Raw genomic sequence first — 144,179 nt, 5'->3', positions numbered from 1 at the left:
TCGCTCATTTTTGATGAGGCTCCGTTGTAAATTTTTCAGCTCGCAATATCCCATTTGAGTCCAGACATTGTCACAATTTGAGAACAGAAGGCAGAAAAAGCAGAAAAGGCGGTTTCTTGCTGGACATCCACACAGCCAGCCTTTTCGTGTGTACCAGTCCGCCTGAAAAGAGCGAGTATTGTGTCCCGTTGTCTGAAGCAAACCTTTTAGCTCCGGTGTTGGTCTTCCTTTAATTATTACCTCCTGCTTCGATTGAAAGTCCAGTTTAGAAAATTCTTTCAATTTAGATATGTAATCCTCCATTCTGAAAGTGAGGCCAAGCAACATGAAAAAATGACTGCAGGGTTGCACTTTACTTGCTAACTGTTTACTGTAGCTTTCTGTCTCTAATTCTATTATTCTGCAGACGTGGAGTAAGAAGTATCTCTGGAATCACAAGCGCCCCCTGCCTGTCATGAGGCGAGAGAACTGTTTGCCTCACCAACGCACAGCGTTTTGATAAAAATAAAACAAAATAAACACTGTAGTGCAGTGTTTATAATGTACAATGACTCTACATTATATACACCAGCTAAACTGTAGAAATTTAGTTCATATACTAAACGTGTTTGAACGCTTTAATAGCGATATGCAGAAGGACAGCAATGCGGTCTCACTGCAGAGCAAGCCAGCACAGTAAGCATAGTGATTGCGCAATCCATGGTGAGGCTCAGCCGGCTGCTGCCTCACCGCTCGTCTCTACTTAGTATTTGAACGGTAAATGTGAAAATTCAGCGATTTTGAAAAAAATCCTAAAACGGTGAAGTTAAATGGACAAGTACAAATCACTAAATACATATAACTGTTTAATTTATTTTTTCATTTGATATTTCCATGACAGCTTTCCATGATGACAGGTGAGGCACTGCCTCCCCTGCCTCCACTGACTGCACGTCACTGGTCTCAGGTGCCTCTTTGCACAACCTACACCTTGGGCTTGTCTGGTGTGGTATATCCTTGCCTCTATGGCTCTGGTGTTCAGGGCCTGCTCTTGGGCAGCCAGGATGAGTGCCTCTGTGCTTTCCTTTAGGCCAGCCCTCTCTCGCCACTGATAGGACTTATTGAGATCAGCCACTTCTTCTATGGTTCGGTGGTACATCCCGTGTAGGGGCTTTTCCTCCCATGATTGTCCCTCATCCATCACCTCATCCTCTGTTCCCCGGGTCTTGTAATACCTCTCGCTGGAGGTATTTGGTCGTCGCCGCTTTCCTTGTTGCTAGTTCGAGGTTGCCATTGGCCTGTGGCATACCGAGGTACTTGTAGCTGTTTTCAATGTGTGCTATTGTTCCTTCAGGGAGTGAGACCCCTTCAGTGTGGACTACCTTGCCCCTCTTAGTCACCATCCGACTATATTTCTCCAGCCCGAATGACATTCCGATGTCACTGCTGTATATCCTGGTTGTGTGGACCAGGGAGTCTATGTCCCTTTCGCTCTTAGCATACAGCTTTATGTCATCCATGTAGAGGAGGTAACTGATCGTAGCTCCATTTCTGAGGCGGTATCCATAGCCTGTCTTGGCGATTATTTGGCTGAGGGGGTTCAGTCCTATGCAGAACAGCAGTGGGGAGAGTGCATCACCTTGATATATGCCACATTTGATGGACACTTGCGTTAGTGGCTTGCCATTGGCTTCAAGTGTGGTTTTCCACATCCTTATCGAGTTTGCAACGAAGGCTCTCAGGGTCCTGTTGACCTTATACAACTCCAAGCATTCAGTGATCAATGTGTGTGGCATCGAGTCATATGCTTTCTTTCTTGTGTGCACAGGTTGGTATGTCGGGACCTGCAGTCTTGAGCGACTGTTCTGTCAACCAGCAGCTGATGTTTGGCAGCTCTAGTATCTCTTCTAATGCCTTTCTGTGCTTTGCTCATGTATTGATCCATGGTTCCACTTATCTTAGCCGCAATGATGCCTGACATGAGCTTCCATGTTGTGGAGAGACAGGTTATTGGCCGGTAGTTGGAAGGAACTGCACCCTTTGAGGAATCCTTCATGATCAGGATTGTTCGCCCTTCGGTTAGCCATCCTGGGTGAGTCCCATCCATCAGCAACTGGTTCATTTGTGCTGCTAGGCGCTCGTGGAGAGCTGTGAGTTTCTTTAGCTAGTAGGTGTGGACCATATCCGGGCCTGGTGCCGTCCAGTTTTTCATACCTGAGAGTCTTCCTTGTATATCTGCCGCTGTGATGGTAACTGGGTTCTGTTCAGGGAGGTTGCTGTGCTCCTCTTTCAGAGTCACCAGCCATTGTGCACTGCTGTTTTATGCATTTCCAGTATCTTTCAGTTTGCAGCCTTGGAGGGTCTGCTCTGCTGTTAGAACCCTGCCACTGAGCGTACACTTTCGCAGGTTGTGTTGCGAACAGCCTGTTTATTCTTCTGGCCTCATTCTCTTTCGTGTACCTCTTTAGGCGACTGGACAAGGCCTGGAGCCTTTGTTTGGCAGTTTTGAGTGCTTCAGGTATGGTTATCTGCATGTACCTCTTGGGTATTGGCCTTTTATTCACACCTCTCTGGATCTCCGTCAATTGACTCACATCTTTCCGAGCCGCCTTGATCTTGGCCTCCAACCGTCTTTTCCATGGTGGGTAATGAATCTCGTGGCTCTCATGGTTGCTCTTGTCGCCGAGCATCTCTTGGTTTCCGTGGCTCATTGGTTTCCGTGATCGTTCCGGTCGGGATCGTTCTCAGTGCTGCATTCACAGTTTCCATGAGACTTTCAGGTGGTACTTTTCAGGTGGTACTTCACATAGCCGTTGCTATGATCTTATCTCTTAGGTCAGTTGCTGGCTCGCTCAGCATTTCATTCATTGGGGCTTGCCTCCCAATCTCCCTGGCTCAACGCTTTGAGACGGTCGAGACACGCCTTGCCGCCCTCACTGGCCAGTCCTCCCCGCCCGTGAGTAGGCGCGCTCTACAGCTACCTCTCCCCTCATGCTACGCAGGCGAAACCGGGCACTGCGCTCAGTTTTAAATGCAGTGCACACTCGTGTTTGAGCAAGGGCGAAGGTAGCCTTCATTACCAGCCTGATCATGGGAGAAGCCGAGACCTGGGTGCTGGCCGTCCGGGAGTCCCGATCGGAGCCTCGTACCCGGACTTGTCACCAACAGCGCACGCGGTGCGCTTGCAAGGGCGCACAGTTCAACCCGCCACGAACATTCACGGGCAAATGAAACACAACACAAGAAATTAAATATTGTACAATAAAAACGAAATGAAGCAATTATTACCTGCAACACAGTATGGCAGAAGGGATGGATGAAGTCGCATGGGTTTCATCTTGTGATTAACTGCGCAACAGAAAAGCACTATGAAGCACATGTGCTTTAAAGTTCCACTCGACAAAACGTGAAGTAAATAATGACACAAAAAGTAATCTGGACTCGAAATGAATAAGGGAACTAATTAGATAACACTAGACAGTACAAAAGGGGAAACAAAATAAAATATAATTTAATATATATATATATATATATATATATATATATATATATATATATATATATATATATATATATGGCAGGGATGCTGGCAGGGAAAGCCTACATGGAGCGCCATAACCAGGTGGCTGGCTCAGTCTACCGAAACATCTGTGCGGACTATGGACTGGAAACCCCAAGGTCAAAATGGGAAAAACCTGGTAGAGAATGACCGACCAAAGATCCTGTCATATCATATCATAACCGTATAAATGCCCCCCCCCTGTCATATCATATCAAAATCATATCATCCAATGTAGCGGTCCCGAGTGATGGAAACATCGGAACATGAGAAACTCGAGAAATACCAAGGGCTCAGAGAGGAGCTGGAGAGAGCCTAGAAGCTAACGGTGACAGTCGTTCCTGTGGTGGTCGGAGCACTCGGGGCAGTGACCCCCAAACTAGAGGAATAGTTGCAACAGATCACAACAACATCGGATATCTCGGTCCAGAAAAGCGCAGTGCTGGGAAAAGCACGGATACTGCGCAGAACCCTCAAGATTCCTGGCCTCTAGTAGAGGACCCAAGCTACAAGGTGGATGAGACAAGGATTTTTTTTTTTATATATATCCTTGGCAATTCATCAAGGTCGAAGATGATGTAGCTTCCTTCTCCTGTTCTGTATTGGACAGTGGTTATCGTTGCTGGCGACAATGCCACTGTAGGTGGGGCCACAAATCCTGCCACATTCAGAACATGTGAGGCCCGGATCAGGTTGCCGGGACGGCACTGGAAGAGCACAAAGGTGGCGCCACACCAGCTTCTCCTGGGTGTGTTGATCTACTAGGTGTGTCACCCCTTCGTGGCATAAGGAACGACAGAGTGGCCTGTTAGCTCCTCAGACTCCAGATCGCTGGGCTTGATGTTGCACCTCTTGAGAACCTGTTTAAGCTGGCCTTTGTATCACAACTTTGGACCACCAGGCTTCCTATTTCCTGACAAGAGTTGTCCAAAAAGCACCTGCCGAGGCAAACGGAATCCGGATGACATGTCCAACCCACCGGAATTGCTTCTTTGCTTGTGTGGCCTCAATGCCAAGGATGCGTTGGAGGAACCTGATGTGGAATACATCAAGGCATCTCACATGACTCCGATAGATGGTCCAGGCTTCTGAGCCATATAGCAGCATGAACACACACTACCCGGTAGACTGCGACTTTTGTTGGTATTATTACATTGTTGTTTCTTACCTAGGGTGCTGACTTCCAGTTCCCAAACAGGCTGACAATTGTTCTCTGTCTTGGGTAATTCCCACTTCTACCACAAGTGTCAGGGAAATCTAGCCTCTGCTTCCCAGACAGTTGTCAGTTAAATTTCCTGTTCCAAATGAGGTAGCGAACCTCCACACATACGTTTTCTCTGACACACTTTGTTATTATTATTGCTATTATATATATCAGTGCTATTATATATCAGTCTGGCCTACGTCTCAATTATTGGAATTGTTTAAAATGAGCTCATGGACAAAATTTAATTAACATTAGTTTGTGATTCAGATAATTTTAAGCCAGCAGAGATGGCTTTGCAGGCCCTGACGGCCACCACTGTTTTTTATTATTATTACTATTACGGAGTTTAAACACGCTTAGGACACCGTCACCCTCTTCTCAGATTTATAGACTCTGTGTCTTTTTTTCACGTAACATTGACAAGTATATTTATGGTTTTATTTCACAGACTCACTCTGTCTCTTAAGTATGTACAGGACACCGTCACCCTTTTATCAGTTTTAAAGACTACTCTGTCTAATATTTAGAGTTAAGGCTTTGTTATAGCTTCATGTGTTGTTAAAGCGCTCTATAAATCAATTATGTATTGTATTGTATCGTTTTATAGACTACTCTACAAAAGTACAAAAGTTTTATAAACTAGTCCTTAAAACTATAGACGACTCTGTATTTACAGAGTTTAAGTATGTTACTTTTTGACACAGTTTTGGAGACTACTCTGTTTTCCCGTCAACTTGCATGCATTATTTCAGTGTTTTTTTTTCAACTCACCAAAGATGCCTCTTCTCCAATTTGCGTCAACCTTTGGTCCCCAGAAACATAGCCAAGGCCCAGTCCCAAATAGGTGTTTGCTGCCATGGCCACATTTTTTCCTGGTTGTCAACTCTGCCTCTGGACACCTCTGGTATCTTGCAATGCCGGACGAGCCCCCAATTAAATGTCAGCTTCACCAAATAGACATGTATTATTATTATTATTCTTTATTCAATTTAAAACAAAAACGAGAATGAGGCACTCCGTTGGTCTTTTTGTGCTCAAGAGGAGAACTTTATTTGTGTTCTCAATCACTAATTCGACAACTCCTCTACTTATTGGGTTCAGAGACATCTGATACACAATGTTCGCATCTGATAACACATGGTGTTTGCGTTTGGTAAGACACAGACATCGGTGTCCTTGCATTCTCTTTATGGACAGAATCTCTAGGGGCGGCTGAAGCGTTGAAGGAGTCCGTTTTGATGGGCTCAGTATAGCATCTCTGCTTTGTGCAGATGATGTGGTATTCTTGGGTTCTTCAAGTAGGACTCTTCATCTCTCGCTGGAGTGTTTCGCAGACGAGTGTGGAGCAGTTGGGATGAGAATCAGCGCCTCCAAATTTGAGACAATGGTTCTCAGTCTCGGTTCCTCACTGAACACTAGCCGAGGGGCTAACACAGAAGCAGGCTGGGGAGAGACGAGCGATATTTTAAAAAACGGTTCAGAAAGGCACTCACAGCATGGGCTGCCGTTGTACCGGGCTTCTGAACCATTTGACGGTTCGGCCATTTCTGCTACATTAGCGACGTAGTAGGTAGAAGACCCCAGCAAGCAGAGGTAAAGGGAGGAGTAGGGTCTACTAAACACATTGTTGTTAACAAAATACAAACACAATGTAAAAAAAAAAACAATATCAAAAAGTGACCCAATACTGACTGATCGGGTGGGTAACTTTTAACAAAACACTGTTAATCACAAATATAACTGCCCTAACTGACAAAGAGAGAGTGAGAGTGTTAGTAAAAGGAGGAGAGGGAGAGAGGGAGAGCGGAAGAGGGGAAAAGGGGAAGAGTGAGAGTAAGAGGAGAGAGTGGAAGTGAGAGTGGGCGTGGGAGTGATCGAGAGGTAGAGGGAGAGGGAGAGGGAGAGGGAGAGGGAGAGGGAGAGGAGAGTGAGAGAGAGAGAGAGAGAGAGAGAGAGAGAGAGAGAGAGAGAGAGAGAGAGAGAGAGAGAGAGAGAGAGAGAGAGAGAGAGAGAGAGAGAGAGCGAGAGCAAGAGCAAGAGAGCGAGAGGGAGAGAGCAAGTGGGAGAGAGCAAGATGGAGAGAGCAAAAGGGAGAGAGGGTTGAGACAACCCTTAAAGGACAACCGACGTCTCCGGACAAGTTGTGTCCATAATTTGTAAAATGGCTTCAAATGACTTCTACTGGGTGTATTTTAATAAGATTCAGCCGCATATAGCTATATTTTACGTTTTAAGACTCGCGCTGAACATTCAGGAAGTCTAGTTTTTGAGTTGGTGACGTGTTTTCACGTGACGTCAGAAAAGGACCGCCTCTTGACTGTAAAAAAGACGCATTGTAGCGTCTTTCCATCACGTCAATGTATTTTGCTGTACTATTTTTTTAAAACCGTGTGTTACATCCAAAAGCCGCCAGCAGAGGGAGTCCAAGCTCCATTGAAAGAATATATCAGCCTGTGGAAACGGGCTTATATATATATATATATATATATATATATATATATATATATATATATATATATATATATATATATATAGCATATTATCCGATTCTGAAGCCATTGTTTTGATTCTCCAGCAATGCAAGACGTCTTGGCGTGACGTCACAAACTGGGGGCGGGACTTTCTGAAAATGCCCAATTCGCAGCTCAATTTTTTGCAGATTTTGGACACTTTAAGTCATTTTTATTGGTGAATAAAAATATACTGCATGTTTTGGGTATTTTAGATGCTATAAAACGTTTTTCTGATGTCAGTTAAAAAACAAAAAAGTGACGTCGGTTCTCCTTTAAATGACACTTGTTGAAGATTATTCTGGCGTCAAAAATATGCATTACATCTGTACTTGAAAATAACTAATTCAACTTTATTTGTCATTGACCCATGAAATAATGATTATGGTAGTCCAACTTAAACATTTCCTAACAACTTTGCTGGAAAGATGAAAAGGTTTCTTCAGCCGTCATCTGTACTTTTTTGAAGGTGTCGGACGTTTCGCTTCTTATCCAAGAGGCTTCATAAAACAGCAAAATCTTTCACTAAATCGCCATGGTGGGGTGAGGTTCAATTTGGATTGTTCGCACAACAGACTTCTTAGTCAACATAGGCTTAGTTATGCTGATGAGGTGATACCAGAGCAAATGGGGCAATCAGACCAGTCATAGACCTCATACTCAGGCAGGACAACAGAAGTAATCAATCAGGACAAGAGAAGTAATCATTTTAGCCGCAGGGAGTTGTCCTCTGCTCCCCCCTCAGTGCAACCACTCATTTCACGACAATGAGGTTAAAATCTTAGCGAAAGAACATAGATGGTTTGAAAGGGGAGTAAAAGAAGCGTTTCTCATAAAACAACTAAATCCTTCATTAAACCGGTCTGGTGGGGTGAGGTTCAATTTGGATCGTTCATACAATAGCCTGCTTAGGCAACACAGGTTAGGCAACATTCGTAATGCTGATGATGTGATACCGGTTGGAGTGGGGCAAACAGGGCAGTCGTTAGTCAGGAATGTAGGAACAATCAGTGGGGCCACAGAGAGTGGTCCTCTGCTCCCTCCAACCTGAGAGTAGGGACCTATCATAGCTGTGTCTGGCGCCATGTCTGGACATTAGGGATATATAAATAGGGCCGATACGACCAGTAAGACTTTAGTTCGCTGACGAAGCCTCTTGGATAGGAGGCAAAACGTCCGACACTTTCAAAAAAGTACAGATGACGGCTGAAGAAACCTTCTCATCAATATATGAGTGCCTTGTGATTGACTGTAAACTAATTAATGTTTACCCTGGCTCTCGCCTAAAGTCAGTAGAGTTGGGATTCAGTGTACCCTTTACACTTGTAAAATAAGCAGCAAAAGAGAAAGAATGGATGGATGAATGGATGGATGTTGGTAGCATTCATTCTTTCATTGAAAGGTGTTCTAGAGGGCTGAAGCAAAAAGTGAGTAGAATCTGAAAATTTTAATTCTTTGGAAGATGCCAGTGTATCACATGAAACTACAGCTTGTACATACAATTTAAAATGTTTTGATTATTTGATTCTTATGACTCTTCTATAAATGATTAATTGGGAAACGTGAAACTTGTGAATCACTTCTTGAACCACCCTTGAATCATATCACCCCTCATGTGTCATGTATTGACATACATATCCAATTGTTTTTTTATTGCACATAACCTCACCCCAATTTCTCCACATATCAGTATCTATTTTTAATGTAATTGTTTATGCTTTTTGGGAAAGATTGTGAATGGACAAAGTATATTTAAATTGTGAATCAATGAAAAGGTTTCTTCAGCCGTCATCTGTACTTCTTTGAAGGTGTCGGACGTTTCGCTTCTTATCCACGAAACTTTGTCAGCAAACTAAAGTCTTACTGGTAGTTTAGGCCCTATATATATATCCCTACTGTCCAGACATGGCGGTGCCAGACTCTGCTATGATGAGGTGATACCGGAGGAAGGGGGGCCATCATATATATATATAAAAAAAAAAAAAAAAAATCCTCGTCTCACCCACCATGGGTGGTGTCTGTCCCCATTTCAGCTCGGGTCCTCTACCAGAGGCCAGGAAGCTTGAGGGTTCTGCGCAGTATCCGTGCTGTTCCCAGCACTGCGCTTTTCTGGACCGAGATATCCGATGTTGTTCCCGGGATCTGTTGCAACCACTCGTCGAGTTTGGTGGTCACTGCCCCAAGTGCTCCGACCACCACAGGCACGACTGTCACCTTTACCTTCCAGGCTCTCTCCAGCTCCTCTCTGAGCCCTTGGTATTTCTCGATTTTCTCATGTTCCTTCTTTCTGATGTTCCCATCACTCGGGACCGCTACATCCACGACAACGGCTTTCCTTTCCCCTTTATCTATGACCACGATATCAGGTTGGTTGGCCATTACCATCTTGTCAGTCTGTATCTGGAAGTCCCACAGGATTTTTGCTCGGTCATTCTCCACCACCTTGGGAGGTGTTTCCCATTTTGACCTTGGGGTTTCCAGTCCATACTCCGCACAGATGGTGGACGAGATGCACAGATGGTGGACGAGATGCGATATATATATATATATATATATATATATATATATATATATATATATATATATATATATATATATATATATATATATATATATATATGGCACGACGATGGCACTTAGCCAGCATCGGAAGATACTTCGCCTCACGCCTTGCCAGTACCTTGAATGTATTGTAACGTCCGGGGCTTGTGAGTTGCATGTTTGGGGGCTGGGCTAGTCGGGAGAGATTACGTCACGGACAGAAGGGAGGACCTGAACGAGAAGTCCGCGAGAGAGCAAGAGAGAGGACTGCGCGTGAGTTGTGGCGTAACAACAACTCCGGTATGATTGTGCTAACTGCAACGTTTGCTTAATAAAAGCCTGACCAGCTGTGCCAACGACTGTGCGCATCCTTTATCACGCCTAGGGGCATTACATTGCTGTCAGAAGCTCCGGATTCACCCGTTGCACTTCGAACTTTTGAGGGAAGATGTTCCGCGACGACGCTACTCGCCAGAAGGTAAAGGGGGAGGCCTTGCCAGGTGGAATTGACGGAGTCAAGTGGCATGGAGCGCGGTCGTCTTTACGGTGGCAATCCGCACCGGAATGGGCATGAACCCGCCATTACGACAAGTGCAGCCGTCGCCGCGAGGAGCGATGAGAGCATTAATGGCGGCGCCCTTGGTCTCGCGTGGCCCTCCATGAAGGCGCCGAAATTCTCCGGGAAGGGAAGTTGGGAGGCGTATTTGGCACAGTTCGAATTGGTGGCCCACGCATCGAACTGGCCGGACAAGGTGAAGGCGGTGCAGTTAGCGCTTTCACTGACTGAGGAGGCTACGTCCTGTCTGCTGCTACTGAGCCCTGGACAGAGACTTGATTACAGCGCGCTGGTGGGCGCTCTGCAGCGGCGCTTTGGGGAGTTCAATTTGAAAGACTCTGCGCAGCGAGTTCAAGCAGCGTGATCGACATCCCGGTGAACCGCTACGTTGTCTAGCCCATGCGATCGAGAGCCTGGGTCGACGCGCATATGCTGGGATGCCAGAGGAAGTCCGAGATGAACTGATTCGTGACCAGTTCATCCAAGCTCTCAGACCGGATGAACTGCGGCTGCACGTCCAGCTTGCCCACCCAGCAGCGCTTGGAGAAGCACTTGCCCTTGCGACAGAGAGGGAGATCGCAGTCAAGGGATTACTGCAGACAGCAGCTTGCCCCGATTCGGTGACATCGTCGTCGAAAGCTCAACAGGAGGAAGGGAGTGGTCGACGTGCACGCCCTGCTGTCTGCTGGGGGTGTGGAAAGCCAGGTCATCTGCTGCGGCGCTGCTCAAAGATGAAACGGCGAAGGGTCCCTGAAGGCCGGGCAGCGCAGACCCCTCCAGTGGTCAACCGGGAACTGCAGTCCACATGCGGAGCGGTGACAGTGGGTTGGACAGACATGGGGGACCACAGTCATGTCCGCATGCAGATTGGAGACGTGTCCTGGACAGCCTTGGTGGACACTGGGTCTTCAGTCACGATCGTGAGGCTTGACGTTGTTCCAGCAGGAACCGTCTTAAAGTCGACACACACAAAACTGAGGACAGTGACCGGTGAAACGGCCAAGATGAAGGGCAAAGGGACATTTGTTTTTGGCCTGGGGGGTTCCTCAACAACCCACTCAGCTTGGGTAGCTGACGAGAGTGACCCCTGTATTCTAGGACGGGACTTTTTAAAAGCCACAAATTGTGTGGTGGACTTGGGGGCTGGGGTGCTCACCCTGCCAGGTGGCCAGCGTGTCGAGCTGATCACGGCATCTCAACAGGATTCCCCAGGGGTGGCCATCAACACAGTCGACCCTTCAGCAGTGCTGTCCACTCTGCCCTCGACAGGCGATCGGGTAGGTTACTCGCCCTGTGATGGAATGCCCACCAGAGGGGGCAATAAAATCAAAAGAGATGGAAATCCATGGAGAAGCGGCTGCTGCCGGGCCAACATGCTGCACCTTAGAGGCTGTGGACACTGCAGAGTGGGCTGCAAAGCAAGAAGAGGACCACGACCTCAACCCAGTGCGGCAGTGGGTCCAGAGTGGCAGGAGGCCACCCTGGAAAGACGTGATGGGACTCTCTGCTGCTTCCAAAGGCCTTTGGAGCAAGTTTGCTGTGCTACGCATAAAGGATGCTGTGCTGCAGCATGCTTGGAGAGAACCTGCTGCTGGGGAAGAGAGATGGCAGGTGGTTGTGCCGAAAGCTCTTCGAGAGACTGTGCTGAGAGCTTGTCATAAGGGCACTGGCTCAGGACACCTTGGCCGCGCAAAGACCCTCCGACGGCTCCGCCAAGTGTTCTACTGGGGACACCATCGACACAACGTGGATGACTTCTGCTGGCGCTGTGAGGAGTGTGTGGCCGGCAAGAGACTTCAAGCCCAGTCGCACGCACCACTTGAGGCGTTCAGGAGACCTCCGGGCTGCTCAGGGGACCAGCTGGGGCTGGAGTTTTTACACAGACGGCGGGGTCGGCTGCAGAAAGCCGGTGCGCGTCGAAAGCGAGATTCTGACGTGTGGCGCGAGGGGCGGAACTTCCAGGCGGGGGATCCGCCTTCCACCAGTCGTGTCCCAGGTCAGCCAGCGGGAGGCAGAATTGACTCAGAGCCAGGTCGACCGCAGAGACGGACACAAGGGCCACAACAGCTACGGCTGGAGGATTTTTTTGTTGACCCCTCGGGGCGAGGGTTTCATAAAGGGGAGGGTAGTGTAACGTCCGGGGCTTGTGAGTTGCATGTTTGGGGGCTGGGCTAGTCGGGAGAGATTACGTCACGGACAGAAGGGAGGACCTGAACGAGAAGTCCGCGAGAGAGCGAGAGAGAGGACTGCGCGTGAGTTGTGGCGTAACAACAACTCCGGTATGATTGTGCTAACTGCAACGTTTGCTTAATAAAAGCCTGACCAGCTGTGCCAACGACTGTGCGCATCCTTTATCACGCCTAGGGGCATTACAGTATAATCAGTACGTTAGTTGCTTCGCCCGAAGATATTATTCTAGCCACAATCGCGTTTATTTTACTGTCCCGCGTCGTAGGCTGTTTTGCACCCGCATGTGCCTTTTTATTTTGTTAGTTAGTGTGGTTGGGTGGATTGCCGCCGCTCGCCCACTAGCATTGTTTGTTTAGTCATTATTTCTGTTCCACAAACCTTTTAGCGGGCGTCATCGCGGACCCGCGCCTTCTGTTAATAAATCGATTGCCTGCACCAACGCCTCTGGCCTGCTTAGCGATCCACCACCTGTCCCCAACGTTTCCGCTCGTCAGCTGCCACTGACGCCGCCGGAACGTGACAGTTAAGAAGCGAAATGTCCGACACCTTCAAAGAAGTACAGACGGCCGAAGAAACCTTTTCATCGACGGACCACGCCTGTACGACTGAGAGCATACACGGACGTTTAAATTGTGAAATATTCATCTTGCCGGAGCCTATCCCAATTAATTTAATTCAGAGGAATCAAGTGCTGAGTGTCAGTCAGTCAGAGGGAAATTGGGCAATGGCACACCAACACGGTGTTAAAAAAAAGTGAGGTGACAGAATATTAACCAAAAGCGCAATCTAATCAATCTATCAAATCCAACATAAAAGGCCTGTTTACCAAAAACTATTTCATTGCAATCATCCATACAGGAATCATGGCCTCTGGAAAGCCCTCTTGCCTTTCAACAGCCAAGATCTCGAGGCCAGCTTTGTAAATAATGATCTTCATGATGTCCAGGTGTCGACTTATGCTGCTGTCAATGGTGTCCAGCTTACATCCCTGTCGTGCCATATTGTCTTTTATTATAATGACACCATTTAAACGCAAACTCTTCTTACAGCGAATAAGGAAGTTCATCAGGTCTTTGTCTGTCAGATGACCTACAAAGAAACAAATAACACAGATAACAATAGACATTACTTTTCTACTGTGGTGAATTTCATACCCAGGCCTTCAGCAGTGCTATGTCTGAATCAATCCACACAATTTACCACAAGTTCACTAGAGGGTACCGTTAGCCAGGAAATAACTGTCGGACCTTTCTAAATGATGTCCATGTTTTCTTGAAAAGTCCAACTTGGAAATGGCTTTAACAGTAAATCTGCAACCCAATTCATTCATTCTCCTCCTTCAGACATTGTTGTTTGAAAGCACACAACAATATTGTATATTTGCTGATGCAGCTTGCTACAGATACAGTGTGATAGCTCTGGCCATCACTCTGACGTTTACCAGCGCCCGCAGGCAGGTGCTGGTCAACCTTTTGAGTTGATATATACAGTGATACCTCGGCTTACGAACGCCTTGACTAACAAACTTTTCAACTTACGAACGTTAAATTCACGATAATTTAATCTTGGCAAACGAACTATTTTTCGGGATACACACGGAGCGCTACAATGAGTGATTTGTCATTCGCGAACGAGCCCGTTCTCCTAACAACGAAATGGCAGCCGACTATTTTTTATTCTCTATTCCCCACCCCCAGGCTTCGGTTAAAGCTGCACGTGATTGGTCAAGAATGCAGCAGTGGGGGTTACAGAAACACAGAGCTGCAAATAAAAATAGGTTAAAGCCGCACATGATTGGTCAAGAATGCAGCAGTGAAGGGGGGGGGGGGGTTACAGAAAAACAGAGCTGTAAATAAAAATAAATAGGCAGACGACAGAGTGAGTGAGAAAATGGATAGAAAACACAGTGAAATTTGGACTCATTTCAACTTTATTGATAGTTGAAAGGTAGAGTGTAGACTGCAAGGTTAAAATATCCTATCAACCAGGCTCCACAAATAGCTCGCCGGTTCTTGGAGCTCCTGAAATGGCAGCTGGCGTTTTTTCCTTCTATTCCCCGCCAACAGTCTTTGGTTAAAGCCGCCCGTGATTGGTCAAGATCCGTGGGATAGGAGGGAGGGGCGCACGCAGCAGTGAGCGGGGGGGATGGGTTACAGAAACAGAATAACATACACACACACACACGAAAGGGAGACGATAGAGCTTGAACCAAAAAAAAGTGGAAAAAAAACAAAAAAAAGTAAAATGGTGAGAAAATGGATAGAAAACAGTGAAATTTGGACTTGTTTCGACTTTATTGATAGTTCAAAGGCAGAGTGTCGACTGCAAGGTTAAAATATCCCATCAATCAGACTCCACAAATAACCTGCACATGACCCACAGTGCAGTTTATTTATTTAATTACAATACCACATTTATTATATATAAAACAAGGTATATTCTGTGTCGTTTTAAGGCTTAGAAAATTAGAAAGGAGAAAATTATGTTTTATGGGGACCTCTGAATGGATTATTCTCATTTTAATGGCTGTCTGTCTGTATGTATGTATGTATGTATGTATGTATGTATGTATGTATGTATGTATGTATGTATGTATGTGTGTATGTATGTATGTGTGTATTTATGTTTGTGTGGGTGTGTATTGTGTATGTATTGTGTGTGTATTCTGTGTGTATTGTGTGTGTATTGTGTGTACTGTGTATGTGTGTGTGTTTGTGCGTGTGGCATTGGCAACTAACAACTGTTTACGCTCGAGCCTGCCTTAGCAACAATGCTGTACATTTTTTTTGTGTCAATCGTAGCTCTTGCTCAACAAATTGTATTGAAGTGAGTTTGTATTAAAAGTGTGATTAAAGATTTTTCTAATTTAGTGCAATTTCTTTTTCCGAGAGCAATTTTCTCTTATTATGGGAATGGTTTGGTGTGTGTGTGTATGTATATATATACAGTAAAGTCTCGTTATATCGATATTCTCGGGAGTCGAAAAAAATATTGATATAACCGGACTATCGATATATCCGATCCTGCGGCATGTAAATTTTCTCCTTGCGTTCATAGAAATAGTATCGTAATAAGCAGTACTATCAATATAACCGATATCGATATAACGAGACTTTACTGTGTGTATATATATATATATAGTAAAGTCTCATTATATCGATATTCAAGGGAGTCCGAAAAATATCGATATAACCGGGACTATCGATATATCCGATCCTGCGCCGAACTGCATTAAACAAAAGCCGCCAAAAGAGGGCAGCCAAGCGCCATATAAGAAACGGAGCTGGCCATTAGCTCCCTTTTTTTTTGGGTGAGAGATGTTCCCCCAATGTTGCCTCAAAATGGCACATATAATTCTTTAATGATTGTAAACATGTATGCTTTAATCTTCAGAACTACAGTGTATTTGAAACATATTCATAACTGGATGTGTAACAAGAAAGCATATTATCCGAATCTGAAGCCATTGTTTGGATTCACAAGCAATGCAAGACGTCTTTGCGTGAAGTCATTTTTATTAGCATTTGAATAAAAAGTGAAATCGTCTGTCCTTTAATACACAGTATGGAATGTTAATAATTTTCAAAATCATCGCGCTTCAGCAGACAAAACAAGAAACATTGTTGCAAAAAACGATTGCATTCATATACAGTACAGTGGGCATGTACATAACACAACAGGGAAACTGCAACGCTTACATCTTACTGTATTATGTATACAATTTAAAAAAGTCATCAATCTTCTTCTGCTTCCCATTTTTACCTTTTAACACAAACACTTCAATCTCGTCTGCTACACATGAGCTAGCGTCTGAAAATGAAAATGGCTCTGCTACACGGGTGCTGGGCACGTAACCAAGTCACCTGACCAAGTCGACCAATGGCGTGACACGTAACCAAGACACGTGACCAAGTTGACCAATGGCGCGACCGATGGCGTGTCACGTGACAAAGTCACACGGCCAAGTCGACCAATAGCGCGACCGATGGCGGCTCATGTGACCAAGTCGACCAATGGCGCGACCGATGGCGGCTCACGTAACAAGACACGTGACCAAGTTGACCAATGGCGCGACGGATATATCGATATAAACAACAAAAATGGCAGGCGGGGGATGAAAAGGAGCACCGTAATAACCGGATTATCGTAATAACCGGGTATCGTACTAAACGGTACTAATTATACATAAAAAGACGAGAAATGTGCAAGGGAAATGAAAATAGTATCGTAATAAGCGGTACTATCGATATAACCGATATCGATATAACGAGACTTTACTGTATATATATGTCGATATAACCGTACTGTCGATATATCCGTGCTGCGCCGAACTGCATTAAAGGGGCGGGGCAACATGTAAACGGGGTATCTTTGATATGGCATGTAATTTTATCATTGAGTTCATGGATTGCGTATCTAACATGCTTTTTGTACAGTAGTGAAGTGAAAAATAAATCTGTGCATAAAATAAAAACGTCTTTACACTTTTTAATGACTATTTCCTTTCAAAAATGCCACCAATGCAAAATCCTCACGTTCTATTCACACGAAACCACGAAAAAAACAGTGTGACAGCATGAAAAACCAAAACTGCAACGTTTACATTACTTACGTTGATGAAGTATGTTTGGTCTGAGAAGCGTGTTGTGCCCAAAAGCTGCCATTATATGGCATCCAAGGCCATATAAGAAACGGAGGTGGCCATCGGGAGCTCGCCATTTTGTGCCTCTTTTTTTTGGGTGAGAGATGTTCCCCCAATATTGCCTCAAAATGGCACATATAATTCTTTAATCGATTGCAAACATGTATGCCATTGTTGTCGCCATAGTTGAAGACGGTAGAAAATGTCGTCTGCTACACACGAGCTGGTGTCTGAAAATGAATATGGCGTCTGCTACACAGGGAGCTGGTCACGTAACAAACTCACATCACCAAGTCACGTGACCAAGTCGACCAATGGCGCGACCGATACAGATTTCGATAATGGTGGTACTGTATAGGAGATGCTAGTTGTTTACGGAGGTGACGTCACGAATCATGCGATTTTTTTCGCTGGTAGGCAAAAGCAACAATAGCGAGTATGGACAAAGCGACCTGTCGCATGAAAACTGAACAATGCTCCGATTATGTGCGAAAGCTACCGTTAAAAGTCCGAGAGCGATACTTTGAGAAGCTAAGATATTGTTACTGTACTTGTAACTTGCCGGATCCTTTCAATTTGAAGACTGGATGGGTTGACGATCCATCATTGTGGCCGGACATTACTTTCACCGATATTTATTTTGACCTCGTCGATACTCCCAGACAGTTCACTGACGATAGTTTGAAGGCATATGAGTCCCTCAAAGCTTATGAATACATACAAAGTGGACACGTGTATCCAGTGTGTTTTTACAACGTTGAACAGTCGCCGTATTGTTTTTGAAGACAAAGTTGTCATGTATGTTGGACATTTTGAATCATATTTAATCATTACAACATTTGAAAGGGAACATACTATGTCAGTTGTGGTAAATCATTAAACTAACTTGGGATGCAAATTTGAAAGAGCACAGCACATTGTCATAATATTGTCAGACGGAGGCAAGATTAATTATCATAGTTGTACTTTGAATCTTAATGTTTTTAACACGCTCGGTGGCTTTTTCAACATGAATCCCCTTCTTCTTGATCAATGTTACTGGTACAGTTAGATAGTCCCAGGAGAATTGAGGCAGTGTTGTTCCTTTCTTGCTGCATCCTTGCTGCCGTCTGCCTGTCATCGTCACGACGCTGTGCTCGCTGATACCTTTTCTTTAAATTATCAGGAGTTAACATGGCTAAAGTTTTAGACAACCACACGCGATATCACCATTGTACTAAAATGCGAAGGCTTTCATTCATCTAAACCGAAAATGAAACGCATAAGCTCACAATACAATGATAGCACTCGCTAACAACTGTTGTGTTGGTAAGCTTTCTGCCTACCGGAAGTTAGCGGCCGATCCGTGATCATAAATGACGACACTGGCATCTCCTATAGAAACCCCTAAGCAAATATCGATTCACAGTGACAAGTATCTTTTAAATCGATATAAACATAGCAAAATGGCCGGCGGGAGATGAAAAAGAGCACCGTAGTAACCGGATTATCGTAAAAACCACGAATCGTACTAAACGGAACTAATTATACATAAAAAGACTAGAAATGTGCAGGGGAAATGAAAATAGTGTCGTAATAAGCAGTATTATATATATATATATGTTACTGGATAGCTCAGTTGATAAGGCATCGGTATGGCATATGGGAGACGAGGGTTCGAATCCCACTTGTGGCAAAGAAAATGAGCACAATGACATCATCCAGTGTGGGTCCTTGGGCAAGGCCCTTCACGCCAATGCCTACCTCATAAAATGATGAGAGACAATAAATGGAATGACCTGCCGGCTCAGACGTCGCCCGGCCAAACAAGGTCTGCGTCAGGTGCTGGGGAACCAGAGCACCCTGATGAAAAATGGGCTACTGGAACAAAGCGGAGATGGACGAGATGCGATAACATGGCTCTGTTGGAATGCTACTACTCAAGCAACCCTAGTCAGAGGGGTTACATGCGGAGAATGGGGGCTGAATGGTTACTTCGAAATCCACAGTCACGGTTGACCACGAAACAACTAGTAGCTCAGTGTTCCAATATCCACAAACGGCAATTGCTATCACAACTTGAGATTGATGAGGTACAACACAAATTCCGAGGTGAAGGGCCCCAGGCTGCCACATCAGAGGAAGAGGTTCAACCAGAGATTGGGAGGCAAGCCCCAATGAATGATGAGATTGGGAAGCCAGCCCCAATGAATGAAATGCTGAGCGAGGCAGCAACTGACCTGGTAGATAAGATCATGGCAAGAATGAAAACTGGGCAACGAAGACACCGATTACAACGGCTATGTGAAGTACCACCTGAAAGTCTCATGGAAACTGTGAATGCAGCACTGAGAACAATCCCGACCGGAACGATCACGGAAACCAATGAGCTGATATACACCTCAGCATCAGTGATCCTAGAGATGCTTGGCTACAAGAGCAACCATGAGAGCCACGAGATTCATTACCCACCATGGAAAAGACGGTTGGAGGCCAAGATCAAGGCGGCTCGGAAAGATGTGAGTCAATTGACGGAGATCCAGAGAGGTGTGAATAAAAGGCCAATACCTAAGAGGTACATGCAGATAACCATACCTGAAGCACTCGAAACTGCCAAACAAAGGCTCCAGGCCTTGTCCAGTCGCCTAAAGAGGTACACGAAAGAGAATGAGGCCAGAAGAATAAACAGGCTGTTCGCAACACAACATGTGAAAGTGTACGCTCAGTGGCAGGGTTCTAACAGCAGAGCAGACCCTCCAAGGCTGGAAACTGAAAGATACTGGAAAGGCATATGGGAGAAGGAAGTCGCACATAACATCAGTGCACAATGGCTGGTGACTCTGAAAGAGGAGCACAGCAACCTCCCTGAACAGAACCCAGTTACCATCACAGCGGCAGATATACAAGGAAGAGTCTCAGGTATGAAAAACTGGACGGCACCAGGCCCGGATATGGTCCAAACCTACTGGCTAAAGAAACTCACAGCTCTCCACGAGTGCCTAGCAGCACAAATGAACCAGTTGCTGATGGATGGGACTCACCCAGGATGGCTAACCGAAGGGCGAACAATCCTGATCATGAAGGATTCCTCAAAGGGTGCAGTTCCTTTCAACTATCGGCCAATAACCTGTCTCTCCACAACATGGAAGCTCATGTCAGGCATCATTGCGGCTAAGATAAGTGGACACATGGATCAATACATGAACAAAGCACAGAAAGGCATTAGTAGAGATACTAGAGGTGCCAAACATCAGCTGCTGGTTGACAGAACAGTCGCTCAAGACTGCAGGTCCCGACATACCAACCTGTGCACAGCCTAGATTGATTACAAGAAAGCATATGACTCGATGCCACACACATGGATCACTGAATGCTTGGAGTTGTATAAGGTCAACAGGACCCTGAGAGCCTTCGTTGCAAACTCGATGAGGATGTGGAAAACCACACTTGAAGCCAATGGCAAGCCACTAACGCAAGTGTCCATCAAATGTGGCATATATCAAGGTGATGCACTCTCCCCGCTGCTTTTCTGCATAGGACTGAACCCCCTCAGCCAGATAATCGCCAAGACAGGCTATGGATACCGGCTCAGAAATGGAGCTACGATCAGTCACCTCCTCTACATGGATGAAATAAAGCTGTATGCTAAGAGCGAAAGGGACATAGACTCCCTGATCCACACAACCAGGATCTACAGCAGTGATATCGGAATGTCATTCGGGCTGGAAAAATGTAGTCGGATGGTGACTAAGATGGGCAAGGTAGTCCACACTGAAGGGGTCTCACTCCCTGAAGGAACAATAGCAGACATTGAAAACAGCTGTGGTATACCACAGGCCAATGGCAACCTCGAACTAGCAACAAGGAAAGCGACTACGACCAAATACCTCCAGCGGGTGAGGCAAGTCCTCAGAAGCCAGCTCAATGGCAAGAACAAGACCCGGGCAATAAACAGCTATGCCCTGGCAGTGATCAGATACCCTGCAGGAATAATAAGTTGGCCAAAGGAAGAGATTCAGACCACGGATGTTAAGACCCGAAAACGCCTCACCATGCACGGAGGGTTCCATCCCAAGTCCAGCACCCTGAGACTGTACACAAGCCGTAAGGAAGGAGGCTGGGGACTAGTGAGTGTGAGAGCCACTGTCCAGGATGAAACATCCAAGCTCCATGAATACATCAAAGAGAAGGCTCCAACGGATGATGTACTCAGAGAATGTCTCAGTCAATGGGGAACAGAGGATGAGGTGCTGGAAGAGGGACAATCATGGGAGGAAAAGCCCCTACACGGGATGTACCACCGTACAATAGCAGAAGTGGCTGATCTCAAGAAGTCCTATCAGTGGCTAGAGAGGGCTGGCCTAAATGACAGCACAGAGGCACTCATCCTGGCTGCCCAAGAGCAGGCCCTGAACACCAGAGCCATCGAGGCAGGGATATACCACACCAGACAAGACCCAAGGTGTAGGTTGTGCAAAGAGGCACCTGAGACAATCCAACACATAACTGCAGGGTGTAAGATGCTTGCAGGGAAAGCCTACATGGAGCGCCATAACCAGGTGGCTGGCATAGTCTACCGAAACATCTGTGCGCAGTATGGACTGGAAACCCCAAGGTCAAAATGGGAAACACCTCCCAAAGTTGTGGAGAATGACCGAGCAAAGATCCTGTGGGACTTCCAGATGCAGACTGACAAGATGGTAATGGCCAACCAACTAGATATCGTGGTCATAGATAAAGGGGAAAGGAAAGCCGTTGTCGTGGATGTAGCGGTCCCAAGTGATGGAAACATCAGAAAAAAGGAACATGAGAAAATCGAGAAATACCAAGGGCTCAGACAGGAGCTGGAGAGAGCCTGGAAGGTCAAGGTGACAGTCGTGCCTGTGGTGGTCGGAGTACTCGGGGCAGTGACCCCCAAACTCGACGAGTGGTTGCAACAGATTCCAGGAACAACATCGGACATCTCGGTCCAGAAAAGCGCAGTGCTGGGAACAGTACGGATACTGCGCAGAACCCTCAAGCTTCCTGGCCTCTGGTAGAGGACCGAGCTGAAATGGGGGACAGACACCACCCATGGTGGGTGAGACGAGGATTTTATATATATATATATATATATATATATATATCCAAATTGTCCCTAGGTGTGAGTGTGAGAGTGACTGTTGTATGTCTTTGTGTGCCCTGCGATTGGTTGGCAACTATATATGTGCACTTAGATTATTAAATTATGAAGGAAGTGACGCAACGGCACACAGTGTGGCACCATGTCCCGCCCATATTTCCAGAACAATCTGGAGGCAATTTATGGTGAGTTGCAATTTTCTGTTGGTCTCGATTAACGCGCATCTTCATGACAATATCTGATTTTGTTCCCCCTTTTATACTGTCTAGTGTTATCTAATTAGTTCCCTTATTCATTTCGAGTCCAGATTACTTTTTGTGTCATTATTTGCTTCACGTTTTGTCGAGTGGAACTTTAAAGCACATGTGCTTCATAGTGCTTTTCTGTTGCACAATTAATCACAAGACGAAACCCATGCGACTTCATCCATCCCTTCTGCCATACTGTGTTGCAGGTAATAATTGATTTATTTCGTTTTTATTGTACAATATTTAGTTTCTTGTGTCGTGTTTCATTTGCCCGTGAATGTTCGTGGCGGGTTGAACTGTGCGCCCTTGCAAGCGCACCGCGTGTTCTGTCGAGTCTCCGCGTATGATGCGTTCAGAGACTTCATGTAAATAACACTGAACTTGTGTTGTATCTCTTTTTCTGTAAATAACCACTATACGATCACACGTTGTTAATTCTGTTTTGTTATCTACAATGTTTTGCATTTGAGAACAATCTGGAAGAGATTTATGTTAATCACAAGACGAAACCCATGCGACTTCACCCATCCCTTCTGCCATACGGTGTTGCAGAAATAAAAAAACACATCCACGCGTCTGGTCTCCTTAATATATATATTTATATATACAACAGTGACTGTCTTCATCTCCACGATGCTGCCGTCTTAATGAGACCAGACGCGTGAATGTGTCTTTTTACTTCTTTTATTTCTGCAACACAGTATGGCAGAAGGGATGGGTGAAGTCGCATGGGTTTCGTCTTGTGATTAACCTGAATCTCCTCGAGATTGTTCAAAACCCATTCCTATCACAGACTAGTAGAAATGTCATTTACATTTCACAAAACAGCACATAACTACACCCGTTACTGAGAAGCCATAAAGATAATGGCGACAATTGGCACACAGCACAAGCCAAAAAAAAAAAATCAAATGGTCATATTAAACCCACATTAATGTTGGCATCCCGACTCTCTGATAGGACATTTCACATATCAGCCTGTCAGGGGGTTTAACTGTCCTACCACATCTCGTGAAATTGACGGGGCCCTGTGTGTCTTGTGGTTGTGTGCAAATGACCTCCTCAAGTTCAGTCTCATCTGGGGGTGAGTCAGGAGTCGAGTGTGCTATGTCAAACACCGGGTCTGTCGAAAGTTCAGTCTGTGTGTGGATATCATGGCCTACTGACTGACTTCTCTCACTGACATCCCCTCGACATGCATCGGCGGAATCATGCTCTGAAGAGAAGTGCTCATGTTCATCTGTCTGAGCTGGAGACTGCATGACCCAGTTCTCAGTGCGCAGCTGAGTGTCCTCCTGATCACCAGGAACTGAGCTTTTGTCACTCCCACAATGTGGGTCCATCTCTGACCCCTCTGAACACGAACCAGGCTCCACCTGCCCCGAGAATGTCAAGAAGTCAACCGGGAGCAGTAAGTTCCTGTGTACGACCTTCTCTCTACCTGTGGCATCATCCCGGATCCTGTACACATTGATCAACGGCTTCACAGACACCACGTCATAAGGAGTTGACTCCCAACGATCCACAACCTTCCGCTTGCCCTTCTCGCCTCGATTAGCTAGTAGCACCTTGTCACCAACAGCCAATGGCGAGCCGTTGACTTTGCGGTCGTAGATCTGGGCGTGGCAGGTCTGTTCCTTGGCTGCATGCTGTTGAGCAATTTGCGCGGCTTCAGAAAGGTCTCTCTTCAAGGTGCTCACAAACTCATTGTGACTGACAACATTGGCGTTCTCCAAGACATGATGGAACATGATGTCAATGGGCAAGCGTGGGACACGTTCAAACATCAAATAGAATGGTGCAAAGCCCGTCATCTCATGTACTGTGCCGTTATAGCAGAAAGTCAACATATTCAACATTTGTGGCCATTTGGACCTAGACTTTGGGGGAAGTGTTCTGATCATGCCTCCAAGGGTCCGGTTGAATCTTTCTGCGATGCCATTACCCATGGGATGATACGGTGTTGTGTGGGACTTGTGCAAACCCCTGCCATCTCAAGAACATCCATTATGAGTCTACTCTCAAAGTTGGCTCCCTGATCCGAATGGATCCTTTTGGGGAACCCATAAATGCAGAAGAACTTGTCCCACAGGCAGCGGGCAACTTGCTTTGCTGATTGGTTCCTGCAGGGGAAGGCGAGAGCCAACTTTTAGAAGTGATCGGTGACGACGAGGACATCGGTGGTTTTCTTGTCGCCGGACTCTGCTGTCCAAAAATCAATGCATACCAGTTCCATTGGAGCCGAAGTGCGGATGTTCTCCAGGGGTGCCCGGGCGTCTGGCTCGGGGGTCTTACCCAAGATGCACCTCTGGCACTGCCTTACATGTTTCGTAATGTCTTTCTCCATCCCTGTCCAAAAGAACCGTTCACTAGCCAAGGAGAGTGTCCGAGAACAGCCCTGATGACCAGCCGCGTCATGCACACCATGTAGGACTTGGTGTTTCAGAGACCCAGGTATGACGAACTGAAAGACTCTTCTGTTCATGTGGCGATCTTTCCTTACTCTGTAAAGAGTCCCATCACAAACTTTCAGCTTCTTCCAGTGCCTCAGCAACAAAAGAACACAGCTCGTCTCAGCTGCTCTTTCGTGTTTGGTAGGTCTCATATTACGCACATAGAACATGACTCGGCTGACTGTTGAATCTTGGTGCTGCAGGTCACGTAACTGACTATGGGGAATGACAATGGAAGAGTCTTCTTCAGGTAGCTGTAGTGACAATGGGGTTGCTCCAGGGAGTCGAGAGGTACCACCAGTCTAATGGACGTCTAAAACTGCAGACACCTCCTGCGCATCAATTGCACTTCCAGAAGACTGATCAGGAGCTTCTCCCTGGGGAACTTCTCCATCGTGATCACCAGCCATGTGGACAGCCTGACAGTTGGTGGTGAAACGGAAAGCATCCTGTACAGTCTCATTCACGACCCCTTGGACTCCATTGAGTAGGTATTGGTAGGGTTCTTTCACCAGGCGATGGCTCACGCAAGACTGAACGAAGGGTTCTCGACTCAGTGCATCAGCCACTATGTTCTTGGGCCCTGGGACGTACTTCAAGTCAAAGTCATATGCTGCCAGCTTCGACACCCACCTCTACTCGCAGGCATCTAGTTTGGGCTTCGTCAGGATATATGTCAAGGGGTTGTTGTCAGACCATGCAGTAAAATGTCTGCCTTTTAGCCAGTGGGAAAACTTGTCACATACGGCCCACTTTAAAGCAAGAAATTCGAGCCGATGTGCAGGGTAGTTCAATTGGGCTCGTGACAGCGTTTTACTAGCAAATGCCACTGGTCTCGCAACCTTGACATCAGGCTGAAGCTGGGAGAGGATGGCTCCAATGCCGTCAAACGATGCATCGACTGCAAGGATGAAAGGTTTCTCAAAGTCAGGATGGGCCAACGTTACACTGTTTGACAGATCGTGCTTCAGAGTCTCGAAGGCAGTTTGACATTCAGTGGTCCAGTCCGCCAGTGTCAACTTCACATGACTTGATGCATCCGATGTGGGTTTCGACCTTCGTCTGGCCTTACCACGGGTTTTCTGGCCTGAAAGGAGCTTGAAAAGGGGCTTGGCCTTGATGGAGCAGTCCTCAATGAAGTGCTGATAATACAACACCATTCCCAAGAAAGATCTAATTTTCTTCTGCGAGGGAGTGAGGCCATCACTGTCCATTAGGTCGGGTACCTGCACACTGTTTATCGCTTCCACCTTTTCAGGGTCTGTCTGTACCCCTATTTCTGAGACAACATGGCCAAGGAACTTCACAGATCTCTGAAGAAAGTGACACTTCTTCGGAGCAAGCCTCAGATTATGGTTCTTCAGGCGGGAGAAAACCATCTCCAATCGCTCAAGCGCAATCTCTTCTGTCGGACCAAAGACCATGAGATCGTCAAGATAGCACAGGAGGCTGGTGAAGTTCTTGTCCCCGAAAATGGAAAGCATCACCCGCATGAATGTAGCCGGGCTGTTCGAAAGGCCTTGTGGCATCCGGTTATATTCATGTAGGGACGAGAAGGCGGTGTACTTATTATGGTCCTCAAACAGGGGCACATTATAAAATCCCGAGGTGAGGTCCATGGTGGAGAAGAAGACATTTCCTCCAAGTGCGGCAAGAGCGTCAGCCTGATGGGCCAATGGGTGAGCATCCCGCTGTGTCCTCGCATTTAGCCATCTGAAATCCGTGCAGATGCGCAACTCCCCATTCTTCTTCCACACTAAGACCAATGGAGATGCGTATTCACTCGTGGATTTCCGAATGATGCCCTTTTCTTCCATCTCATTGAGAGTCATTCTCAGCTTTTCATATTGACTTGGTGGCACTCTTCGATAAGGCAGGCGGAATGGTCTCTCATCCACGAGGTGTATCTTGTGCACAAATTCAGAGGCCTCTCCACAGTCCATCCTGTTCCGTGAAAATACTGCTTCATATCTCTCAATGAGTTGGAAAGTCTGTCCCTCCACGTATCGGAGACAGCACATGCATCCAAGTCCAGATCATGTAGTCCAAGCTTGTCCAGTGCTATTTTGATGTCTTCTTTGGACCTTGGCATTGCGGTGGCATTCTGAACAGATTGGGACATAATTTGGATGTTGTCAGGTTCAGACAAGTCTTCTGTCGCAATGCAGGGAAATACATCTGCCAGCTTTGTGTTTCTTCTCAACACCACTTTTTCAGTCGAGGGGTTGATGACCCTCACTGGGAGCCATCCATCGGCCCACATCGGTGTGATAATCCTGCCAACCAGAATCTTCGTGGATCTGCACCTTGCTTGGGTTGGTTCAACTATGACCGTGCTGCCAACTGACATCGGTGCGCAGGCGGGAAGCTTAGCCCAAACAAGATGTTCACTCTCTGGTTGCAACATCACACACTGCTGCAACTTCAGCGTGCCAACTTTGTCAGGAATCGTTCCACCCCTCCATTTCTCTGTGTTGGAAAGCAGTGAGAAAAAGTGGTGGCAGTCATCATCAATCGAACTACCGGGCTCTGACATGAGCCGCCAATAGCCTTCAGTCTTCCGCATCAGGTGAAGGATTTTCTTAATGGCATTGCTGCCAAGAATTATGTCGTCGGTTTGTCCAGGCACCACAAACATGGGCACAGCTAGCTTGCAATTGTACACGACTATTTCCAAATCGCATATGGCCGAAGGCGTCACCTGATGACCACCACATCCTACAATGACAACGTCATCTGCAGAGTAACGTTTGATGTTAGGGTTGCACACTAACAATCGTGCCATAGCCGACTCACTCAATGTGCAACCAGTAGAGCCGCTGTCAATCATTGCGGTCAGGGAAATGCCTGCGACAGTGGCAGTGGTGTAGAACAAGCTATCCGACTTCAGGACCTTGTGTGTGCCTTGGAAGATAACAGTCTTCTCCGTGGGGACACTGGAAGTGAGGGACTCTAATATCGAATCAAGATCATCTGTCGAACTGTTGGGAGGGTGATGAACTTCATCCGCATCATACTCCCTTGGATGCGGAGACATTAGTTTCCCGACAGTAGTGATCTTGAGGGCTGCACTTGTGTGGGGCAGTTGCGTCTGGAGTGATCGGGTGAAAAGCACAGAAAACAAAGTCTCTTTTCGCAGCAGTGAATAAGCGCAGAATGGTCAGCGGTAGCACAGACAGCACATGGTAGCTTATTCAAACCGTCCACCATTGGAAGCCTTGACTTGCGTCTACCAGAGGCAGAGGGATTGTTAGCTCCTTGCAGCAAAACTCTTTCCAGCATGGAAATGACACGCTCAAGATTTGCGGAGTCGGGTGGCCTGGCTGAGTGGGATATTTTATCGTTGTCCTGACATGCTGTATTCTGCAGCATTTCACTTTTATTTACATGAATGGGTTGACTGTTCGCCGCAGCTGGAGTGGCAGTCCTGGGACTCATTTCTGTCTGGTACTCATCCAGGATGGCTTGGACCTAAAATGCCGACCATTTATCCACTGTTTTTGACCTAAATGTCATGGAAAGATCTTTGGATGGGAAATTTTTAATAAACATCCGTGTTACGTCGAGGGAAGAACAGTCGAAATCTCTCCACACTGCGCTTTTCTGGAACGAGTTATCCGATGTTGTTCCCGGGATCTGTTGCAAACACTTGTTGAGTTTTATATATATATATATATATATATATATATACACAGTAAAGTCTCGTGGCTTGCAGCAGACGACGCACCGCAAATATTGCACTGTGCAACCTGCCGGCAAGTGTATGGACAAACGACAACTGGAGAAAAATCATCAGCAAATGATATTTACGACAAATTAAGCAAGCGAGCATTTGTGGTAGGTACATCAATTACTAATTTTAAAGTGTTGTTCTGTTATATATTCTGATTATCAATCCTTAATACTTTGCAACAATTTTTTTTTTTTTTTTTGCGTCTAATCTGCTCCTCGTCTCATCTGCTCCAACAAGCTTTCCTCTGCTGACTAGGCATTATCAGAAGTACCAAGAACTCAATGGTGCTCGTCCTTCTCTCTGGAATGACTCCCACGAAACATTTGGCACGCCCCTTCGCTATCTATTTTTAAAACCCACCTCAATACTCAGTTTTACTGATAATTCAAATGACTGCAGAATTGTAATCCTAGGAACTCTACTTACATGCCACCCACTGCATCCAGATGACATCATACTTGTTTTTTGGAGGTGTAAATTCTTGTAGGTTATAGCAGTAGTAAGTCTCAATTCGGTCGGCATCATCACCCAGGTAATCCTCATGTGCATGGAGAAGGAAGTGCTCCATCATGTCTACCATCTCCATTTTTTCAAATACCGGGAGGAGAACTCCTTTGGTCACACGACCAATACCGGCGCCGCAGTCCAGTGCACAGTGAGTACCAGCCTTTCCAGGGCCCTTAAAATGGAAACAATGAAATGTACAGTACTGTCAGAATAAAATATTTTTTTATAAATGTTTATAAACCAGATCAATATGATTTTGAAACACATTTTCGATGTACAGTAAATGCCCCCCATTGACGAGTTTATGCTCCAAACCATTCCCATAATAATAGAAAATTTCTCTCGGAAAAAGAAATTGCACTAAATTAGAAAAATCTTTAATCACACTTTTAATACAAACACACTTCAATACAATTGGTTGAGCAAGAGCTACGATTGACACAAAAAAATTGTACAGCATTGGTGCTAAGGCAGGCTCGAGCGTAAACAGTTGCCAATGCCACACACACAAACACACACACACAGTACACACAATACACACAATACATACACACATAAATACACACCCACACACATACATACATACATACATACATACATACATACATACATACATACATACATACATACATACATAAAAATAAATTGACAAGTGGATGGATAAATAAATAAGCGGATGAACAAATAAATAAATTAACTGATAAACAGACACATACGTAAATAAATAGACAAAGAGATAAATAAACACACGCAAACACTAATCAATAAATAAATAAATTGATGTGTGGATAAATACTGCCACCAGGCAGTCCGGAGACTCAACTCCCTCCAATCCCTGCCCACCCTGCCCCTTCCCACTGCCACACTCACCGAACTCTGAGTACACGCTACATGCTGTACTATCATCCTGAACTCTTTTTCATTTTTTTCTGCAAGACCTCGCTTCAACCCTTTCTTGTTTGTTTTTGCATTACTACATTACGTCACTTTATGTACATCACTTCCTCACTTTACATATGTCACTACCTTACTTTCCAGATGACACTACCTCACTTTACATTCAGAAATTACATGTATTGTCTGTTGTCAATTGTATGTCTTTTTAGCCACGTTATAAGTGCCTTGCATGCCTTGCATGCTGGGTCCGAGAGGACATTAATTTCATCTGTGCTGTATATCATGCATATGAGCATATTTGACAATAAAGCTGACTTTGACTTGTCCTTGACTTTGATAAGCCGATGAACAAATAAATAAATAAACACACACACACAAACATAAATAAATAAATTGATGTGTGGATAAATAAGCGGATGAACACATAAATAAATAAACATACATACATACATACATACATACATACATACATACATACATACATACATACATACATACATACATACATACATACATACAGACAACAGCACTCCAGCACAGAAGACCCTACCACCTCCCGGCGAACAGGTGCTGACACTGTCCCAGGACAGCGTGAGGCGATCCCTCAGAGGGACCAACGCACGAAAAGCCCCGGGTCCCGACGGCATTCCTGGCCATGTTCTGAGAGACTGCGCTAAGGAGCTCACAGATGTCTTCACGGACATCTTCAACACCTCTCTGAGCCAGGCTGTTGTGCCCACGTGCCTCAAAGCCACCACCATTATCCCGGTCCCGAAGAAGTCGTCCCCCACCTGCCACAATGACTACCGCCCGGTCGCACTCACTCCCATCCTCATGAAGTGCTTCGAGCGGCTAGTTATGAACCACATCAAGGCTGCACAACAATCTCCGTCTGAATGTGGAGAAGACGAAGGAGATTGTTGTGGACTTCAGGAGAGTGCGCCCCCAGCATGCTCCACTAACCATCGACGGTGCTGCAGTGGAGAGAGTGAGCAGCACCAAGTTCCTGGGAGTGCACATATCCGAAGACCTGTCCTGGAGCCACAACACGGCATCAATGGCCAAGAGATCCCACCAGTGCCTGTACTTCCTCCGCAAGCTCAAAAGAGTTGGAGCCCCGACCCCCATCACGACCTCCTTCTACCGCGGTACCATATAGAGCATCCTGACCAGCTGTATCCCCGTGTGGTACGGCGCCTGCACCGTGTCCTGCCGTAAGACTCTGCAGCGCATCGTGAGGACAGCTGAGAAGATCATCGGTGTCTCTCTCCCCCCCCTTCAGGACATCTACAACACCCGCCTCACCCATGAGCCATCCGGATCGCTGGCGATCCCACCCACCCCTCCCACAGCCTCTTCAGCCTGCTGCCATCGGGTCGGAGACTGCGGAGTCTCCGAGCCAAGACCAGCAGGCTCAAGGACAGTTTTTGCCACCAGGCAGTCCGGAGACTCAACTCCCTCCCAGCCCTGCCCAGCCTGCCCCTTCCCACTGCCACACTCACCGAACTCTGAGTACACGCTACATGCTGTACGATCATCCTGAACTCTATTTTTTGTTATTTCTCATTAGACAAGACCTCACTTCAACCCTTTCTAGTTGTTTGTTTTTGCAATTACGACATTACGTCACTTTATGTACGTCACTTCCTCACTTTACATACGTCACTACCTCACTTTACATACGTCACTACCTCACTTTCCATACGACACTACCTCACTTTACATACAGAAATTACATGTATTGTCTGTTGTCAATTGTATGTCTTTTTTAGCCACGTTATAAGTGCCTTGCATGTCTTGCACGCTGGGTCCGAGAGGACATTAATTTCATCTGTGCTGTATGTCATGCATATTAGCATATTTGACAATAAAGCTGACTTTGACTTGACTTTTTGACTTGACATACATACATACATACATACATACATACATACATACATACATACATACATACATACATACATACATACATACATACATACATACATTTATTCAACTAACGGGCCATCTTAAGGCAGCAGCACCCCCCCAGTGAAAATCATTTCAAGAGCGGTCAAACATTTAATCAAGTAGCCCCACTCGGTATTGCGGGTTTTAGGTCTCTCATGAAGTAGGATTGTTCAAGTTGCGAATAATGTCACAAGTGGACTGCGGCAACGAAAAAACGTCCTTCCTTGACACAATGCACGAAGTTGTGCACTAATCCCACCATCTGTTTGCCAAAGCCTCTTCCTGCTGGTGGTGGAAGAAGGGATTTTGGAAGCCAAACTGACTCAAAGACAAATATCCCACGCCGTCCTGATGAGATTTTGAGGCCAGCCCCAATGTATGAAATGCTGAGAGAGGCAGCAACTTAGAAGATAAGATAATGGCCATAACGAAAGCTGGGCAATCTAGAAACCAATTCCAATGGATATGTGAAGTACCACCTGAAAGTCTCATGGAAACTGTGAGGCGATCCCTACCGTAACAGTCATGGAAACCAATATGCTATACCATCAGTGATCCTGGAGATGCTTAGCTATATGAGCAAGAGCCTTGAGATATGTGACCCACTATGGAAAAGGCTAAGATCAAGGCGGATCAGAAATATGTGAATCAATTGACGGAGGCCCAGAAAGGTGTGATGAAAAGGCCACTATTCAAGAGGTACATCCAGACCATACTTGAAGCACTCCGATAAACGGCTCCAGGCCTTGTCCAGTCACCTAAAGATGTACACAAGGAAAATTAAGCCATACGAATAAACAGACTGTTCGCAAACCAACCTGCGAAAGTCTATGATGAGTGGCAAGGTTCTAACAGCAGAAGAGAGTCATGGGGTGTGCTGGAGCCTATCCCAGCTGTCTTTGGCTTGTAGGTTGTGGATATCTTGAAGTGGTTGCCAGTCAATAGCAGGTCACACATAGACAGAGGTACAACCATCTACGTTCACACTCACACTTAGGGACAATTTAGAGCAGTGGTGTCCAAACTACGGCCTGCGGGCCAACTGCGGCCCGCCGTCCATTTTTAAATGGCCCGCAAGAAATTTTATAAACAGAATGGAATATGGCCCGCACTTCAAATTTTGCCCACACTTCTAAGTTTTAACACCAGGTGGAGCTAGTGTTGATCAAGGCAACTTTTACCCGTTACTAAACATTGCAGAACCAAAGAAGCGAAAGGTAGAAAGTGAGTGCAGAAAATTTCAGACATGGTGGGAGAGTGAATATTTCTTCAAAGAATTCAAGGGGAAGTGTGTCTGCTTGATCTGCACTGAAACTGTGGCAGTTATGAAAGAGTATAATGTACGACAAATCTACAGTGTAGATTTTGCTGCAGTAGTCATTTGTCATCATGGTGCACAATGCAACGTTTGCATTGCTTGCTACAAGCCACTAAGCCCCTTTCATAAGTCTCACGTACAGTTTATAGTCACGGTTTAATGTAAATTTACATTTTGTAGCGTCAGATATGTTGTTAGCTTCTTTTGAGTCTTTCTTCTGGGCTGAGGTTCTGTGCATCTATTTTGGAAAATAACATGCAAATGCACGACCTTAGAACACTTGCGAAAGTCCGGAAGAAAGAAGCAGGCTTCTGATTGGCTGCCGTGCCAAGTATGCAAATTTCAACTGCAGGTAGCCTATGACTGTGTGCTAGGCGACGGTACACGTGTATTGTTTGCGCGTGAAGGTGAGGGCGTCAGTGGAGAGTTTGTAGAGCGCGCGGTCAGAACAAGCCATCCATGATTTTGCAGAATTTAACACAAGTGGGTATTATTGAGCTTGAATATTTCGTTGTGTAATAATATGTTTTGAATGTTGAAAGTGAATCAATTTTTCAATAAATGTTGATTTCTTTAACTTTGCCCCTTTGATGGAAACTTATTAAAACAGACGCAATCTTGATAAATCACAGTGCATATGTTATTTTAATCTATTTCCATTTCCTTCTCCGAGTATCTGCGAAATAGTATGTAAACGCCATATCTTGCATATTCCTTGAGACAAATTTATTAACTGATCAGGGATATTTTTCACATTTGAAAGACAGTTAATAAATTGGGTTGTAGTGTACTTATTGTGCTATGAGGTTTGTACACACTACATTTAAAGGACAACCGGCACTGTTTTTTTGTTTTTGTTTGTTTGTTTCCCACTGACATCAGAAAAACGTTTTATAGCATCTAAAATACTCAAAACAGGCAGTCTGATATTTTTAGTTAAATGAAAAACACAAATAAAAATGACTTCAAAATGAATCCGGAAATGGCCAGTTTCAGAAGGTCCCACCCCCTTGTTCGTGACGTCACGCCAAGACGTCTTGCCTTGCTCGAGAATCAAAACAATGGCTTCAGATTCGGAGAAGATGCTTTCTTGTTACTCATCCAGTTATGAATATGATTCAAATAGTTCTGAAGACGAAAGCATAAATGTTTGCAATTGATTAAAGGAGTCCTCCCATATCAATTCGAGCCGTCAATGACAGCAATGTAGCACCCAGAAAATGCAGAAGAAGGCGCCCAAGGTCCATTGGAAATGGGCTGATTTGTCCGCTGGGAATTTGTGTCAGCAAATATCAAATAGTTGTCTTGGTGCAACACACAACGATTCACCATCTCGTTATTTATGTGTTTTCCTTCTAATTTCGCCATTAACACGGATCAACACGAAGTTTTCAGACTAAACAAAGTACCGCAAAATGCATTGTGTGTCGCTTTCTCGGTTAGGGGCGGTCCATGGGGATCGTCATCAACTCGAAAACAAGACTTCATGAATATTCAGCGCAAGTCTTAAAACGTAAACTATAGCTATATGCTGTGGAATCTTTGTAAAATACACTCAGTCATTTGAAGTGATTTTACAAATTATGGACATAACTTGTCCGGAGGCGTCAGTTGTCCTTTAATGCTTTAGGTTCAAACACACCCTCCAAATACTCCTGGCCCGGCCCCTCTGTCAATTTTTAGGGCCTTCAGATCCACGACGAGCCGTGCCGCATTGCGTCCACGTCAACGTCCAGATACATGTGGAAAACGTGGCAAGACCTGTTCCCACGTGGCCGTCCGGGGTGCCACTCTGCGCCCGGCAGAGCACGTCCACGTTGAGCCATGCTTCGTCGTGGTTGTTTGAATTGAGTCACATCCACGACGAGCCGTGCCACGTCCACTTCAGGACGAGTCCTGTTCCCATCAGGCCATCGCCTTTTATTTCATGGAGAGGCAATGGTTGCCGTCTCCCTCTCGTTCCCTGGCGAGATGGGCATTTTGTGAGACTATTTGGACTTTTGGAATCAGTCTCTTGAGTGGGGGGGTACTGTCACAATCTGGTTGGCGACCAACGGGTGGCGCTGTCGGCTGCACCTGCACAGGTGTTGGCCGTTGCAATCAGTGGCAGTTAAAAGGACTCCCGGCACGACCATTTGTTGTCTGCTTTTTTGGGATCCATCACCACCAATCAAACCGTGACACCATGCACGTTTTTGTAATCGGAGCGGAAACACGAGTACTCAGAGAAATCACACGGAAGCACGGGAAGAACATGCCAACTCCATGCAGGAAGGCTGAAGCTGCAATCAAACCCGACACCCCCGCCCTCTGAAGTTGACGTGCCAAGTGCATATTTTTAAATGTAAATATGGAACTACATTGGGGGCTGTGGGTAGGTGGAGCTATACATATTTTTAATGCGGCTTTCGCACCTTCCACCCTTGGTGTAGCACCAAACGAAAACTGGTGTAAAACATCAACATTTCATTGTTGTATTTTTTTTGGCAATGCAGACCCGACCGAAATTGGTTGAGTGGTGCAATGGTTTTTTCAATAACACTTACCACAAACCTCTTTAGAAATCTGTGGGAAGTCTCCTGATCCAAGTGTGATATTTCCACAAAGTCTCCCATCATTCCTTCTTCTGAGGCTGGGACGTCTCCATAGAACTGTTGAGCTTTGTAGTAGAACTGTTTCTCTCCTTGGATGTACTCACATGTGACTGGGAACAGTTTCACTGTCAGGGCAAATAAATACATTTACATTGTCAAAGTCAAGTCAAAGTCAGCTTTATTGTCAAATATGCTAATATGCATGACATACAGCACAGATAAAATTACTGCCCGCTCGGACCCAGCGTGCAAGGCTCTTATATTGTGGCTAAAAAAAGACAGTCAATTGGCAACAGACAATACATGTAATTTCTGAATGTAAAGTGAGCTAGTGTCGTATGTAAAGTGACATAGTGTAGTAATCGATGAGAAGGTTTCTTCAGCCGTCATCTGTACAAAAGTGAAAAAGATGGACCACTCCTGTACGACTGAGAGCTTACACAGACATAGTGTAGTAATGCACAAATAAACAATTACAGAAAAAAAACAACAACAAAATTGAGTTTGGGATCATAGTACAGCGTGTAGCATGTACTCAGAGTTTGGTGAGTGTGGCAGTGGAAAGGGCAGGGCGGGCAGGGCTGGGAGGGAGTTGAGTCTCCTGACTGCCTGGTGGCATTGCATTACATTTCCACATATGAAGGAGCAAATATATGTCTACAATGTTTATGTCAATGTGTATATATATATATATATATATATATATATATATATATATATATATATATATATATATATATATATATATATATATATATATATATATATATTTATATTTATATTTTATATTATATATCTTCTTTTCCTTTCGGCTTTTCCCTTCAAGGGGTCACCACAGCAAATCAGTGTCCTCCATCTTTAGAGGTTTGATTCGCATGTTTGTTTTGGCCAAGCTTTTACGTCGGATGCCCTTCCTGACACAACCCTCTGTATCTATCCGGGCTTGGGACCGGCACAAGAAGACTTATGTCCTTTTGTGGCTACAGAACAAGCAACACGCTCAGTAAAAGGCTCCCATACACAAAATGGTCATCGGTACAGCAACATTCAAAAAAGCAAAAACTATACTCACCATTTGATGACAATGCTCTGATCTTATAAGCAATTTTAATTCAAGTCAAATCATTTATTCATACATCAAATAAGTAAACTTTTTCCATTTTCTTTCGTAACTAGACAATCAATCCCGTGCTATTTTGATATTCGACGGTTTTACAGAAAAGACAGAGAACAGACTTAGCACAATATTTCTGACTGGTGTCTATTTGAACAAATTTCTTTGCTTTTAAGATTACCAGCTCTGAAGTAATAATAATAATAATAATAATAATAATAATAATAATAATAATAATAATAAATTTCATCAAAATGGCTCTGCTACACGGGTGCTGGGCACGTAGCAAACTGACGTGACCAAGTCGACCAATGGCGCGACCGATGGCGTGTCACGTAACCAAGACACGTGACCAAGTCGACCAATGGCGCGACCGATGGCGTGTCACGTGACCAAGACACGTGGCCAAGTCGACCAATGGCGCGACCGATGTATCGACATAAACAGCAAAATGGCCGGCGGGGGGATGAAAAGTTGCACCATAATAACCGGATTATCGTAATAACCGGGTATTGTACTAAACCAGGGGTCGGGAACCTTTTTGACTAAGAGAGCCATAAAAGTAAAATATTTAGAAATGTTTTTCAGCGAGAGCCACACGCACGCGCGCACATACAAACGCTCGCGTGCGCGCGCACACACACACGCGCGGCCACTTTTCAACGAAATATCAGAATCAGAATCAGAATACCTTTATTCGTCCCGCAATGGGGAAATTTGCAGAATCAGAATGTATTATTTAAAATAACTTTGTGATAGTACTCACCGTTAACATGGATGGTTTTCCGTTCCTCGTGTTTGGTAAAAATCCAAGAAAACGATCGGAATGAAAGTAAATTTGCCGGTCCAGAGGCGAAGTTACTGCTAGCTAGCCTGCACACGGCTCATAAGCTTCCACACTTGCTATCTGCAATCTACTACGTTAACATGGGACTTGTTAAAATGTCACTGACATTCGACTGTTTCATCGATGGTATTGTTTCATTGCAAATGAGAATCAGAACATTTTCTCTCCTCTAATGCTCCGGTGCTTTCACGCTGAAGTGCACTAGTTGGGCGTTTACCTGTTTCAACATGACGGCCACTATCATCCAATCAACATGGCGCTTTCGGCCTTTCTAGGTCAGTGTCATCCAATCAAAATGCCGCTTTCCGCCAACTGCAGCCCCAACGGGAAATGAACGACGAAAAAAACGACAATATGTATTATAATATGTAATATTTATCGGCGAGCCATATGCAATCATCAAAAGAGCCATATGTGGCTCGCGAGCCATAGGTTCCCGACCCCTGTACTAAACGGTACTAATTATACATAAAAAGACTAGAAATGTACAAGGGAAATGAAAATAGTATCGTAATAAGCGGTACTATCGATATAACCGATATCGATATAACGAGACTTTACTGTGTATATATATATATATATATATATATATATATATATACCCCATATATATATATATATATATATATATATATATATTTACACCCCAGCGGGTCGAGCCTTGCCATTACGACCATTTTGATGTGATTTTGAGCAAGCTATCTAACCCATTTATATATATATATATATATATATATATATGGGTTAGATAGCTTGCTCAAAAACACTTCAAAATGGTCGTAATGTCAAGGCTCGACCCGCTGGGAAACGACCACTCTAATATTGAACTGCTCTAAATCATTCCATGCAAAATGTTTGTAGTTTAGCTGGCATGCCTTTTGAACTGATTGCACAATTGACCAATGAGCTCAACAGATGAACGTGCCTTTACATGGTCAAATTATCTGTTTATGGAGAATACTTATTTTGAGATACAGTGAGACCTCAACTTACAAACACCTCAACTTACAAACTTTTTGTCTTACAAACGTCAAATTTATGAAAATTAAACCTTATAATAAGCACTATTTTCATAATACACACCCACCACGGATGGCGGAGTGATCTTCGGCGGAAGCACACGACCGAACAGCACCAGAGGTTAAGTTACCAACAGTCCATATGGAAGGTGACTCTCCTTCCATAAGCCATCAACGACCATCAAAAAGGTAAATAAAACTTTATTTTACAGTACAGTTTATTTCTTTAATTACAGTCCTCATGTAATGCGCCTCTCTTTCCAATCAGCAATTCCCTTTGACCTTTGACCTCCAACGCCATTCCATCAAGCCATAAATGACCATCACAAATGCAAATAAAGTGACTTTATGATACAATGCAGTGTATTTCTTTCATTACAATACAATAGCACATGTATTATACATAGAATAAGGTATGTTGTGTGTAGTTTTAAGGCTTATTTAGTTGAAAAGTATATTTTATGGAAACCCGGGAACGGATTATTCCCATTTTGATGGTTTCCTATGGGAATTTTTTTTTTGTACACACTTTTCGCCTTACACACTCTGTCTGGGAACCAATTAAGTTCGTAAATTGAGGTCTCACTGTATATGAGAAAGCAAAATTTTAATCTGCCATGATAAAGATAACTTGACCGTCTTACCGAGAGGGATCATCTCCAACAGGTACAGATAGCTGGCAAAGAAGTCACTCCTCATTGTATGGTGCAAGTGAAAGGACATGCTGTGGCGACACATTGTGGCATCTGTCTCTTTCCAGCGATCTCTAAATGCATTATGAGCTCCCTTGTATTCAAAGTTGGGACAGGCGTTTTTACCATCCTCGTGTGAGATCTCCATTTGAACATATGTAGTCGGTTCCAGTCTGCTAAATATCCAGTTGAACGGTTCCAGTGGGGGGAAACAGTGTCAGAATTCCTGATTGGACACAGTACCCTCAGCTGCTAGCTGCTTTATCTGCCAAGATGAAAGTTTAACACACGTCCCGTTGAGGATTAAATAATTCAGTGATATATATATATATATATATATATATATGCTGTGTTATTATTTTTCATGAATCAGTGTTGAAAAAGCACTGCACTCCTTACCGATCACTCAGTTGGTGCTCTGCCTTAAGAGTGAGAAGCCTTCTGTCTCAGGATATACAGTATAAATTGAGCAGAGGTGAGTGAATTTTAGACTCTGACATTCCAAAGAGTCCAGTCGGTCATAACTCAACCCCTTGCTGCCATGTAAAGTGGCTCCCTAAAATTGCCACACGTATCATGTCTTAGATCCCCACCCCCATTTTTGGGGGGTAACAGCCTGACAAATATCATAGGGCAGAAATAGGCAGCCTACGGCCCGTGGGTCAAATCCGGCCCATTGGGTTTTTTAATCCGGCCCGCCGAACTTGTCCAAATTGTAGTAAAAACAGTGTCTGAAACTCATGACAAAAAATTAGCGGGACACCAGGACAGACAACTCTGAAAAGTTGCCTGCCGGCCATAAAGTTGCCTGCCCCATTTTTCACAGCTTGAAACTCAATAAGATGACTAATCGCAAAAATTACATTGTTGGCAAGTAAAAAGGATTTTTTTAACTAAGGATGTACCTACCACAAATACTCCTTGCTGAAGATTTTGCCCCAGTTCACGTTTGTCCATTCACTGGTGCACAATGCTATCTTTGTGTTGTGTTGTCTGCTAAATGCCACTTCTACACATTTTTGCCAACTACACATTTCAATACTCTCAAGTACACTTTACAGTCACGGGATAATGTACGTTTACGTTTTGTAGCATCATATTTTTTTTAGCTTCTTTTGAATCTTTCTTCTGGGGCTGAGGTTCTGTGCACCTGATTTGGAAAATGATATGCAAATGCACGACCTTATAACGCTCGGGAAAGTCCAATCCAGGCTTCTGATTGGCTGCCGTGCAGAGTATGCAAATTTCAGCTGCGTGTACTGTTTGCGCGTTAAGGCGAGGGCGTCCGTGGCGAGTTTGTAGAGCGCCCGGTCAGGACAATCCATCCATGATTTTGCGGCGTTTAACACAAGTAGATATTATTGAGCTTGAGTATTTTGGTGTGTAATAATATGTTTGGAATGTTGAAAGTGATTCCAATTTTCAAGAAATGTTGATTTCTTTAACTTTGCACCTTTGATTCAAACAAACTTGATAAATCACAGTGCGTATGTTATTTTAATCTATTTACATTTCCTCCTCCCAGTATATGTGAAATAGTTTATAAATGCCATATCTTGCATATTCCTTGAGCAAATTTATTAACTGATAAGGGCTATTTTTCACATTTGAAAGACAGTTAATAAATTGGCTTGTAGTGTTCTTACTGTGCTTGCACACACTTCATGAGGTTTGCACACATGAAGTTTGCACACACCGCATTTAATGCTTTAGTATATCCGGCCCAAACACTCCCTCCAAGTGCTCCTGGCCCCTCTGTCAAATTTTAGAACTTATTGTGGCCCACGAATCAAAAAGTTTGCCCACATCTGTCATTGGGGGAAATAATACTTGTCCGATATCTCTGTAGGACATCAGGATTTTGTGTTAACAGTCAAAAAATGTTTCTTGTTTAGATATACAGTATTGTAGATCCTTTTGAGTTAAAAACATGACAAAATGTTATTATGGTTGGCCTTGATGAATAAAAACAAAACAAAAACATCACATTAGCTGTATTATGAAAAATATGTTTTCAATGTGTATTAACTCTAAATGTTTTAGCGTTAATACACAATGACCCGCAACCTCGCCCGAAAGCAAAACGTAGTGTCATCGCATCGGCAGCAAACTGACATCATAGTGGCGAGAACGCGGCGGCGAGAACGCGGCGGCGAGAACGTGGCGGCGAGAACCCGGCGGCGAGAACCCGGCGGCGAGAATATACCTCACAAACCGCCTACAGCACGTGAGGGCAAAAAAACTGTGAGTGGGACAGGCTTCTCTGCAGCAATGGAGCGCCGCAGGGGACAGTCCCGGCTCCATTCCCGGCTCCATTCCCATTTACCCTCTACACTTCGGACTTCAACTGCAACGTTCCAACCTGCCACCTTCAGAGGTTTTCTGCTGAAACTGCAATTGTCGGCCTCATTACAGAGTGAGATGATCGGGAGTACAGGGGACTGACCAAGGACTTTATGGACTGGACTCAGCAGAATCACCTCCAAATGAAGTCCAAGGTGGCGCCTGAGTAGGCAGCCGTCAGCAAGTGCTCTCACGAGCCTAGCTTTTTGTTGTTGTTTTTGTCTTGTTTTTGTGTTTTCTTTTGTCACTTTGTGTTGTTGTGCGTCATGTAGAACGGATACGGATTGTTTTTCAGCATTTTTTGTCACAGCATTCGTCAAGGAGGAGACTGTACTGAGCGGTTGCGCCTTTTTGGCAGCATGAGTACTTGTCTTGGCAAACTACAAATATGGCCGAAGCTGTAGTCCAAAGATGAGTGTCTTGGGAAACTACAAATATGGCCGAAGCTGTAGTCCAAAGATGAGTTTGGCACAATTTTTCCCCCAGAGGAGAGAACTGGAATAAAAACAAATGTGCCAACAGCTGAAAGCCATTCAGTAATCAGGAAGGCTCTCACTAGAAGAAACCACTCCTTAAAATAGTCAGTTGCTACACTGCTCAGCGTTCGGTTCGGTACGAGTACTGCTCTAGGAGTTTGCCTGGTGCAGTGGAATTCAACTGTGTAAAGACCAGGGTGGCTGACGGTGAGAGAACCTGTTATTGTGACCGTTTATTTGATGATTTGATTTGGTGGTTTCATGTCAATACCAGCCTGTTAAGAGACTGCCTTCAAATGTAAACCTCATTGCCGTTTGTGTTTTTACCTTCTTCAAAGGTTTTTTCACCTTGCAATCAGCAATTGTCTTTTCAATGAGAAAAGAGACTATTAAGTCTAAAGAGTTTGATGTTTCTCTTTATTTGTAAGTAGGTTCGTTGTCAGATCTTCCAGGCAGATGATGCGCAGAGCTTGATCGTGGCGTAGAGTCGAGCAAGTCGTGCTGTGAAACTCCGTGCGATGCTGAGCAGGTCTCTGCGAGCGGTGCGTCTGTCTGGGTCTGAGTCCGAGATGAGTCTGAATCTCCCTGTCCCACGACAGCTGCTTTTATACCATTTCCAAGCCTGTGATATGCGTCAGGGTGAGACGCACATCAAGGAGATCAAGGAATTGAAAGACATTAAAGCTTAAAGCTGCAGTGCGCACCGGTGACGCCACAGGGCTCCCCTCCTGGATCCGAAGTCGGGGAAAGCGACGCAGGAAAAAACGAGCTGGATGCACTCAGAAGAGCCGGTAGGAGGCGAGACGTTCTGGGAAATGCACACGTCTACCGCTCCGGGTCATTCGGCCACACGGAGAGGCCAGGCACGAAGAAGGTCGATCACCGGACACGGGGGACGTCGTTGGTGGGGTGGCCGACGTCGATGTTTGGGAGCACGGCAACGTGTGCTCTACGACTGCCGGTTTGAGTCGGTCGATGGAGACTGTATCCTCGCGGCCGTTGAGTTGAATCCGGAACGTCTTCTCACCGCGGGAGAGGACGGGATACGGGCCATCGTAAGGGGGCTGGAGGGGCTTACGCACCCGATCACACCGCAGGAAGGCATGCGTACATGTTAGGAGTGCGGGATCAACGTGCGTCGGCTGGTACGATGTTCGCGGTGACTGGGGCCGCAGAGCCAGCGCAAACTGCCGGAGACGGGTGAGCAGATCATTGACGTCAGCAGTCGTAGGGTCGGTCGGGTTGAGCAGCTCACCAGGCAGGCGTAAACTGGTGCCATATACCAGCTCCGCTGGAGTCGAGTTGATGTCGGGCTTTAGCGTGGAGCGGATGCCCAGCAACACCAGAGGCAGGTTATCCACCCAGTGTTCGGCATTGTCGGCAGACATTAGGGAGGCCTTCAGTTGACGATGGAGGCGTTCCACCATGCCGTTCGCATCTGGGTGATAGGCAGTCGTCCGGTTTCGTTGACATCCCAGAAAATTGCACAGCTTGCCAAATAGTGCAGACTCGAACTGGGCTCCACGATCAGTGGTGATGGTCTTCGGTGACCCAAAGCGGGCGACCCAATGTTGGAGGAAAGCACCGACAACAGCTTCGGACCCGCAGTCGGACAAGGGAAGGGCTTCGCACCATCGGGTGAAGCGGTCAACGCAAGTCAACAAGTACCGAAAGCCACGTGAGGGGGAAAGGGGTCCGACAAGATCTATGTGGACGTGACTGAACCGGGCATCCGGCGTGTCAAAAATTCCCATGGGTGACTTCGTATGGCGCTGGACCTTTGAGCGTTGACACCGTAGACAGCCGCGCACCCAGTCTCGCACGTCTCTTTGCAGTCCCTTCCAGGAAAACCTTTTCGCCAGCATCTTGGTCGTGCCACGAATTCCAGGATGAGAAAGACTGTGCAGAGAGTCGAACACCTTTCGCCGGAAAGAGTCGGGAACCAGTGGTCGAGGGACGCCGTCGAACTGGACACACAGGATTGTGCAGCCAGAGTTATGGAGAGGGACAGCGATGATGTTGGAATCGGTGGCATGGTCGGCCAGACCTTCTCGTACCTGAGCTGCTGCCATCTCAACGTAGTCAAGACCGTCGACAAAGTACCTGGAGCGAGAAGTTAGGCACTTGGACTACCTCTCGCAATTTGACCTTGAGTTTCGCCACGTCCAGGGGGCTCAGAACGAGGTCGCAGATGCCCTTTCTCGAGTTGAGATCAACGCGATCCAGTTTCCCGACGGTCTTGACTCACATCAAGGAGATCAAGGAATTGAAAGACATTAAAGCTTAAAGCTGCAGTGCGCACCGGTGACGCCACAAGTCCAAATTAAAAGAGGAAAAAGAAAGGAGAAATCTGTCTCATCATTGGAGTTAAAGAGTGAAGTCCCAGTGTAATCCCGGTCAACACAGTCAAAACCCTTTTCAAGTTAGGGGGAGAGCTCAAAAAACCAACATAACTTGACAGTACTACTGTTTTTGAATGGGAGGAATGTCGGTGCCATTTGATTGCCATCGCTGGACAGCTCTGGGGCGATTGTACTTTTTTGTGCCTGTAATGGGCAGGATCTTCACAGCCTTTGTTCAGCAGAAAGCTCAGTGCTGTTAAACAGTCTGCGGCTGGATGAATGCATGGCTTGAGGAGCCTGCGATAAGAAGAAAGGAGCGTCAGTGCAGAGTGCCGATGCGTATATGGAACTGTCGCGGCTTGGAATTGAAACTTATGGATTTATGGGACAAGAGATGTGAGACAATCTCTTTTAGTCAATGGATGCTACAGCTGCGTGTTTGCTTTCAACATTTAGCTTGTCATAGACGGGCACATTCTACTGTCACATCTCGTCGCCGTCCTGGGCGCGCCCCGCCCCTCCCGTCACCTCCTCCGCTGCTCCCTGGAGACGGCCCCTCCCATCATTACTCACCTGGGCTCCCGCACCTGTTTGTAATTTACTGATTGTGCCTTCTGACTATAATTGCCGATCGCACATTACCGTCTCCGTCTGAGAATTTCTGGAAGCTACCCTCGCGACTACCTCGCCGTCAGGTCGGTCCTTGTCAGTTGTCTTCACTTACCTTTCCACTGTTTGTTATTTTGACATGCGTGTCTCAGTAAAGACCTTTTCCTGGAAATCTGTCTCGCCGTGTTTTTCGGATCCAAACCGCCCCACCTTCCTTCGTCACTTGAGTCCTGCCTTCAAGCCTTGAGTGCCCTGACATAATTCTTCGACCACCCATGGATCCCGCCGGCGAAGACAGATTTATCGCCGCCCTTACCATGCAGGCAGAGCGTTCGACCCAGCTGGCCCAAGCCATTGTGGAAGTCCGCCAAATCACCACCACGCTGGCTCAACGCATAGAGTCAATCGAGACACGCATTGCCTCTCACACGACCCTTTCCCCCCCGTGGGTAGGCGCGAGATACAGCTACCCCACCTCTCCCGCTAAGCAGGCGAAACCGAGCGCTGCGTGCAATTTCTCATGCAATGTGGCTCGTCTTCGAACAACAGCCCCACGCCTCCGATAGCGACGAGGTCAAGGTAGCGTTTATCACCAGCCTGCTCACGGGGCTCGCTGAGACCTGCGTGCTGGCCGTCCGAGAGTCCCGACCGGAGCTGTGTGCGTCGTACCCGGACTTTGTGGCTGAGCTTCGCCGGGTCTTCCATCATCCGGTGACGGAGGTCGAAGCAGAGGGGCGACTCCACGACTGCGTCCAAGGATCCCGTTCGGCAGCTGAGTACTCCGTCGCCTTCTGGATCCAGGCCGCTGGCAGCGGATACAACGACCGAGCACTGAGGGGGGTGTTTCGTCGCGGACTGAGCGCCGCACTCAAGGATGAGTTGGCCACCCGCGACGCCGGCAGCACCTATGACGACCTGGTGGACGCCGTCATCGGTCTGGACCTCCGTCTGAGGGAGCAGCGGAGGGAACAAGGCAGCCAGCGGTCCAACGAGCCCGGCACACGGCCAAGGACGACTACAACCGGCCGCGAGCATGTGCGGCGCCTGGAGGGATCCCCCGAACCCATGCAGATGGGGGGGGGGGCGCACCCTCCCCGGGGCTCGTCGCACCCCAGGCCACCAGCCCAAGACCTCCGGTCCCTGTAAGTCCCCGTCAAAACGGCGACTGCGGCGACCCCAGGACGCCAAGCTCACGGCCCCCGTTACGCGACTCGAGCTGGACGGCGACGTCATTGGCCCATCCAGCTCCCAGACTGTGCGGGCCCTAGTGGACTTGGGGGCCGACGGGTGTTTTATCGATCCCCAGCTGGCTGACTCTCTGGGCTGTCAACTGATCGATATGCTTCCCCCTAAGGAGATCCTCGATCTTGACGGCCGTCTTTTAGTTATAGTCACCCACATCACGGCCCCGCTTAAACTCAGGGTAGCGGGCAATCACGTGGAGCACCGACAATTTTTAGTGATGCCCTCCCGGAACGTGCCGCTAGTACTGGGCCTCCCCTGGCTCAGTACCCATGACCCGTCCATTTCCTGGGAGGGCCTCACCATTCAGGGCTGGAGCCCCTACTGCTACGCTTACTGATGGGACTATATAGACCAACGGACAGACGGAGAGGAAGAAGCAGGACCTGGAGGCGGCCCTCCGGTGCGTGTGCCTCCACAGTCCTGCGTCGTGGGCCCTCCACTTACCCTGGGTGGTGTACGCCCACAACTCCCTGGTCTCCACAGCCACAGGTCGGTCCCCGTTCATGTCCGCCTGTGGCTATCAGTTTCCCATCCAGGAGGGCTAGGTGGAGGTCCCGTCTATAGAACATCACCTCAGACGGGCCCACCGAGTCTGGAAGGAGACCAGGGCCGCCCTGTCACGCATGGCGTCCCGGACCGTCATCGTCGACAGGCACCCAGCTACAAGGTCAGGCAGGAGGTGTGGCTGTCCAAACTGGGCCCACGCTTCACGGGTCCCTTCCCCATCGAGGCCATCCTCAGCCCGGTCTCGGTGAGGCTCCGGCTGCCACCCACAATGCGGATCCATCCTGTATTCCACATGTCCCTCCTCAAGCCAGTGGAAACTAGCTCCTTAAATTTAATGTTGATGTCTACCGAGGTGATCTGTGAAGGATTGAATTTCTTGTTTTTTAATTATGACAAAAGTATCGTCCACATATCTAAACCAGTGTCTAGGTTTTGTCCCCAGGAAGGATGTGAGGGCCTTTTTCTCCATCTCTTCCATGTACAGATTAGCCACTATGGGTGAAACTGGTGAGCCTATAGCACAACCACGAATTTGTTTGTAAAATTTCTCCCTAGATTGAAAATGCGTAGTATTAAAGGACAACCGACGTCTCCGGACAAGTTGTGTCCATAATTTGTAAAATGGCTTCAAATAACTTCTACTGAGCGTACTTTAATAAGATTCCATATAGCTATATTTTACGTTTTAAGACTCACGCTGAATATTCAGGAAGTCTTGTTTTTGAGTTGGTGACGAGTCCATACGTGACGTCACTAAAGGAACGCCCCTGACCGAAAAAAAGACACATTGTAGCAGTCCTTCCATCACGTCAATGTATTTTGCTGTACTTGTTTGGTCTGAAAACCTGGGTCGGACCCAAAAGCTGCAGGAAGAGGGCGTCCAAGCTCCATGGAAGAAATTTATCAGCCTGTGGAAACGGGCCATTTTTCTGCCTCTTTTCTGGGACGCTACATTGCAGTCCAGATGCCTCAAAATGACACGGAAGGACTTCTTTAATCAATTGCAAACATGTATGCTTTCCTCTTCAGAACTATCTGAATCATATTCATAACTGTATGTGTAACAACAAGCATTGTTTTGATTCTCCAGCAATGAACACGTCTTGCCGTGACGTCACGAACTGGGGGCGGGACTTTCTTAAAATTCCCAATTCGCAGCTAAATTTTTTGCAGATTTTGGAGACTTTAAGTCATTTTTATTGGTATTCTGCATTTGAATAAAAATATCATACTACATGTCTTGGGTATTTTAGATGCTATAAAACGTTTTTCTGATGTCAGTTAAGAAACAAAAAAATGACGTCGGTTGTCCTTGAAGGCAGATTTCCAATAATTGGCAGATGTGGTCCAGTTTAAGTTTGGTTCTTTCATGCAGAGAAACGTCCGCCAGCAGTCTCGTCCTCACCACTGAGACTGCTGCTGGGGGTTGGACAGATATAAAGAGAGAAGTCACATCGTAAGATGCCAATGTTTCCTCAGGTTCCAAGATGAGGTCTTTGATCTTCTCTACAAACCCTGTGGTGTTCTCTACGTGATATTCTGTGTTACCAACCAACGGAGATAAGATAAATACAGTATTTGGCGACATTGTATGTAGAGGAGTCAATGCTACAAACAATGGGTCTGAAGGGAAACCCTTTATGTATTTTTGACAGGCCATAGATACATGGCGTGGCCTCCACCGGGTAAAATCTAAAATACATCTGTTTGTCTATATGTTTTCCTTTCTCTAACTTTTGGAGACAGTCTATCATTTCTTTCTTTTTGTGTCTTTGTGTTGTCATATTATTTATTTATTTATTTATTTTATTATTTATTACTTCTAGATGGCGCAAGCGAGAGTGGCTGCCTTTCCAGCAGCTTGTGTATTTTGTTGTTCTACTTCTTTCTTTCCTTTCCTATTCCTTTCATAACTTTGCTCCTGTGAAATGTAAATTTATCCACTGCGAGATAAATAAAGGTACATCCAATCTAATCAACCCTCACCTTCACGTTTGAACATGTGGGGTACAGACATAGAAAGGGTGACTTCCTAAAAGTACCTTGGTGTTATTCTCAATAATAAACTGGACAGGACTACAAACACGGATGCCCTAATCAAAAAAGGGACAGAGACGCCTCTTCGTACTCAGAAAACGGAGGTCTCAGGGGTCACTCCTGAAGACTTTCTATGACTCTATGGAATTATCTGCTGGTCAGGCAGCATCACCACCCGGGACAGACTGGAGCGCCTTGTCAAGAGGGCCAGTTCTGTCCTGGGCTGCTCGCTGGACTCTCTGGAGGAGGTGGGCAACAGACGGACGCTAGCTAAACTAAAAGCTATGATGGACATCACCTCCCACACACACTTGCCCAACCTGACAGCAATGGGTAGCTCCTTCAGCCAGAGACTGTTACACCCGCGCTGCAAGAAGGAGAGGTCCCGCCGCTGGTTCCTACTGACTGCTGTCAGGCGTCTTAATAATCACACATGGAAAAAAAAAACAACCTGGGCTCTTGTATCGTAAATAGCAGAGTCACCTTTTGTTGATCAAATATCATGCTTTTTTATACTTGCACTATGTACAGTTCTCTTGAAACATTTTGGCACAGTTACAGTATACATTTAAGTCATCTTACATTTCTATTGTGCTGAGAACACTTTGTCATCTTTCACTTCCCCAACCCCCTTTCAAATTGCTGCTGTGGATTGCAAATTTCTCCATTGTGGGTCTATTTAAGGCTTTCTGATTCTGATTCTGACATCACACCTGCTCATTTCAATCAGGTTTGTTGCAACTTGACAGTTGGAAAACATGCTGGACGGCGGCCCTCCAGGACTTGAGTTTGACACCCCTGCCCTGAAGGAAGCGCTCTCCAGCACACCCTCCGAGGACTCCAAAATGTCGAGGAGCTGCAGCTGTCGATCGAACTGCCAGATTCTTTGTGCCAACTAGTGATGCGTCGTTTGCCAACAAGCCGGTTCTTCGAGCCGAATCTCTGAAGTGAACAATGAGAACCGGCTCCTTTCAAGGAGACGGAAATGGGAGCCAACTTTTTTTCCCTCTATTCCCCGCCTCCAGTCTTCGGTTAAAGCCACACGTGATTGGTCAAGACCCGTGGTAGAGGAGGGAGGGGAAAATTACAGACACAAGCAGCAGTGAGGAGAAGGGGGAGGGGGTTAGAGAAACAGAAGCACACTGTGAGTAGCACACAAAACAGGAAAGGGAGATGACAGAGCTTGATAGCACTACAAAGAAAATACAAAAGTAAAAAGGTGAGATAATTGATAGAAAACACAGTGAAATTTGCATTTGTTTCAGCTTTATTGATAGTATAAAGGCGGAGTGTAGACTGCAAGGTTAAAATATCCCATCAATAAGGATCCACAAATAACGTGCACAGCCACATAATAACAGTCCATCCATCTGTACAAATTGAAGAGAAAAGACAAGAAAGGGAACCAGCTATTAATATAGTTTGTAGTGTGTCTCGCTGCATCTGTTGCTGCTGCAACATCACAACTTCCATCCACACAGAACTCCTTGGGACACGATGCAAAAAGCTATCAACCCAACTAAACAGAACACAATTGATGAGAAACTGGGTATAATGATTGCAAGTGATTTTCATCCATCCATCCATCCATCCATCCATCCATCCATCCATCCATCCATCCATCCATTGGATTGGATTGGATTGGATTTGCCTTTATTGGTCTCACAGTGGAGAAATGTACATTTCACAGCAGCAAAGTGATGAAAGGAATGAAAGTAGAAAAACAAAATACATGAGCTGCTGGAAAGGCAGCCACTCTCGCGGCGCCGTCTTGAAGTCAAAAGAACAAAAAAAAAAACCTAAATAACAAATAATATGACAGCATAGAGACAATATGACAAATCTTTCTTATCTTATAATTCTTATCGCGGGTTCCTCAAGCCATGCATCCATCCAGCCGCAGACTGTCGAACAGCACTGACCTTTTTGCTAAACAAAGCGGGGCTGTGAAGATGCTGCCCATTACAGGCGCAAAAAAAGCACAACGGCCCCTTTGGTGTCCAGCGATGGCAGTCATCCATACATCCATCCACCAATCTTCTCCCACTTATCCGGGGCCGGGTCGCGGGGGCAGCTGCTTCAATAGGGAAGCTCAGACTTGACCCAGACCCTCTCTCCAGCCACTTCTTCCAGCTCCTCATGGCGGATCCAGAGGAGTTCCCAGGTCAGCTGGGAGACGTAGTCTCTACAGCATGTCCTGAGTCATCCCCGTGGTCTCCTGCCAGTGGGGCATGCCCGAAACACCTCACCAGGGAGGCGTCCAGGATTAGGAGGCATCCTAATCAGATGCCCGAGCCACCTCATCTGGGTCCTCTCTATGCAGAGGAGGAGCGGCTCGACTCTGAGCCCTTCCCGGATCTTACCTTATCTCTAAGGGAGAGCCCGGACACCCTGCGGAGAAAGCTCATTTTGGCCGCTTGTATCCGGGATCTCGTTCTTTCGGTCACGATCCATAGCTCGTGACCGTCGATGAGGGTTGGGACGTAGATCGACCGGTAAGAGAGGTTTGCTTTTTTGCCTCAGCTCTTCTTTACCATAACAAAGGATGTGGATGACAAAGGATTCAGAAAATATACTCATGCCCTCAATCCAATGTATGCAATTCCGAGCAGGAAATTTCCCCATCGTTGGGCTATTAAAGGCTTTCTAATTCTGAAAACACTTTGTCAAAGAATCATACCAGAATCATATATGACAAAGAACGTGCTGGAGTCCAAGAATGGGTTAAAAAAAAGCCACAGCTGTTTGTCTAACAACTGACTGCTGGACATCCTGAACCACGACATCCTACATGTCAGTTACATGCCACTTTATTGAAAATTTCTAAGTGGGGACTTGCCTGCTTGTTTTGAGTTCAATGAAATACACATTTCTGATAACTTAGCAGAGGAGCTCGTACTGCAGGACGAATGCACCGTTTTTGCGCGATTTGAGGGGGTCACTGGAGTCAGTAGACAGGTACAGTGGACAGATCTTCTCACATTATGGTGTTAATATTATTCAATTGTTATCAATTTTAGTAGTTCAAAGTCAAAATCAAAGTCAAAGTCAGCTTTATTGTCAAATATGCTAATATGCATGACATACAGCACAGATGAAATTACTGTCCGTAATTGGTATTATAGCATTATTAATATGAAAAGCAAATTAGTGACACCTGATCATCAGACCAGAGTAACCACTGGAAACGTAAGAGTTAGTGGATGCTCTCTTGCACATATAAATAAAGCCATACAAATAAAAATATTTGACAGTGTATTTTTTTACATGAGTAATTCGTTTTTCACATAAGTTTACATTATTTTTGGCAGTTAATTGATTTAAGCAACAAAAAACTAATGAGCCAAAGGAGCCGGATCTTTCCAGTGAGCCGAGTCAAAAGAACCGGCTCTCTGAAAGGAGCCGGAATTCCCATCACTGAGCGGTACGTGCGACGTGCGTCCTTGCGTCAGCGGTGCGCGTGAACGCCGCCACATATTTGCAAGTCGGACTTCACCAAGATCACTCGATTTGCAATGCTTAAGTGGGTAAAACCCACAAGATTTTCAATATTTAAATGGATATACACAGACACAAACACACGCGCACGCACACAACTCTTTGAATTATCGTTTTTTTTTTGCCTCGGAAATTTCCTATCCTGTCATATGGTATCGAGCGAGATAACCCGGAACTTCTCGCATCGGGGCATTCAAATCTGACATATTCTTTGCTAATATGTCTCAATTCAACAAGTTACTTCCGGTTAACCTTTACAAAAAGAAACTTACTGACTCAAGAAATGAGACATGCCCACATTTTCTTTTCTTGCAAGCCCTGAACCAATTTTCTGCGGAAACTGCTGCGAACGATTTATGCCCAGTAGATTTGGTAGTGTGACCCTCAAACTATTGTTCCGATGTATGTTTTATCCAGTTAAGCATTGCAAACCTTGTAATCTTGGTCAAGTCCAACATATATTAACACTTCCTTTCTTTCCAAGACCAGAATGAAAACCAGACTACGTGTGCGGCGAGAGTACAAGTGGCACGGAGAACCTTTGAGGTTCGACAGGAAGCTGAAAAACTTTGAATATGGGTAATGGTTTGACTTCTAATCAATTTATTTAAATATTCGATATTCATCGTTAAATACATTCATAATTTATCAATCAAAGTTCTCTGGGTAGAGCGATGTGAGCAAGCAGGAAAGCTAAATTGAGCAGCCACATTCTGATAGGATTTCTTGTGTCTTGTAATTCTACGCATAAATCGCATTTTGTGTGAGCTAAACTTGATTTAATACATTATGAACGAGCATAAAACCTAACGATAGTGCCGGCCTTGTTGTCGGAATCATTATGGTGTGGTGTAATTTTACACATTAATCCTATTTTGGGGGACCGACTACAATCGCATGATCGGGATGCGAGAGAAATCTCTAGAATATATTTTCCCAGAACTTTCTTAATAACAGTAGCAAGTACAATTCTACAACATTATCATAGGTTCTTATTTCAAAAGAGTTCAATACCATCAATTGGAACTGTAATGTAAATAGTTTAATTGAGTGTAATGATGTACGACTACGATTGTGTATTTTGCTCTCGAAATCGCGAAAATACCGGTGTTTGTGGATTCAATCCCTGATCCCTATGTGGAGTTTGAGTGTTCTCCCCGGGCCTGCGTTGGTTTGTTAAAGTACACAGCTGCTGATGTGATGGTCATTGTTCATGCAAAGTTTAAAAACATTTACCTTTTAAATATTATACTTTTGAGTATCATAATTTTTAATGATGAATAGCAGTCAAAATATAGAAAAGAGGGTTCCCATGATTAAGGTTTAGTGAACCCAAAATTACTTCCCCTTGGATAATATCACTTAACCAAAAAAAACAATAATTTCTGAAATCAGACCTGATACAGCATCAAAGCACATCTAATAATAATAATAATAATAATAATAATAATAATAATAATACCTTTCATTTATAAGCGCCATGTTACAATTATATGATTGCACAATAAATCAAAGCTGTGCGTAATGTAAAAAGATTAAAACATTAAAACAACAAGAATTAAAATTGATGGTCATCTGACTCTGAACTGTGTCCGCATCATTTTTTTTGTCCTCTTTAGTTCATGTTTTTGCCTGCTGTTTTGTAAAGAACTGATCCAAGGACCTTCGTTTTGTTGGCTTTTACCAATGCTTCGAAAATTAGCATACAAACATTAGCATATTGTGTGATTTCCTAACTGGTAATCACTTTTTTGGACAATTTCCATTTACGTAAAAATATCGGTACACCTATTGACCTGAAGAATAAATGACAAGGACCCCACATAGACACATATCTATCCATTTACCTTTCTACACACATAGACACGAACGGTAGAGGTCCCTCTTAGATGCTAGGTAGTACTAATCGAAGAAGATGACAAAGGAAAAAAAAACGTTTTGTATCACAATGGAAAATTCATAATTTACAGCAGCAAAAAATATGAAGAGAAAGTAGAAAAGTAAAACAAGTCAGACATGTACAAATAAAAACAATTAAAATGTTTTAAAAAAATGAACTGTATACAGTACATAGTGAAGTATAAACATGGTAACCAATGGCAGAGCATTCAGGAAACTTCAAGTCGCAGCCCATCTTGTCCACTCCGGTTGACAAATACCTCACCGGTTGTTTGTGAGAATAAATATACTATACTATATTAAAATATAGGACTCTCCTTTTGTTCCAAGCTCTCAATGTCTTTCTTTCTCAGCTCTTTGGTCATCAGTGTGGAGGGTCAACCCAGGCGGAACATCATTAATAGTGGAGACTGCATTCTTATTGAGGGTGAAGATGAAAACAACCCTTATGTGGCCAAAGTTATCAAGCTTTTTGGGGACGGTGAGTATGAAATGTAAGTACAGTGATACCTCGGTTTCCGAACCCCTTGGCTTACAAACTTTTTGGTTTACAAACGTTAAATTTATGAAAATTTTACCTTGGCATATGAACTTTTTTTTCGGGATACACACGGAGCGCCACAATGAGTGATGTGTCGTTCACGAACAAGCCCGTTCTCCTAACAACAAAATGGCAGCCGGCTGTTTTTGTCCTCTATTCCCCGCCCCCAGTCTTCGTTTAAAGCCACGTGATTGGTCAAGAACGCAGCAGTGAGGGGGTCGGGGTTACAGACAGAGAGAGAATGAGGTCGTTAAACCTTAAAGGACAACCAACACCACCAGAAAAACATTTTATAGCATCTAAAATACCCAAAAGACGCAGGATAATATTTTTAGTCAAATGCAAAACACCAATAAAAATGTGCTGAAACTCCCAAAAAATTGAAACTGGAAGTGGCCAATTTCAGAAGGTCCCGCACCCTTGTTCGTGGTGTCACGTCAAGACGTCTTGCGTTGCTCAAGAATCAAAACAATGGCTTCAGATTCGGAGAACATGCTTTCTTGTTACTCATCCAGTTGTGAATATGATTCAAATAGTTCTGAAGAGGAAAGCATACATGTTTGCAATCAATGAAAGAATTTATTCCGTGTCATTTTGAGGCATCGGGTGGGGGAATGTCGCATCCAAAAAAGGCAGAAGATGGCGACAAAGCTCCGTGTGGAAATGGGCTCAAAAATTTTGTCACAACACAAGGATTTACTATTGCGTTATTTATGTGTTTTCCTTCTAATTTCACCATCAACACGGATCAACATCAAGTTTTCAGACCAAACAAAGTACCGCAAAATACATTGACGTGATGAAAGGACTGCTACAGTGTCTCCTTTCTCGGTCAGGGGCGTTCCTTCCGTGACGTGACGTTAGGACTCGTCACCAACTCAAAAACAAGACTTCCGGAATATTAAGTGCAAGACTTAAAACGTACAATATAGCTATATGCGGTGGTATCTTTGTAAAATACGCTCAGTAGAAGTCATTTGAAGCGATTTTACAAATTATGGACACAACTTGTCCGGAGGCGTCGGCTCTCCTCTGAAGAGACAGGCAGACGACAGAGAGAGAATGAGCAAATGGATAGAAAACAGTGGAATTTGGACTCGTTTCAACTTTCGTTTCAAAGGCAGTGTAGACTGCAAGGTTAAAATATCCCATCAATCAGGCTCCACAAATAACCTGCACAAGCCATCTGTACACCTGATGCAAAAAGCTATCAACCCAGCTGAACACAACACAATTCAAAGTCAACTTTATTGATGAGGAACTAGGTAAAATTATCACTGAGCAAGCACCTACAAGGGATCATTCCTCAAGATGGTGAAAGAAGAAGGCTACGTTCCTCATCAAGTGTTTAATGCTACTGAAACTGGCCACTCCATTCCATCAAGCCATCAACGACCTTCACAAAGGTAAATAAAACGACTTTATTATACTGTACAGCTTATTTATTTAATTATAATACCATAGCACATTTAGTATACATAAAATACGGTATATTTTGTGGAGTTTTAAGGCTTACAAAATTAGAAACTAGAAAATTGTTTCATGGGCACCTGGGAACGGATTATTCTCATTTTAATGGTTTCCTATGGGAAATTAATTTTTGAGATACACACTTTTCGCCTTACACACTGTCAGGGAACCAATTCAGTTCGTAAGCCAAGGTATCACTGTATTTAAAGCAAAAGAGAGGGTCATCCGATGCAGTGGATTTTCTTGGCATCTTCTTTTCCTTTCAATGTCCTCCATCTTCAGAGGTTTGATTTGCATGTTTGTTTTGGCCAAGCTTTCACGTCTGATGCCCTTCCTGACGCAACCCTTTGTATTTATCCGGGCTTGGGACCCATCTCACAATATGAATTGTTTCATGACTGCTATCTGGAAAGAACGGATTATTGAAAAAGTGAAACTGCAGCCTGTGATTGTTGATAAATCATCCCCCCTTCCTTCACCTAAAAGTAATTTGTGCTTAATTTCTGAGAAACAAACAATATCAATCAGTGTTGCATTGAAGTCAAAGTCAGCTTTATTGTCAAATATGCTAATATGCATGACATACAGCACAGATGAAATTACTGTCCTCTCGGACCCAGCATGCAAGGCACTTATAATTACAGTAAAGTCTCGTTATATCGATATCGGATATATCGATAGTCCCGGTTATATCGATACTACTTCTATGCACGCACGGAGAAAATTACATGCAAACAGGGTCGGATATATCGATAGTCCCGGTTATATCGATATTTTTTCGGACTCCCTTGAATATCGATATAACGAGACTTTACTGTACTTTAACAAACAAACATGAAAACGCCAATTTGCCGGGAGAGGGGAGCCGCTGCGTGTTCATGCGCCGCTATCTTGGGAAACAAAATTTGAAAAAATAACTAATATGACAACACAAAGACACAGTCATTCATTCTTCAGGACTTGCTGTATCCTCTTTGTGATGACATGAAGCAGTTCTAGTTGAAAGAGGAGAGGATCAAAGCATCCATATCAGCAGTGGATCAGGGACGTCATGGTGGAATTTGTACGTCTACTACAAGCTAAATGTTGAAAGCAAACACGAAGCTGTAGCATCCATTGACGAAAAGACATTGTCTCACATATCCTGTCCCACATAAATCTGCTTCAATTCCAAGCCGCGACAGTTCCACATACGCATCGGCGCTCTGTGCTGACGCTGCTTTCTTCTTATCGCGGGCTCCTCAAGCCATGCATCCATCCAACCGCAGACTGCCCAACAGCATTGACCTTTCCGCTGAACAAAGCGGGCTGTGAAGATGCTGCCCATTACAGGCGCAAAAAAAGCACAATGGCCCCAGAGCTGTCCAGCGATGGTAGTCAAATGGCTCCGACATTCCTCCCATTCAAAAACAGTACTGGCATATTCATGCTGCCGAAAGGCGCAACCGCTCAGCACAGTGTCCTCCTTGATGATTGTCGTGGCCAAAATGTTGAAAAACAATCTGTATCCATTCCACGTGACGCACAACAACATAAAGTGACAAAAGAAAACACAATAACAAGACAAAAACAACAAAAAAAGCAAGGCTCGTGAGAGCACTTTCGGATGGCTGCCTACTCAGGCGCCATCTTGGGAAAAGAAAAAAAAAAGTTGAGTTGAGTGAATGCTGGCGCGTACGGCTGCCGCTGCTTACCCACAGAAAAACTGATCCTGTGACTCAAAAGTGACCTTGAGAGTTTTCAAAGGCGCTTAGAAATCAAATTTATTATTATTATTATTATATGACACAATACTCAGAGGTATGTTTATTTGATCCAAACAGCGGTTAATTCCTGATGAGTTGAGACGGTTACCCAATTATTGTAGATCAGTTTGTAACAGTCCAGTACAATAAGAGACTGTCCACCTATATCTGCAAGTGACACTTTGCAATCAATTGTGGAATGAATGAATGCAATGCATATTTCAAAGTTGCAAATGAAGTTGCTTTTAAACAAAACGGTTGGGTGGGTGGGTGACCCTGTCTGGAATTTGTAACATTTAAATAAATTCACCTATATGATGAGAGGCTTATAAAGTTTGAACTTCTCTGACCAGTGTTTGTAGCTAATCAAGCCTCCTCTTTTTTTGTTCTTTGTCTCAGAGGGCGGGATGCAGAAGAAGGCTGTAGTCCAATGGTTTTTTCGTGCCTCTGAGGTTCCAATGAGCAAGCTGACACTGCTTGGAAGAGAGCCCCATCCACAGGAGATCTTTTACTATCAGGGTCGAGGCTGTAATGAAGAGGTCAATGCTGAGTCCATCCTTAGACCGGTGGAGGTAAAAAAAAAAAAATTCTCATCAGGGACCACATTTGTCCATTAGTTTTCATTCGCTGAGACAGGTATCATGCGGGCAACAGTCAGATATTTACCCAAAAGCTCAACTCAAATGCATTTATAGATCAACCGCTGCTGCATACTGCTGCATGCTGTACATTGAACAAAAATAAGTTGTCCAAGAAAAAAAAAGACAAAACACAAAATTAAAAATGAAGGCAGTAAAAAGTAGTAGTTATGTGCTAGCTCTTTGAATTACCAGTGAGCAGATGCAACTGGAGAGCTTGCTGGAGGATTGACAAGCAGGTTCTAATGACATGGAATGTCACATCGCTTGCAAGGAAGGAGCCCGCGATGGTGTGTGAGGCAGACAAGTTCCGACTGGGTCTAATCAAACAGATTACAATGACTTGCAGATATTTCAAGGTTAAAAGTGATGAATGCTATTGTTTTGCAAATCATAGTTGGGATAGGGGCAACAAGGATTCATAGAATTTGGACAATTGTACATATAAGCAGCTAGGATGAAAATAAACCTTGAAATCGCACGTTTAACATGCGATTGTGGTACCAGTTTAACACTGGTACCACATCCACAAGTGAACGTCAAAAATCTAACAAAACAATATCCATAAAACACAGCTCTCTTCAAATGGATCAAAGCACATCTGGGCTGAGGAAAGGTGTGCTGTGTCCACATTTCATATTGTTTTTGGAAATTGTGTTCTCCGGTCAAAGAGAAAATTGACTATCTGTATTATTATGTTATGTATTGCTTAGAATATCTTGTTTTCTATCCTTTCACCCCCCCCCCCCCATACCCCTTTCAAATTGCTGCTGTGGACTGCAAATTTCCCTTTGTGGGACGAGTAACGGTTTTCTGATTCTGATTGGGGAAAAGTTCAAAAGTCAGTACATTGATACTTCGGCTTACGAACGCTTTAGCTCATGAACTTTTCGCCTTATGACCGTTAAATTCGCTAGAATATAATCTTGGCATACAAACAATTTTTCGGGAAACGCACGGAGCGCCACAATGAGTGATGTGTCCTTCGCGAACGAGCTGGTTCTTGGCGCTCCTCACAAGGAGCTGAAAATGGAAGAGGACTTTTTTCCTCTATTCCCTGCCCCCAGTTTTCGGTTAGAGCCGTGGTAGAGGAGGGAGGGAACACACGCAGCAGCATACATGCGGCAGTGGGGCGTGGAGTGTTAGAGAAACACAGAACTGCACATAAAACAGGAAAGGCTCACAAAGGTTAACATATCCCATCCATCAGGCTCCACAAATAACCAGCACAAGCCATGTGTACAATTTGAAGAGAAAAGACAAGCAAGGGAACCAGCTATTAATGTTAAAAAAAATATTAAAATATAATATATAAAATATAAAGTTTCTAGTGTGTCTGCCTGCATCTGATGCTGTTGCAATAACACAACTTCCAAGATGTTCAACCTAGAGCTCCTTTTCATGGTTTCTTATGGGATATTAAAGTTTGGAATACAGACTTTTCGGCTTACACACACTTTCTGGCAACCAATTAAGTTCGTAAACCAAGGTATCACTGTATTTGTGATGTATAGGATTGAAGGGCATTCGTGCTTATGGCATGAGTAATCTGTGAAGACACCATTTATCCTGACAGCATACCTGCCAGCTACTCCAGTTTTTCCGTAAAAACTACGGTTTTCATTATCCCATTCCGGGTTACAGGTTAATAATGAAAATTCTGCTTTCCAATAAACAATAAATCTAAAATTGTCAAAATAGTAAGTACTCTACTTAACATGAATTCAAAACACAAGAACAGGCGATCGGCACAGTGCTAGCTGTTAGGTTCCTTTAGATGAATTGCGCATGCGCGTAGTACGGGTCTTTCCTAGAATCCAGAGTGACAGCTCATTTCTGGAATCGAGACTCAAGAGTTAGCGTCATTTTTATCATTGTCGTGTAATGGCATCTGCCGGAGAAAAATCAACAAAAAGTGTGAAAAGAACTATTAGCTGCTCGTATAAATGATTACAATTCCTGTATAAAAGTTGTAGTACGCATGCGCAGTAACCTGGACCCCAGCGTAATACTCTGCTTTTCTGGTTTCAGAAGTTGGCAGGTATGTGATGCCTACAGTTATATATTTTGGAGTAACATGCTTTGATCCAAGCAAACCTTGTTTTAGGGACATCTGGTGTTATTTCAACAAGGAAATACCAAGCTATATTCAACACAACAGTGAGGCTTCATAGAGTGTGCATACGAGACAAGACTATTATTCCAGGATGATGGACCGTGTGCCTTTGTATGGAGCGATATTCTTCAGATTTCAGAAGTGACAATTAATTTTACTGGGATGTGATTTGGCTGCCTAGTTCGTCTGTTGATGTGACAGCGGGACAAGGATTTGGTAAAATGTCACGAGACAGGACTGTTAGCCGTCCAATGAGATGGTTTGGGTGGGGAACACGATCATCATGACACGTGAAGCGGAGAATCATTCATTTCACCTGTTTATTCACATTTGAGTTGACCCCTAATGATTTGATTCATCACTGTTGGCAAGAAATGTATGAACTGAAGGTATGCACCCTATCGGCTGAGGCTTGAGGTGGGAGAGCACCCTCCTCATCAAATGTCACCGAGGCGACTTTATTTAAAAAAAATGAACCACCCTTCATTGACTGCCGGATGCCCACACAATATGTACCTTAGCCCTTATTTTTTAATTAAGGTGGATTCTTCAATGTCAGTGGAAAAAGTATTGACCTAGAGAACCAGGATTTTAAAAGTGAACGATTCTGTGCATTCTGGTTCTGCCAGTTTGAAGTTCATTTTCAAAACATGTAATTTTGTATTTATTATATTGTTTTATTTTGAAAATCAATGATTTTTTTTGAATAGAATCATGAAACACTGGACATGATGTTATTCTGTCCGTTTGTGCCAATGGATGGTCCTCACATGAGATTTAGCCTTGACGTTGGGAGCTGTGCCACAGGGATGGGAAGCTTCTGAATTTGGGACACATGATCACTAGTGCTCAAAAGAATCATTGGGTGTTTCGGCCTTTCATCAGTAGACACCCTCATCGATGGTAGCCAGCGACAGGTTGATCACGCCCGCGCTTGTGTCCCATGCCCAATCAGGTGTTGACAAGCTGCTGGGGGGAGGTTAGGTTGCTGATCTATGAGCCCAACAAGGGTCCTTCCTCTTCATCCAGATCCACTGGTTGCTTCTTTCTGTCGCTTTGGAGAGTGATCTAACTGTGCCGCAGAGCCTGTCCATGGATACCCAGGTCTTTTAGCAATCTGATGGTGGAGGAAGCCACAAACCCTCTGCATCCAACTTAATGGGATAGACCTTGGTTTTCCATCCTCGCTGTTGCGCATCCACTGCTAGGTCTGTGTAGCGCAGCTTCTTGCGCTCATGGGCCTCTTCAACTGAGTTTTCCCACAGGACTGTGAGCTCTGTTGTGTAGACAGCTTTTGTGAAGGGGACCAGAGGACCAAGCTGGCCAATGTCAACCTGCATCCAATCCCGGGGCTTGGATAGCTGTCTAACCTCTAGTTTGGCAGGAGGCTGGTTGGTTTTTTTCCCCTCCCTCTCGGATGAAAGTCAATGTGGCTGTGCTGGAAGTGGTGGCTCTCATGGGCAAGGAGTTGATGGTATTTCTCTTGCTCTCAAGGACAACTGCCAAACTCTTCAAGACCCGGTTGTTCCTCCAGGTGTAGCTGCCTTGTGTGAGGCTGGTCTTACAACCGGTGAGGATGTGTTTGAGAGTGCCTGGAGTTGGACAAAGGTCACAGGTTGGATCTTTGCCATACCATTGGTGGAGGTTTTTTGGAGGTGGGAGCACATCATTGATAGCTCTGATGATGAAGCTGATGTTGCTTTCCTCCATTTCCCAGAGATCCCTCGAGCTGAGCTTTCGCTTCTCCAGGCCTTCCCACCTCATCCATTGTCCCTGCTTGGTAAGAGAGACAGTGTTCGCAGTTCTTTCAGCTTCCTCTTGGTGGTGCAGCTCTTCCATTACCATTTTCCTTCTTTCCGATATTGAGGCCTTACGCCAAGATGGTTTGTTTGTAAGGCTAAAGCCCCCTGTTCCTAGATGGACGTGCCCCACAATGTCGCTGTGCCTTAGGGCTGCTGTGGCCTGCTGCACTGCGATGGATGGCGTCCATTTCCGTCTAGTTGATCGGGGGGTGCAGCTTGACTGATCTTCCAGTCTCTGGAGTATGTAAGGATCATCTGAAGTCTCACTTTAGAGCACTTGTACTCTTCGGTGAGGCTTGTGATTGGGAGCTCAAGGACCCCTTTGCCATCGAGACTAATGTTGGACAGACAGCGTGGAACACCAAGATATCTTTTCACATATCTAGTGATGGCTCGCTCCATCTTCTCCACAGTTGAGAGTGGGACCTCATAGACTGTGAGTGGCCACATTACCCGAGGGACAAGTCCAAACTACAGACACCAGAGCTTGACCTTCCCTGGCAGTGGAGTCTTGTTGATGTTTTCCAAACTATTGGTGATGTCCTTCTTTAGTTGCTGCACTTGATCTTTGTCTCTTAGGCTTGCATTGTACCACCTGCCCAGGCTTTTGACCGGTTCCTCAGACACCGTTGGTATTGGGTCGTCACCAATGCAGAACTTCACATTTGGTAGCTCTCCCTTGACTATTGAGGTGCTGTGTGTCTTGTTCGGCCTTAATTTCTTCCGGGCCCATTTTATGTTTTGCTCCAGTTCTCCAAGTAGCCGCCTGGTGCAAGCTGCAATTCTGGTCAAGGTGGTCATGTCATCCATGTATGCCCGGATAGGTGGAACGTGGATCCCATTCCTGGTTCGCTCACCCCCCACCATCCAACGTAAGGCCCTGATGATGACCTCCATGGCCATTGTGAAGGCTAGGGGTGAAATCGTACAACCTGCCATGATGTCGACTTCTACACGCTGCCATGATGTTATGAAGTCAGGTGTTGTGAAGTACAGTTGCAGGTCTTAGTAGGCTTTTACCAAGGTAATAATGGGTAATGGAACATGGAAGAAGTTGAAGGATTCCCAGAGAAGGTTATGGGGAACTGAGCCAAAGGCATTGGCCAAGTCGACGAAGATGACATGAAGATCTCTCTTGTCTTCCTTTGCCGCTTGGATTTTGTGCCAGATTATACTGGTGTGCTCCAAGCAACCAGAGAACCAGGGATGCCAGCCTTCTCTACAAATGTATCAACATACTTGTTCTTCTCCGGGTAGGTGGAAAGTCTCCTTGCTAACACACTGTCACAGATATGACAGACAGACACCGTGGACAGAGACTCAGAACCAGAAAGATTGTCCCCACTGCCGGCAGGAGACGCAGTCATCAGATGACATACGTCTGAATTCTGCGCCCCTCTGCCAAGCTTTGGCAGAGAGTATATGTAAATTACAGTGATATATTAGTAAACATAGTTTTCTTGATTATAATGCCACGCCTCTGGGCGTTCTGAGCACCAACAGCTGCAAGCAGTAAAACATAAGACATTTTAATTGGTTGTCTTTTCCAAAAACTGATAAGTTTGTAATCTGGCGCTTGTGCAGGATGTTTAAGCCGTAAATAACTTTGGTGAAAAAGGAGTATCTCAAGCCCTAAATTCTGTGCAAGGCCGGACCTTCTAGAATCTTGATGGAGACGACAGTTCACCTTGCCGTGTCTGTTGCACTCAGATTTACTGTGGCCATCTGCGCTTTGACTGTAGGCCCATTGTTTAGTTGGTCAGCAAAGCACGGCACTTTTAAACATGATAAATTATTATTCTCCATCATTCCCACCTCTTAATCATTTTTAAAAGTGATAGCAAACATTATCTTGACAGTGATCGTGGAGTGTAAAAAATGTGGAAAAAAACAAAATAGTAAATATAATGGCATATATGTGTCTATACTATTGGGATATATGTATATAGGTAAAATACAAGACAGAAGACATTCCCCGCTATAGCCTAACAATCAATGGGAAGCATGTATGTATATATATACCCCCCAGTACCACCTCTTAATCATATATTTCAAAGTTGCATTTTAATTAGTCTGATTATATGACTGGAGCGTCATTTTAAATTACTGTTCAACAAATTGCTCATTGATGACAGTTTCAAAATCACGGTGGGCATTTGGAAACAGTTCAACTTAATTTGAAGACACCAGATAATAACCAATATACCTAAAAAACATATTTTTCTTTTTCATTAAAAACAAATTTGGGAACATCTCTCATTTCATCCCCACCCCTTTTTTTCTGGGGAAAAGAACAACGATATTGGGATAAAATGTACGTCAGCATGCAATCCGATCTTAGCATGCAGGGAAAATCCAGATCGGTCCCTCCGTCCAAAGGCCGTGAGATACGAGTTCCACATCGCTTGACTCCACACCGCTAGATAGGCTGCGTGACTGGTCCCTCTGGTCATCTGGTGGCCCCTTCCGTCACCAGCCTCGACGCGTCTGTGGTAGCCGCCTGGTATATCATGGTCCAGTCTGCTCCTGAAAATAATGGACGAGAACACAAAATGAGCGTATGTCCCTCAATGAACCATTCTTTGAGGAGCGCCTGGGTCCATGCATTTACATGGAGCCGGGAGCTCTCGGCCACGTTCCACCTCAAAAGGCGTGGAACCCCTGGCAGAATTTACGCTGACCCTTGAGCCTGAGTAGCGCAATTGGCACAGCCTCAAACCATTTAAAATATCTCTCCAGGTCACCACCATATAATTCCTAGATTCTAGTCACTGTATTGTATTTCGATCTTACCGTGGTTTTCTGATGAACCCCATTTCCCCCGTCTGGAGTCTCCAACCGTTGATACAAACCTTCCGTCTCTGGCCACTCCGTCTGCAGTCCCCCGACTCAGGAATTCACCCAAACGGTCTGCAAGAAGGTGGTTAACGTGGAAAAAACAAAAACAAAACAAACAAAAACTATCTTTCCCCTTAAACATTAAAAATCTCCAACTACATCGCCTGAATCAGCATAGGAGTTGATCTCCCATCAACTGCTTTCTCTAGCACCTTCAAAAACCCTTACCATCTCTTAGGCTAACCCGTCTCCTCCTAATATTCTAATCAGGAAACAATTCATACACAACATCAACAACTGTTCATCCTACTTGAATATCATTGACAACTGCACCCAATCCCCCCTCTAACTGTTGCAACTTTAGAGTTCATATTGATGAGCACCTCTCTTTCTACCATTCCACCCAACACCCAAATTACCAAAACCGCATTCTTCTACCTTAAAAAAAGTTTTCTAGTCTCCGCTCTGTTTCCACACACTGCTGCACACACCACCATAAATACTCCCACAATCAAGGCCTCATCTGATCTTTCCTGACCCCCACCAAAACACTCTGTCCCGCAGCCCCCAATCCTCTAACACAAATCTTCTTGACATCCCCGCAGCCAGACTCAGAACTGGGGGGCATCCAGCCTTCAGATAGATAGCCGCCCCCGCCCATGGGACGCAACCTCAAAAACTAAATTGTTCCATCATGCTTTTTTTCATGTTTTAATCTCGTTACTCATGCTTCCTTTTAGATCGATTTTGGAATCAATTAAGTATGCTTGTCTTCAGGCGTACATTTAATTTAGCATTTTTAGCTCTTGTGAAGCATCTATGAGTGCAATAAAAAGCGCTTTCAAATTACATTTATTAATATTATCATCATTAATCTACAAGTCACTTGGTGTGGCATATAAACCATATTTTCTTTTTATTCTTATTTCCTGTTCACTTCGCTGATATTGTAAAAATTTTCAAACAAAGTAGCCACTGTGACAATCGGGATCATTCTAACAAAAACAATGTGGCCTTTTTTCCTTTTTGAAACCATTTGCCGAATGCTGCCGCACATCTGACGCATGCTAGATATATTTGTTCGATTGGGTTCAATTGCATGCTGGTGTCGGTCAAAATGTTGTCGATCTCTCCCCCCACTCCTTTCTGAAAAAGAGCAGAAGTTGAGGCATTTTAACAAAACTACCAAAATCAAGCACCTCCAATTAGTCAGTTTGCATGAGGGTATCGTGTTAACCCCCAAAAACCATGCAAATTGGAATTTTTCTTTCCGTTTGGGATCGTAAAATAAAGAAAGGTCAAATTGGCCACAGAGTGGCTTCCAAGCAACAAAATCTCCTATCATGCAGCGAGAAAAATCCCATCTTCACACCAAGATAAGTGAATGGGAAATGTCCACGTATAAACGTATAATGTCTGAAATTGTCAGTCAAAATTTCACTTCTGGAAAAATGGATTCAAAACTAACAATTTTTTCCCAAAACGTTTGCGAAAAACAGCTTTTCAAACTATTGAGACACAGCTCACGAGGCATTTCTAACAATTAACATTACCAACCAATGAGCTTCCTGATAGGTCCACGCAGCTGCCACATCCTCCACACACCTTTGGAAATTAGAATAGGGATCAATCTCGTTTTCGAATGTATCAAAGGCATTGTGAAGTGGGGTGATTATCATGAGGTCGGTCGGGTCATGTGGAGGAAATCAAGGGATCAAAGCCAGTACTATTGCAGGAGTTCAGTGGTTGCAGTGGAGTTGCATTGTGAGAGATTGTTCATTCAGAGTCCTTTTCTGCAGCAAATCATGCTTCAGCTTTCTGAGGTTCAGGTCTGTGATGCCAGCAGCAAGCACTTTCAGTTGAGTTTCCATCCCAGGGAGCAGGTGGGATGTCTCTTGGCTTTGTGGCTTGATCGCTGAACAGGTGGCAGCAAATGTGTTTCAGCTTTCTCAAGTTCATTTCTGTGAGGCCAGCAGCAAGCATTTGGAGTTCAGTTTCTATACCAGGGAGCAGGTGGGATGTCTTGGCTTTGCGGCTTGACAGTGCTGAGGACATCGTGGAGCTTGTCTGAACGGGTGGATGCAAGTGGCTGTGCATTCAGAGTCCATTTCTTTCACGTCACCACAATTTGAACAGCCAACTTGATTTCAGAGATTTCCTCGTACACGCCCTCAGGCACTCATCCTACCGCCCCACAGCCATGCCGCCTTGGTCAAGCCTTTGCGGCCAGCCGGCCATAATTTCGAAGTGGAGCTAGAGGGATGGGCCAGCCGTGCTGGAACCTGGACACATTAATTTACATTCGGTCAGATTTTTTGTTTGTTAGTTTTTTTCTTAATTAGAGGAGCATAGCTTCCCGCAAATTCCCTGAATGTGTGCGGCGCAACCAAAGACGTTTCTATCTTGTCTTCTCAAAAATGTGACAAGTCGATTTGTAGCCTGGACATTCCCACAGTCAACTTCTCGGCCTTGATTCGGGATCGCTGCACATAAAATAACATTCAAAAATGAATTTGTCAGGTAGCGCCATTTGAGGTGGAGGAGAGATAGAATTGAGTTGGCATTTCTCAAACATCACTTTGCACTTTACAGATCAAGTACGGTGGCCACACATTGACTATTTCCATAATTTCAATAATTTCAATAATTGAATCAAGTTTATAAAGGCTGAATCTGATCCCACAGTCGCATAGCAGTTACCAGTTCAAAAATATAATTGGTATCATTATTAATTCTTCCTTACTTTTTTCTTTCTTTTTATCAATCGCCGAGCCAGTTCCATCTGTTACAGTACAAATGATCATGCTTTTATCACGTTTATGTTGTATTAATTTACTCAAATTAATCAAGCTTTAATTGTTTCCTTCATCAGTGTCTTAGCTCAGTCAGATAGTTTCAAACTAACATACTGCATGGGAATGCACACTATTTGTTTCACTTTCACCCCACAATGAATGGTGAGTCTTCTACTCTCGACACCTGCATTGTAAATTTTGAACAGAGTGACAGGTCGCCCTGATAAGGAACCACTCACAGAGAAAACCAGATCTTGCTCTTTTGCCATAAAAGACAACTTCCTGATTTAATGTGAAGGAAATAACTACGGCATCTTAGTTTTCTCATCTGAATACTTGTATGTTTAATATCTGTTGAACATATCTTGTCACCTCTTAAAACATTTTGATCTTCTTTTTCAATTTGGTCAACTTTTTGGTGAACAGCTTGTCGCGCTTGAATGTTTGTCATCCTCCCCTTCTTGTGATTTATGACTGCATGAGGAGCCCCTCACACATTGATTAGAGTATTTTGTTAACAAACGCCGTGTAAATTCTTCTTTTCTTAATCCAATCAATATCCTCAACCCTCAGGTTTAACCCATCAACTCCTTATTTCTAATCTAATTCCGTTCAGTCTAGATGTACGCACGTATTATATCGGCGTACACTAAAAAAGATTTTCCCCTCAACGTTGAGAAGGCTAATTGGCCAGAATTGACTGATGTCTGTCGCATCCTCCTCCTTGGTATTTAGTACGCCTCCGGCCCTTCACCGTGCCTTTGGTATTATCCCTTTCTGCCACACTATCCTTATGAGCCTCCAAAGATAGCCAACCAGTCGGAGACTAAGAGCCACATTTTTTACTATGTTACTGCAAAGAGCCACATCATAAACATGGGCACACATAAACACCCTTCGCCCCATCCCTCACACACGCAGACCTCTGCTCAGCCAGATTTATTTCTAAATATCACATTTTAAATACAAATTATATATCAGAAATTGTTGCTTAGTGGGACTTCTGGCATTCCTTGTCTTGAATCATCCTCATTAAATCTGGCTTGCATTCTGTTGTTGCCACTTAAAGCAATTCTTTTACATGAGTGTCAGTCAGAACGGATCGATGCTTTGATTTCACATGTTTCAGGGTAGAAAACACAGACTTGCAGACATATGTTGACCCAAACATTGACAGTATTTTAAGCGCCGCCGGTTTGACATTGGGGTATTTTTCCATTGGCACACTTTTCCAGAACCCAAAGGTCCCTTCCCTTAAAGTAGGTTTCAGTTGGTCTTCCTCACAAAGATCGATCAGCTTCATCTGTGAAGCCATCATTGTTTCTTTCACATCTATGCCACGGGTTGTCTTTTATTGGCACAATAGCAAGGATCTTTGTTGACACAATCCTTTTTCACAGACCGTGCAAATATTGCCAACTGATGCTTGCATTGTATGTCACAACTTTCATCCAATGCGACACTAAAATACTCACACGCTTGAAGGTCTGAGTGCAGCTGTGATTCAATAGCCGTGGTAATGTCTGATATTCTGCGTTCAACAGTATGGTGGGACAGTTAAACATCTGCTACCATTCATTTTAGTTTGTCGTTTTCAGGAGACAAGATTTCAACAGCGTCACTGAGGCATTTCTTAATAAACTCCCCTTTGTTGTATGGCTTGTGCTTGCGAAGTTCAGTCCCTTTGGGAAATTCCTCGTCGATGTTCACATGGAGTGAGCTGAAGTGGCGCTGAAGATTTGATGCTTTGAAATGCGCTAATGACGCCTGACAAGGCAGAATGGCTTGCCTTTACGCTCAACAAAAAAATATAAAGTCTCCCAGTCTGTTAAAAACGTCCTGTGTTTGTCTTCATATTTTCGTTTAGCTGTGCATTTTTTCCCTGCCATTTTGAGAGCGAACGTGACACAAATTGTTTACGTGGTAAATAATTTATGTCAAGTCTGACTGGTTGGCCACCCCTGGTTTATGACATAAATGATTGATTTTCATCCCACGTTCATGCGTGTTGACGTCACATGGTCAGCTTGATACCGTATATTCACGACTATAAGGTGCACTTAAAAGTCTTCACGACTACCAGGTGCACTTAAAAGTACGGTACATAGGGATTGAATGGCAGCGCCAGCGCCAAACATTTTTTACGTTTGTCATGTGGACACCCCTTAAGACCCGCCTGAAATCAGCCAAAGAGCCGCATGCGGCTCAGGAGCCGCGGCTTGGCCAGGCCTGTTGTAGAGCTTGTACGGAACTCGATTTGGCCCTGGGGCTGATGCTGATCTTGCACATATTTTTTTACGAATATAAAAACCTCTAACTGTTTGCTGCATTCTACCAATGATTAGCAATAATACAACAATATAGATGTCTGCCACCAACGCATTTTGACAGCCACTGCGGCAACTTTGGAACTCCACTGCGCCAGCAACGGCGCAAGTCTGTTACGATTAGTGCATATTGCTACATGATTTCCGCCACATATGGCATACTTCTGTTAAAATAGCTAAAGAAACAAATTAGGTTAAACGGCAATTGAAAGCTATTCATTTTCCTTCAGAGATTTTAACTTTTGTCGTCTGCCATCTTGCCTTACCGATATCTAGCCATAATCACCCTGCATTTGTTTTGGTGCATTCCAACGTTGCGGCAGAGTATATGTTGGGCTTTTCCGCGACCCGCCGAAGACTGCCGAAATAATCGAATATTAATTTACCCGTGGTGCATTGCCGTGTTCACATCGAACATGGCGGATGGTTGCAGTATGGAGTGTGAGAACAGGAGTAAAACTCTAAAAGACATTAAAAACCGGCAGCAAACAAACATTCTCGTTTTTGAAGAAACAATTGAAGTCTGCGGAGCGTAGTGGCAATTCGTTGCAGCAAACTGCTGTTAATTATTCAAATTTAGTGGATAATGTAATGATTTCAGAGCTGTTGAGGCACATTGGAAATCTTCAAAGCAAATAATTTGTTTCAGTAGACACTAATAAGAAATATTGTGCTAAGTCTGTTCTCTTTGTCTTTGTAATACTGTAGAATATCAAAATAATACTGGATTGATTGTGTACTAACTAAAGAAAATAGAAATTGTTTATATTTTGTATGAATACATTCTTTGATTAAAATTGTTGATAGATTAGAAATATAGATTTTAGTCCAATAATGGTTTTTTCATTTGCAATTTATAAATATCATGCTCCAATGAATGTATTTTGGTTGATTTCAATCAAGTTTGTATAATTTGGCAATCTGGTTAAATCGGACCCCATCAATTTTAGAATTTGGCCCCCTTTTCAGATGTAATTATTTAAATTTCTCAAATGCATCCCGGCTGAACGCAGAAATAAAGTTGACGATTCATGTGTGCACTATGCAACATCAAGAATAACATTTGTTGAAAAATGAATGGGGGAAAAACTAATTCACTATAATGTCACTAGGCTGATGTATGAATTAATGAAATTGTCTTTATTGTTTTTTTTTTTCACTCATAGGTGACGCTACTTGATGGTTCAACTGCATTCCCAGAATCCAGTGCTAAAGACACACTCTTTGTTAAGTTGTCCTGGGACACTAAAACTTTCAAGATGCTCGACTCAGCTATTCTGTCACCCTCCACCCTTCTTTCCTGTCCCAAACCTTACCACACCTATTCATCGCCAAGCTCACTGCCTTTGGGCACTCCTGGTTCTCAAAGAGTGAAACAACGAGCCTTGCCAACACCTGAACCCACTGTGATACAACAGGCAGACTCAGCAGATCACAGAAATACCAAAACTACTGTTAGGTCTGGAAAGGATGGTGGTCTGGAAGCAGAGTCACTGGACTCAACCATCGAACTGTTTGGTTCCAAATGTCTTGGCAACAAGAGAGAGAATGTGTCAGCCAGGACACCAGGAGTCCGCAAACGGTTGGACCTCCACAGTGAGTAGTGTGCTCTTTAGTAATGTGGAACATTACATTCGATTTGTTTATAAATATATATATATATATACATACAGTAAAGTCTCGTTATATCGATATTCAAGGGAGTCCGAAAAAATATCGATATAACCGGGACTATCGATATATCCGACCCTGTTTGCATGTAATTTTCTCAGTGCGTGCATAGAAATAGTATCGATATAACCGGGACTATCGATATATCCGATATCGATATAACGAGACTTTACTGTATATATATATATATATATATATATATATATATATATATATATATAAAACATCCGCATCTCACCCACCTTGGGTGGTGTCTGTCCCCCATTTTTTTAACTCGGGTCCTCTACCAGAGGCCAGGAAGCTTGAGGGTTCTGCGCGGTATCCGTGCTGTTCCCAGCACTGCGCTTTTCTGGACCGAGATATTCGATGTTGTTCCCGGCATCTGTTGCAACCACTCGAGTTTGGGGGTCACTGCCCCGAGTGCTCCGACCACCACAGACACGACTGTCACCTTTACCTTCCAGGCTTTCTCCAGCTCCTCTCTGAGCCCTTGGTATTTCTCGATTTTCTCATGATCCTTCTTTCTGATGTTTCCATCACTCGGGACCGCTACATCCATGACAACGGCTTTCTTTTCCCCTTTATCTATGACCACGATATCTGTTTGGTTGGCCATTACCATCTTGTCGGTCTGTATCTGGAAGGATCTTTGCTCGGTCATTCTCCACCACCTTGGGAGGTGTTTCCCATTTTGACCTTGGGGTTTCCAGTCCATACTCCGCACAGATGTTTCGGTAGACTTTGCCAGCCACCTGGTTATGGCGCTCCATGTAGGCTTTCCCTGCCAGCATCTTACACCCTGCAGTTATGTGTTGGATTGTCTCAGGTGCCTCTTTGCACAACCTACACCTTGGGTCTTGTCTGGTGTGGTATGAGTGCCTCTGTGCTGTCCTTTAGGCCAGCCCACTCTAGCCACTGACTGTGATGGTAACTGGGTTCTGTTCAGGGAGGTTGCTGTGCTCCTCTTTCAGAGTCACCAGCCATTGTGCGCTGCTGTTATGTGCGACCTCCTTCTCCGATATGCCTTTCCAGTATCTTTCAGTTTCCAGCCTTGGAGGGTCTGCTCTGCTGTTAGAACCCTGCCACTGAGCATACACTTTGGCAGGTTGTGTTGCGAACAGCCTGTTTATTCTTCTGGCCTCATTCTCTTTCATGTACCTCTTTAGGCGACTGGACAAGGCCTGGAGCCTTTGTTTGGCAGTTTGTGTTTTGCTTGAGTAGTAGCATTCCAACAGAGCCATGTTATCGCATCTCGTCCATCTCCGCTTTGTTCCAGTAGCCCATTTTTCATCAGGGTTCCCCAGCACCTGACGCAGACCTTGTTTGGCCGGGCGACGTCTCAGCCGGCATGTCATTCAATTTATTGTCTCTCATCATTTTTATGAGGTAGGCATTAGCGAAGGGTCTTGCCCAAGGACCCACACTGGATGATGTTTTTGTGCTCATTTTCTCTGCCACAAGTGGGATACGAACCCTCGTCTCCCATATGCCAAACTGATGCCTTATCAACTGAGCTATCCAGCCGCTGATATATATATATATATATATATATATATATATATATATATATATATATATATATATATATATATATATATATTGTGTGTGCGGGTTAGTATACATGCATATATATACAGTAAAGCCTCGTTACATCGATATTCAAGGGAGTCCGAAAAAATATCGATATAACCGGGACTATCGATATATCCGACCCTGTTTGCATGTAATTTTCTCCGTGCGTGCATAGAAATAGTATCGATATAACGAGACTTTACTGTATATATATATATATATATATATATATATATATATATATATATATATATATATATATATATATACAGTGAGACCTCAACTTGGGCGTGTGTGCATGTGCGGGTTAGGGGTGTGCGTGTGTGTCTGTTCCCGGGTTGCCATAAAATATACTTTTCAACTGAATAAGCCTTAAAACTACACACAACCTACCTTATCCTATGTGTAATAAATGTGCTATTGTATTATACACTGCACTGTATAATATAGTCACTTTATTTACATTTGTGATGGTCATTGATGGCTCTTAATTGACACCTGTTGCTTTCTAACTTGTAAGGTCTTACGAAACTGAGGCATCACATTATCATTCATCATGTTGATGATTCTCATAGCCTTTTCTGGATGGAACTGTTCAATAAAAGCCTCAACTGTTGACTGGCCTGCTTCTGCTTGTCCTCTTGAAGGCAAATCAAATTCTCAAAGTGTCGCGAGCGGCGGCGACCCCCGAGGTGTCAACTCGGATGTGACAATTTAGCGTGACTATTGACACGCTATTCCGGTGTGTGTGAAAACACTAGCTCTGATTGGCTTACCATGACACATGGCTCTACCCTTTAGCCAATCACAATCACTTCTATCGCATTTTGACAGGGTAGGGTTCAAGTGTAGCAACACAGAAACGTTGACAAGTGTTTGACCCTGCTCATTCAGTTAGACAATGCTTTCCAAACAGCCTAGAGTCATAAGAAGTCGTGCGCTATTCTCGAACCTGAACGCACCCCAAGTCTCGGATGACAAATTAACAGAGCAGAGTAGAGGTGTACGGCTGGTAGTTTCTTCAATTTATTCATAGTTGTTGCGTTCTAATTCCTGTTTAACATCTGGTTCGGTGTTCAACGAAGTTTTGTGATGAAATACCAGCGAGTACGATAGATGGTGAACAGAAAAACTACTTTATTCTCATGAAACAAAAAGAAACTAAGCTAAACATGGAATAACATAATATGTTTACTAATCTAAGCATGAAATAACATAATATGTTTACTAATGTGCATAAACATTCTACAAACAATCAATAGTAACGCACCACATTTGAACTGAGGCTGAACACGAGCCTGTGTTTATTTTCCGGTCCCATAATAATAAAATTATCAGCAAAAAACTCCAAGTAGGCGATCGAGGTGTACATTCAATGAAAGGGGGTGTGGAAAGTAGCGCCGGCTGGAGCGCTGTTCGGTCGTGTGCTTCCGCCGAAGATCACTCCGCCAGATCCGAAGGTCGTGTGCTTCATGGACCGGCCGTGGTGGGTGTGTATTATGAAAATAGTGCTTATTATGAGGCTTAATTTTCATAAATTTGACGTTCGTATGATGAAAAGTTTGTATTATAAGGCGTTCGTAAGTTGAGGTCTCACTATATATATATATATATGTGTATGTATAGTGTGATGTGATGGAAACATCAGAAAGAAGGAACATGAGAAAATCGAGAAATACCAAGGGCTCAGAGAGGAGCTGGAGAGCAAACGGTTGATATAATGCGCCCATGACACCTGAATTTTGGCAGGTATTTCAACATAGGCTGTCAGTCTGATGTGCGGTTTATTTTGGAACGGCGATGTCACGACTGGTGATGTCAAAGATTACATGATGCATATAGTTACGGGAAAACCAGTGTGATGTTCACGAGAATCAGGACAGAGTCTCAAGTCCATGCATCCTGCAACATCATGAGTTATGATAGCAAGTTGGATATCAGTCATTGTACCAATTCCAGTTCCTGTTCCTAACCAGTTCCCTCGAGCTATTTTGACGACGATTCGTTTTGCTTCTTGGGCACAGCTATTTCGAACCCATTCTGTGTTAGGCTTAGAACGGACCACAACAGAATCCCAACCAGTGGTCCAAGCCTTCCCGGACTTGATACGAGCGTACCAAAACTCTTGAGGATAATTGCTTCCATCTTGTCGTGCTTCGTTCATGAGGACGCTAAGGGGAAATGACACAATTCCTGCAGCTTCTAGTGGAAAGCAGGCTACAGGATGTTCCATGCTTGGGCACTTTTCTGCCGTCATTGGATATAAGGGTGGAGTTTCGCAGGCTGATGGAATGGGAGGCTTTACGTGTGTCATCTGGATTGCCTCCACTAATTCATACAGCAAGATGATGTGGACCAAACCCATGGCTATTGAGTAGTTTGGCTCTGTCTCTCTTCCACCCGCTCCGGCTCTGGTTGGTGAACGATTTTGCAATGGCTTTGATGCACCCAGGTAGATCTCTCGGCGATCTTGATGGCAGTTGGCGTTGCTATCAGCACGGTGAATGGCCCCTCCCACTTTGGTGCAGACCAGGACTTCCTCTTGATCGCCTTGATCAGCACCGCGTCTCCGGGGCGCAGCAGCCTCTGTTCCTGTGGAGGGAACAAAGAGGACTGCGGCAGTACACATGCTGACTGGACCTCTTTTGTTGTAAACATTTCACACAACCATTTTGCCAACAAAGCGCCTGGATCTGATTCATTTTCTTGCCAGGGCACACCTTCCCATAATGGGAGGATGAAAGGTCTGCCATGCAAGATCTCAAAAGGCGTTAAGCCGTTATTAGTGGGTGTTATTCTCATATATAATTTAACCAAAAACAGACATTCAGGCCATGGTTTGCCTGTTGCCTCCATAGTTTTTCTAAGTCGATTTTTTTATCGTACCATTCGTTCTTTCAACTAATCCTGCACTCTGTGGATGATATGCACAGTGGTTCTTTAATTTAATACCTAAATGTTCAGAAATTTTGTTTATTACGTCATTAACAAAATGTGGCCCATTATCACTCCAAAATATTCTTGGTATGCCATGTTCTGGAATAATGTTTGCATAATGCTTTTGCAATGGATAATGCATCGGATTTCTTTGAAGGCACAATTTCCACCCATTTGGTGAATGAATCAATTAACACCAAACAGTATTTATAAGAATTACTTGTGCTTAGTTCAATGAAATCCATGTGGACCACTTCAAAGGGGTGTGACCCCTGTGGAAATGTTCCTCTTTTTGGTCGCACGTTACCTTGTGGATTGTGTTTACAGCAAATCAAACAACTCCGACAAAAGTTTTTTGCATACGAGTTGAAACCTCTGCTTAAATGGTGCTGCTAAATACTTTCCCTGCTCTAAAAACCATGCCCCCTGTTGATACATGTGACCTACCATGGCTCAATCGAGCCACCATAGGGAACATGTTTCTCGGTAAACATGGTTTGTTGTCTATTTTATACAGCTCATCAACTAGCTTAGCACCATCGGCAAGCCACAAATCTTTTTCGGATTTTGTGGCTAACGCCTGCATGTCTTTCAAAACTTGTGTGGGCACTAATTCACGCATTTCTTGATTTACCAAATTGAAAGTAGTCTGAGCAGCCTTCTTGGCGGCTGCATCTGCTCTGGCGTTACCTGTGCTATTTCTGTCTTGAGCCCTCGTGTGCGCTGCACATTTACATACAGCTACACTTTTTTGCTATTTCTGTCTTGAGCCCTCGTGTGCGCTGCACATTTACATACAGCTACACTTTTTGGAAGGAGGATAGCTTTCAATAAGCCTCTCAATAAATCTGCATGTTCAACAGATTTTCCGTTCGATGTAGTCATTCCTCTGCGGTTCCACTGAGCTGCAAAGCAGTGAAGTGTGGAAAACGCATATTGACTGTCTGTAAAAATCGTCACTGTTTTTCCTTCCGCCCATTTACACGCTTCAGTCAATGCAACAATTTCTGCTGCTTGTGCTGAATACGTGTTTGGTAATGATATATATATATATATATATATATATATATATATATATATATATATATATATATATATATATATATATATATATATGTATGTATGTATGTATGTATATATATATATATATATATATATATATATATAATGTGTGTATATATATATGTGTGTACATATATATGTGTGTACATATATATGTGTGTGTGTGTATATATATATATATATATATGTGTGTGTATCAATAATAACAAAATAAGCAAAACAATTAAGTCCAGTCAGGTGGATGAAATGTCAAACGTCTCGAAAGCAACAGCACCCCAACTAAGAAACTCCCATGAAAGCTTAGCTTACTGTGGAGTAATTCACACAAGGATTGCTAAAGATATGGTCCCCATATATCAGTGGAGAAGACTGGGATTCTCCACTTGCTGAAAACAGAAGACCCCAGGTATTTGCTACCTCGCAACTATTGTATATTGCTGAAATTTCCTTACCTCATTTTTGCAATAGTATTCGTGAGGGAAAAAAAGCAGAATTGTAGGGGATGAAGACTTTAGCAGCAATTTGATTCATCGCCCTACAATGCAATATAATGTACACGGTGTGTATAATTAAACGTTTGGAGCATAAAATTTTCACACATTTGATGATCTTATCCCATTATTCTACTAACCTCAGGTCCGGAGAAGGAGTCACTGCCTTTCAAGGATATCTTAAGTCAGCTACTCGATGAAGAGTTTGAGTCAGAGGCAGAGTTGGCTCGCAAGTTATCGACATCACCACCTCAATTGCTGCATCCAACCTACAACCTAACCCCATGTGGGAAGATGCATAAAAAAACAGCCAGCTCATATTCTATCTCGCTGAAGCCCTCGCTTGTTATCATGGACAAACTGTCTGTCTCTGACATGGACAGTGAATCTCAAACTGGAGCCGTTTCATCCTTGTGAGTCAGCAGTTCTATCATATTTGGATATATTTGTTTTTCGGTTTTGCAGGAGGGTCCAGGTCCTCATTAACTGTGATAAGTAGAGAACATCTATTTATAAGTGGTTTTTCTACATAACTGCATATTTCGCCCCTCAAACAATGTCATTAAAAATCTCAGTCGATTCATATAAAATAATGTGTGCGCGTGCGTGTGTTTGTTTTTTAAATCGGTTTCTTTTCTTGGTGGATTTCATGAGGGCTGAAGTGGACAGTGAGCGTTCTCCAGTCCTGCTACCTGCCTCAAAACCAAGAACCTCAAAAAGGAAGTCCGCTCAACTTGTGTCCTCTCGGATCAAAAAACAGCTGTAAGTGCAAAAATGAACACCGTTCTGATTTGTAACAGACAATTTTTAAATATTCAACTTTGTGTCTATGTCATCAGAAATCTTCTGGAAGAACAGCAAAACCAGGACTCAGACACAGAAGACGAAGAGTTTGTTCCATCCAATAAGGCACTGTTAAGTAGCAGTGACGATGATGAAATGATTCATGGTGATGAAAGTGTACAAGTAAAGAAAGGTCGACGGAGTATCGCTCAGTCTCTCATGCCCCGTTCAAAGAAAAAGCAGTCTACCACTAGGACAAGTCTTAAAACACCAAGCAAGAAGGTAAAATAGTCTTAAATACAGTGATACATTGGCTTACGAACTTAATTGGTTCCCAGACAGTGTGTAAGGTGAAAAGTGTGAAAAAAAATTAATTTCCCATAGGAAACCATAAAATTAAGAATAATCCGTTCCCTGGTCCCGATAAAACATAATTTTCTACTTTCTAATTTTCTAAGCCTTAAAACTACACAAAATATACCTTATTTTATGTACAATAAATGTGCTATTATAATTATAATTAAGAAATAAACTGGAGTGTATAATAAAGTCGTTTTATTTACCTTTGTGATGGTCATTGATGGCTTGATGGAATGGAGTGGCCGGTTCCATCTGTGTTAAACACTTTATGAGGAACGTAACCTTTCACCATCTTGAGGAATGATCCCTTGTAGGTTCTTTCTCTGTGATAATTGTATACAGTTCCTCATCAATTGTGTTATGTTTAGCTGGGTTGATAGCTTTTTGCATTAAGGGGAGAGATGGCTTGTGCGGGTTGTTTGTGGTGCCTGATTGATGGGATATTTTAACCTTGCAGTCTACACTCTGCCTTTGAACTATCAAAGTTGATACTCTCACTGTCGTCTGCCTATCTCTTTAACCCTTTACAGACGATGGGGTCATATTTGGTACACTAAAGATAAGTGCTTATAGATCGAAAAAATTAAAGGTAGCAGTTCAAGTTTCGATTGGAACTGATGCAGCACAAGTTACATGTCCCTTTAAAACAGGTTATGTGCAGCTATGCCTTTAAGAGTGTCAGTGACATCATCTCCTTCTTGCTCAACACAACGTGCGTTCCTCCATTTTCAAAGCTCCTTCTACTTCTCGTCACGGATCAAATATCACGTAAGTATATGTTGTGATGATTTTATGAGCTATTCAGAAGAGGTTTACCTTGATACTGAAATGCATAAGCTAACGCTAACTTGTTTATTTACCATCCATCCATCCATCTTCTGCCGCTTATCGGGGGTCGGGTCGCGGGGGCAGCAGCTTCAGTAGGGAAGCCCGGACTTCCCTCTCCCCAGCCACTTCTTCCAGCTCGTCCTGGCGGATCCCGAGGCATTCCCATGCCAGCTGGGAGACATAGTCTCTCCAGCGTGTTCTGGGTCGTCCCCGGGGTCTCCTGCCAGTGGGGCATGCCCGGAACACCTTACACCTCATCTGGCTCCTCTCGATGTGGAGAAGCGGCTCGACTTTGAGCCCCTCCCGGATGACCGAGCTTCTCACCTTATCTCTAAGGGAGAGCCCGGACACCCGACGGAGAAAGCTCATTTCGGCCGCTTGCATCCGGGATCTCGTTCTTTCAGACACAACCCATAGCTCGTGACCATAGATGAGGGTTGGGACGTAGATCGACCGGTAGATTGAGAGCTTTGCTTTTTGGCTCAGCTCCTTCTTCACCACGACAGATCGGTACAAAGTCCGCATCACGGCAGACGCCGCACCGATCCGCCTGTCGACCTCTTGATCCCTTTCACCCTCACTCGTGAACAAGACACCCAGATACTTAAACTCCTCCACTTGAGGCAAAATCTCCTCTCCGACCCGGAGAGGGCACTCCACCCTTTTCCGACTGAGAACCATTGTCTCAGATTTGGAGGTGCTGATTCTCATCCCAGCCGCTTCACATTCGGCTGCGAAACGCTCAAGCGAGAGTTGGAGAGCTCCACTTGAAGGCCCCAACAGTACAACATCATCTGCAAAAAGCAGAGATGCTATACTGAGGCCACCAAAACGGAAACCTTCAACGCTTCGGCTGCGCCTAGAAATTCTGTCCATAAAGGTTATGAACAGAATCGGTGACAAAGGGCAGCCTTGGCGGAGCCCAACCCTCACTGGAAACGATTCCGACTTACTGCCGGCAATGCGAACCAGACTCTGACATCGGTCATATAGGGACCGAACGACCCGTATCAGCCGCTCCTGTACCCCATACTCCCGAAGTACCCTCCACAGAACTCGAGGGACACGGTCAAACGCTTTCTCCAAGTCCACAAAACACATGTAGAGTGGTTGGGCGAATTCCCATGCTCCCTCGAGGACCCTGCTAAGGGTGTAGAGCTGGTCCACTGTTCCGCGGCCGGGACGAAAACCACACTGTTCCTCCTCAATCTGAGGCTCGACTTTCCGACGGACCCGCCCCTCTAGGACCCCTGAATAGACCTTTCCAGGGAGGCTGAGGAGTGTGATCCCTCTGTAGTTGGAACACACCCTCCGGTCCCCCTTTTTAAAAAGCCCCGGTCTGCCAATCCAGAGGCACTCTCCCCGATGACCACGCAATGTTGCAGAGGCGTGTCAGCCAGGACAGCCCCACAACATCCAGAGTCTTTAGGAACTCCGGTCGGATCTCATCCACCCCCGGGGCCTTGCCACCGAGGAGCTTTTTAACCACCTCGGTGACTTCAGTCACAAGGATCAGAGGGCCCACCTCGGAGTCCCCAGACACTGCTTCCTCCAAGGAAGGCGTGTTGGTGGAGTTGAGGAGGTCTTCGAAGTACTCTGCCCACCGGTTCACGACGTCTCGAGTCGAAGTCAGCAGCGCCCCACTCTCACTGTACACAGTGTTAGTGGTGCACTGCTTTCCCCTCCTGAGACGCCGGATGGTGGACCAGAATTTCCTCGAAGCGGTCCGGAAGTCAGCTTCCATGGCCTCACCGAACTCTTCCCATGGCCGTGTTTTGCCTCGGCGACCACCGAGGCTGCATTCCGCTTGGCTAGTCGATACGTGTCAGCTGTCTCAGGAGTCCCACAGGCTATATAAGCCCGGTAGGACTCCTTCTTTAGCTTTACGGCATCCCTTACTACTGGTGTCCACCAGCGAGTACGGGGATCGCCGCCACGACAGGCACCAACCACCTTACGGCCGCAACTCTGATTTGCCGCCTCAGCAAGGGAGGTACGGAACATGGTCCATTCGGACTCAATGTCCCCCACCTCCCCCGGGACATGTGTATAGTTCTGCCGGAGGTGGGAGTTGAAACTCCTTCTGACAGGGGATTCTGCCAGACGTTCCCAACAAACCCTCACAACACGTTTGGGTCTTCCAGGTCGGACTGGCATCTTCCCCCACCAACGGAGCCTACTCACCACCAGGTGGTGATCAGTTGACAGCTCCGCCCCTCTCTTCACTCGAGTGTCCAAAACATGAGGCCGCAAATCCGATGATACAACTATAAAGTCAATCATCGAACTGCGACCAAGGGTGTCCTGGTGCCACGTGCACATATGGATACCCTTATGTTTGAATAAAGTGTTTGTTATAGACAATCTGTGCTGAGCACAGAAGTCTAATAACAAGACACCACTCCTGTTCTGATCGGGGGGGGGCATTCCTCCCAATCACGCCCTTCCAGGTCCCACTGTCATTGCCCACATGAGCATTGAAATTGCCCAGCAGAACAAGGGAGTCCCCAGGGGGAGCGCTCTCCAGCACACCCCCTAAGGTCTCCAAAAAGGATGGGTACACTGAACTGCTGTTTGGTGCATATGCACAGACAACAGTCAGAACCCGTCCCCCCACCTGAAGGCGGAGGGAAGCAACCCTTTCGTCTACTGGGGTGAATCCCAATGTACAGGCGGCGAGTCGGGGGGCAATAAGTATGCCGACACCTGCTCTACGCCTCTCACCGTGGGCAACTCCAGAGTGGAAGAGAGTCCAACCCCTCTCGAGAGGGCTGGTACCGGAACCCAGGCTGTGTGTGGAGGCAAGCCCAACTATGTCTAGTCGGAACTTTTCAACCTTGTGCACCAGCTCAGGCTCCTTCCCTGTAAGAGAGGTGACATTCCACGTCCCCAGAGCTAGCTTCTGCAGTCGAGGGTCGGACCGCCAGGGTCCCCGCCTTTGGCTGCTGCCCAGCTCACATTGCACCCGACCCCTCTGGCCCCTCCCATGGGTGGTGAGCCCTTGAGAAGGGGGACCCACGTTTCCTCTTCGGGCTGAGCCCGACCGGGCCCCATGGGTGTAGGCCCGGCCACCAGGCGCTCGCCAACGAGCCCCATCTCCAGGCCTGGCTCCAGAGAGAGGCCCCGGTGACCCGCGTCCGGGCAAGGGAAAACCAAATCCATTTCTCTTTTTCATCATCTGGGGTCTTCTGAGTCGTACTTTGTCTGGTCCCTCACCCAGGACCTGTTTGCCATGGGTGACCCTACCAGGGGCATGAAGCCCCAGACAACCTAGCTCCTAGGATCATTGGGACACACAAACCCCTCCACCACGATAAGGTGACGACTCTTGGAGGGGTTGTTTATTTACCAAGAAATATTAAAAACAAGTAGTGTTCCTAATGTAGAACATTCGACGCTAGTTTCATAATGATATTGTTGATCCTGACTGGGTACCCGATGCGAATAATTGTAAGTGAATGGTGCGTTTTACACTAATAGCTGTACCTCATAGCTTTGCATTCTCAATATAATTATTGAAACGGAGGTCCATATGTTTTTTGTTATATCCTAAACAGAAATTAGAAAACTTAAAACATTTTCATCATAATGTCTGGTACAAATTTAACACTTCTTATTTCCAAAAGACCGTGAAACATGGTAGGAGCAGGTACAACACTTACAAGTTTCTGTGAAAAAAATACAGGAAAAGCTAAAAGTCTATATTTTATTTGGAGCAAATCAAAGACAGCAAAATTACTTCTGAAGGCCTTGAGGACATTAGATTGGCATGTCAAGTAAAATCATCTGAGAGAAAGAATTTGTAATCAGAAAATGTAGAAATGATTGTTTTGAAGAACGTAATAGGTTGCATTTCCACTTGTTATGTAAGGTTTTGTTGCCACCTAGTGGACAAAATAGTCCCCACTACCGTATGTGCATTTCACATTCTCAAATACAGTACTTTGACTTGAAGATAAAGCATCTGAAAGGACTGAAATTCTGTTTGTGATGTAATGTAAGGAAAGAGATGCCCATTTCACGGTAAGATCAGAGCATTGAGATCAAATGGTTAGTTTGGGATAGTTTTTGCTTTTTTGAATGTTGCTGTGCCCATATGTTTTTTCTAAAATACCCATGTACTGTATATCTTTCCAGATCCTGATGAGAATGAAATAGATGACCATGTTGATGAAGACATTTTGGCATCGGACACAGTCGTGACTGTTGCATTGATGAACTTCTATCACTATTCAAATATTTTCAAAGGATTTTCGATGAAAAAATGATGGCTATTATTGTTGAACAGTTGAAATTCTATGCAATGCAAAATAACATCAATAAGCCCCTGTGTCTCGCCAAAGAAGAGCTTGAGAAGTGGCTGGGATTGATATATTGTTTCTCAATCTCAAAATGACCAAACACTCGGATGCTTTGGGCTTGAAAGCTATCTCCACTAACTGATTATGCTGCAGAATGTACTGTATGTCAAGGGATCGCTTCAAAATTATAAAAAGGAACTTGCATATAGCAGACAACACAAAACAAGGAACTCTGGGAAGCCCAAATTATGATCCCTTGCACGAAGTAAGGCCAATGATAAAAGTTTCAAGAATTACCCAAGTCACAGCGTTTGTCAATTGATGAACAAATTGTACTCTATGAAGGTAGATTTACACTCAAGCAGTATCTACCAAATAAACCAATGAACTGGGGGTTCAAGTTGTTTGTGCTGGCAGGTTATGATGGCTACATGTATGCATTCCATATACAGGAATGATAGATCCAGTCAGTGACTCCAAGGTTCCCGATCTGAAAGTGACCTCAAATGTTGTGCTCCATTTGGCTCAAAACATCCAACCAGGAAACAATCATCGATTGTATTTTGATAATTGGTTTACATCTATCCCCTTACTCCAACATTTGGCAACAAGAAAAATCTGGTGTTGTGGCACAGTGAGGCTCAATCGATTGTTCAGCTGAACCACAGCTAAAAGACATTGAGGTTCTTTTCCCGCTGATGATACAGTATTCGGTTTGACACTGTGAGACTAATAAAGGCAAATCCAATCCAATCCAATAGCTCATGTTCCATATATTGCAAAGAACTGCAACAGGTGCAAGGATGGCACATGCTCGGTGAAAACTAATATTTACAGCAAAAAAATGCAATGTAAATCTTTGTTTGAATCATCACAAGAACTGCTTTGCATTATTCCATGGTTATTAGCTAGTTTTCTTTATCTGTAAAGGAATTATGTATTTTTATGTAAACATTTTATGTCAATTATGTATGTATTTTATGTAAATATTTTCTGTATTTTATTATGTTAATAAAAATATGTCATATGGGTAAAAGTCTAGTCTTTGAAGTTGCACTTGACATATGTTCCAAAAAAGGCACCCTCTCAACATAGGCCTTTCATGATGATTGGGCCAAATTAGGGACAAATTTTCTTAGCCTCAAATTTTCTACATTATTGAAAAATAATAAAAAAGGAAGCTACTAGTATGTTATTATATCCATCAGTGACCATAAAAACTGAACAGAATTTTTTTTTCTAATTAGAACATAATTCAGGCAGTAAAGGGTTAATGTTTAAACCCCCCCTCACTACTGTGTTCTTGACCAATCCCGTGGCTTTAACCGAAGACTGAGGGCGGGGAATAGAGGTCAAAAACAGCCGGTTGCCATTTTGTTGTTAGAAGAATGGTCTCGTTCGCAAACGACACATCACTCATTGAGACAGCTCCGTGTACGAAAAAAGTTCGTATGCCAAGATAAAGTTCGTATGCCAAGGTAAAATTTCCATAAATGTAACATTCGGAAACCGAAAAGTTCGTAAGCCAAGGGGTTCGTAAACCGAGGTATCACTGTTCTTATTTAGTTGGAAACACACATGTTCAGACTCATTTGCTCCTCTCCACTGATTGACATCTGCTCATTTACACAGGGAGCGGCCAATACATCACATACTCCTCGCCTTGGCACCCCAACAATCCCCAGCAGGTTGGTCCCAGCCCGTCACCCTGTCAACATATTAGAAGTGGCCAGAACAAGGTAAAAAAACCTAATTTCTGATTCCTCCAATCTCTTTCTTTCTGATTCTGTTGTTTTTTTATGAATGACTTTTACACTCATTGTCCTGTTGCTCTGTAGGTCTGGTTGTGCAATAGTTATGATGTTGAATTGAAAAGACAAAATACACCAGATTTTGCAAAGATTGACAAAATCCCAATTACATCCCTACAAAGCGCAGTGAGAGTGGCTGCCTTTCCAGCAGCTCATGTATTTTGTTTTTCTACTTTCATTCCTTTCATCACTTTGCTGCTGTGAAATGTAAATTTCTCCACTGCGAGACTAATAAAGACAAATCCAATCCAAATCCAATCCAAGGCAATCTATGACACATCGTAAAAAGCCTGACAAACCATCTCCTTCTTTTCCTTTTGGCTTTCCCCAACAAGGGGTCGCCACAGCGAATCAGTGTCCTCCGTCTTCAGAGGTTTGATTCGCATGCTTGTTTTGGCCAGGCTTTTACGTCGGATGCCCTTCTTGACACAACCCTCTGTATTGTGTATTGTGTGTTGGGCCCGGCACAAGAAGACACTATCTTATGTCCCCTTGTGGCTACAGAACAATGAAGATGCTCAGTAAAAGGCTCCCAAACACAAAATGGTCATCGGCAAAGCAACATTTAAAAAAAGCAAAACTATACTCACCATTTGAGGACAATGCACTGATCTTACCGTGAAATAAATAATTAATTTTTCAAAGGAGCTGTGCCTTCTTAATTGTCAAGTTTGTTTCGGGTCATTCCTTCATGCCATTATCAATTGTCCATGGTTGTTTCCTCGGAAGAGATGCTATTTCCATGCAGTATGATTTTCATAACGGTTTTAAACAACCTGTAGCCAGACGCAGAACCTGGGGAGACCGAGCCTTCTCTATAGCCACCCTCACCCTCTGGAACACTCTAGCACAACACATCCGCAACTGTACCAACCTCCAATCCTTCAAATCCACACTTAAAACTTACCTGTTCCGCAATGCTTTTAAAACATTTTAGTCTCTTTTACCCATGCTTCCTTTTGCTCATTTTGATGTTTTTTATGTCAATTATATATGCTTATCTTTAAGTGTACATTTTATTTTGTTTGTAACTTTTGTAAAGTGCCTTTGAGTAGCGCTTTCCTTGAGAGGTTTGCGAGGCGCTTATACATGAAATTTCTTCTTCTGCTTCTTCTTTCTTCTTCTTTTTCTTATTTTTATTCTTATTCTTATTCCTATCCTTATTATTATTATTATTATTATTATAAAATATCACCTGTTCAAGTATTTGACTAATAATAAATAGTATTTGACTAATAATAATCAGAATCAGAAAACCGTTATTTGTCCCACAATGGGGGACATTTGCATATTATTATTATTATTATTATTATTGTTATTATTATTAATACATTACATTTTAAGCACCTTTCAAAGCTTTCAAGGACACCTTACAGTCACAGACAAGCATAGGTTCTATAATAAATAAAATACAATCACAAATAGAATACAATAAATAAAATACAATTTTAAATAGAAACAAGAGTGAGCTACACAGAAAATGCAGTTTTTAATAGGTGGGTTTTGAGATGGGACTTGAATGCACTACCCTTTGCCCTTTTAACCTTTTTATGATGCCACTGTAATCTTGATCCAGGAAATGCGAGACTGCAAAAAATGTACTTGGAGTAATGAACTAACAACTGACTGTAACAAAACCTTTTTTATTCCAGTCATACCTCTGTTTTCGACCATCATCCGTTCCAGAAGACTGTAAGCAAAGTGATTTGTTCGAAATCCGAAACTATTCTATTGTCCCCTGATTAGGGGCTCATGCACTATGCAGAAATAACAAGAAAACATTGGGATTTGCATAAATCACAACAAACACGCCTGCGCACAATGAACGTTACACAAGTAAGCGTAACTTCCTCGTGTGAGGAAGCTGAGAGGAATAACACGGTATTTTGGAGATTGCTCAATTTGGTGTAAAACGATTTTCGGTCAGAATCTGAGGGATAAAAATCTCTAATTTTCTGGTCAAAATCCGATTTGGTCAATAACAAAGATGTCCGAATACCAAGGTTTGACTGTATTTCCCTTGTTTAGGTTACACGTGTCTTCGGTGCCTGAGTCTCTCCCCTGCAGGGAGCAAGAGTTTCAAGATATTTACAGTTTTGTGCAGACCAAAATCATTGATGGCACAGGAGGGTGAGATTACACTCAATTATCGAGCTTTTAATTGGAGCTGTGGTAAATGAATTATGAGCCTTTTTATTTCAAGGAACCTTCACTAGAACAGTTGCTTGCTTATTAAAACCAGGACAAGCAAAGACAGCATTTACTTGCGAGCAAGTTAAGTTTATTTGGATCGCTGTTCGTCAACTATTAGCTTCAAAAGCTAATAGTTGACAAATATCAGGTCCACCGGGCAAGGAAGAACTCCAAACCCCATATGGGTAGGGAAAAAACCAAAGACATGACAACAGATGAGGTACCCCCCATTTCAAACAGGACCAGGCTGCAGTGGATGCTTAATGAGTAACAACACAGTGTTTTCAGATGAAAAAAAGTACCCAAAATGCATTGTGTATTGCTTTCTCGGTCAGGGGCCGTTCCCTCCGCGACGTCACTTCTGGCATCTGCATCAACTCGAAAACAAGACTTCATGAATATTCAGCGCGAATTTATAACGTAAAATATCGCTATATGCGGTTGTGCTTTGAGATACACTTAATATTATAGTTACAGTTAAAGTTATTCATTGTTGTAAGTTGGTCCATGTTTGTTTTTATTTTATTCTCCTATGTTAATAGTGATACGGTGTTATGTCGAGGTGGACAATCTTATAGACAAATCATGCTATTTATAGTCGCGGGTGTCGAGATATGTTGTCTTCATCCTGTATAGTCAATGCCATGAGCCTGCATAGTCATAACTAGACTGACTCCTGTGACAATGTTCCTGGTGTGTTTTAGGTGTATGTACATCTCAGGTGTGCCAGGGACGGGGAAAACTGCAACGGTGCATGAGGTAATTCGCTGTCTGCAAACTGCGGCAAACATGAACGAGATCCCGTCATTCCACTTCATCGAGATCAACGGTATGAAGATGACGGACCCACATCAGGCATATGTTCAGATCCTTGAGGTAAATAAACTGTCTTTTTGTCTTGTAGCATACATTCTTTAAATCGGAATATGTTTTGAGGCGGGGGACACCCTGAATTGGTTACCAGCCAATCGCAGGGCACACAAAGACATACAACAGTCACTCTCACACTCACACCGAGGGACAATTTGGAGTGTTCAATCTGCCTGCCATGCATGTTTTTGGAGTGTGGGAGGAAACCGGAGGACCCGGAGAAAACCCACGCAGGGCCGGGGAGAACATGCAAACTCCACACAGGGAGGCCGGACCGGGACGCGAACTGGTGACCTCTGCACTGTGAAGCCGTTGTGCTAACCACTCGGCTACCGGGCCGCCCATGATGATGATGATTATTATTATTATTATTAAAACAGGGTTGTGCAATTTAGTCACTGGATGTTATTTATTTTTCAATAACCAATACAAATTAAACAGTTCATTCATGAAGATTGTACCATAGTTGGCATCTGCCTGTGAGAGCTGTTGAATGACATTTCTCTATTGTCTTTGGTTTTGTCATGAAGTGTTTGTTGTCCTGGAACCTTTGTGGGCTGTTTTGGGCATTTTGACCATTTGTCAAAGAAGGATCAGTTCTTGATTGTCGCACCTTCTCTGTAGCACGCATGTACCAGCACTGATTTTGATGGGTAATGGGTTTATTTTGATCGTTCGTCCCTGGTTCATTGCTTCTCTATGGGCGTTGATGGCAGAGGATGGTTAAATCAGCAGGAAGCCAGGTGTTGGACAGAAAGTTAGTTTAATCTTGAAGACAGCGGAGACATCGCGGTGTCGGCGAAGGAGGAAGCATGAAGAGAGAGAGAGAGCGAGAGAGGACTGCGGGAGTATTTATATGACGCGCAGTGTGTGATGCAATAGGATGTGACGTAATGGTATGCGACATCATGTAAAGGAAGGCAGGATATGACGTATCAGGAAGTCCAAAACGTAAACAAAGATTAGAAAGCGATGTTTAAAGATGTTCCTATAGCGAATTACCCCAACATGTCCCCCCTGTCGAACATATCTAACATCGGTGGAGGTGAACAGAAAGAAGAAATAAAATCACAAAATAAAACAATCACAATAGAAACAATCTCAAATTAAATCATGTAATCACTACAACAGTCAAATCTTCATGGCATCCTGGATGGTGATCACCAGGATGAGGAGGAACGAAATTGCTGGTAGCATTTGTCGCGAGCCAAGGGTGTGATACGGATGACCTGGTGACTGGGAAAGAGTGCGTGATCTGTCGGCTCCGGTGACGTACATCGGGAATCTTCTTGACGAACGATGTCCTCGGAATCCAGATGAAGCTTGTGGCTGCTAAGACGGCTAGCAGCCCCGCAACCGGTCCATCCCACGTTGGTGTGGTCCACGTCATTCTCTTCAAAGCGCAGCTTCGTCCTGTGGAGAACAAAAGAAGACTTGTGCCAGTACACATATTAATAGGATGGTTTCATTCTACACATCACTTTCTTGGCGTTTCTTTCCCTATCAAAGTCTGTCTCATCGATTAGGCTCTGCAATGCATTCTCTCACAGAAATGGCAGTAAATCATTGTTAGATGTTAGTTGGTTAGTACATGTTAGTGGTTTGTGAGTCTGCATTTGAGATCAGACTTGAATACAATACCCTTTGCCCTTTTAACCTTTTATGATGAATTATGAGCCTCTTTATTTCAAAGAACCTTCACAAGAACAGTTGCTTGCTTATTAACCAATGTAAGGGTTAAGGGCAACATTTAAGGGCACAACTTTCTTGGGGAATGACGTGGCAGCCAACATCACTCATTACCAAAAGTGAAAATTTTGGCAATGGGGATCTGAGCTCTCGTCACTCCCCCCTGTTGAGACTTGAAAAGTCTCAATTTGCCAACTGGGAACGTGTTTGCGTGGAAAACACGATCCATCTCTGACATTGCACAGATTATCAATTTGTATAAAACCATTTGTCAATCACTGTTCTAAAATTTTGGAGGCCAAATTTCGGCATGTCTCTAAACACCTGCATGGGAACCAATTCATGTGGCGTGTACCATGAAAATTTTGTATGTTGAGCACAGCTTCACCTGCTGTTACTCCTCTGCTGGCACCCAAGCAAATCATATCAGCAATTTTTTGTGGGGTAGACATTTGCATGTCGCCAAATTGTATGGGTGGAGGACAGCCTTCTACAATTCTTTAGCACGAGTTGACATGGTCAGCAAAAATCATGGCAATCTGCATAAATGGTCATCATACTCGCCTTTTGTCATTCAGTTGGAGGGCACCAGTTGACAGTCGGTTTCGCTTCTGCATAGGACATCCATCCGCGCAACCCAGCCTCCTCTCCGCTCACCCTGGCATGGATTCCCCAGAAGTTCTCCCCTTCTGAAGAATCTCCTCCCAATTCTGAAAGAAGCTGGTTAGCGTGGAAGCCCAATACAATATAATATCTGATTCTGCCTGAATCTCTGACTTACATCGGTGCCCACTCAACTTATCTGCCAATTTCATTCTTACCAACCCGAATGGCAAGAAATTCCTTTAATGTGCACTGCAGTCAATTACTTTAATGTGCACTGCATTCAATTCATAATAATAATGATAATTCATAATCAAATTAATCTCAACAGGTTACCCTGCCTTTTTAGTCGTAACTATAAACTACTTTTGAACTGACAAATGTCATCACCGTACGCAAAGGCAGCCAGAAGATAATTTAGCATTCGCGGCTGTCTTAGTAAACGTTGGATTTCCGCCATCGCATCACAAACGTGGAATATCCTTCGTTCGATCAAGCCTAAATATCACAATTCGTCGCTGGCTAGATGGTTGGATGAGAAATATTTTAACAGCATTCTGAATGTTTAGCTCAATCTAACAAAACTAATCCTATAATTTCATAAATTCACTCTTTGACTCTGTCATTTTATACAATTTCCATTTCATTTTGCATTCGCCCAAATCAGGATTTCAAAATTATTTGTCCCGATCGCAAACAAAAACATTGGAATCCAGACTTCAAGGTGTTCAATTCTCTTCGTGAAAACACTTTATCCAAACTAACAAACTACTTTACTTTTGCCTTCAAATTCACTCAAGTTCAGCCTCTGTTTATTCGTGTTTGTTGGCTTATTCACTCAGTCTAATTTGCCTGCCTATTTAATTTAGTTTTTGTTTCAAGTGGACAGTATTCATCAAAGAGCTATGGGGGAAAAAGTGTTATGTCATTCATGAGGACGTCGAGGCATAGTGAGGGCAGGTTTTCCGATGTGATAGTCATCTGGGTGCCCCCCACGCACCTGTCGAGTCCTCTTGTAATGACAAGGCAGTCTCACGTCCTGTGAAAGAAGAGAACTGGGCGGCAGATACGTTGTGAATGTTAAAGCAACCGCCTTATCCCTTTTCTTTCCATTGTATTTACCCATTCGCCGAACGAATCAATTTACCGATCCTAGAATGTGGCTGTGAATTTTCCCCCACCCCTTTAGGGCAGAGAAGGAAGGAGGAGGACTGGGCTGCCCGCTAGCAACGGCTAGCAATGCTGATAACGTGCTAGTGTTGATGAATGCATGAATGTTACGGAAAATCTACAATCTATTGCAGCTGCAATTAAACAAAAAAAATAACACATAATCGTCCGGTTCAAAATTAATAAATCAATTTTTCACCAGCCCTCGCACGCAAGAATCCGGGAGTTCATCCCTTTCTGAAGAATCTCCCCCTGGAAATTCCTCGGTCTTACAGTTCGCCAGGCGGGCGGATGGCAGCAGACTTGTCTTGACCCGAAATGAGAGAGAGAGAATGGACTGCGGGAGTATTTATATGACGCACAGTGTGCGACGCAATGGTATGCGACATGTAAAGGAAGGCAGGATATGACGTATCAGAAAGTCCAAAACGTAAACAAAGATGAGAAAGCGATGTTTAAAGATGTTCGTATAGCGAATTACCCCAACAATGGGGAGCAATGTTGGCGCAATTTAATTGTTGTCCTTTGACACAAGGTTACTTGTGTTTTTTTGCATCTGTAATGGGTAACATTTTTCACAGCCACATTTTGTTCTGTTAGTGTGGCTGGAGTTCTGAGTGTTGGATCTGAGGATGAGGAGAGAGGAGTTTTGGCATGGAGTGTGGATGTGTATTCAGACGTGAGACAAGATGCTTGGAATTGAAGCAGATTTTCATTGGACACAAGTCAAACAAATTATTTTTTTTTCTGAAAGGATGCTACCACTTATTATTTACAGTGGCACCTCGGCTTACGAACGCTTTAGCTAATGACATTTTCGCCTTATGAACGTTAAATTCCAGAGAATATAATCTTGGAATAAGAACAATTTTTCGGGAAAAACACGGAGCGCCACAATGAGTGATGTGTGAGCCGGTTCTAGAAGCTTCTGTAATGGCAGCCGGCTTTTTCCCCTCTATTCCCTGCCCCCAGTCTTCGGTTAAAGCCGCACGTGATTGGTCAAGATCTGTGGGAGAGGAGGGAGGGGACACACGCAGCAGTCGCCAAATTGTATGGGTGGAGGACAGCCTTCTACAATTCTTTAGCACGAGTTGACATGGTCAGCAAAAATCATGGCAATCTGCATAAATGGTCATCATACTCGCCTTTTGTCATTCAGTTGGAGGGCACCAGTTGACAGTCGGTTTCGCTTCTGCATAGGACATCCATCCGCGCAACCCAGCCTCCTCTCCGCTCACCCTGGCATGGATTCCCCAGAAGTTCTCCCCTTCTGAAGAATCTCCTCCCAATTCTGAAAGAAGCTGGTTAGCGTGGAAGCCCAATACAATATAATATCTGATTCTGCCTGAATCTCTGACTTACATCGGTGCCCACTCAACTTATCTGCCAATTTCATTCTTACCAACCCGAATGGCAAGAAATTCCTTTAATGTGCACTGCAGTCAATTACTTTAATGTGCACTGCATTCAATTCATAATAATAATGATAATTCATAATCAAATTAATCTCAACAGGTTACCCTGCCTTTTTAGTCGTAACTATAAACTACTTTTGAACTGACAAATGTCATCACCGTACGCAAAGGCAGCCAGAAGATAATTTAGCATTCGCGGCTGTCTTAATAAACGTTGGATTTCCGCCATCGCATCACAAACGTGGAATATCCTTCGTTCGATCAAGCCTAAATATCACAATTCGTCGCTGGCTAGATGGTTGGATGAGAAATATTTTAACAGCATTCTGAATGTTTAGCTCAATCTAACAAAACTAATCCTATAATTTCATAAATTCACTCTTTGACTCTGTCATTTTATACAATTTCCATTTCATTTTGCATTCGCCCAAATCAGGATTTCAAAATTATTTGTCCCGATCGCAAACAAAAACATTGGAATCCAGACTTCAAGGTGTTCAATTCTCTTCGTGAAAACACTTTATCCAAACTAACAAAATACTTTACTTTTGCCTTCAAATTCACTCAAGTTCAGCCTCTGTTTATTCGTGTTTGTTGGCTTATTCACTCAGTCTAATTTGCCTGCCTATTTAATTTAGTTTTTGTTTCAATTCATCAAAGAGCTATGGGGGAAAAAGTGTTATGTCATTCATGAGGACGTCGAGGCATAGTGAGGGCAGGTTTTCCGATGTGACGAGATAGTCATCTGGGTGCCCCCCACGCACCTGTCGAGTCCTCTTGTAATGACAAGGCAGTCTCACGTCCTGTGAAAGAAGAGAACTGGGCGGCAGATACGTTGTGAATGTTAAAGCAACCGCCTTATCCCTTTTCTTTCCATTGTATTTACCCATTCGCCGAACGAATCAATTTACCGATCCTAGAATGTGGCTGTGAATTTTCCCCCACCCCTTTAGGGCAGAGAAGGAAGGAGGAGGACTGGGCTGCCCGCTAGCAACGGCTAGCAATGCTGATAACGTGCTAGTGTTGATGAATGCATGAATGTTACGGAAAATCTACAATCTATTGCAGCTGCAATTAAACAAAAAAAATAACATAATCGTCCGGTTCAAAATTAATAAATCAATTTTTCACCAGCCCTCGCACGCAAGAATCCGGGAGTTCATCCCTTTCTGAAGAATCTCCCCCTGGAAATTCCTCGGTCTTACAGTTCGCCAGGCGGGCGGATGGCAGCAGACTTGTCTTGACCCGAAATGAGAGAGAGAGAATGGACTGCGGGAGTATTTATATGACGCACAGTGTGCGACGCAATGGTATGCGACATGTAAAGGAAGGCAGGATATGACGTATCAGAAAGTCCAAAACGTAAACAAAGATGAGAAAGCGATGTTTAAAGATGTTCGTATAGCGAATTACCCCAACAATGGGGAGCAATGTTGGCGCAATTTAATTGTTGTCCTTTGACACAAGGTTACTTGTGTTTTTTTGCATCTGTAATGGGTAACATTTTTCACAGCCACATTTTGTTCTGTTAGTGTGGCTGGAGTTCTGAGTGTTGGATCTGAGGATGAGGAGAGAGGAGTTTTGGCATGGAGTGTGGATGTGTATTCAGACGTGAGACAAGATGCTTGGAATTGAAGCAGATTTTCATTGGACACAAGTCAAACAAATTATTTTTTTTTCTGAAAGGATGCTACCACTTATTATTTACAGTGGCACCTCGGCTTACGAACGCTTTAGCTAATGACATTTTCGCCTTATGAACGTTAAATTCCAGAGAATATAATCTTGGAATAAGAACAATTTTTCGGGAAAAACACGGAGCGCCACAATGAGTGATGTGTGAGCCGGTTCTAGAAGCTTCTGTAATGGCAGCCGGCTTTTTCCCCTCTATTCCCTGCCCCCAGTCTTCGGTTAAAGCCGCACGTGATTGGTCAAGATCTGTGGGAGAGGAGGGAGGGGACACACGCAGCAGTGAGCGGGGGGATGGGTTACAGAAACAGAAACACACACACGAAAGGGAGACGACAGACCTTGGAAAAAAAAAAAAAAAGTGAATAAAGAACAAACGTGAAATCGTGAGAAAATGGATAAACAGTGAAATTTGGACTCGTTTCAACTTTTTTCAAAGGCAGAGTGTAGGTTAAGCTATCCCACCAATTAGGCTCCACAAATAACCCGAACAAGCCATCTGTACAATTTGAAGAGAACATACAAGCAAGGGAACCAGCTATTAATTACGTTTCTGGTGTGTCTGCCTGCATCTGTTTCTGTTGAGATATCACAACTTCTAAGACGTACAACCCAGAGCTCCTTGAGACACTATCCATTCCATGAATCCATCAACGACCATCACAAAGGTAAATAAAATGACTTTATTATATAGTACAGTTTATTTCTTTAATTACAATACGATAGCACATTTATTATATATAAAATAAGGTATGTAAATTTCTCCACTGCGAGACTAATGAAGGCAAATCCAATCCAATCCAATATTGTATGTAGTTTTAAAGGACAACCGACGTTACTTTTTTGTTTTTTAACTTACATCAGAAAAACGTTTTATGACATCTAAAATACCCAAAACATGCAGTATATTTTTATTCAAATGCAAAACACCAATAAAAATGACAGTGTCCAAAATCTGCAAATAAATTGAGCTGCGAATTAGGCATTTTCAGAAAGTCCCGCCACCAGTTCATGACATCACGCCAAGACGTCTTGCATTGCTGGAGAATCAAAACAATGGCTTCAGATTCGGAGAATATGCTTTCTTGTTCCACTTCCAGTTATGAATATGATTCAAATAGTTCTGAAGAGGAAAGCATACATGTTTTCAATCGATTAAAGAATGTATTTTGTGCCATTTTGAGGCAACATTGGGGGGAAATGTCTCACCCAAAAAAAGCGGCACAAAATGGCGACCTCCTGGGGCCACCTCCTTTTCCACAGGCTAATCACTTCCTTATATGGAGCTTGGACACCCTCTTCTGGTGGCTTTTGGGTACAACATGGTTTTCAGACCAAACAAGTACAGCAAAATACATTGACATGATGGAAGGACTGCTACAATGTGTTTTTTTTCGGTCAGGGGCGTTCCTTTAGTGACATCACGTACGGACTCGTTACCAACTCAAAAACAAGACTTCCTGAATATTCAGTGCGAGTCTTAAAACGTAAAATATAGCTAAATGCGGTGGAATCTTATTAAAATACGCTCAGTAGAAGTCATTTGAAGCCACTTTACAAATTATGGATACAACTTGTCCGGAGACGTCGGTTGTCCTTTAAGGCTTATTTAGTTGCAAATTATGTTTTATAGGGACCTGGGAACGGATTATTCTCATTTTAATGGCTTCCTATGGGAAATTAATGTTTAGAATACACACATTTCACCTCACACACACTTTCTGGCAACCAATTAAGTTTGTAAGCCAATGTATCACTGTACTTTCAAAGCTAGCTTGTGTGTGCACATTTTGAGTATGGCGTCTCTGATCCACTAGATAAATGGCTCTTTGATTCTCTATTCAGCATAAAATTCTTAATTATTGGCCATACATGTCAAACACACAAGGACCTAGCTGTCTGTCTACAATATGTGTGTGTCTGTTTTTTGTGTCTCTGTGTGTATTTTGATCAGGCTAATTGAATTTGAATGAAGCTATGTTTTGACATGTTTTGTTTCCCCAGAAACTAACTGGCCAGAAAGCTACAGCTGACCATGCAGTGTCCCTCTTAGAGAAGCGATTCAGCAACCCTGCCCCCAGAATTGAAACTACGGTGTTGTTGGTGGATGAAGTAAGATATTTTTTAATACTCATGCTTTTTGGGGTGTGATGTAGTATTTCCCACAAATGTCTCAATATCTCCCTCCATGTGATTTCTACTTGTATTATTTTTGTGTGAAATTGGATACTAATAGGATACTTTCGGTAGAATATATGCAATTGACATGGGGCGAGTCTGTGGGTTACTGCTCACTCGATTGTGGTTGACTGCTTGGACACCCTGTTTCAAACCGACAGTCGGTCAGGACTGTTCATGACCTAGAAAATTATAATAAATCCTGTTTGTCCTGTGGTTTGCCTCTGGGTCGAGGAATGGTTCCTGCCTCCACCATCTGCTGATTACTGTTTGTGCCATTATTATATATTATATACTATTATATACTCCCTTGGGGAGTGCAGCGCATTGGAGAGCACTCCCCCAAAGGACTCTGTCATTTGTCTGAGGGAGTTCAGTGATCATGTGGGCAATGACAGTGGGACCTGTTATTGTGAGGAATCACTTAAAGGACAACCGACATCACTTTTTTGTTTTTTAACTGACATCAGAAAAACGTTTTATATCATCTAAACTACCTAAAACACGCAGTATGATATTTTTATTCAAATGCAAAACACCAACAAAAATGACTTAAAGTGTCCAAAATCTGCAAAAAAATTGAGCTGTGAATTGAGCATTTTCAGAAAGTTGCCAGTTGCTACCAGTTCGTGACGTCACGCCAAGACGTCTTGCATTGCTGGAGAATCAAAACAATGGCTTCAGATTTGTACAATATGCTTGTACAATATGCTTTCTTTTTACACATCCGGTTCTGAATATGATTCAAATAGTTCTGCAATCGATTAAAGAATTTATTCCGTGCCATTTTGTGGCAACGTTGGGGCGAAATGTATCACCAAAAAAGAGGCAGAAAATGGCGACCAAGCTCCTGTGAGGAATTAATCAGCCCGTTTCCACAGGCTGATAAACATTGAGCTTGGTCACCCTCTTCTGGCTCTTTTTGGTGCAACACGAGGTTTTCAGACCAAACAAGTACAGTAAAATGCATTGACATGATGGAAGGACTGCTACAATGTGTCCTTTTTTCGGTCAGGGGCATTCCTTCAGTGACGTCACGTACGGACTCGTCACCAACTCAAAAACAAGATTTCTGGAATATTCAGCGTGAGTCTTAAAACGTAAAATATAGCTATATGCGGTGGAATCTCTGTAAAATACGCTCAGTAGAAGTCAGATGAAGCCATTTGACAAATTATGGACACAACTTGACCAGAGATGTCGGTTGTCCTTTAAAGTCTGAAATAAAAGTCTGTTCTGTTCCTGGACTCCCGTGCTCATCGTGGATTATCCATATCAAACACCAATTTTCAAATACAGTGATACCTTGGTTTACAAACTTGATGGTTGATGGGATATTTTAACCTTACAGTCAAGACTCTGCAACTATCAATTAAGTTGAAATGAGTCCAGATTTCACTTTGTTTTCTCTCCATTGTCTCACTCTCTCTGTCGTCCATTTTAATTGGCAGTTCTTTGTTCCTGTAAACCCCCCCCGCCTGCTGGGTTCTTGACCAATCATGTGCGTCTTTAATCTATTTTTATTTGCAGCTGTGTATATCTGTAACGTGCGGCTTTAACGAAGACTGGGGGCGGGGATTTCCGTTTGACAGAATTCCTTATGAGAGAACTATAACTACTGTAATTTCCGGGCTATAACCCTTTCCTTTTGTCGCACGGGTTCAACCCTGCATTTTGTTAAATGATGCGGACTGGTTCCCAGAAAGTGGTTTGGGATTTATCCGCCGAAAACTAGTCCGCCAGCCACTGTGGCGCTTTGTGGTTTGGTACGTCTGCCAAAAACTAGTTCGTCACCCAAGACTCTATGCTTGCGAATGTAATGTTCATACGGCGAAAAGTTCGTGAGCTAAAGCGTTCGTAAGCTGAGGTATTACTGTATTTACTCTCTCTCCTCTGGACATGTCCAAACCATCCCAGTCTGACCTTGCTGACTTTCCAAAATCTCTAATATGAGTTGAAATTACAGTATACATGTGGGTAAATATTCACCGCAGTGAAGTTTAATATGTGTACTTTCTCTTTGTAGTTGGACCTTTTGTGGACCAGGAAGCAAAACGTGATGTATAACCTTTTTGACTGGCCAACACAACATCATTCCCGCCTGGTGGTTTTGACCATTGCAAACACGATGGACTTGCCTGAGAGGATAATGAAAAACAGAGTGGCCAGCAGACTGGTGAGAGCCATACAGATCAACATTGAAAGGAGAGAGACGGCTGATTGAATGCTGCGAACTGTTGTTCCATATTATCCATGTTTTATTGTCCAAACATGAAAATACGAGCTGAAATAGAGTGAAATTACTTTGTAGGTAATCTGTTTGATGATATGCCACAGCCTCTCTGTGGAAGCTACAAGGATGCTTGCAGACGAGTCCAAAATTAGGTGGAAGGTAATCACTACCCATGAAAAGAATCAAATCATCAGAGAAAAATTGCTTAAAATAATAAGATTTCCCACAATCCTGTGTGGCTGGGCATACGGGCAGTCACCTTCACCCTTACTCTGCGAACATTTCTACATTTGTGCACTATGTGTATGTGTGTATGTGTTAATATTTTTCTAATATTTTTCTTAGTTTATGCAAGCATATATATATATATATATATATATATATATATATATATATATATATATATATATACAGTAAAGTCTCGTTATATCGATATTCTCAGAGTCTGAAAAATATCGATATAACCGGGACTATCGCATGTAATTTTCTCCTTGCGTGCATAGAAATAGTATCGTAATAAACGGTACTATCGATATAACTGATATCGATATAACGAGACTTTACTGTGTGTGTGTGTGTGTGTATATATATATATATATATATATATATATATAAACATCCGATTTACGAGCGGCGTTACGACCACCCGTACTTACGACCACGACCGTCAGACCTTTTTTTTTTAATTCTACAACTGCCACCGGTGGCAGCCCGGCAACATTGTTGAACTCTGCAGCGTGTTTGTGATGCATTTGGTAGAATAAAGACTCGAGATGGTCCTTCTTGTTTACATCTGTCACGTTCCGAACGAGGCAGAGAGTAGCCGACTCTTCGATCACTCCGCCAGAGCCGAAGGTCGTGTGCTTTCGTGTTCTTCCGCAGAATATTATGTATTTATGTATACACACTTCCACCGAAGTGCGTAAGATGAAAATAGTTCTTGTTATGAGTCTTAATATTCAGAAATTTGACGTTCGTATGATGAAAAGTTCGTATTATAAGGCGTTCGTAAGTTGAGGTCTCACTGTATATATATTATACTTGTGATTAACTGCGCAATAGAAAAGCACTATGAAGCACATGTGCTTCAAAGTTCCACTCGACAAAACGTGAAGTAAATAATGACACAAAAAGTAATCTGGACTCAAAATGAATAAGGGAACTAATTAGATAACACTAGACAGTATAAAAGGGGGAAAAAATTAAGATATTGTCATGAAAATGCGCGTTAATCGAGACCAACCGAAAATTGCGACTCACCATAAATCTCCAGATTGATCTGGAACTATGGGCGGGACATGGTGCCACACTGTGCGCCGTTGCGTCACTTCCTTCATAATTTAATAATCTAAGTGCACAACTCTGTTACATATATATATATATGTGACGGGTGTCACAACAGTGACTGTCTTCATCTCCACGATGCTGCTGTATTTATGAAGACGAGACGCGTGGATGTGTCTTTTTATTTCTTTTATTTCTGCAACACAGTATGGCAGAAGGGATGGGTGAAGTCGCATGGGTTTCGTCTTGTGATTAACCTGAATCTCCTCGAGATTGTTCTCAAATGCAAAACATTGTAGATAACAAAACAGAATTAACAACGTGTGATCGTATAGTGGTTATTTACAGAAAAAGAGAATACAACACAAGTTCACTGTTATTTACAAGATGTCCCTGAACGCATCATGGGCGGAGACTCGGCAGAACACGCGGTGCGCTTGTAATGGCTGGCGCACAGTTCAACCAGCCACGGACACTCACGGGCAAATGAGACACGACACAAGAAACTAAATATTGTTCAATAAAAACGAAATGAAACAATTATTACCTGCAACACAGTATGGCAGAAGGGATGGGTGAAGTCGCATGGGTTTCGTCTTGTGATTAACTGCGCAATAGAAAAGCACTATGAAGCTAAGTTCCACTCGACAAAACGTGAAGTAAATAATGACACAAAAAGTAATCTGGACTCGAATGAATAAGGGAACTAATTAGATAACACTAGACAGTAAAAAAAGGGGAAACAAAATAAGATATTGTCATGAAAATGCGCGTTAATCAAGACCAACAGAAAATTGCGACTCACCCTGAATCTCCTCGAGATTGTTCTGGAAACTATGGGCGGGACATAGTGCCACACTGTGCGCCGTTGCGTCACTTCCTTCATAATTTAATAACCTAAGTGTACAACTCCGTTACATACACCCCCCTTAAATTATGCAGAAGTGAGGCAACATACACACGGAAGACAACAGAAAGACCAACAGGCAAAATAGACAAGGTTATCGGGCAAGGATGTACAAGGAAGCTGTCTAATTATGTCACTCATCTGACCAACTACGTCAGGTGACTGGAGTGAGGGATCTGTCGCCGGTGTGTCAGGGTCTGTGTGCTCGTCGGAGATGCACTGTACTGGGTCTGGGAAGGAACTCTGTCCCCACTAACATAAGTGGCCTCAGCTCGCACCTGCCCATTCCCCTCTGTACAAACTACATCACCCTGCATAGCACTACATAACTGTGACAGACTGGAGAAAGGGATCTGTTGCTGGTGTATCAGTTGTCTGTGCGCTCGTCGTAGATGCACTGCACTGGGTCTGGGAAAGAACTCTGTCCCCACTAACATAAGTGGCCTCAGCTTGAACCTGCCCATTCTCCTCTGTACAACCTACACCACTCTGGATTGCACTATACAACTGTTACACAGTTGGGAAGCCTCTACCTCTAGCAACACACTCATTCAAAGGTGTGCTACTGGTTAAATGTAAGGAGCTCATTCTTAGACTTAACACACGAAAACACGTACATGAAAAAAAACACACTAATTGCAAAACAGCAGGTCAGACAATAAACACACAATTTAAAGAACGGGGTCGACACACCGTCCACCGAGTGATGGGATGAAGACACTGTGCAGCATCGCGGTCCCGGTCCGAAGTGGAGAGTCACTTGTGATCGACGGGTCACGGCACCAATGTGACGGTGTCACAACAGTGACTGTCTTCATCTCCACGATCTTGTGATTAACTGCGCAATAGAAAAGCACTATGAAGCACATGTGCTTCAAAGTTCCACTCGACAAAACGTGAAGTATATATGTGACGGGTGTCACAACAGTGACTGTCTTCATCTCCACGATGCTGCTGTATTTATGAAGACGAGACGCGTGGATGTGTCTTTTTATTTCTTTTATTTCTGCAACACAGTATGGCAGAAGGGATGGGTGAAGTCGCATGGGTTTCGTCTTGTGATTAACCTGAATCTCCTCGAGATTGTTCTCAAATGCAAAACATTGTAGATAACAAAACAGAATTAACAACGTGTGATCGTATAGTGGTTATTTACAGAAAAAGAGAATACAACACAAGTTCACTGTTATTTACAAGATGTCCCTGAACGCATCATGGGCGGAGACTCGGCAGAACACGCGGTGCGCTTGTAATGGCTGGCGCACAGTTCAACCAGCCACGGACACTCACGGGCAAATGAGACACGACACAAGAAACTAAATATTGTTCAATAAAAACGAAATGAAACAATTATTACCTGCAACACAGTATGGCAGAAGGGATGGGTGAAGTCGCATGGGTTTCGTCTTGTGATTAACTGCGCAATAGAAAAGCACTATGAAGCTAAGTTCCACTCGACAAAACGTGAAGTAAATAATGACACAAAAAGTAATCTGGACTCGAATGAATAAGGGAACTAATTAGATAACACTAGACAGTAAAAAAAGGGGAAACAAAATAAGATATTGTCATGAAAATGCGCGTTAATCAAGACCAACAGAAAATTGCGACTCACCCTGAATCTCCTCGAGATTGTTCTGGAAACTATGGGCGGGACATAGTGCCACACTGTGCGCCGTTGCGTCACTTCCTTCATAATTTAATAACCTAAGTGTACAACTCCGTAAGAAAGGTAGGCCAGCCGGCCTACCTTTTCACACCCCCTTTCTATGAGTGCACACGTCGATCGTCTTCAACGATACTTTTGCTGTTATGGGACAGAAAAAGACCCCATCACGGCTCGTGTTCAGCCGAAGAAGGCACAAAACAAAATTACAGTCGAGGGGAAGAAGATCATTGCGAAACACGAACACGGTGTGCGTTTGTCTGATTTAGTGGCCCGGTACCGATATGCTAAGTCCACCATTGCTACCATCCTTCGCAACAAAGCTTTACACAAAGGCTTTATTTACTCGATGCTTTCACATGACTAATGACACCGAACTTGTCACGTGCGAGTTGACAGCTGGGGTGGGGCCGCCGCTCCCGACCTCCGCCAGCTGCTGTCAATCCCGTAATCACCAACACTGGGACATTTAAACGAGTCGCTGTCACCAGCGCCGGATGATTACGATGCCTCGCGCCTCACCAGTGTCTTGGACTTGCCAGCACAAGAGTTTGCTTCGCCCGAGGTGATTGTTAGCCGCGATCGCGTAAGGTTGTTGCTTTCCGGGATCGCGAGCTTTTGCATCTCCGTGTGCCATTTTATTTTGCCAAGCTTGATAGGCCCCCGCCCGCCTACTTGCTGCATCCCTTTTTGGTTTCTTGTGTCGGGTTATTCCGGGTCCGTGGAATCATCGGACTCAGAATCAGAATCATCTTTATTGCCAAGTATGTAGAACACACAAGGAATTTGTTTCCGGTAGAACACACTGCACTAGTATCGTCGTCAAAAAAAAAACTGCTAAGTGGCACTATACAGTTCCATTTTGGCTACTGTTGAAAGAGTTCAAAGAGTTAATGGCTTGGGGGAAGGAGCTGTTTAAATGTCTGCTGGATTTGGTGCGCATGGATCGGTAGCGCCTGCCTGAGGGGAGTAGCTGGAAAAGGTGGTGGGCAGGGTGCGGAGGGTCCAGTAGGATTTTCCGTGCCCTAGTTTGGATAGTGTGCAAGTCCTCGAGAGTGGGTAGGGCGGTGCCAATGATTTTTTTCCGCCGTCCTAACTGTCCGTTGAAGTCGGATTTTGTCCATTTTTGTGGCGGCCCCGAACCAAACGGTGATGGCAGAACACAGGATGGATTCGATGACAGCCGTGTAGAAATGTTGCAGCTCCTCCTGTGGCAGGCCATGCTTCTTTAGCAGCCTCAGGAAGTACATTCTCTGTTGGGCCTTTTTCAGGATAGAGTTGGTGTTGACCTCCCACTTCATGTCCTGGGAGACTGTGATTCCCAGGAACTTGAAGGTCTTAACGGTTGACACAAGGCAGTTGGATAGTGTGAGAGGTAGCTGTAGTGATGGATGTTTCCTGAAGTCCATGATCATCTCAACTGTCTTGAGCGTGTTCAGCTCCAGGTTGTGACGGCTGCACCAGAGCTCCAGCTGCTCCACTTGTCGGTACGCAGACTCGTCGCCGTCTTTGATGAGACCGATGACCGTGGTGTCGTCTGCGAACTTTATGAATTTGACAGCTGGGTGCGTTGAGGTGCAGTCGTTCGTGTAGAGAGAGAAGAGCAATGGAGAGAGGACGCATCCCTGCGGGGCTCCAGTGCTTGTGGTTCATGTTGTGGATGATATATTTCCCAGTCTGACCTGTTGTGTCCGTCCTGTCAGGAAGCTGAGGGTCCACTGGCAGATCGTGGGGGACACACCAAGCTGGAGAAGTTTGGGGATGAGGAGTTCTGGGATGATGGTATTGAACGCAGAGCTGTAGTCCACAAACAGGATCCTTGCGTAGGTTCCTGTGTTGTCAAGGTGGTCGAGGATGTGGTGCAGTCCGATGTTGACTGCATCCTCCACAGACCTGTTTGCCCGGTAGGCAAATTGAAGAGGATCTAGCAGAGGTCTGGTGATGTTCTTTAGGTGGTTCAGCACGAGGCGTTCAAAGGACTTCATGACCACAGACGTCAGAGCAACAGGTCTATAGTCGTTCAATCCTGAGGGTGCTGGTTTCTTTGGAACTGGGACGATCGCGCCTTTTGTTGGAATAAAATCTCTGCCAGCACCTACGGGACTCGAATTGGATGCAGATGACATCGAGGAGCTTGTTGCTGACCATAATGAGGTCCTCAACACAGAGGATTTGATTTGCCTTCAAGAGGACAAGCAGAAGCAAGCCATTCAGGAGTTGTCATCTAATGCATATGTATATGTAAAAGTGTATATATATATATACAGTAAAGTCTCGTTATATCGATATTCAAGGGAGTCCGAAAAAATATCGATATAACCGGGACTATCGATATATCTGACCCTGTTTGCATGTAATTTTCTCCGTGCGTGCATAGAAATAGTATCGATATAACCGGGACTATCGATATATCCGATATCGATATAACGAGACTTTACTGTGTATATATATATATATATATATATATATATATATATATATATATATATACACACATACCAAAATGTTTTTTCCTTTCCCCCTTGTTTTTCCAGGGTTTAACTCGAATGTCATTCCAGCCTTATGGATTCAAGCAATTGCAACAGATCATAATGTCTCGGTTAAACAAAGTCAAGGCCTTTGAGGATGATGCTTTGCAGCTGGTGTCCAGGAAGGTGATGAGCAGCACACGATAACCCTCAACAGATTGACCATGTCTCAGAGACTTCAGCGGAACATTTCTCCTCAGGTGGCTGCTCTGTCAGGCGATGCTCGCCGGTGTTTGGATATCTGTCGGAGAGCCACGGAACTCTGCGAGCATTCTTCCACCAACACAACCGGAAGATTAGTGGGGATGAATCATGTGATGGATGCGCTAAATGAGATGTTTTCTTCCTCCTTCATCACTGCTGTCAAGTAAGATCCTCACAGTAATCGTTGACTGTTTTGACGAAGCAAAGGTGCCATGCAGTATGTGCTTTTCAGGTCTGCATCGGTGCAGGACCAGCTCTTCCTTCGTGCTGTCATTGCAGAGTTTCGGCGGTTGGGTTTGGAAGAGGCAACTTTCCAGCAGGTAGCAAAAAAAAAGTCACCTTCTAATTGCACCAATAAAAAAGCTTTGCACATCATTACAGTGTCTGAAACTCGTGACAAAAAGTTAACGGACATAAAGTTGCCTGCCCCATTTTTCACAACTTCAAACTCAATAAGATGACAAATTGCAAAAAAAAGTTGCAAAGTATTCAAGATTTTTTATGAACCTTTAATGATCCCTTGCTGAATTTATACAAACCGTATATGTGCGTGCTCACAGCCCCCCTGCCTTTTTTTCAGACTTTTTTTCTCATTTGTCATTCTCATCCCTGAATTGATATAACAATTTTGCCATACTGGTAGTCCACCAAACAAGGAACTTTATTTTCACAAATACAGTTGAATTTCAGAGATGAAATTAATGGTTTTGTGGTTATTAAATTGCTAAAATCGCTGAGTTTTTTTCTCATTTGTCATTCTCATCCCTGATATGAACAGCTGCAACTCTTCTGTATTCTTACCAGGTATTTATACAGCACCAGGCTCTGTGTCGGGTGGAGGGGCTCCAGTCAATAAGTGTATCAGAAGTTCTTGCAGTCTGTCAACGGCTGGGAGCCTGCAGATTGTTACTGCTGGAGACGAGTCGCTTGGGTGTCCTGCAGCGTATTCGACTTAATATTAGCCAAGATGATATTCTCTATGCCCTGAAAAGTGACTGACAAAAAGATATCTTCTATATTTTTCATGATGTCAGAAATTAATTACAGAATTCAGCTTTTAAATTGCAACATCATGCCATTGCGCCAAATTTAATTAGGCTGTGTATATTGTCCACTCTGAAATTGCAAGGTTTTATTTCCCTCTGTTCCTTTTGTCACATTGAACTGTATCATTACCAATTTGTTTTTAAATGTTTTTGCTGATGTTAATAAAATTTTAAATATAAATTCTGATTATTATAGATCACAAAAACAAAATGTTTGCAATGCTATTTGCACATGCTCAAATAATAAAGGGTTCTTAATACTGGGTTCAATTGAACCCTCAAGGATTGCTGAGTCGGTCTCAGGGGTTCGGTGGATCCTCCGCCGCAGAGGTCCACTCCTCAGTCTCTTCTGCAGTTAGTGGGCACCGAAAGAAGGTTTTGGTGAATGAGCATATGAAACTGGTGTGGTTCGGTGCCTCCAGCAAGATTAAGAATCATTGCTCGAAGGCACGTGTCAAACTCAAGATCACAGTGGGCCAAAATAAAATAAAAAACTGTTGAGGGCCAGACCAATTTGTTTTAATAATTTGTTTGTTTTTATTATTAGAATCAGGAAACCTTTATTAGACCCACAATGGGGAAATTTGCAGTCCACAGCAGCAATTTGAAAGAGGATGGGGTGGGGGAGGTGTGAAAGGATAGAAAAACAAGATATTCTAAGCATAGTAAAATAAAAATGTCAGCAGACTGAGATGTATACTGTAAATCAAAACTGTTTCATAAAAAAATACATTGTGCAAGTGTCAGGAAAGGGATATTGATAGATGTATTGCATCAATCCATATTTACAGTACAATAGTGCAGTTTTTTTCCCACATATGATTCTTGAGAATTGAGAAGCCTGACAGATGTCGGTAGGAATGAGCGGCGGTACCTCTCCTTCTTGCAGCGCAGGTGAAACAGTCTCTGGCTGAAGGAGCGACCCAGTGCTGTCCAACCTAGCTTTTAGTTTATCTTTACGATTCTGGAACTCACTTCCACCCAACATCCTCCCTTACTCCCTCAAAACCCATCTGTTTAAAATTGCATTCATGATGTAGTTCAATCAGCTATTTTATTATTTCTCATTTTATTTATGGTTTTATTCTTCTGTGTATTGTTCTTTTGATTGCAAAATGTCCTTGAGTCTTCAGAAAGGCCCTTTGTAATTAAATATTATTATTATTAGATACAGTAAACTACTGTATTAACTATCCTAATATTACAATTGAAATTTTGTGTCATGATGCCAAAAGAAATGTTAAATAATTTTGTGTTTTCTGGATTTTGGATGGGAGAAATGTGCACATTTCTCCCCATCCAGAACAGTAGAGTTGGGCGACCACTAATTGACTCTGAGAAGGTGATTGCAACCACCTGGGAATGGCCAATTGCCGCTGCGGCCTGATTGGCCAGAAGCTCAGGTGAACCAGCTTGAAAACCAGACTGAGCCAGTCACTTCGAGGAGGAAGAAGAGGGAGAAAGGACAGCCTGGAGAGCAGTGTTACCAGTGGTCTGCCAAAACCCGACATCTGTTGCGACTTCAAATTAAGAAAACTCACAATACCCTTCCTGCATCTGGCTGCAACTTTTATCATCTTTCCACCTGCTCGCTGTCTCGCCGCACGACATTTTGCTTAAACACTGAAACCAGAACAAATTTAAGAAAATAATAAAAACAAAAACAAGCAAATTATCTGGCTTTTCTCTTTAACTATTCATTTTCATCGTAACTTAAATCTTTTCATCACAGACCACCAAGACCAACACCTAAAAAAATATCTCAACTTTGAACAGACCATGCCATCAGTAAATAAAATGATATACTGTATGAGACCTCTTCAAAATTGACCTTTTTCTTCAAACATATGAAAGCTGATATTATTCCCATTCTCCAAGGTCTAAATTAGCTAAATATACCAGTTATTGTGATCTTATAACTTTCCAGAGGTTGATGCTATAGCATTGAAAGTGGTACCAAATGAAAAGTAAAATTTTCTCCTAAACACATGAACACCTGTGTTAATTTTAATTAATTTTAATGCACAAACATATATATTTTACATTTATATGTTTTTGGTGAAAGATACCCAATGGAGAGTCTTGCAGTGCTCGTCTCTGGACAAGGAGGGGAGGGAAGCTGCTTGGTGTGCCCTTCATAGAAAGTTCCACAGGAATCCAACAGTGTAATGCTACATTGGAACTGATAGAAACATGGGGTCTCACAGACAACATTGTAGGCTTGTTATTTGATACCACAGCAAGCAACAGTGGCATCAACAAGGGTGCAGCGAAGCTTATTGACGAAAAACTAGGCAAAAAGGTATTCTACTTCACTTGTCGCCATCACATATCAGAGGTAATAATTGGAAATGTATGGGAGGCTGTGTTTAGCACGGTCAAGAGTCCTGACAACCCAATGTTCAGCAATGTGAAAGAGAAGTGGGACAAGTTGGTTAAGGACTGCCCAAGAGTTCTGGGCCTAGTTGAACAAGACTTGAAACAGAATAAACCAAGCACAATTGCAGTCTTAAGCAATTTCCTTGAGGAAGCAAGTCCGAGGGCAGATTACAGAGAGGTGGCAGAGCTGTGCCTGATCCTGCTTGGTGAGGAACCTCCTCGAGGTATCCACTGGGCCAAGCCAGGTGCCATTCACCAAGCCCGCTGGATGGCCAGGAACATTTACTGTATGAAGATGCTCATGTTTTCCAAGGAACTAAAATACAACATGGACACTATCTTCAAGCTGGAGAGGATGAACAAGTTCCTGGCTTTATTCTACACCAGCCACTGGGTGGATGCACCTATCCATGACCTCCATCTTATGAAGAACATGCTGCAATACAAGCAGTATGACTATGAACTGGCAACCTCTGTTCTCAAGAAAATGAACAACCAACGCTTGTATCTGACCCAGGAACTAGTGCCATTCACCTTTTCAGTTCACATCAGAATCAGAATCCCTTTATTCGTCCCGCAATGGGGAAATTTGCAGTCCACAGCAGCAATTGAAGAGGGATGGGGTTGGGGTGGGAGTGAAAGGATAGAAAACAAGATATTCTAAGCATAACAAAATAAAAATGTCAACTGTATACTGTGCAAATGTAGATGTGCAAAAACCGTTCTATAAACAAGACTGTACATAGTGCAGAATCAAGAAATGCATTTAGATATATTGCAACAACCCATATTTACAAGTGTCCAGTTTTTTTTTTTTTTTTCACATGTGATCATTGGGAATTGTGAAGCCTGACAGCAGTCGATAGGAACGAGCGGCGGTACCTCTCCTTCTTGCAGCGCGGGTGTAATAGTCTCTGGCTAAAGGAGCTACCCAGAGCTGTCAGGATGGGCAGGACGGGGTGGGAGGGGCTGTCCGTCATAGCTTTTAGTTTAGCTAGCGTCCGTCTGTTGCCCACCTCCTCTAGAGAGTCCAGCGAGCAGCCCACGACAGAACTGGCCCGCTTGACAAAGCGCTCCAGTCTTTTTCTGTCCCGGGTGGTGATGCTGCCTGACCAGCAGACAATGCCATACTGGATGGCTGATGCCACCACAGAGTCATAGAAAGTCTTTAGGAGTGACCCCTGAACTCCAAAAGACCTCAGTTTCCTGAGAAGGAAGAGGCGACTCTGTCCCTTTTTGATTAGGGCATCCGTGTTTGTTGTCCAGTCCAGTTTATTGTTGAGAGTAACACCCAGGTACTTGTAGGAGGATGTTCAATGGTGCAGGTGACGATTGTTTCCTGCAGAAGTCCACCACCAGCTCCTTGGTTTTGCCAGTGTTGATCTGGAGGTGATTCTGCTGGCACCAGTCCACAAAGTCCTTTGTCAGTCCCCTGTACTCCCTATCGTCTCCCTCTGTAATGAAGCCGACAATAGCTGAATCGTCAGAGAACTTCTGAAGGTGGCAGGTTGGGGTGTTGTAATTGAAGTCCGAGGTGTAGAGGGTGAAGAGGAATGGAGCCAGGACTGTTCCCTGCGGCGCTCCGGTGCTGCAGAGAAGCCTGCCCGACTCACAGTTCTTTACTCTCACGTACTGTGGCCTGTTTGTGAGGTAATCTGTAATCCAGGATGTGAGGTGATGGTCGACTCCGGCATGCCGCAGCTTGTCCCCCAGTAGACTTGGCTGGATGGTGTTGAAGGCACTGGAGAAATCGAAGAATGTGATCCTCACCGTGCTCCCAGCATTCTCCAGGTGCAGCAACGCCGTATGGAGGAGGTAGTTGATGGCATCCTCCACACCGATGCTGGGCTGGTAGGCAAACTGTAGCGGGTCCAGCGATGAGCTTGCCAGCGGTCGCAGGTGGGCGAGGACGAGTCTCTCCAGCGTCTTCATCAGGTGAGACGTCAGCGCCACCGTTCTGTAGCTGTTGAGCTCTTTGGGGTTGGCAATCTTGGGCACTGGGACCAGGCATGACGTTTTCCACAGCTGTGGAACTCTGCCCAGCTTCAGGCTCAGGTTGAACAAGTGCTGGACAATGACACACAGCTGGTCGGAGCAGGTCTTGAGGAGTCGGGAACTGATATCATCCGGACCTGCTGCCTTCCTCACCTGCTGCATCCTCCTCAGTTGGTTCCTCACCTGCGCAGTTGTGACAGACAGGCAGGAACCAGGAGGCAGAGTGGCGGCTGAGGGTGTGGCAACGGTTGGGAGGGCAGATGTTGGTTGTGGAAAGCTGGTCGTGAGAGGGGCCAGGGAGGGTAAGGCCACAGTGAGAGTTGGTGCAGGTGCAGCTACAGGTGAAGTTGACGGTGGGCCGGGGGCGGCTGGCGTCTTGTCAAACCGATTGAAAAAGCGGTTGAGTTCATCTGCCCAGTCCTTGTCTTTTTCGTTCAATGTCACTGGGCTTTTGTGGCCTGAGATGTTTTTCAGGCCCTTCCAGACACCAGCGACATTGCTGGCTTGCAGCTGCTCCTCCATTTTCATCCTGTAGGCCTTCTTCTCCTCTCTGATCTTCCTCCTCAGTTGGATCTGCACGGCCTTCAGTTCCTCTCTGTTGCCCGAGACAAAAGCCCTTTTCTTCTCCTTCAGGAGGACTTTTATGTCGGGATTAATCCATGGTTTGTTGTTGGCAAAACACCGCACAGTCCTGGTGGGTACGGTGTTTTGTTCACAAAAGTTAATGTAGTCTGTGATGGTGTTGGTGAGTGAGTCAATATCCTCCCCATGAATCTCAGTAAAGAGCTCCCACCTGGTTGAATCAAAACAGTCCCTCAGAGCTTCTTCAGCTTCTGTGGACCATCTTTTGATCGTGCGGGTCACAGCAGGTTGCCTCTGCACAAGGGGTTTGTACACAGGCTGGAGATAAACCATATTGTGGTCTGCTCTTCCGAGAGGGGGGAGGGGGGAGAGTTTGTATGCATCCTTGGCGTTTGAATAAAATAGGTCCAATATGTTATTGTCTCTGGTGGCACAAGTTACATACTGTGTGAATGTTGGGAGGGAGAATTTCAGGGAAATGTGATTGAAGTCCCCTGAGATGATAAACAATGCGTTGGGGGACTGGGTTTGCAGCTTGTTTACAACAGATATGAGGGCATCGGAGGCAGCGCCGCCATTTGCCGTAGGGGGAATGTACGTCGTCACGGCTATGACGTGTGAGAATTCCCGTGGCAGGTAATGCGGCCGGAGGCTAACGGCTAGCAGCTCGATGTCCCGAGTGCAAAGTTTTTCCTTCACCGTGATGTGCCCAGGATTGCACCATTTGTCATTCACAAATACAGCAATCCCCCCTCCTTTCTGCTTACTGCTGCCTTCATTTCTGTCCGCTCGTACGAGTTGGAAGCCCTCCAACTCTGCGTGGGCGTCCGGAGTGATTGCCGAAAGCCATGTCTCCGTGACGAGTAGCAAGCTGGCTTCCCGGTACTCCCTCTGGTGCCGCGATAGCGCCGCCAGCTCGTCCATTTTATTCGGGAGCGATCTCACGTTCCCCATGATGACGGACGGGAGAACGTGTCGGTATTTCCTCGTTCTTTTGCGGCGATCTTTCCCGGCCCGACATCCTCGTTTCCTCCTCTTCAGTTCATCGGGGATGTCTGGTGCGGCGGCCGCTAGTCCGCTATTAGCCCGCCACGCTAGTAGCTGGTCTCGACTGTAAACAATAGGATTCCGCGTGCGCGTGGATTCCCCGTTCACAGGAGCGATGAAAAAGTAAAAAATAACGGCGATGAGCAAAAGAAAAGATGCCCATCTCCTCTCCGTAGGTTTATGGAACGAGATTAGGCAAAGCAAAAACGGAAAAGTAAAGAAGTGAAAAAGTAGACAAGAAAGGGAAAGAGCTGCTGTGGAGGCAGCCACACAGGGGGGCGCCATCTTGAATCCAAGAATCCAGCATGACCAAGTCTGCAAAAGAGAAGCTCGCAGTCAAGCTGTAAGAAACAGAGAAACCTGAGAGTTACAGGAAAGGCAAGCCAGTGTTTCCTGTCATCAAGGCAGCTACAGTTCTCACAGACCTGGTAGGGCCAGAGTCTCACTTTCTGTTTGATGCTCTTCGAGTGAAATGTGACTGGCTCACTACTGCTGACACCTGGAATGACAATGACAGCTACAGGAATGCACAGAAGTTTGTGAGGTCCGTGAAAGTGACCAATGATGTTACTGAGAGAGATGTGAAACTTATGAGTGACTTTGCAACTCAGATCACAACTGACCCAGAGCAAAGAAGCTGCTTACAAGTTGTGGAGTACCACAGGAAAAAAATGAGTTTCAAAAAACTGTCAAAACATTGAACAAGTGATAATAGTATTAGTAACATCCTATCTGGCAGTTTCTTATGAAATATATGTCAGTGCAGTGCTATCATATGCTACCAAACTGATTTTTTTTTTGTAGTGTCCCAGCTGTTTGTGCATTAAAATTAGCTAAAATTTACACAGGTGTTCATGTGTTTTATTGTGCTTACCACCATATTCAATAAAATGTTATTAGCCTTCATTTGGTACCACTTTCAATGCTATAGCATCAACCTCTGGAAAGTGACAATGAAAATAAGGACATAATATCCCAAATTTTGCAGCGTTTTTGAAAAACGTCAACAATAAAATTACATGCAGGCATAGCCAAGGTCCAAGTTCACAATAACTGGTATATTTAGCTAATTTAGACCTTGGAGAATGGGAATATCAGTTTCCATGTTTGAAGAAAAAGGTCAATTTTGAAGAGGTCTAATACCGTATATCCATTTTAGTTTTTTTTTCACTGTTCACTTACTCTGATGATGCACATTGGTCCAAGCCAGGTACTTAGCATCGTTTTTTTATGTGCAAGTGCATCAATTTCTGGAGTCAGCCCTAGCGGAGAAGAAATCCTCAGGACAAAATGAAGGTGTTCATCGATGAGATGACTCCTATGTGGTGTTTTGTTCATCTTCATTAACGAAAACAGTTGCTCACACAGATAGGTGCTCCTGAACTTAGAGAGCATTTGCATGGGCTGGGCACGGAGTTCAGGCAGCGTGTCAGGGAGGTAAGGTGGAAATTGCGCTGCACCGACAGTCATATTTTGACTTGAGCCTGTCATTGGATTGGATTGGATTTGCCTTTATTAGTCTCGCAGTAGAGAAATTTACATTTCACAGCAGCAAAGTTATGAAAGAAATGAAAGTAGAAAAAGCAAAACACAGGAGCTGCTGCAAAGGCAGCCACTCTCGCGGCGCCATCTTGAAGTCAAAAGAACAAAAAAAAAAAAAAAATACATAACAAATAACATGACAACACAAAAACACAGAGTCATTCATTCTTAAGCACTTTCTGTACCGTCTTTGTTACATAAAGCAGTTCCAGATGAAAGAGGAGAGGATAAAAGCGTCTCTTCACCAGTGGATCAGGGACATCATGGTGGAATGTGCACGTCGACTACAAGCTAAATGTTGAAAGCAAACACGCAGCTGTAGCATCCATTGACAAAAAGAGATTGTCTCACATCTCCTGTCCCACATAAAACAGCTTCAATTCCATCCCGTGACAGTTCCATATACGCATCGGCGCTCTGCGCTGACGCTCTTTCCTTCTTATCGCGGGCTCCTCAAGCAATGTATCCATCCAGCCGCAGACTGTCCAACAGCACCGACCTTCCACTGAACAAAGCGGGGCTGCGAAGATACTGCCCATTACAGGCGCAAAAAAGCACAATGGCCCCTTTGGTGTCCAGCAATGGCAGTCGAATGGCACCGACATTCCTCCCATTCAAAAACAGTAATGGCATATTCATGCTGCCGAAAAGGCGCAACCGCTCAGCACAGTCTCCTTCTTGATGAATGTCGTGGTCAAAAATGCTGAAAAACAATCCGTATCCGTTCCACACGACGCACAACAACACAAAGTGACAAAAGACAACACAAAAACAAGACAAAAACAACAAAAAAAGCAAGGCTCATCAGAGCACTTGCTGACAGCTTGGACTCCTAGACAACTGACACTGTCGGTCAATAAACTCCATTGGAGATTGCAAGATTGCTTGGTGCGTTATTCAAATCAAACGTAAAGGAAGTGTCTGAAACTCATGACAAAAAGTTACCGGACACCAGGGCAGACAACTCTGAAAAGTGGCCTGTCCCATCTTTCACAACTTCAAACACAATAAGACGACTAATCGCAAAAAAAACATTGTTGCAAAGTATTAAGGATTGATAATCAGAATATTTAACAGAACAACACTTTAAAATTAAGTAATTGATCTACATACCACAAATGCTGCCTTGTTTAATTTATCGTAAATATCCCTTGCTGATGATTTTGCTATAGTTGTCGTTTGTTCAGCATGTTGCACAATGCAATGTTTGCGTTGCGTTGTCTGCTACAAGCCACGTGAACTCCTCTTTCCACGATGCTTTCAATGTACGTTTACGTTTTGTAGTGTCATGAATTTTGTTAGCTTCATTTGAATCTTTCGTCTGGGGCTGAGGTTTTGGGTTTGTGGCGTCACACGCGTGTATGAATTTGAAGTGCGCCTTTCAACCATTTCATGTCTTTCAATTCCTTGATCTCCTTGATGTGCGTCTCACCCTGACGCATAGCACACGCTTGAAAATTGTATAAAAGGAGCTGTCGCGGGACAGAGAGATTGGTCGAACCACGGGGCAGAATCATCTCAGACTCATCTCGGACTCGCAGACTCAAGGAGACTTGCAAAGACCCGCTCAGGCGCCCGGCTCACGCCGGGCGTCGGACGGATATCACGGCACGACTTGCTCGACTCTACGCCACGATCAAGCTCTGCGCGTCACCTGCCTGGGAGATCTGACAACGAACCTACTTACAAATAAAGAGAACCATCAAACTCTTTATTGGCGAGCTAGCCAGGAGCATTTTTTCCCTCCTCCTCAGCCCAATCAACTCTCCAAATGGAAACACCCAGATTTCCCAGCCGCCCGTGAACCCGGCATCTTCACAGCAAGACCCCTCGAGCCGAGCTCCCGATGGGCCGCCACCACCCGTGGGCGCCCCGACCCCACCGTGAAACCTGCCGCACCCTGATGGCCAACAACGTCCAATTCGCCTGGCGACTCTGCAACTAGCTGCATCGTATATGTCCACGATCGGACATCGTCGGACATCGCTTATGTCCACGATCGGACATCGCATATGTCCACGATCGGACATCGTCGGACATCGCTTATGTCCACGATCGGACTTCGGGAAGATGTATGGCCGACACGGCCGCCGACGTCAGCGTTCTTCCTCAGCGTCCTGCAGAGCGCCATGGCAGCGCGATCATCGCCACCGTCGCCGATGACCGGCCTGTCCATGCCCGGCAGCATGGCCAACCCCACGCACCATCGTCCTCACAATCCCTCATCGATTCTCCAACTTGACAGATCCCAGCCGAACAACTCACGGTGAGAAGACCTTCCGGCATCGACTCGACGGCCGCGAGGAAAGTTTCCATCGATCGACTCAAACTAGCAGTCGTAGAGCACTCTTTGCCGTGCTCCCGTACAACGACTTCAGGCACCACGAAACTTCCTCGGCAACCACCCCACCGACGCCTGCCATGCCCGGTGACCGTCATCTTGCCTGGCCTCACCATGTCGCAGAATGGCTTTTGTTTTTATTTCTTTTTTCCTTCATCGCTTTCACTGACTTCGGATCCAAGAGGGGAGCCCTGTGGCGTCACACGCGTGTATGATTTTGAAGTGCGCCTTTCAACCATTTCATGTCTTTCAATTCCTTGATCTCCTTGATGTGCGTCTGACCCTGACGCATAGCACACACTTGAAAATTGTATAAAAGGAGCTGTCGCGGGACAGAGATTGGGCAGAATCATCTCAGACTCATCTCGGACTCGCAGACTCAAGGAGACTTGCAAAGACCCGCTCAGGCGCCCGGCTCACGCCGGGCGTCGGACGGACATCACGGCACGACTTGCTCGACTCCACGCCACGATCAAGCTCTGCGCGTCACCTGCCTGGGAGATCTGACAACGAACCTACTTACAAATAAAGAGTACCATCAAACTCTTTAGGTTCATTCCTACTTAGCATCCTCCTGTCGCCCACCTCCTCAAAATGTCAGACCAGACATTTCAGAAAAGACAGAACTGGCCCTCCTGACCAGTCTATACAGTCTCTCTCTCTGAGTCCTGGGCTGAGTTGCCTCTTGAAAAGCAGGCTCTGCTATAGTGGATGGCTGAAGCCAATTGATGGGCTAAAAGAGTTACCCCTGAACCAACAAAATACCTCCGTTTCCTGAGTTGGAAGAGCCAGCTCTGTCCCTTAGTTATCAGGGCATCATTGTTAGCCGACCAGTCTAGTTTGTTGTTGGGAAGAACACCCTTGCTTACTGCTGAACTCCGGATCACAGAGATTGGTACAAAGGCTGGAGATGACAGATATAATCACATCACATGCTGCATCATCATTCACAGACGGGGGAACTTGAACAGTCACAGCGATGATGTGGGTAAATTCCATCTATAGGTACTCCGGCTGGGAGGCTCAATTGCCATCCAATCGCAGGGCACACAGTAACAAATAACCATTTGCGCTCCCATCACACCTAGGGGCAATTTGGATTGTTCAATCAGCCTGCCATGCATGTTTTTGGAATCAGAATCATCTTTCTTGCCAAGTATGTAGAACACACAAGGGTTTTGTTTCCGGTAAAAGACGCTGCACTAGTATCATCATCAAAAAATTGCAAAGAGGAACTATACAGTTCTATTTGGGTTACTGCTTTACTAAGTTACCGGACTGTCCACAAACCTAGAATGTACGTGGGACAGCAGATGTGAGACAATCTCTTTTGTCAATGGACGCTACAGCTTCGTGTCTGCTTTCAACATTTACCTTGTAGCAGACGAGCACATTTCACCATGGCGTCCCTGATCAACTGGTGAAAAGGATCATTTGATCCGCTCCTCTTACATGTCGAACTGCTTCATACAACAAAGAGGGTGCAGAAATTGCTGAAGATTGAATGACTGTCTTTGTGTTGTCATATTTTCTTTGTTCTTTTGAGTTCAAGGTGGCGCTGCAAGAGCGGCTGCCTTTCCAGCAGCTCCTGTATTTTGTTTTTCTACTTCCTTTCCTTTCTTCTTCCTTCTATAACTTTACTGCTGAGAAATATAAATTTACCACTGCAAGACTAATAAAGGCCTCCCGATAAGAAGTAGAAAATGGATGGATGGGTGGATAAATAAATACTGCTTTGTTTCTGAACTGAAAGACAAACAGGTTGTTTGTTATTGTGGTTAGATCTTTCAAAGAAAACTAATTAAAAAACAACTCCCCCACTCAAAGCAAAAAAAAAGCAAATGTAAATACAGTAACAAACAAAAAAGTATGAACAACTTAAAAAGGCAGAAAATGTGTTTTTATTTGCCCCCAAAAATATTAAACTTGTTGAATTAAACTTGGATGTATAAAGCACCTACGCAGCTGTGAATGCTGAAGCGGTGGTGACGGCTCTGGAGCACTCATGCTAACCGCAGTTTGGTGGATACTGCTACAGACTTTGAGACCAAGAACGGTTGATAATGGGAATACTCAATCATTATACAGACATCCGTTGTCATAGTTTACTAGTTTTGACAGAGTAAGACACTGCTTGAAGTTAATGAACTGAACCTTGACTTCACTTGTCTCTAAAGTCCTAACAAATCTGTATGACCAGCTGCGTCTGCCAAAAATGTTACTTTTCAAATTCAGAAAAGCATGTAAATGTACAATTCTCACTTGTACCATCAGAGAAACTGATGTCATTGGACAGTTTGGAATCGGGTGAGCATCACATCAGACAACAAACATTTCTGTCAAGTATCTGTCGACATTCCTGAATAGAATGTGGCACTTGGTTGGTCTTGCTTTATGAACGTTTCACAATTCTCTTTTGTAGTTTGACATTTTCAGTTGTTCTGGGGTACTTGCGGGACGATTGCAGAACACAGGCTGAGCAGCTGCAAATATTCATTGGCACCATCAGACAGACATTTGTCCACTACCTGAAATACACCAAACACATGGTACAAAATACAGGTCAATTCATTGATTTCCGATACAACCGGTGGTTCATAACCTTTTGAGGTACTAAACCCAACGAATGAATATGCACATTCACCAAACCCTTCATGAAAAAGATAAACACAAAAAAATATTTATATATACAGTGATACCTTGGCTTACGAACTTAATTGTTTCCCAGACAGAGTGTGGAAGGTGAAAAGTGTGTATCCCAAAAAATAATTTCCCATAGGAAACCATTAAAATGAGAATAATCCGTTCCCAGGTCCCAATAAGACGTCATTTTCTAGTTTCTAATTTTCTAATCCTTAAAACTACACAAAATAGACCTTATTTTATGCATAATAAATATGCTATGGTATTATAATAAAGAAATAAACGGTACTGTAGAATAAAGTCGTTTTATTTACCTTTGTGATGGTCGTTGGCTTGATGGAATGGATAGTTTTTTGCATAAAGTGTGTCAAGGAGCTCTGGGTTGTACATCTTGGAAGTTGTGATATTGCAAGAGCAACAGATGCAAGCAGATACACTAGAAACATCATTAATAGCTGGTTCCCTTGCTTGTCTTTTCATTTCAAATTGAACTGATGGCTAGTGCGGGTTATTTGTGGAGCCTGATTGATGGCAATTTTAACCTTGCAGTCTACACTCTGCCTTTGAACTATCAAAGTTGAAACAAGTCCAAATTTCCCTATTTTGTATCCATTTTGTCACTCTTTCTCTCTGCCGTCTGCCAGTCTCTTTACTGTTTAAACCACTTCCCCTCACTGCTGCGTTCTTGACCAACCACGTGGCTTTAACCGAAGACTGGGGGCGGGGAATAGAGGACAAAAAAAATTTGTCAGCCATTCTCTTTTTTGGAGAATGGCTTCACTCTCTCTCTCTCTGTCTGTAACCCCCCCCCCCCTCACTGCCGCGTTCTTGACCAATCACGTGGCTTTAACCAACGACTGGGGGTGAGGAATAGCGGACCAAAACAAGCTGGCTGCCATTTGCTTTTAGGAAAACGGGCTCGTTCGCAAACGACACATCACTCATTGTGGCAGCTCCGTGTGTGTCCCAAAAAATAGTTTGTATGCCAAGGTAAAATTTTCATAAATGTAACGTTCGCAAACCGAAAAGTTTGTAAGCCAAGAGGTTCGTAAAGCGAGGTATCACTGTATATCAAAACACACACACACATATATACACACTCTGCTTGTAACTATGGGTTTCATATTTCGTGTGACAATGTTGGAGTGCCTGTAAAATTCCATTACACGAAAATTAACTCATTTATTCGTTTAGTAAGACAAATAAATATGTCACTTCCTACCGCCATTTTTTCAGTGATGGCAGACTTGTGCTCATCACTGAAATCCTGCTGAATGACGCAGTCATGAAGTTGACTCAGGATTTGTGTGGCTGCATAGCCTTCATTCACCATTATCTGACGAAGAAAAGATTGGACAAGAGAAGATGTTAATTGAGGCTTTTGTATAACTTCAAATTTTGCAACCTACCCTGACTGCAAGTTCTTGTTTCTCAAAACTTTCTTTCAAGCAGACCTGAAGCAAATCATTGATCATCTTGGTAGGAACAACCTGAAATAATAAAAACATTTGCTTTAAATATCTGCATGGTTTTGGGGTTAACAATGTTTCATGAATTTAACAGACCACCAACTCATGTCTGGTTTATACATCGTTATTCCTTAAAGGACAACCGACATCTCCGGACAAGTTGTGTCCATAATTTGTAAAATGGCTTCAAATGACTTCTACTGAGCGTATTTTACAAAGATTCCACCGCATATAGCTACATTTTACGTTTTAAGACTCGCGCTGAATATTCTGGAAGTCTTGTTTTTGCGTTGGTGACGAGTCCCCACCCTACGTCACTGAAGGAACGCCCCTCACCGAGAAAGGACATACCTTGCATCACCTCAATGCATTTTGCGGTACTTTGTTTGGTCTGAAAACTTCGTGTTGATCCGTGTTGATGGCGAAATTAGAAGGAAAACATAAACAACGCGATGGTGAATCATTGTGTGTTGCGCCAAGACCTCTACAGTGTATTTGATGTTCGCTTACAAAATGTCCCAGGAGACAATTTCCACGGAGCTTTGTCGCCGTCTTCTGCCTTTTTTTGGGTACTGTGAGTACTAAAGAGTTTGTCACTACATTTCTCTCCAGACGCATCAAAATGACTGGAATAAAATCTTTAATCGATTGCAAACGTGTATGCTTTCCTCTTCAGAACTATTTGAATCATATTCATAACTGGATGAGTAACAAGAAAGTATCTTCTCCGAATCTGAAGCCATTGTTTTGATTCTCGAGCAAGGCAAGACGAAGGGGGCAGGACCTTCTGAGACTGGCCACTTCCGGGTTCAATTTGAAGTAGTTTTTGGACACTTTATGTCATTTTTATTGGTCTTTTGCATTTGACTAAAAATATCATCCTGCGTGTTTCGGGTATTTTAGATGCTAAAACAAAATAAAAAAGCGATGTCGGTTGTCCTTTAACTCAGTCAAATCTTGGTTTTTGAACATTTCTGTTATCAACCAAATTAGATTTCCACCAGAAAATGCAACATTTTCACACCTCAGTTTACAACAGAAAATCGTTTTTTGACCAAACTGAGCAAACACGAAGACACAACTCGACTTCGTACACGAGGAAGTGATGCACACCACTCAGCTCCTTACACAAAGAAGTTACGCTTCCTCATGTAACGTTCATTGTAAGCAGACGTGTTTGTCGCTTTTTGAATAGCCTTCTGGAATGGAGTATAGTCAAAAACTGAGGTTTGACACTGTAACACAATATTAAACCAAACGAGACATTTTTTTCTGTAACTCTAGAAATAACGGCATATAATTGATGCTGATCCAGTATCGGTTGGAAAACAAAAAATGATTGGTTTTATTACTTTTATTAACACTAGAGGTCATAAAGTAAAATAATTCAAAGGTACAAGTGGAACTATATCTTACTTTTATGACACAATTGTACCTTTTTTATGTTATTACAGCAATGTCACTGTCATTTTGAATTCCAGGCAATTCTAACCGAGCCTTATTGCACGAAATGATAAGCCGACTTGCATAAGAGTTGAATCATCAACTAAAACAAACAACAGAGCAGTCCTAGCGCCCTCTGGCTTAACATTCATAGAGGAATTTGTTTACCTGCACTGGGTGCGACGAGGTGCCGAGGTTCCCCATGAAAAATCATTTCATTTTCAATAGCAAATTGTGTATGTTACACCCAGCAGGTGATAAATGTTTATCTTTTTGTTCAAGTGTCATGACTCTTCCTCTCGGTAGCAACAATAAAGTTTGGAACATTAATGTGCGAGTCAAATAATTACCGTAACTTCCGGACTAAAGAGCGTACCTGATTGTAAGCCTCGCCTAGTACATTTTTAAAGGAAAAACCATATTGTACATACATAAACCGCATCTGTCTGTAAACTGCACGTTTATAAAGAAAGACGTTACACAGAAAACGTTTTCAAAGTTTTAATAATACACAGTGTTTGAAATAACGTCTCCCCAGAGGCCCGGGGCGTACAACCTTTACGTCGGGAGTACAACTTTCAAAACATCTCGGCCCGAGCTTTCAAGTACACTTTACAGTCACAGTATAGTCCGAAGCACGAAACAGGCTTCTGATTGGCTGCCGTGCCGAGGATGCAAATTGCCAAACGAACGTTCGTTTGGCAACTTTATGGCCGGGCAGGCAACTTTTCAGAGTTGTCTGCCCTGGTGTCCGCTAACTTTTTGTCATGAGTTTCAGACACTAAGCTGAAACCATGGAAGTCTTCCTCCTGCATGTCGGGTAGGAATAGCGTCAGATATTCCTCGCCACACACGCTCTTATTTTCTCTTTTGTTGTCGCATAATCACTTTCACCCTGAGGTAAATTACTTTCGAGCTTGTGCTGTCCTCTCTGTCACGCGGCAGACAGGCATTTCGAAACCCGTTGGTGATGGTTGATTTTTTTTTCCACACTGCTAGCCGTCAGGATCCACTTGCAGACTTGTGAAAAAGTTGGTCTTCACATACGGCAAGTTTTAACAAACAATTTCTTGCCGCTGCTCATCGAAGCCTCCCATTCAACTCGGGGGGGCACTTTAAATGCTCGATTCACACATTGAAGGACAACCGATACCATTTTTTTCTAACTGACATCAGAAAAACGTTTTATAGCATCTAAAATACCCAAAACACACAGGCTGAGATACTCCTCCACAAAATGCCTTGCTCCAGAATCAAAACAATGGCTGCAGAGAGTTCAGATTCGGAGAAGATGCTTTCTTGTTCCTCATCCAGTTATGAATATCATTCAAATACAGTAAAGTCTCGTTATACCGATATCGTTTATATTGATAATACTGCTTATTATGACACTATTTTCATTTCCCGTGCACATTTCTAGTCTTTTTATGTATTGCTGTATCAGTCGCGCCATTGGTCGAGTTGGTCACGTGACTTGATCACATGTCTTGGTTACGTGATCAGCTCCCGTGTAGCAGATGCCATTTTCATTTTCAGAGCCAGCTCGTGTGTGGCAGATGACGTTTTCTACCGTCTTCAACAATGGCGACAACAATGACATACATGTTTGCAATCGACTAAAGAATGATACGTGCCATTTTGAGGCAACATTGGGGGAACATCTCTCACCCCCAAAAAAAATAGAGGCACAAACTGGCGAGCTCCAAGATTCTCCGTTTCTTATGGTGCGTGGATGCCATCTAATGGCGGCTTTTGGGCGCAACACACTTCTCACTTCATCAACGTAAGTAATGTACTGTCTATGTTGCAGTTTTGGTTTTTCATGCATGTACTGTATTTAATTGTGTAGCATTCAGATATCTTGCAACAATCATTGTTTTTTTTTCGTGGTTTCGTGTGAACAGAACGTGAGGATTCTGCATCGGTTTCATTTTTGAACTGACATAGTCATTAAAAAAGTGTAAAGACGTTTTTATTTTATGCACAAATTTATTTTTCACTTCACTACTGTATAAAAAGCATGTTAGATACGCAATCCATGAACCCAATGATAAAATGACATGCCATAGCAAAGACGGGGTATCTTTGTTTACGTGTGCCCCCCCCCCCCCCCCCCCCCCCCCCACACACACACACACACACACACACACACACACACACACACACACACACTTTAATGCAGTTCGGCCCAGGACGGATATATCGTCAGTACGGTTATATCGATATTTTTTTCTAACTCCCGAGAATATCGATATAACGAGACTTTACTGTAGTTCTGAAGAGGAAGGCATAAATGTTTGCAATCGATTAAAGAAGTCCTTCCGTATCAATTTGAGCCGTCTGGACTCCAATGTGGCGTTCCAGAAAATGCACAAGATGGCGCACAAGCTCCGTTGGAAATTGGCTGATTTGTCTGCTGGGAATTACACTTTCTTTATGGTGTTACCGCAATTGGTAGTCTTGCTGCGACACACAACGATTCACCATCTCGTTATTTATGTTGTTTTCCTTCTAATTTCGCAATCAACACTGTGTTTTCAGACCAAAAAAAAGTACCCAAAATGCATTGTGTGTCGCTTTCTCGGTCAGGGGTATTCTGAATGTGACGTCACTTCAGGAATAGTCATCAACTCGAAAACAAGACTTTCTGAACATTCAGCGCAAGCCTTAAAATGTAAAATATAGCTATATGGGGTGGAATCTTTGGAAAATGCGCTCAGTAGAAGTCATTTGAAGTGATTTTACAAATTATGGACGCAACTTGTCCGAGGTGTCGGTTGTCCTTTAAACTTGGGTCTTCCTCGGAACATATAATCCCCCTGTCTCACTCTTACCTTTATAATCATAACAATAATAATATATTTCACAGCGCCTTTCAAAACTCTCAAGGTCACTTTACAGTCACATGATCAGTTTTTCTGCGGGTGAGCAGCGGCAGCCACACACACCAGCGTTCACTCAACCCGGAAGTAGCTTAAATCGATAGAAAGCAAGCTAGCTAGCCAATCGAGAGCCAACGGATACCTAGCTAGATAGCCAGCCAACGCGACAGTGAATAAATAGCAATATAGCGAGCCAGCCAGATAGCTATTAGATAGCAAATAGCTAGCAAATGGTAATAATAATAATAATAATAATAATAATAATAATAATAATAATAATAATAATAATACAGCTTTAGTGCTCGAGCGCCACTGATGGCCATTAGAAAAAAAATCATAAATGGGCTGCATCGTTGCATAACCCGCAGGGTTGAAGGCTTCATCACTTTGCTGCTGTGAAATGTAAATGTCTCCACTGCGAGACTAATAAAGGCAAATCTAATCCAACAAAGTTGCAGTTTATAGTCCGGAAATTACAGTATTATTAGTAGAAGTCTAATAAATTTAGAGCTGCCTAAAAACACGACACCATACCTCGAAATGGAATATCACTCCCAAAAGTAATTTTAGAGCAACACATGAATGAATTGACGATGAATGATTTAAGATATTAATGGCACCTAAATGCACTAAGTAGCTAAGGGGATAAATTAGTGATGGGTCAATGATGCGTCATAAGGTGAGTTGACACAATGACAACCTGCTGGACTTGAAAAATTCCTCTAGGCGGCTCTGAACAGACAGAGCGGACAGTATTTCATGACCTCATGAAAGTCTGTGCATATATTGTATTATTCCATATCTGTAAATAATTTGAACATGTATAACAATATGAAAGTCTAAGTGAAAATGATGGATGGAATGAGGATGCTTATGGACTTTTTGTCTTCACAATATTTAATAAAAAAATAAATACAGTGATACCTCGGTTTACGAACCCCTTGGTTTAAGAACTTTTCGGTTTACGAATGTTAAATTTATGAAAATTTTACCTTGGCATACGAACTCTACCTTAGCATACAAACTTTTTTCGTACACAAAGCTGCCTCAATGGATGATGTGTCGTTCGCGAACGAGCCCGTTCTTCTAACAACAAAATGGCAGATGACTGTTTTTGTCCTCTATTCCCCGCCCCCAGTCTTGGGTTAAAGCCACGTGATTGGTCAAGAACGCAGCAGTGAGTGGAGGTTGGTTTAAAGATTAAAGAGACAGGCACACGAAAGTGAGAGTTTCAACTTTGATTCGTTCAAAGGAAGAGTGTAAACTGCAAGGTTTAAATATCCCATCAATCAGGCTCCACAAACAACCCGCACAAGCCATCTGTACACTTGACGCAAAAAGCTATCAACCCAGCTAAACAGAACACAATTGATGAGGAACTAGATCAAATTATCGCAGAGAAAGCACCTACAAGGGATCATTCCTCAAGATGGTGAAAGAAGAAGGCTACGTTCTTCATCAAGTGTTTAATGCTGATGAAACCGGCCACTCCATTCCATTAAGCCATCTACGACCATCACAAAGGTAAATAAAACCACTTTATTATACAGTACAGTTTATTTCTTAAATTATAATACCATAGCACATTTATTATACATAAAATAAGGTATATGTTGTGTAGTTTTAAGGCTTAGAAAATTAGAAAGTAGAAAAGTATGTTTTATGGGGACCTGGGAACGGATTATTCTCATTTTAATGGTGTCCTATCGGAAATTCCCTCCCAGCCCTGCCCCTTCCCACTGCCACACACACCGAACTCTGAGTACACGCTACATTCTGTACTATCATCCTGAACTCTATTTTTTAGTTCTTTCTCATTTTTTTCTGCAAGACCTCACTTCAACCCTTTCTTGTTTGTTTTTGCATTACTACATTACGTCACTTTATATACGTCACTTCCTCACTTTACATATGTCACTACCTCACTTTACATACCACACTACCTCACTTTCCTACGGAGCCCCTAAGGGGACATCGAAGAAAAAATAAACTTTGCGAGATCTCGCAATATTTTGCGAGATCTCGCAATACTTTGCATTCTCTCGCAAAACTTTGCATTCTCTCGCAATACTTTGCATTCTCTGGCAAAGAATGCGAGATATCGCAATCTTTTTTTTTTATGCGCGTTTATGTACTTCCGGGTCAGCTTGGCTCAGGTAGATGCTCGTTCACGCTGCTTATTGAGAGAAGACAACAACTCGGCGCATCATGGAGGAAGACTTGCAACACTTCTTGGAGTCAAGAAATGTCCCTCACGTGGACATTACACGTATGAAAAGCGACAAGGTGGGCATACAGCTACACAGTCTGATGTAATAAGCAAAACATGAGCAAAGGACAGTTTTTTTCGAAGTAGTATTGGTAGTTGACGGTCAATAAAGTGAAAGTGAAGCTAACATTTCTATCTACTCTACCTGTACTGTTAATTGTATTTTAATAATAAGGTTATTAACACAATTTAAAATCGATATTACAGTTAGTAAATGTGCTGCCGCTACCTAATGTACTATTCTTGTGTAATATTGAATACAAATAATGATGACTGTATTTTCCCATCACTCATGTGAATATGTAAAATTTATTAAAAGTTATAGATAATTAAATAAACATGTCAAGTATTTATTCTCACAGTTTATCTTTGCAGGTTGACGTGGCAGTAATTGCTATGATGACTGAAGAGCAAATGGGCAAATATATCACTTCTTATGGTGATCGAATAGCTGTCCTTTGCTTTTGTCATCAGAAAATGTCCAGTGGTAATAATGAACTGCTCCTCCAAAAATTAAGAGGCAAAATAACATCAAGGAAAATAGGTGTACTGGGTGAGACTTCGGGAGTACTCCAAAACCGTGTTGATGGGATGGCAAGACATAAAAATGTTTCTGCAGAAAAGTCTCAAAGGAAGATAGAAATTGGTTGGCTCTATTTTCATGGCAACAATGACCATCAAGTGAGGACAAGCAAAGGTGGAGGAACAAGGCATGCCATCCTGGAAAAAACAGCAACTGTCGCTCAGATTTTGGAGCTGGGAAAAGGGCTATTTTTCCCAGATGGAAGCTTAACCAAAGGACCGGTTGAAGACTTAACTTTTGAGGTCTGTGATTTCAAAAGAAACCAAATTGCTTTAGATGAAACAATTGGCAGACTATGAAAAAAACAAATTGAAACGTAAGATGTTACATTGGCACAAAAGAAAATACTCCAACATGTCATTTGGATGAATGAATATGTGTGTGTGTGCAAATATGTCTACACATGTTGGTGACAGATGAATGAGCTTCACTGCATTCATCCAAATGACATGTTGGAGTATTTTCTTTTGTGCCAATGTAAAATCTTAACAGTTTCAATTGGACAAACGAGCATTTTATATTGATCAAACATGCTTTCCTTACACAGTAAGGAAGATGTGTTACAATCAGGGAAGCACAAACTCGCCCCCTGGGAACGGATTGTTCTCGTTTTAATGGTTTCCAATGGGAAATACATTTTTGGGATACACACTTTTCACCTTACACACTCTGGGAACCAATTAAGTTCGTAAGCCAAGGTATCACTGTTAGTTGTATTAAGTTCATCCTGTCTACTTGATATCTAATTTAAAACCGATTCTTTTCTTACAGACAGTGTTTTTTTGGGTGTTCAATTACCTGACATGTTTCGGCAACATGACAGATAATTGAACACCTAAATAACACTGTCTGTAAGAAAAGAATCAGTTTTAAATAAGGTATCACTGTATTACAATATGAAAGTCTCAGTGAAAATTATGTGAATGAGGATGTTTGTGGACTTTGTCTTCACAATATTTAATAAAAATAATAAAGACGTTTCTCCAATGTTTTAAAATTACGTTGCATTTCTTTCAAGCGATTTCTCCTGCCGATTAGAATAGAGACTCACATGAAACTGATTATGCCGGCATACACAAGAACACTTTGACTACCAAGAGGTTGGGACAAAACATAGTTTACAGCCACAAAACATTGCGGAGCTAAAACATTTACATTGAGCCATCGCAAGAGCAAAAAGAGCCAAAAATTCCATCTTACCCCAGCTATTTCGATGACGGCAAGTTCTGTAATCTCATTGTTGACATTGAGGCGTGCGGCACTCTGAAGGAAGGTGATGGCTTTCCGCAGGTCTCCCTCTGACACCCTCACCAGTGTGAATATACTCTAGATCGACAAGACACATTTAAACAAAACATAAACGTTTGAACACACCACAGGCAACACACAACAAAAAGTAACATTTTAAATCAAGCAACTCCAATTGAAATTATATCTGGGCCATGGAAGATTATCTTTTTCCACAAAAGTGGGATTCTAGGACAATCTATTCCTGCAATTCACATGGAATCGGGACCCAGAAGGTGGAGCTGAATGGTGAAAATCCAGGTAAAATCAACACCCATTGAAATTGCAATGGATGCATTATATGCAGTACTTGGTACATAACACGTGGTCTGATTGACATTTTTGAAATCGAGCGCTAATTGAGCATTTTGGTTAATGAAAAGTACAGTGATACCTTGGTTTATGAACGCTTTAGCTAAGGAACGTTAAATTCACGAGAATATAATCTGAGCATTAACTATTTTTTGAGAAACACACGCAGCGCCACAATGAGTGATGTGTCATTCGCGCACGAGCAGTTCTTGGAGCTGGATGACGAACTTCCAGGTCACCTCTTGACGATATCCGAGTGAAGTTGCCGTGCTTTCTCTGCGATAATTTTACCCAGTTCCTCATCAATTGTGTTTTGTTTAGCTCGGTTGGTTTTTGCATCATGTGTCTCAAGGAGCTCTGGGCTGTACATCTTGGACATTGTGATGCAACAGCAACAGATGCAGGCAGACACGATAGAAATTTCATTAATAGCTGGTTCCTTGCTTGTCTTTTCTCTTCAAATTGTACACATGGCTTGTGCGGGTAATTTGTGGAGCATGATTGATGGGATATTTTATCCTTACAGTCTACACTCTACCTTTGCACTATCAATAAAGTTGAAACGAGTCCAAATTTCACTGTTTTCTAGCTATTTTCTCACCATTTCACTTTTGTTTTTGTTTTCACTTTTGTTTTGTTTCAAGCTCTGTCATCTCCCTTTTGTGTGTGTGTGTGTGTGTGTGTGTGTGTGTGTGTGTGTGTGTGTGTGTGTGTGTGTGTGTGTGTGTGTGTGTGTGTGTGTTTCTGTAACCCATCCCCCCGCTCACTGCTGCGTGTGTCCCCTCCCTCCTGTCCCACGGATCTTGACCAATCACGTGCGGCTTTAACCGAAGACCTGGGCCTGGGAATAGAAGACAAAAAAAAGTTGGCTGCCATTTCCAGCTCCTTGTTAGGGGCCAGCTCTCTTCGTTCACTTCAGAGATGCAGTTCCAAGAACTGGCTCGTTCACGAACGACACATCACTCATTGTGGCGCTTTGTGTGTTTCCCGAAAAATAGTTTGTATGCCAACGTTATATTCTTGCGAATTTAACATTCCAAAGGTGAAAGGTTCGTTAGCTAAAGCTTTCGTAAGCTAAGGTATCACTGTGTTTAAAATATACCTAAAATTAAAAAAATATACAATATAATATGAAGTTGACACAATTTGCGACAAAATGAGATGAGTGAGACTTGGTGGCTTTTCTTTCACTCCTGTCTCTAACTTTAGCTCGCCTTAATTAGCACACACGACAGCATTGCTCAGCTGACGTCGTGCAACGAACTTTAGAAGCCAACCACGGGACACTTCGAAGTCTTCAATGATCATGGTGAGCGCTATGGAAGTCACCTCTTATTAACGGCCAGGTTTGGGGAAAGTATTAAACACGTTAACAGTCAAACCATTCCAGGAAATATGCATTTACTTGACTACACGTCAAGCCGCAAGCAATTCACTCTGAGCATGTTAAATGGCAGAATCCGATTGAGCAAGAATCGCTTCGTTGTTTTTTAACTACTTGTGGAATTGAGCCTTTCTGACTCCAAGCGTCTCCTGAATGTTACGTACTTTGTAACCCGCTTTGTTTCATAACATACATATCACTTTATCTTCTTTGATCATTACTGTTCCTTTTTTTTTGAATGGCATGATCTACAGGAAATGTAAATGAATGAAATTAAAAGCTTTCGCAATTACAGTAAAGTCACTGCAATCAAGAGTCACTTGCATGTTGCCATTTTACATCCAATGATAGAAAATAGCGGCCCGGACACATTTAGATCGTTGCATCATGAGGGAGTTGCTTGATTTGGCGGGGCTGCGGTCTTTTGTATGGCTTCTAGAACTTCCATTGTTATAGAATCCATCCTTAATGTAATATAGTAGTAGAAAGTTTAATGCATAAGTTTTTTATCTTCTGTTTTTTAATGGCTTCGGGAATTCCCGTTTGACAGAGGTCTGCAGGTAATACTGAAGATAAGATTTCTTCCACCATCTCTCTGTCTCCCCCTTCCCTCCCTGTGCTCTGCAACTTTATGTTGCTCCACCACCCGGCGTTGAAATACCTGTCATTACAATTCCAAACTAAATTAATGCAACATTCACATCAAACCTCAATTATGTACCAACCTTCAGCGGGCCAGAGTAGAAGGACAAACGAGCTGGACCTGGCCTGCAGGCCATAGTTTTCCCACCAATAAACGTAAGTGGAAGAGTAGAGAGAAGGAAATGTCAAAATGCCTGAAGTCCCGAGTCACATACCCACAGTCAGTGATGGTGGTGGGGTGCAATGTCAGGTCATGGTGTTGGTCCACTGTATTTTATCAAGGGCAGGGTTAGTAGCGAGCTATAGATTCTGGAGAAGTTCATCTGCTGAAAAGCTTTACCCATTACGCCTCAATAGTGTTTGCCTCCATGCCATTGGTCGGATGAAATACAGTGATACCTTGGCTTACGAACTTAATTGGTTCCCAGACAGAGTGTGTAAGGTGAAAAGTGTGTATCCCAAATATTAATGTCCCATAGGAAACATTTAAAATGAGAATAATCTGTTCCCAGGTCCCCATAAAACATAATAATTTTCTACTTTCTAATTTTCTAAGCCTTAAAACTACTCAAAATATACCTTATTAATATACATAATTAAATGTGCTATGGTATTATAATTAAATAAATTGTACTGTATAATAAAGTGGTTTTATTTACCTTTGTGATGGACAACGATGGCTTGATGGAATGGAGTGGCCGGTTTCATCAGCATTAAACACTTGAGGAACGTAGCCTTCTTCTTTCACCATCTTGAGGAATGATCCCTTGGAGGTGCTTTCTCTGCGATAATTTTACCATTTTCCTCATCAATTGTGTTCTGTTTAGCTGGGTTGATAGCTTTTTGCATCAAGTATACAGATGGCTTGTGCGGGTTATTTGTGGAGCCTGATTGATGGGATATTTTAACCTTCCAGTGTACACTCTGCTTTTGAACTATTAAAGTTGCAAAGTCCAAATTTCACTGTTTTCTATCCATTTTCTCACCATTTCACTTTTGTTTTGTTTTTTCACTTTTGTTTTTTGTTTCAAGCTCTGTCGTCTCCCTTTCGCGTGTGTTTTCTCACTGTCTGTCGTCTGCCTGTCTCTTTAATGTTTCCCCCCCTCTCACTGCTGCGTTCTTGACCAATTAGGTGGCTTTAACCGAAGACTGGGGGCGGGGAATAGAGCACAAAACAGTCGGCCACCATTTTCTTGTTAGAAGGGCTTGTTCGCGAACGACACATCACTCATTGTGGCAGCTCTGTGTGTATGCCGAAAAATAGTTTGTATGGCAAGGTAACATTTTCATAAATGTAACGTTCGTAAACCGAAAAGTTCGTGAGCCAAGCGGTTCGTTAACCAAGGTATCACTGTATGCTATTTTTTTTAAATAGGGGTTTCTGTTTTTTCCTTTTTTCCCGCCAAAATAATCAATATCGAAACAATAAATAGCTTAAACTGCTTCAGTAGTGTGTAATGAATCTAAAATATATGAAAGTCTCATGTTTATCAATGCATTACATCAAATAATGAAATTTATCACAATATGTTAATTTTAGGAGAAGGATCTGTTTGTGCTGTAATAGCATCAAAGTGTGTGATTAATTATACGTATATCCAGATTGTTGTTGGTTTTTCCAATTTCCATGTTGTAAACAAAATTAAAATGCAATAAGATTTTTAAAAATCACAGGTTTCTCAGACTGCATTGACACTTACCTCCATTGTGTATTTGAGGTTCTCCTTTTCACAGATCTCTAGGAGACGCTTTTCTTGTACTTGGTCAGCAAGGGGTTTAAAACGAAACTTGGAACATCTGGACGTTAAAGGCTCAATGATCCTACAAAATACACAGGAAAACACATACGATTGGAGGTTGTGCGTTTGTCTAACTGTGGCAACAAGTGTGCTCACCTGCTGATGTAATTGCAAATGAGGCAGAAACGTGTGGTCCGGGACTCTTTTTCCATTGTTCTTCTGAGTGCAGCCTGAGCTGCTGCAGTCATGGAGTCAGCTTCATCCAGGATGATGATCTTAAAAGGAGGACATGGCTTTCCACTATAAAGGCAGCACACACAATACTTATTGAACTTTACAGGGAAACACATGCTCAAATACATGTAGAGGTATTTTGTGTGTGTGTTTTTTTACAATATGAATGTAAGAATTTATGAAATCATCCTCACTCTGGCCGAGTCACTGCAACAGTGAGCTGAGCAAAGTTTTTGACCTTCTCCCTGATGACCTGAATGCCCCTTTCATCTGAAGCATTTAGCTCAAGAACCCTCTTCTTGTATAGCTCTGGACTAGAGGAGAGAGAAGACAGATCAAGTAAAAAAATGATAGCCAATATAAAATAGCTGGTATCTAGTTTCACGTAACTCCAATGATAGTTCACCACTGTAAACATGAGTAAATATTGCACTGACCCATAAAGTTCTCTCGCAGCAGCTAATATGGTAGAGGTCTTTCCTGTTCCAGGTGGACCATAGAAGAGCAAGTTTGGAAGCTAAATTTGCAACACAAACATAAAGGGGCACATTGGTGTAAATTTTTTGAAATGTAAAACTCTTCAAAGTTACTGTATACACGTAAAGGTACACATAAAGTGTGCAACACTAAATGCATCTGGTGATCACAGTCTCAATTAATATTCATTAAGGTTGCTTCTGAAAATGAAGTGGCTTGTGTTGATGACGGTGAAGAAGATTCTCACTTCCCACAAACAGATATGAAAAGCACGGTCTTATTGGTTTAAATAGGTTGATGGTTTCCATTACATTCTAAAGTTGTCTTTTTTTGTAAAAAAAAAATCCCGTGCAGTTTTGGCTGTTGCCTTCGTCTGAGCTGTCAACTACTTCTTGTGACATGTTTAAAAAACAGCTGAAGAAAAAAAATCAAAATAAGGCTACCCAGTCAAGACTGCGAACCAACTCCACACTGTCACGATGAAGCAATGTGTACAATTCGTTGGTGCGGTTTCCGACGAGCAAGTTTACACTCTCAGCAGTTGGACCAGTTAAACTACGGTAATCAAAAAATAGTTGCCGATTAAATACAAATAAGTTATCGCAAATACAACACACCGTAAAAAAGGCAGCCAACAGTGAAACATAAAAAGGGAAACTGCTGTGTTGTGGAACACAACATTCGTAACATCGATTCTCTTCCCACCTTCAAGACCCATCTCAAAACCCACCCATTTAAAATAGCATTTTCTGTGTAGCTCTCTCTCTTGTTTCTATTTATAATTGTATTTTATTTATTGTATTCTATTTGTGATTGTATTTTATTTATTATGGTACCTATGCTTGTCTGTGACTGTAAAGTTTCCTTGAGAGCTTTGAAAGGCGCTTAAAATGTAATTTATTAATATTATTATTATTGTTATTATTATCGTGCTGTGTTGAAAAGCTAATCACTTCACAAAATAAATCCACTTGTGCTCTGAACAGTTAAAGTCATGCCGGGAACCAATCATGTACCTTGTTTGAGTGGACATGTGCAGTACAGTACATACATGTAACAAAGCATGCGAGTCACGTCCACCACTTTGTTCAGCATGCAGGGAGACCACTGATGCATAACCATGAAACATGCCTTCGTAGTATGGCTGTCGATAAGACTGTATTTTTAAATGAATAAATGTGACTAATTTTGGAGGAAAAAACGCGAAACACTAAAAGTGCAAAACTTTTAGGGGAAAGTAGCATGAGGTCACTGTATTCACATAATGAAGTTGGTTAATGTATAAGAAGAGAAATTGCAGTTTTCGTGCTTATGTTTGTTAAAGTCATTATAAGTGCCTTGCATGCTGGGTCCCAGAGAACAGGAATTTCATCTGTGCTGTATGTTATGCATAAAGGCCTATCTGACAATAATATCTTTCATCTAGAACTGCTTCATGTCATCACAAAGAGGGTACAGCAAGTCCTGACGAATGAATGTCTCTCTGTGTCTGTTTTGTCATATTGTCTCTATGCTGTCATGTTATTTGTTATTTAGTTTTTTTTGTTCTTTTGACTTCAAGACGGCGCCCCAAGAGTGGCTGCCTTTCCAGCAGCTCATGTATTTTGTTTTTCTACTTTCATTCCTTTCATCACTTTGCTGCTGTGAAATGTAAATTTCTCCACTGTGAGACTAATAAAGGCAAATCCAATCCAATCCAAAGCCGACTTTGACGTTTGACTTTGAAATAGTTTGCTCTACTTACCGTATTTTACAAAGATTCCACAGCATATAGCTAAATTTTACATTTCAAGACTTGCACTGAATATCCAGGAAGTCTTGTTTTTGAGTTGGTACACTAACTGGGGGCGGGACTTTCTGAAAATGCCCAATTCGCAGCTCAATTTTTTGCAGATTTTGGACACTTTAAGTCATTTTTATTGGTGTTTTGCATTTGAATAAAAAGATCATACTGCATGTTTTGGAAAACGTTTTTCTGATGTCAGTAAAAAAAACAAAAAAGTGAAAAATAAATGGGACACTGTTTTGGTCTCGATAACGAAACAAACAAAATCACGACAATATCTTCTTTTCTTTTTGGCTTTTCCCTTCAGGGGTCGCCAAAGCGAATCAGTGTCCTCCATCTAACCTGGTTTTGTGTATCCGCTTCTCTCACACCAGCTACCTTCATGTCCTCTTTGACAACATCCATAAACCTCCTCTTTGGCCTTCCTTTCGGCCTCCTGCCTGACAGTTCAAGGCTCAGCATCCTTCTTCCGATGTAGTCACTCTCTCCTCTGGACATGTCCAAACCATCTCAGTCTGGCCTCTATGACTTACTCTTCAAATCAGAATCAAAATCATCTTTCTTGTCAAGTATGTAGAACACACAAGGAATTTGTCTGCAATAGTATCATTAAAAAAATGGAGAAAAATTGAGGCACTATACCAGGGGTCGGGAACCTTTTTGACTAAGAGAGCCATAAAAATAAAATATTTAGAAATGTTTCTCAGTGAGAGCCACACACACGCGCAAACACGCACGCATGCGCGGCTACTTTTCAACAAAATGTCCGAATGTATTATTTCAATTAACTTTGTGATAATAGTTACCATTAACATGAATGGTTTTCCGTTCCTCATGATTGGTAAAAATCCAGCCAAACGATCGGAATGAAAGTCAACTGGCCAGGTCCATATGCGAAGTTACTGCTAGCTAGCTTGCCACGGCTCATTCGCTTCCACGCTTGCTTTCTGCTGTCCCTCGCAGAAGTATATCGATGCTTATGTTCGCATGGGGCTTGTCAAAGTGCCACTGACATTCAACTGTTTCATTGATGGTATTGTTTCATTGCAAATTAGAATGTGAACCTTTTAACCCTACAAAGGTGAATCCTTCGGTCCATTCAAACCTGAAGTGTACGATACTCGTCTTTTTTTTGTTACTCGTCTGGCTTATATAAAAGGGGCGTTTACCTGTTTCAACATGAAAGGCCACCGAGGTCAGTATCATCCAATCAAAATTGCACTTTCCGCCAACTGCCGCCCAAACAGGTAATGAACAGCGAAGAAGCGAGAATATGTATTTAGTTTTATCGGCGAGCCAGATGAAATCATCAAAAGAGCCATATATGGCTCCCGAGTCATAGGGTCCCCACCCCTGCACTATACAGTTCCATTTGGGTTACTGTTTAGAGTTAATGGCTTGGGGGAAGAAGCTGTTTAAATGTCTGCTGAATTTGGTGCGCATGGATCAGTAGGGTGCGGAGGGTCCAGTCGGATTTTCCGCACCCTTGTTTGGATTCTTGCAGTGTGCAAGTCCTCGAGAGTGGGGAGGGCGGTGCCAATGATTTTTTTCCACCGTCCTAACTGTCCGTTGAAGTCCCATTTTGCCCATTTTTGTGGCGGCTCTGAACCAAACGGTGAGGGAAGAACACAGGGTGGATTCAATGACGGCCGTGTAAAAATGTCGCAGCACCGCCTGGGGCAGGCCATGTTTCTTTAGAAGCCTCAGGAAGTACATCCTCTGTTGGGCCTTTCTCAGGATGGAGTTGGTGTTGACCTCCCACTTCATGACCTGAGAGACTGTGATTCCCAGGAACTTGAAGGTCTCGACGGTTGACACGAGGCAGTTGGATAGTGTGAGGGGCAGCTGTGGTGATGGATGTCTCCTGAAGTCCACGATCATCTCTACCGTCTTGACCGTATTCAGCTCTAGGTTGTGACGGCAGCACCAGAGCTCCAGCTGTTCCACTTGTTGTCGGTACGCAACGTCGTCACAGTCTTTGAAGAGACCAATGACCGTGGTGTCGTCCGCAAACTTTATGAATTTGACATCTGGGTGCGTTGAGGTGCAGTCGTTTGTGTAAAGAGAGAAGAGCAATGGAGAGAGGACGCATACCTGTGGGGCTCCAGTGCTCATGGTGCGCGTTAAGGATGATATTTTCCCAGTCTGACCTGTTGTGTCCATCCCGTCAGGAAGCTGAGGATCCACTGGCAGATTGTAGGGGACACACCAAGTTGGAGAAGTTTGGGGATGAGGAGTTCCGGGATGATGGTGTAGAACGCAGAGCTGAAGTCCACAAACAGGATCTTTGCGTAGGTTCTTGTGTTGTCGAGGTTCTCGAGGATGTGGTGCAGCCTGATGTTGACCGCATCCTCCACAGACCTGTTTGCCCGGTAGACAAACTGAAAGCGGTCCTGAAGAGGTCTGGTGATGTTCTTTAAGTGGTTGTCCCTCTTTAAGTGGTTGTCCCTCTTCAAGTAAGTTGTACCTCCAATATACTAATTCCCCTATCACTACGCTGTATGGAGTCAGCTGACATTTATTTTTTAATTTTTATTTAAACAGGCGTTTGATTAACTGTTATGTTTTATGCCTGCATAATTTTCCACTTGCACTTCTTTGTGTATTGTTTTTGGATTGGATTGGATTTGCCATTATTAGTCTCACAGTGGAGAAATTTACATTTCACAGCAGCAAAGTGATAAAAGGAATGAAAGTAGAAAAACGGGCGGCCCGGTAGCCGAGTGGTTAGCACACCGGCTTCACAGTGCAGAGGTCGCCGGTTCGCGTCCCGGTCCGGCCTCCCTGTGTGGAGTTTGCATGTTCTCCCCGGACCCGCGTGGGCAGGCCATGCTTCTTTAGCAGCCTCAGGAAGTACATTCTCTGTTGGGCCTTTTTCAGGATAGAGTTGGCATATTCATGCAGGCGCAACCGCTCAGCAGTCTCCTCCTTGATGAATGTCGTGGCCAAAAATGCTGAAAAACAATCCGTATCCATTCCACACGACGCACAACCGCACAAGGTGACAAAAGAAAACCAAAAAAAGACAAAAACAACAAAAAAAAGCAAGTCTCATGAGAGCACTTGCTGACGGCTACCTACTCGGGCGCCATCTTCGACTCCTATTATTATGACCGTTTTAAATTTTGTGAAGTACTAATTTACTTACTCATACCTGATCGTATCCAACTTGGTCACTCCCAAAGCAAACCTCAACATCTTCATCGCTGCTACCTCCAGCTCTGCTTCCTGTCTTTTCTTCAGTGGCACGGTCTCCAGTCCAAACATCATGGCTGGTCTCACCACCGTTTTAGACACCTTTCCTTTCATCCTCGCTGAAGCCCTTCTATCATACATCAAACCTGACATTTTTCTCCAGTTGTTCCAGCCTGCCTGGACACGCTTCTTCACCTCTTTTACATACTGTCCATTGCTCTGGACACTTGACCACAAGTACTTAAATTAACAGTATAGTATTGCACTTGATAGTAAAACATGTATGCCAGCAACGCACCAGCAGTGGCACGGGAGTTCTAGAGCAAATTCTGGACCCATAGGCTGACACTGCAATTGCTATAAAATATACAGTTCAAACAGCATTGGATGTTGGTTGATTTTTTTTCTTTTTTTTCCTGATCAGCACCATAATATCCAAGCCCGGAGAAATGTGTTAGGAAGGGAATCCGACGTAAAAGCTTGGCCAAAACAAACATGTGAATTAAACCTCTGAAGATGGAGGACACTGATTCGCTGTGGTGACCCCTTTAAGGGAAAATCCGAAAGGAAACGAAGAAGACAATAATATCATTTTAACAAGTATGTGCGGCGGGGCAGTTACTGTACCATGATGAAAAGACAAGACTTACATCTGCTCCTTCGAGTGATTTCTTGAGGACTGCTATGGCTTCTTCCTGAAAGGCGACATCGTCAACGCATTTCGGCCGACTATGATAAAATGGAGAGCCAGAAAATACCCATGAAGCACTTTGCGTACTGCTGTTGAAACATTCAAGAGACTGTTCCAAAAATCTACTGTTCCAAAAGATATAGACATGAGCCTGTGGTTGCCTCAAGGTAAAAGAGAAGAAGACACTGCCTTGACAAATGTAACGATGTAGTTGATACATACTATTTTTCAACCCAGGGAATAAGCTTGGCTTTCTTCTCAATGCTGAAACCTGCATCACACTTGTCTTTCGGGGGTCGAGTTGTCTGAACAGTAGTTCCTTTCAAAAATGCCTGCATGATTCTGTGTTCATGAAAGGTAGAAAAGGAGGTTCAAATTAAAAAAAAGGAAAAGGTGAGAGAACATTGAACAAGTATGAGCAATCACAATTAGCTACATGAACAACAGTTCAGTTGCAAAGAACAAGGGTTTCATTGATACTTGTGCTGTATCTGTGTTGAATCATTCAATAGTGGTTATTTATGGTTCGCTATCAGGAACACAGTGAAACTCCTCTACAACGAAACTTACATATGTGAAAATAACCCAGTGTGAAAAAGCTTAACAATCAGAATCAGAAAGCCTTTAACTCATTCACTGCCTGACATGTGCCAAAATGTGTCCACTCCAGTGCCAGGGCTTTTGTCGTTGTCACTTGAAGTGCAGGAGACACAGAATATTGAGTTTTAGAACTACACAAACATTCAATACAGCGGTAGGAACCTTAGCCTCTCTTCTTTCATCAGAAAAAAAAGAGTTAATTCCTAAATTATATGGGTCTGGGGTTATATGAGCTTGAAATGAGGGTGGCTGTCCAAAATACAATACAATACATACATATTGATTTAGATAGCGCTTTAACAACAACTGAAGCTGGAACAAAGCGCAAACATGGAAAGAAGGGAAATGCTGCCCCTTTGTGGAAAAGAAAAAAAACATTGCTGGAGGCCACGGCCAGCGGGTTATCGGCACACAAGCATTATTAAAAAACAAAACCCAAACAAATTCAGGAATAGCACTCTATGTCATATTTTTAAATCCCGAATAAATTAGTGAATGGCAGTGAATTATTTAATAAGAGAAACAAGAAAACAGCAACAACGACCACCACATTGGTCTACACATGCGCAGTGATACAGGAAATATTTGTTGTGATTAGAACGTGGTTAGAACTGACGGTTTTTGACACAGCATCAATGTTGCATAGCTGAATAGAAAATGGCTACAAAACGACTTTTGCAGACCAAGGCTCTTCACAATGAGTTAACAAAAGAGAAGGTTTAATACAAGACAGGATAAAAGTAATATGATGAATGATGAAGGAAGGGATGTAAAAGACATCGTGCAAGAAATTGATGCAAGTGAATGCTAATTAGAAATGTTGCTATTTGTTTCAATATTTTTCTTTCTACGCTGGCTATTATGAATTGTCAAATGAGTGTATGAAAAACTACCGATTCCCGGCAGCCTACGCATGAGCTAAAACAACCTGTTGCAATCAGTGTAGGATATTCGAATCAGGCCGAAATGACGCCAGGAGGAAGCCGGTCAGGGGCACAAAAATAAAAGTAATCTACGCCATTAAAATAAATGATCAGCTTTACCATTTTGTTCAGAAACTATGTATGTAAATTTGCATTACATGTGAAGTCTGGGTGTCCTCATGATTAGAAAATTACCTGACAAAATGCAATTGACACAAACGGTCTCCCAAAAAACACGCCTATAGCTTTTAATGCAATATATTTCATACGCGTTCAAATTCGCTTACTGGTTAACCACGCCGGGCAAACTTGGTCTTTAGTCTGAATTAGTCCAACGGCTTGTATTTATCGAAACGAGCCCCAAATCTGATTCGGCTTCAGACTCGATAATGTTTACATGCGGAAAACCAATGTATTTTCCCGCCCTAAAGGACAAACTTCCGGTGACGAGTTTTCGACTGACAAATCAAATATTTCGAATTCCAGATTATAAAATAAAATAAGAAAACCTCACAATGGTGAAATTCCCAATTTCAAAATAACGAAAGGGACAAGGTGGAAGACAAAAATAAATTAATGAATCAAAATAAAAAATAATCAGGTCGAATGAACAGCTCTGTAGTCAAGGGCATATGTTCCATTCAGGGAAGGTGGGAAATTGGAAGAATAACACTTGGAGTGTTCCAGTTTTGAACTCGAAGCGTTCGAGGGGATTATAACAAATAAATAACTGATTCCGTTCCAGTCTTTCTTGTTCTGGTTCTTCACAAATGACATGACTTCATGGAGCGGGGTAATGGAATGTCTTCGTGAAATCAGTACAAATCATATCGTATTATTTTTTATTTTTTTTTTTACATCTGCTGTGAAAGCGTGATATAAATAAGGAAGTAATGTTATTGTGTTGTTTATTTTGAGTATCTTAATCACTGGTATCAAACCAAAGGGTTGGGGGCCAGTTCTAGTCCGCCACATCATTTTATGCTCCCAGCAAACACAAATTAAAGAAGAATCATGAAACACTGGACGTGATGTTATTCTGTCCATTTGTGCCAATGGATGGTCCTCACATGAGATTAGCCTTGATGTTGAGAGTGGTGTGGGAGCTGTGCCTCAGGGATGGGAGGTTGTGAATTTGGGACATCGTAGATGACACACATCGTCTGTAGTGTGCCATCGTCAGTAGTGAGAGAGCTATAGAGAGGGATGTAAAGATAGATAGAGAGAGAAAGACAGATATAGAGAGAGATAGAGAGAGAGAGAGATCTAGAGATAGAGATCTAGAGATAGAGATAGAGAGGTAGAGGTAGGGATAGAGAGAGGTAGAGAGAGAGGGGGTAGAGGTAGAGATAGAGATA

General features: G+C 43.6%; 4 protein-coding genes and 1 long non-coding RNA gene across 12 annotated transcripts; 1 reads left to right on the top strand and 4 right to left on the bottom strand.

Moving 5' to 3' along the window:
- Positions 1-5,630: 5,630 nt before the first annotated feature.
- Positions 5,631-40,107, bottom strand: ntmt2 (N-terminal Xaa-Pro-Lys N-methyltransferase). Of its 2 annotated transcripts, none has more exons than XM_089001576.1 (6): positions 40,057-40,107; positions 39,610-39,922; positions 35,938-36,110; positions 29,146-29,398; positions 13,430-13,631; positions 5,631-6,188 (listed from the first exon to the last, which is right to left on the bottom strand). In XM_089001576.1, the coding sequence occupies exons 2-6, from the start codon at positions 39,803-39,805 to the stop codon at positions 6,173-6,175; spliced, it is 840 nt and encodes a 279-aa protein (XP_088857702.1). In that variant the 5' UTR covers positions 39,806-39,922; positions 40,057-40,107; the 3' UTR covers positions 5,631-6,172. The 2 variants fall into 2 exon arrangements, with proteins under 2 accessions (XP_088857702.1, XP_088857701.1); XM_089001575.1 differs by having other exon boundaries at positions 5,632-6,188; positions 13,369-13,631.
- A 12,572-nt stretch (positions 40,108-52,679) lies between these two features.
- Positions 52,680-108,542, top strand: orc1 (origin recognition complex, subunit 1). Of its 6 annotated transcripts, none has more exons than XM_089001756.1 (17): positions 52,680-52,739; positions 53,199-53,293; positions 54,967-55,094; positions 58,769-58,941; positions 72,052-72,481; positions 78,764-79,031; positions 79,273-79,380; positions 79,458-79,683; positions 86,523-86,629; positions 88,730-88,831; positions 89,599-89,770; positions 98,335-98,442; positions 100,535-100,684; positions 107,133-107,252; positions 107,327-107,493; positions 107,563-107,650; positions 108,135-108,542. In XM_089001756.1, exons 2-17 carry the CDS (start codon positions 53,205-53,207, stop codon positions 108,327-108,329), a joined length of 2,631 nt encoding a protein of 876 aa, XP_088857882.1. In that variant the 5' UTR covers positions 52,680-52,739; positions 53,199-53,204; the 3' UTR covers positions 108,330-108,542. The 6 variants fall into 6 exon arrangements, with proteins under 6 accessions (XP_088857882.1, XP_088857884.1, XP_088857879.1 ...); XM_089001758.1 differs by lacking the exon at positions 52,680-52,739 and adding an exon at positions 52,785-53,086 and having other exon boundaries at positions 53,204-53,293; XM_089001753.1 differs by lacking the exon at positions 52,680-52,739 and adding an exon at positions 52,785-53,086.
- Positions 64,346-70,455, bottom strand: LOC148895377 (uncharacterized). The gene is made up of 3 exons (XR_016115645.1): positions 70,034-70,455; positions 65,719-68,246; positions 64,346-65,451 (listed from the first exon to the last, which is right to left on the bottom strand). It is a non-coding gene; the product is annotated as an uncharacterized LOC148895377 (long non-coding RNA).
- A 1,636-nt stretch (positions 108,543-110,178) lies between the features above and the next one.
- Positions 110,179-119,553, bottom strand: LOC148895375 (uncharacterized). Its single transcript, XM_089001760.1, has 2 exons — positions 114,805-119,553; positions 110,179-114,720 (listed from the first exon to the last, which is right to left on the bottom strand). The coding sequence occupies exon 2, from the start codon at positions 114,662-114,664 to the stop codon at positions 112,028-112,030; it is 2,637 nt and encodes an 878-aa protein (XP_088857886.1). The 5' UTR covers positions 114,665-114,720; positions 114,805-119,553; the 3' UTR covers positions 110,179-112,027.
- A 110-nt stretch (positions 119,554-119,663) lies between these two features.
- On the bottom strand, positions 119,664-143,243 carry rfc4 (replication factor C (activator 1) 4). 2 transcript variants are annotated; one of them, XM_089001762.1, is made up of 11 exons: positions 143,017-143,151; positions 141,521-141,640; positions 141,258-141,336; positions 135,587-135,666; positions 135,344-135,463; positions 135,072-135,215; positions 134,877-134,997; positions 130,752-130,877; positions 122,315-122,395; positions 122,128-122,241; positions 119,664-120,790 (listed from the first exon to the last, which is right to left on the bottom strand). In XM_089001762.1, the coding sequence occupies exons 2-11, from the start codon at positions 141,634-141,636 to the stop codon at positions 120,695-120,697; spliced, it is 1,077 nt and encodes a 358-aa protein (XP_088857888.1). In that variant the 5' UTR covers positions 141,637-141,640; positions 143,017-143,151; the 3' UTR covers positions 119,664-120,694. The 2 variants fall into 2 exon arrangements, with proteins under 2 accessions (XP_088857888.1, XP_088857887.1); XM_089001761.1 differs by having other exon boundaries at positions 120,012-120,790; positions 143,109-143,243.
- Positions 143,244-144,179: the final 936 nt, after the last annotated feature.

The sequence above is a fragment of the Hippocampus bargibanti genome, linkage group LG07, assembly GCF_051943395.1.
Source record: "Hippocampus bargibanti isolate YZ-2025 linkage group LG07, ASM5194339v1, whole genome shotgun sequence".
Taxonomy (NCBI): Eukaryota; Metazoa; Chordata; class Actinopteri; order Syngnathiformes; family Syngnathidae; genus Hippocampus; species Hippocampus bargibanti.
This window is presented reverse-complemented; position numbering and strand designations above follow the sequence as displayed.

Bases quoted from the DNA above. Each gene is read 5' to 3' on its own strand.
- ntmt2 (XM_089001575.1), bottom strand. From the start codon at position 39,805: ATGGAGATCTCACACGAGGATGGTAAAAACGCCTGTCCCAACTTTGAA. The intron at 36,111-39,609 runs GTAAGACGGTCA...TTGCCCTGACAG, and splicing joins GTTGGAGATGATCCCTCTCG to TGAAACTGTTCCCAGTCACA. The intron at 29,399-35,937 runs GTAAGTGTTATT...TTCCATTTTAAG, and splicing joins GATTTCTAAAGAGGTTTGTG to GGCCCTGGAAAGGCTGGTAC.
- orc1 (XM_089001753.1), top strand. From the start codon at position 52,934: ATGTCTCAATTCAACAAGTTACTTCCGGTTAACCTTTACAAAAAGAAA. The intron at 53,087-53,198 runs GTAGTGTGACCC...TTTCTTTCCAAG, and splicing joins ATTTATGCCCAGTAGATTTG to ACCAGAATGAAAACCAGACT. The intron at 107,253-107,326 runs GTGATGAGCAGC...ATTTCTCCTCAG, and splicing joins TGCAGCTGGTGTCCAGGAAG to GTGGCTGCTCTGTCAGGCGA.
- LOC148895375 (XM_089001760.1), bottom strand. From the start codon at position 114,664: ATGGCGCCCCCCTGTGTGGCTGCCTCCACAGCAGCTCTTTCCCTTTCT.
- rfc4 (XM_089001761.1), bottom strand. From the start codon at position 141,636: ATGCAGGCATTTTTGAAAGGAACTACTGTTCAGACAACTCGACCCCCG. The intron at 122,396-130,751 runs GTAAGATGGAAT...TTATTATTTCAG, and splicing joins CCGTCATCGAAATAGCTGGG to GTTGTTCCTACCAAGATGAT. The intron at 122,242-122,314 runs GTAGGTTGCAAA...TTTCTTCGTCAG, and splicing joins AACAAGAACTTGCAGTCAGG to ATAATGGTGAATGAAGGCTA.